This window comes from Monodelphis domestica, chromosome 5 (genome assembly GCF_027887165.1).
Source record: "Monodelphis domestica isolate mMonDom1 chromosome 5, mMonDom1.pri, whole genome shotgun sequence".
In the NCBI taxonomy this organism is placed as follows: Eukaryota; Metazoa; Chordata; class Mammalia; order Didelphimorphia; family Didelphidae; genus Monodelphis; species Monodelphis domestica.
The window spans coordinates 121,344,445-121,479,500 of NC_077231.1; the positions used below are offsets into that span (position 1 = coordinate 121,344,445).

Below are 135,056 nucleotides of genomic sequence, written 5' to 3' on the forward strand. Positions count from 1 at the left end.
CTGTTGAAGGTCATATTTTCAAATGATTAAATCTTTGCTCCTTTGCTACAGCCCTTTCTAAATCCTGTTAACCTGAGTAGGGTAGAGATTGGAATAATTAAATTTTGATCTAGGCTGCAGCCCTTACTCAATCCTGTTAGGACTGAATAGGGTGGAGATTGATTCCAAGTATCTCCATTGTATCAATTCTAAAATCAATCATGACTCAAAGAAATTCCTGTTCTATGCTTAAGCATAGGTCAAAGTCCTTTCCATTGTTCAGCAAAAGGTTTCTGTCCTAAAGTAATCTTAAGAAGGTAGAAGGGGGAAACTCTCATGCCAATGGGATTCACATTCCAATAGCCAAGACCCACTATCAATAGGGAATTTTTCAAGTATGAAATTTCCCAATGGTGAAATTTCCAACATTTATAAGTCTAAGAAATTTTGAGGTTTACAACTAAGAATGAGATGGAAAACACCCTGTGGTAGAGTGGAAAGGGTGTGGACTCTCAAGTCAGATTCATATTTCATGCTCTGCCACTTTCTACCCATGTGGCCTCAGGAAAATCCCTTAATAAACTTCAGCCTCTTCACTTCCTAGCTGTGTGACCCTGGGCAAGTCACTTGACCCCCATTGCCTAGCCCTTACCACTCTTCTGCCTTGGAGCCAATACACAGTATTGACTCCAAGATGGAAGGTAAGGGTTTTAAAAAAATAAATAAATAAACTTCAGCCTCAGTTTCTTCATCTCTAAATTAGGAACAATGAAATCTGAAGTTCTTACCTCCTAGGTTTGTTAGGGTGTTCAAATGAGATATAACTCAGGAGGATTCATTTGTGCAAAATCCTTGGTAAACCATGAAGTACCATAGAAGTATTATTTCCGACTCTCTTCTTAGGTATTATCTCCTTTCTTTTTTATGATTCCACTTTAAAGCAAGCATTGTATATGTAGCCTCTTCCTCCCCAGCCAGTTCCTCAGTTTTTCTGAAGTTTCCTTTTGTCCTTGCATGAATTACTGTACTAGTCATTAGACTAGACAATTCTTGTAATGTTCTCCTTCATATCCTAATTATGTGCCCCAAGAAGGTGGAAGAGACCTCTCTGTATCTCATCAAAAAATGGCTGCTTCAGTATCCTTCAGTATTGCCTCCATCCACCCACTATTCCCTTCTTCCTCTGACCATTATTAGATTATCTTTGACCATTATATCCCCCCTCAGTGGCACCCAGGGTCTATATCATCATGTCATAAAAAGTAAGAAGCTTTTTCCCAAAATGGTCCATTGTTTCCCTCTATAGAAAGAACTTTATGCCCATCATCATGTTCCAGATTTTGGGTGGTTCTTCTATCCTTCCTTCTTGTCAAGTTCTCCCATCCTCCAATTTCCTAAGTGAGAATTTTTTTCTACCTCTTTCTGTTTCCTCAAAGTACATCCATTATTTCAAAGCAAGTACCTCTAGCCTAGACCAATGATGTCAGACTCAAATGGAGGCCATTAATCCATACACAAGGATCTCTGCTGGCCACATATTAACTTAGTTTTAAAATGTAGTCTACCAGCTATATAACCCTGGGCAAGTCACTTAAACCGCGTTTGCCTCTGTTTCCTCATCTATAAAATGAACTAGATATAGAGAATGAAATAGCAAATCACCCCAGTATCATTGACAAGAAAACCCCAAATAAGGTCAAAAAGACTTGGACACAATTAAGATGATAGAACCACAACAAAAAATGTAAACATGTCTATTTTTAAATTTTTATGTATTTTCCTAAATATTTTCCAATTACATTAAAAAAAAACAACAACAATCCTTAGTTGTGGCAAAATTGGGATACTAATGCATTGCTGGTTGAGTAGTGAATTGATCCAACCATTCTGGAAGGCAATTTGGAACTAAGCCCAAAGGGCTTTAAAAGAATGCCTACCCTTTGATCCAGCAATACTACTACTAAGTTTGTACCCCAAAGAGATAATAATAAAAAAAATGTATGTACAAAAATATTTATAGCCACACTCCTTGTGGTAGCAAAAAATTGGAAAATGACTGGGGAATGGCTGAATAAGTTGTGGTATCTGTTGGTGATGGAATACTATTGTGCTGAAAGAAATGAACTGGAGGAATTCCATGTGAACTGAAACAATCTCCAGGAACTGATGCAGAGTGAAAGGAGTAGAACCAAGAGAACAATGTACACAGAAAGTGAAACATTGTGGAACTCTCCAATGTAATGGACTTTGATAATATAAGACAATCCCAAGGGACTTAGGAGAAAGAATGCCTCCTACATCATGAGAAAGAACTGTCGGTGTAGAAACACAGAAGAAAAACTAATGACATCATTTGTTTATATGGATATATGATTGGGGATTTTGGTTTTAAAAGATTGCTCTATTGCAAAAGTGAATAATATGGAAATAGATATAAGTAATAACATTTGTATAACCCAGGGGAAGTACTTACTGGATCCAAGATAGAGGAGGGAAGACGGGAATGAAAGAAAATGAAATATGTAAACATGGAAAAATATTGTAAAAATGAAAAGTGGGAAAAAACCCAACCCTTACCTTTCTTCTTAGAATCAACACTATGTATTGGTTCCAAAGCAGAAGAATGGAAAGGGTTAGATAATGGAGGTTAAGTGACTTACCCAGGGCCTCCCATCTCCAAGCCTGGTTCATTTTATTTACCAAGACCCCTAGCTGCCCCCATCCCCAACAACATTTTAATCTAGTTAGGGTATCACTTGGGAGCATTTTAGGTGGTATGTGTGGGGGTTGGGGGGAGGGCAACACTATCCTAGACTTTTCATTTTGTTCTCTAGGACAAGATTTTGGCCTACATGGGGGTAATATGTGGAACGGGGATGGTACCACCAAAAATACATAGTACACTTTCCAGATCACAGCAAAAATCTCCCATTTTGGTTTGAAACAAGCTTTCCCAGCCAAATCCAACTGTATTTGAGTGAGGAGAATAAAATATTGCAAGAGGAGGATAGTGAAGTCCATCCAGCGGCCTCTCTGAGGATCCAAGGTCTCTCTGCCCAGATGTGATGATCTGGTCAGAATAAGGAGATGAGACACACTGTGCATTCAACCCACATATGCACACATCACACACAGTGCTCTGCCATAGTACCATGGTTTGTTTATTATACAGGTTTTTTGGTACATGCTTCTTTGACACACAATCAATCTTTTACATATGTGACATTCTACAACTTGATTGGATATTGTCAAAACACCTAAACAACACTCTTGTGATGTTATTACAACAAAGAATTCTGTGATCATTTACTAGGTTTCTACAACACTCTGTGATAGATATGAACAATGTGAATAAAGCCATTTGTAGGTTAGTTAGTACCCCTTACCCTGCTGAGAGGATCATTATGCTCTTGGTCAGCTTTCACTATCAATCACAATTTCTTGGGAGATGAATAACAAAACAGTACCTAAGTGTGAGGACTTAAAGCAGACCAGTTTGGGAGTTTTCCTCAATTTACAAGTTCTGTTTTTCTTGTGTTACTTTGAAGTGCCTAGCAATGCTGCCTGGTTTTTGTTCAACCACAAATTCATTGGAGTGTGATAACTGTAGGGAGATTGATTATGGTGCTCAAGCATTTAGCCAGTGTTTATTGTAAGGCCTTGAAGCGTGTCCTGTGATTGAAAAAGGAGGGGTTATATGCAATAATCTTTGGGCTTTGATTCTGTAATTGCAATCCTTTGGGGCTATTAATCTAGGGGGATTAAAGTGGAGTATATATTTATTGATCCTATAAGTATTTTCTCTCCTACTATTTCTCCTGTATTGGGGAGAGATTAGTAATCATAGCAAGTCCATTAGTGGGGGGAAGTTGGGGAGAGAAATCACAGAGGGAGATCAGTGGGGGCATCAATTTTCTGGGGGCTGCTTTGCAGACCCCATTTCTGTAGACTGTGACCTTGTCAACCAGTCAGGGTATGATGGCCTCCAGCAGGAGTTCTAAATGCGTTCTCCATAGGTTAGGCTCTTGGAAAAACATTACAGATGAAGAGTGATTCGGATCCAGAATGGAAGACAGTATTTGAGAAGTTTCCAGGCATTCGCCAATCCCTGCAACAAAGCCCCTTCCCTTCAACACCGTATTCTTTCAACGATTCTATGGTTGTGAAATGAGGACTATCACAGTCTTAAGAATCAAATTTGTGGATGGGCCAGAGGACAGCGGAAAGGTATATATTGGGCATGAATAGGCAATGGCATATTCCCAAGGATATTTTGTATGCAAGGAAGAGTGTAAAATATGTAAGCAGAATCGATCCGTGCAGTTTTCCAATTAACTTGATGGGCTTACTCAGCAGTCAGCCCATTGTTGCTTTAGAGTACAGATGTGCCTACTGGTACCTCATGAAGAGGACAAAAATAATTACCAAATTAGAATTGGAGACATATTGGCTAGTTTGGAGCTATCCTTTGGTGCCTTCTGTGGAATAGGTCTCAGTATCTTGAGCTAACCCTCACATGAGAATAGATTCATCAGTCATTTACACAACAAGCATTTATTAAGATCCTACTATATGCTAAATGGAAAGCTAGTTGGCATAGCAGATAGAGCCCTGGGCCTGGAATATGGAAGACCTGCGTTCAAATCTGGCCTCAGACACTTCCCAGCTGTATGACCCTGGGCAAGTCACTTGACCCCCATTGCCTAGCCCTTACCACTCTTCTGCCTTGGAACCAATACACAGTATTGATTCCAAAACGGAAAGTAAGAGTTAAAAAAAAAAGATCACACTTTTGTCTTCTCAGTCACCTCATCTTTTGCTCATTATACCTGTTTAAACTTTTCCTTGTTCAAATGACAGACCAGAGGACAGTAGTATGGACTTGTCCACTCTGAGGCATATTTTTTCCTCCCAGGCATTCAGGTTCTGGCTCACATGGATGCTTCAGATAGGCAAATTTTGTGGACAGGTTGTACCCATTTAGAAAGCATTCACTAGTAACTGATTGACAAAACCAATATGCCTCTGCCTCTCCCTCCCCAGATTCAAGAAGTTAGAGGAGGACTTTCTAACGCAAGAGGCTGCTTTTTTTTCCTTCATCCAACTTGGGGTCAGGGATGCTTTTTTTGTTTGTTTGGTTTGGTTTGTAGGCATGGCAGTGACAGATTGTCAAGAGTTCTGGCTGAAATATCTAGGTACAGTGTTACTCCTGAAACCCTCTCTCCCAGTAAGGGGAGGAAAATTTTCTGGGTTGTATGATCCCAGAATCTTTCTAGCAGTAAAGGGAGATTTTTAGAGGGAATTGTCTTAACAATAGCTCCAAGAGTGAGCGTTCAGAGACTTGATCTTTTGGAAAGAAGTTTCTGATCAGCATGTCTTTTGGAAAAGGAAAAAGGTTTACCCAAGTGCCACTTTCCACTGGGAATCAGTAAAAGACTAAAGCTATGAGATAAAGAAGCAGAAGACCTCCTCTTTATTTTCTATGATTAATGTGACTTATTTGGACGAGGTTCATTGGGAAAGAGTTTGTCTGAGGAGCAGTTCCAAAGTGTGTTTGCCTTCCAAGTACAGTCCTACATGGCACCACATGGGAGAAATTTATTTCACTAGAATATCAGAATGTAGCCTTCAACTGAGCTTAAGGATAAGTGGTGTGTGTGTTTTCTTATTTGTTTATAGGCTCTTCTGAGTCTCCTGTACCTTCTATATTTCCTTGTGAGATAAAATAAAGCCTGTCCTCTACCCTAATATATATTTATTACCTCAAGTGCTTTTTCCAGAGTTGGGAATCTCATTAATCACATTTGTAGACACACACACACACACACACACACACACACACACACACACACACACACTTTGGGGGATTTCTCAGAGCAGATTCTCAATAAGGGAATGTGAGCCAAAGAGATAATGACCTTTTGGACCCATCCCCAAGATCTGACCTAGTCTGGCTGAGTTTAGCCCTTGGGAGATCCTGATCCTGGGTAACATACTGAAATGTGTGAAAAAGGAGGTTATCTAATGACACAAGAAGAGCAAGGATAACCAATGGAGAGCCCAGTTAAATGCTGGTAGGATGTTAAAAGAGGAAGACTTCTACTGTGTCCGTTGGGTCCTCTTTGAAGGGCTTATGAGGGTATGTGGACAGAGTTGTAGAGGAAAAGTTGTAGATGGGTAATAAAATATCACATAGATAATATTTAAGCTTCATTAAAGAACTCCCCCCAAAACTATTCCCTATCCCCTGACTAGGAGACCCCTAGACCAGTCTCATTTTCTTCTACTTTCCATCTTCTCCAAAGTAGCAAAATGATTCTATTCTCGACCTCTCATTCTGTCACCTGTTCTAGCTCCAGACTTTGCCCAGCAGCCCCGGGTACCATTATTTCCCTCTTCGCTCCCTCTCCTTATAACTGCCCTCACGTAGGGGATTCTGAGTTGGACCAGGGGAAGTTACGCTTCTTTCCCTCATTCTGCCTTTTGCCTAAGACCAAATAAAGCCTGGGGGCTATCATTGCTAGTATCTGCACAGGCTTCTTCCTTTCCCCTTCTTGGACCTCTGGAAAGTTCCCAAGGTTCAGATCCTAGAGTTTGGGGTCTTCCATCTTGATGGAAAGAGAAGTCTAGGCTCTTCATGGGTCACCTTAAGCAGTGAATGAAAGGCAAGGATGGGGCCCCTTGCCCAAGAAGAATGAATGTGAGCCAGTTCACAAAGATTACCATCCAATGGGGCTGCTCTTTGTTGAATGTGAGCTTTATTAAATCGACCCTTTACTGAGTCTGAGCTAGAGAAGAAGGGCCACAAGGAAAAGAAACAGGGATTCAAGAGGGTCACTAAGCAGGGCACAGACATGGGGAAGAAGTTCTGGTTTACCCCAAACCTTCTAAGTCTGGTCTCCTAGGGTGCTTGTTGGAACTATTGGTGAAGAATCCAGGACTTTGGAAGTCCTTGCTTCCTTTCAGAGCTAACCATCTGGCTTTGGAGACTGCGAAGGGTATTTGGAGAAGAAGAGGAAGATGCTAAGTAGGGGTCAGAATGATCACCGATGAAGGTGGGAGGGAAAGCTACACATATGTGGGGGCTGATGGCAGCAGAGGGAAGGGGACCTTTATGGCCTTTCGGACCCAGGCTTTGCTACTTGCATGTTCTTTCTTTTCTACATTTCCTAAACCCCACCTGCCCTCTAAGGTGGAAGTCCTGAAGAAATGAAAGCAGGTGAGTTCAAATCTTCAAAATGATGTGGGCATCAGAAGTCCAAGTTGCCCCTCATCTCTCATCTTCTGCCACCCTTTTCAGTTCCAGATTTTGAGGAAGCTGTCCCAGGAGCCTGTGGCTACTGCCATCCCATCAGCTGTGATCCCCAGGCAACTGACCCTGTTGTCATGGCCTGAGAGGGTCCCTAAGGGAAAGAAAGATAAGTGACTAGACTTCTGGGTTTGAGCAGAGAAGAGTATTCTGATCAATGGCAGCCCTCACCTATGGGGTGAATTAACCCCCCAAAGAATGGGTTCTCTCTCACCCTCAGCAGCAGTGGATAGATAGAGTACCAGGTGTAGAGTTGGGAGGACCTGGGTTCAAATCTGATCTTAGCCCCTTCCCACAATTATCTAGCCTTATCCAACTTGTCTGTCTTAGAATCAATACTTAGCATCCATTCTAAGACAGAAGATAAAGGTTAAAAAAAAAAGTGGAATTTTCTGTGTGTCAAAGAGCTTATTAGACACGGCATTCCCTCTGGTAGAGGACAAAGGAAAACCAGGTCTTGTGGTTATAAAGAAGGAGGAGTAGGGAGTTCTCTCTGTTCTCTGGTGAAAGCTGGAGGAGGCAAGGACAAGAAGAAGCAAGGCTATTCTCCAAGGCCAGGCTGGTTCTAGCTTATCGATTTGGCATTTGGGTCAAGAACAGTTCAGGGAGTCCTTGGAGAAACTCCTCTGCATACCCTGATGTCTCTGGATCTCTCCCAGGTGACTTACAGATCCTGGGAGAAAGGATCAGTCCTAGGATACCCCGAGGGGCTCATTTCTGTTATGGTTGTTTCCTCCCAAGCCCAGGCCTGACCAGTCTGTGGTGGGTGCTATTCAAGGGCATTTTCATCTGTATCTTTTACCGTCCCTTGATGAGGGAAATGGGATGGGTCTTACATGGTTAGATAACTGGGGAGCGGGAGAACTGGGAATGGTGAAGATCAGAAACAGAAATGGAAGGAATCTTTGATCATCTAGTCCAATCTTCCTCCATTTAAAATGGAAAAAAACTGAGCTATTAAATGGCTTTGAACTCAAATCCTCTGACTCTAAATCTAGCATTCTGATTCTAAGGTCAACAGGAGATTGTGGGAATCCTCCTTCACTTCCTACCTTGACCTCTCATTGCTGAATACAACTACTGCAGAGAATCAGGGGCAGTACTTGTGGAGAGATGAGAATGAATAGGGTTCTGGAGCAGCCATGAAACCGTAGAAATAGAAGGGGAAGGGATAACTAGGTGACTCAGTGGATTGAGAGCCAGGCCTAGAGATGAGAAGTCCTAGGCTCCAATCTGACCTCAGATACTTACTTCCTAGCTGTGTGACCCTGGGCAAGTCACTTAACTCCCACTGCCCAGCCCTTACTGCTCTTCTGCCTTGGAACCAATATACCATATTGATTTTAAGATGGAAGGTAAGGGTTATTTAAGAAAGAGGGGGTGGCGAGGGAGGGAGGGAGGGAGGGAAGAAGGAAGGAAGGAAGGAAGGAAGGAAGGAAGGAAGGAAGGAAGGAAGGAAGGAAGGAAGGAAGGAAGGAAGGAAGGAAGGAAGGAAGGAAGGAAGGAAGGAAGGAAGGAAGGAAGGAAGGAAGGAAGGAAGAAAAAGAAAGGGACTTCAAAATGATACAGTTTATCTCCACACTACAAAGGGAAAAATTGAGGTACAAAACATGAAATGACCTATCTAAGACTCCAAAGCTGATTAACAGAAGAACTAGGAGTAGAACCCTGATGTTCTGGTTCAAAGCCGGTTGGCCCCTTGGTGGTTGGGATGATCTTGAAATGGAGAGACTGAAGTATTGGGGAAACAAGAGGGGCCTCCGGGGTTGGGGCAGGCAGGAAAGCGGCAGATCCTAAGGACAGGCACAAGGGTCCGGAGTGGGGAAAGAGGGGGTTTTGGAAGTCACCAGAGATATCTGAAGCCTGAAGAATGGCTCCATCTTACCAACACGTTCGCCCTTCATGGAATCCCAGATGTTACAGTTAAAGTCATCGTAGCCAGCCAGCAACAGGCGGCCACTTCGGGAGAAGCCAACCGACGTGATCCCACAGATGATGCTTTCATGGGAATAAGTAATCAGCTCCTGGTCAGCCCGGAGGTCAAAGAGCCGACAGGTAGCGTCATCTGAGCCCGTACAAATCGCTTCACCGTTGGGGAAGAACTAAGAAGAGGGGCAAGACGAGAATCATTCAGGGGACCCTTTGCAGGAACCCCACACCCCATTTTTACCTTCTTATCTCTCCATAGGCCATTTCCCCTCTACTTTGACACTGACCCTCTGTGATCCCACAGCTGGACCCTTCCCTGTTTTCTGCCTCCGGACACACCAAGCCTTCTTTGCCCCTTCCCTGCGTTGGCTTGGCCTCTGGTTCTTATGGATTTGGGAAATGTTGGAAGGTCTGGGCCAAGTCCAGGAGGCAGGATTAGAGAGGGAGAGGCCATACCCCTCTTCTGCCTTGAAATCAATACTTAGTATTGATTCTAAGATGGAAGGTCAGGGTTAAAAAATATTATGAGGGGAAGGGAAAGGGAATGAGCATTTTAAAAGTACCTCCTTGGGGGTAGCTGGGTTGCTCAGTGGATTGAGAGCCAGGCCTAGAGAGGGGAGGTCCGAGGTTCAAATCCGGCCTCAGACACTTCCCAGCCTGGGCAAGTCACTTGACCCCCATTGCCTAGCCCTTACCACTCTTCTACCTTGGAACCAATACACAGTATTGATTCCAAGAGGGAAGGGAAGGGTTAAAAAAAAAAAGATCTCTTAAAGGCATTGAATTCTGAGTCACAAAGGCCCAATAGAAAAAAAAATAATGAAACATAATAGAAATAAAATAATAATGAAAAGAATGAAATGTTCATCATAATAATGAAAATAATGTAAAAATAATGAAATGTTTTCTCAGAATGGCAAAGTGGAGAGCTAGTAGGACAGGAAATTTTTTACATTATCAGGCAGCCTTTTCTTAGGTGTTTTGTTTTGTTTTTTTTAAGCCCTCACCTTCCATCTTGGAATCACTGGGTATTGGTTCCCAGGCAGAAGAGCAGTAAGGGCTAGGGATGAAGTGACTTGCCCAGAGTCATGCAACTAGGAAGTATCTGAGTCTATATTTGAACCCAGGACCTCCCCTGTTTCTCCATCCACTGAGCTACTCGGCTGCCTCTTTAAGTATTTTTTATTTGTTCACAAGGGGAGGATTTGATCTTGATGGGATGGGGAAGAAATGACTGTGATATAAAGGCCAAAGTCCCCCATAAAATGTATTTTTTAAAACTCTTACCTTCTGTCTTAGTATCAGTTCTAAGGCAAGTCACAGTAAGGGTTAGGCAATCAGTGGTAAGTGACTTGCCCAGGGTCACACAGCTGGATAAAATTGATTTTTAAAAATTATGTCCAGGGAGTAGCTGGGTGGCTCAGTGGATTTAGAGCCAGGCTTAGAGATGAGAAGTCCTAGGCTCCAATCTGGCCTTAGATACTTCCCAGCTGTGTGACCCTGGGCAAGTCACTTAACCCCCATTGTCTAGCCCTTACCATTCTTCTGCCTTGGAACCAATGCAGTATTGATTCCAAGACAGAAGGTGAGGGTTATAAAATAAATAAAAATAAAATTTGTGTCCAGGATCCCTAGTGGCATAATGAAGCCTATAGAGAGAGTAAGGGGGTACCTACGCAGATAGCATTGATGTCAGACTCATGGCCCGTGAAAGTTTGGCGGCAAGTCCCCTCTCGCACGTCCCACAGCTTGGCACTGGCATCACAGGCCCCAGAAATAAAGAGTTTGAAGTCGGGAGAAACAGCCAGACTCATGCAATCTCCTGTGTGGCCCAAAAATACCATTTTCTGCTGACCGGTCTCAATGTCCCAGAGGGCGCTGCGGGCATGATGGGAGAAACGTGAGTAGGAGAAGAATAAAAAGGACAGCAGCTCCCCTCCCGCCCCCCCCCAAAGCACATCATGTTGCTCCCCAAGTTTCCCAACCCTCTCCCCAATATTAATTCCTACAGTCCCCTCTTTGTTACCAGGTGGTATCCCCAGAACTGGTCACAATGTTGTTGTCGTCTAAGAATCGACAGCAGGACAGGTAGCCTGAGGGGGACAGAAGGGCGGTCACAGGGGCAGCGGCGGAGCCCTCAGGGGAGGTGAGGGATGCGACTCGAGGCCAGAGTCCTGGCAGGAGATGTTCCCGCCTGTCAGGACCTCACCTGTGTGGGCGGAGAGCTCCCGGCTGACTTTGACGTTGCCCTCTCGAGATTTGAGGCTGTAGATGGAGCACATGTTGTCCAGACCTCCACAAGCCACAAAATTTCCCGATGGAGCATAGGCACAGGTCATGACCCAAGACGAACGGAGAGGAATGGCGTGGACCTGTTAGAGCACGGGGCAAGGCAGGAGGGTCAGGGAGAGGGAAAGGCCAGTCCGGGAGACGTGATGGGAGAGAAGGCGCTTGGCCGGGGGCATGGCATGGGCGGATGGGGACGGAGCACCTTGTTGGTGGTGTAGGTGTCCCACACGATCAGCTTCCCGTCCTGTGAAGCACTCACGAGCAGCCTAGGGCGAGAGAAGGGGATCCAGGTTACCCAGGGATCTCTCCTTTCCCCCACTCCTGCGCTAGGTCCCTCTTCAACTCACTTGGAGTCGGTCGACCAGTGCATAGCATAGATCTTGGCCAGGTGTCCTCGGAGAGTCCGCCGTGTCCGCATCTGAATCCTCCCAACAAGCTCGAGGCCAGAAGTCAGCTAGAACAGGGTTCATTAGCGTGTAAGGGGCCAGCTAGGCTCCCAGTCTGAGCCCATTCCATCCCTGCACTCGGAGCAGGAACGTCGGAATTTCTCCCATTTTTCCCGCTCTGTCCCCATGCCCATCTCCTCTGGTGGAAAGGCTCTTACCTCTGCCAGGGTGGTATCAGCACAGGCTTTCCGGGCGTCCTGCGGGGAGAACAATCATCAAGGGAAGGGAGGAGCGATAGGGAGCCTGAGAGTGAGATCTTGGAAGCTATGGGTCCTGGTCTGCGTTGGGAGAAGAGGGGATGCCCAAGTTTGGGGGATCCAGGGGAAGGGATACTTAGCTCTAAAGTTCACGGGCTTTCTTTCTAGCGCAGGAGATTACCGCGATGTGTTTCTTGAGCTGTTCAGCTTCCTGACGCAATTGCTCCATCTCCCCCATGGCTAAATAGATGAAACCGCTCCTGTTCCTGCCCTGGCAAAGGCATGTAGATAATTAGCAAGCTCAACTATTTCATTGTGCCCATTGTACCCTCACACACATCCCCCAACAACTCCCAGCCCTTCTGACCTCCCCAAGGCACTTCCACTGTATCCCTCCACATTCTATCTAGATAGCTCCGGAAGGGAGGAACATTTCTACTAATAGCTCGAAAGTGGAAGTCTCATAAAGCACTTTCCTCACAACTACCTTGAGAAGTAAGTGGCCCAAATGTCATTACCCCATTTTATAGATGACAGAAGAGGCTGAGAGGGTCAAATAGTCACCCCTACATGAAGTAGCTACGTTTTAGCACACTTTCCACTATAGTGTGTAAATAATTACACCCTTTGGCCTGGAAGAGTGGAATTCTTCCCTAAGAAAGCTCTACCTAGGGTGCCTTCAAACGGAAAAATGATAAGGTTGCCCCATTACCCCACAAACAGATCCCCATTTCCTCTCAGTTCAGTTCTGTTAGCGTTGCTCCCACCCTTAGTTCCCAGAGCAATGGCTACCGCCCTTCCCACCCCACTGTGGTAGCAGAACCAGTTCTTCTTACTTGGGAATGGATTTGAGCTCGTTCTGGATCTTGGTTCTTCTTCTCTTGGGTCACCTACCCAGCTCTACCTGGTCCTGGAGAGTTAGGGGCTGGATAAAATGGGGTGGGGGTAGGGAAAGGACTGGATAGGAAGGTTAAGGTCAAGACCGTTGGGAAGATGCCCAAGATCTAAGGGCAAAAGGCTGCAACCAGATGGAGGGCACTGTGGGTATCAGGCTGAGTCTTCGTGGAAGCTGCCAGAGGAGGACCAGCTTCCCTCACAGTGCTCCCCTGTATTCTTAGTTGGGGAGCATTAAGGAAAGATAGAGGTAGGGGAGGAGGAGCATGTGCTTACCAGGCCACCTCTCTGATGGCAAAGATAAGAGCATCAGACCACAGCTGGGATTAGACTAAAGCTGTTGAGGATTAGGGGGTCAGAGTGTTGCTGTTGTTATTGGGGGAGGGGTGAACAAAAGAATAAGTAGGGGGCAATCAGGGAGGCAAAAGAACAACTCCCAATTGAGATGATCGGAAGAGAGGGAAGAGCCAGTCCACATTCCAGAATGGGGTATAAAGTGAGGGTTAGAGATGATGGCAAACATCCTTCTCCACCAGCCCAGAGTAAGTGGCTCCCTAGGACTGATGGAATCACCAACAGTCAGTAGGGTTTATGAAGAGAAGAGGGGGAGTCACATAGAAAACAGAGATGAGATTAGAGGAGACTGATCTGGATAATCTCCCTTCCAAAGCCCCCTACCAGCTGTCCTCAGGTCTTACCTTTAAGCCAAGGGCTGAAAGGAGCAGAATGTGGCTAGAGGGGGGAGCCCATTTGGATCCAAGGCTCAGGAGCCAAGGTTGGGAACAGGCCACCTCAGTTATTCCTCTCCTCTGTGTCAATCATCCACATCCACTTCCCTATTCCCCAGAATCCTAGAAGATCCTGTCCTGGGAGAGCAGACTGGATGGTCAAAATGTCTTGAAACCCATTAAAGCTTTGGTAGAAGAGAGGGCTGCTGAGGATAGAGGCACAAAAGGAGGTATGGATTTTGGCTTGGACTATTTGCATGAGCAGAACAGGTGACAGAGATTTCATTAACAAATCTGGAGGTCTTTAGCTCAACTTCCCAGATGTCCCAAAGGTAGCTTTCAACACACAGAACAATTTTTATATTCGTTTTTATATTCACAAGTAGCACAAATTTTGGGATCTCAATGTCATTTATTTCTTTGTGCGACAGATTGTGAGAGGGGATGACCTCCCACTTTTCCTCCCTCCCCTTCCTGTCCCCCAAAACCTTCAAGTACTTTCTGCCTTCACTTAGAAGAGGGAGCGAACTCATTAGGATCTTCCTCTACCAGTGAAGTCACAGGTTGAATCTCTCTATCCCTTTTCCCATCACTTGGTAAAGGCAAAATGTTCCATCGTTCTTTCTGTCCTCCAGAAGGTCTTGGGATGGGGTTGGGAAAGCCAGCATCCTGGCAAGAAGCCACATTCTTCCAGGTTCCAAGACATTCTACTTATGATATTACCCTTCCTCCTTCCCTCTCTTCCTCCTTGCAATCCCACCTTCTTAACAGAAATTCCCCCCTTATCCCCTAGATGTGAAAGGGGAGCTTTTTCTGTTCTGTTGATTATGACCTTGAGGGCCCTTGATGTTGACTTGGGATGGAATGGATGCACCATCCCTGCCACCATTTCCTCCCCCCATTTGATTGGGATGTCTCTAATCTTTTCTCCTTCGCCCTCTCAAAGCTCTTCTCGGGCAGGACGTTGCCTTTCAACCTCCAATCGAGTTGGCTGTGGCCTCCTTCCCAGGGCACTGGGAGGCTCTGGGGAAGAGTCCCCACTGGGTATTTCCCCCTCCTCAGGTTCTTCCTGTTCCTGTAGCAGTATCTCAGCCTCTGCCCGGTCCTGATTGGGGGGAATATCGAGAAAAAGTCAATGAATCTTAGTTGGAAGAGGCCTCACAGCAGAAGTCCTATGATCCCTGCTACTGTCCATGCAGGCATCTTCTCTATAACATCCCTATTATATGGCCATCCACCCTCTGCTTAATTACACACTTCCAGGAAGGGGAAGCACATCTCATTGTTAGACAACTCCGATACCATTGGTCCATAGTTATTTTTTTTATATTAAAGAGAAATCTACTTCCCTGTAATGTTCACACGTTGATCCTGGTTCTACTCTCTAGAGCTATATAAAATAAATCTAATCCTTCTTCCAAGTGACAATCCTCTAAATATTTGAAGACAGTTCTCCTATCTTGAGACTCTTCCTCAGATTAAACTTCCCCAGTTCACTCAACCATCATCACCTCATACTTTCAAGACCTCTTGCTATTCTGGCTGTCCTCTTCTCTAGTTATTAATGTTCCTCTCAAAATGTGATACCCAGAATAGTTCAACATAAATACTTGAAATATAGGCTGACCAGGGTGGAATACAATAGAACAGAAACCTTGATCCCCTTGTCCCTAATTCTACATTTCTATTGATGTGATTTAAGATCAAGTCAGCTTGTTTGGCTACTATATCTCATTACTGATTCCTATTTAGCCAGTAATCAACTAAAATCATTGGCTTTTCACCTACCCTGCCCAACCAATTTTTTCCCATTCTATATTTATTAAAATAACTTAAAATGTTTCTCCATTTATGTTTCTGTAATATATTGTTTTCCTGCTTCTGCCTATTATTCTGTTGTTCAGTTGTTTCAGTTATATCTGATTCTCTGACTTTGTTTGGGGTTTTCTTGGCAAAGATAGTGGAGTGGTTTGATTTTTCCTTCTCTAGTTCATTTGAAGATGAGAAGACTGAGGCAAACAAGGTTAAGTGATTTGCCCAGGGTCACCCAGCTAGTAAGTGTCTAGGGCTGGATTTGAACTCAGATCTTCCTGACTCCAGACCTGGTGCATTATCCATTGCACCACTTAGCTGTCTCTTTTTCTGATGTGCATCAACTGAAAAAAATCTCTCTATGTTTTTCTGAATTCTTCATATTCATCATTTCATATTCATCACAGTTCATTTAGCCCCTTGCCAATTAATGAGCATCTATATTGTTGCCAGTTCTTTCTTATCATACCTGTTCAGCTACAAATATTTTGGCTTATGTAGCATCTTTCTTTCTGTCTTTGACCTCTCTGAGGTATATGCAGTAGTATCTCTGGGTGAAAGAATATGGGCGTTTTAATCGCTTTCTTAGCATGATCCCAAATGACATCGATGATTTTTTAGCCTAATCCTCCCACCAGGGCCGCTCTATTTCCAATCCCTTCCCATTCCCTTGTTCTCCTGTTTTCTCTCACCTGCTCCATGTGCTCTGGGGCCCGAGTGTGCCATAGGGCTAAGGTACATCGCCGTCCCTTTGTCACAGCCCATACTCCATGGGGATTCTCTCCCCCAGAGCTGAAGGCCACAAGGCGCCCACATTGAGGGCGTACTTGGGCCTGGGAGTCAAAAGGGGGATAGACAGGAGGGGAAATGAGTGACCATCCAACTTCCAGAAACCTGCCTTACCCCTACATCCCAGACGACCATGGCCTCCTCCCAGGATGGACCTATTATCAGTAAGTCTCTTCCTCCCACTCCTCTGTGCCATAGCCTAGGTTCCACACAAAAGTTCCCCTTCAGGTTGAGTTTGAGCAGGGAGCAGAGAAGTGGAATGAATCTTGAATCTTCTGGGATCTCCAGCTTCCTCTCACGCCCCCCCCACCCCCCCAAACACCCCCCCCCCCCCGCATCAACCACAGGAACTACAGAAGGTAGAGCAGAGATTAGTTATGAGACTCTCTTCAGAAGGCAGTGTGTGCGGAACAGTCACCTGCTCCCTCCCTGGTCACATCCCAGAGAACAATAGCTAAAATCAGGCTCCAATGTAGGGCACAGGAAAATACCAGCAAGTTTTGACCCTAGTCAGCCAGGACAGAGGGATCCTGAGCACCAGGACAGGGGGTCGGAAATATTGGGATCCGATGGGGCAGGGAGAGAAGGGAGCCCCACATTGTTCTGCTCCCATTCCTGAGGCTTTGTTCTGGGGAGTAGTTCTTCCTGTTTTATTCTTGGTACCCGTAACTTCTACATGGACCGGACTTAAAAAGAATGTGAAAGAATTTAGTAGGATAGAGCTGGGGAAAGAATCAGGCTAAAAAGGGGGGGGAGATCCCCCCCTACAAGGGAACAACTAGAGAATAAGTAGATAGACTTAACTAATCAGAGATGGGTCTATTCAGAAAGTGGCATGGGTGATAGCTAAAGAAAGGGGTAGAAAGTGGATAGATAGCTAAATAGCTGCCCCTCTTCTCTCAGTCCCAACTTTTGGTTTTCTTCCCAGGAATTCAATCTTATCTTAGAACTTAGAATCTTTTGGGGGGAGGCAGAAATGGTATTCCTTTGAGATCACTGGGTCGAAGGGATGGGTGGGTAGTAGCAGCTACAGCATTGACTGTAAAGTCCCTGAATGGAGCAGAAGATGGGATACTGGGTGGGCCACGCTGCCTGCCTCAGTGGGTATCCCTGTATAGCCCAGGAAGGGATTTATGGGTAAATCCTGATTTACTGGCTGAGAGCTAAGGAAAGAAGGAAGGAGGAGAGAGTGTAGTAGGGAAGGGGTTAAAGTAATCCCTGTCATTTCCCTGCATTTGCCTCTGAGCTTCTGATTTGAATCCTGACCTCCTCCTCCCAGCACGCACACCTGGGTTTCCCCATCCCTGGCTCACCGTCACTGTGAGGGCGTCTGGCTCAGTAAAGAACAGGTCCCCTCCCTGGAAGTCATCATTGAGATAGAGGAGCCCACTGGGGAGGGAAAAGGGGAGATAGTGAGACTCTCCTCTATGCCCAGAGCATGGAGTTCAGAGCTTGAAGAGACCATAGACACCATCTAGCCCAATTCCTGAATTTTACAGATGTTTAACTAGGGTGACACCCCTCATCCCTAAAGGCTTAGCCCCATGAATCCCTTGGAGAGGGCCTATAGACTAGCCCTCACCCCAACCCCATCCCCACCTGTAGTCTCGGTGAGTATATGCTGGAGGCTCCTTCCAGCACTCTCCACTATAAGGGTCCAGGAGACAGTTGTCTGCATGGACAGGGTGGCTCAGGTCCATTCGCTGCTCTTGCTCCCCTGAAAGGCAGAGCCATTGGGTAGGAATTTAGGATTAGGGTCGATTCTGGCCCTGAAGTTACCCCCTCCTCATGGGCCATGGTGGGTGGACACTCCCCAGGAAGAGCGGTCAGGGACCACAAGAGAAGGAAGAACACATTCAAGCAGGTGGAGGATCTTGAGGGGGTCAGACCCAGCAGAGGGGCCCTTGAGGGAAAGGGAGGCACTGGGTAGGAGCAGCCTCAGGAAATACCTTCGATGGCGCTTCGGCACACGAGGTGGGTGAAGGAGAGGTGCAGGGGCCCTTCGGGAGAGAAGTAAGCCTGGGTCAAGGTCCGTGCCCGCTCACTTGCCTCCAGCAACAGTTTGGCTCCCTCTCTGCCCACAGCTCCAGAACGGGCCAGCTAGGAAGAAGACAAGGATGGAGAGAGTGAAGAAATTAGCAGAGAGGGGGCAGCCTTAGCCTACTTCTCCTCGCAGTCCCTCTGGGTTAAGCAACTCCAAGGTTTCTTGCCAGCCTCCTTTTTGTTGTCCAGCTATTCAGTCGTGTCCGACTCTATGTGGGCTTCCACGGCAAAGATACCGGAGCAGTTTGCTATTTCCTTCTTCAGTGAATTCCCATTTTACAGAAACTGAGGGAAACAGGGGTTGAGTGACTTTCCCAGGAAGTGTCTGAGGCCAGATTCTAACTCAAATCTTCCTAACTCCAGCTCTGGTGCCCTATCCACTGCTCCATCTCCTCAATATCCCCAAATTCTGCATCTCCCTTCCCAACTCTGAATATAAGGCGTCTGAGTTAACAGCCCACAGAACGGTCCTTCCTCCAACTCGGAGCAAGTCTCCGCCACGTCCTCCCACCTAATTTTGGGGAAAGGTGCTAGGTCCGTGGGCCCCCTCTCACCTGTGCAGCCCTGAGCACCGTGAGCCCCTCAAAGTGCTCGTGAGGCGTGTGGGGAGAGCGTCGGCTCCGGTAGCCGTCTCCTGTCTTCGCTGCATCCTGAGCAGACAGAGAGGCCACAGGTGAGGGCTTGGCGGTGCCGTCTCCCCGCTGTTGCTGATTTCACTGCTACGGAAGCCCAGAGGCCGCTTTCGGTCTGGAGATCCCCCAGCTCCTGTCTACCCCGTCACCACGGCAGACTTTCTTTCCCCGCGCCTCCCTCACCTTAGCCAACTGCAGCAGGATTTCACACTCAGCGCGGCTGAGCAGCCCATCCAGCACGGCCCGCTCAGAACCGTTCAGCTGTCCCGCATCCTGGGTTAGGGTGACGCCCTCCAAAAAATGGACATCTGGATGGAGAGGGGGAATAGGAAGAACCCGCGAAGGTGAAGGGCCAGCTGAACGTTAGCGTCCTGGGTCTCCCTCCCTTTCAGACCTCCCAGGAACTCACCCCTCCATTTTGCCAGGGACTCTGGCTCCGGAGGTTTGGAGTCCCAGGGCCTCTTCTCCAGATCCTCTCTCCGGGACGGAACACATAGGCTCAGTTGGGGACCACTCGGAAAGCTCTAGCCCTCTCCCCCTCAGCCAGAAGCACAGACCTTCCTCTTAGCCTAACCCTAACCCCTGCCTCCCCAGCTCCCCTCTCCGGTCCACCTCCATCACGAAGCATCTCCTACCTAAGCTTCTTTCTCAGTCCTTCAGGGATGAGATCCTCCGGAGTCCAGGGATCCTAAAACAGTTAGGAACAAGTCCCTTATCTCTAATCCATCCCAGATAACCCTTCCTCCCTGTTTAAAAAAAAAAAAAACAATCCCTTTTCCCTCAGGTCAACTTTGCCCTATTCTTCCCACCCTCCGGATTTTTCCTAGAGTGATCATTCCTAGGGTGGGGAGGATGGTGGGTATCCTCCCAGGGCACATCTGGGGGGAAATCACTCACAGGATCTTTGAAACTGGTCCCCAGATGTTCCATGGCATAGTATAAGAGCTTCTTCTCCCCCACGGACTGAAGGACAAAATGTCGGATGTCCTAGGGATGTGAGGGACCAATGTATGGAAAAGAAACGTTAAAAACAGGGATGAGATGGGATCCTGTACTCCAGCTGAGCCCCCCAGAACAAGTTCTGAGCCACTTTTATGGAAGTTGGAAGTGGACTTTGTGGAACTCCTCTGTGAAAGGATTACCATGGAAACATGGGAAGATAATTTAGAGAAAATATAATCCCACTCCTGTCATTTTATAAAAGAAGAAATGGAGGCAGAGATGTAGCATGACTGGCCCAAGATCCCACAGGTAGTAAGAAGAAAAATCAGGATTTGAACCTATATTGTCTGACTCTACAACATTGCCTGTATATATGGAATATACAAAGTAATTGTGATATTGTAAATTTATAGCATGGTATTCTGGGAAAAGCTCAAGGGGCTTTGGATACCTTGAATCAGAAGCAAAGGGGGCTCAACGCCACAGTAAGAAGCAACCACCAAGTCATTAAAAATGGCCAGAAGTTTAAGGGGAGGAATCTTCAAAGGCTGGATAAGAAAATGCCTTCTTGTCTGGGAAGCCAGTTGAACATGTATAGTTCATGGTCAAAGAGAATACTCATACCCAGAGAGACGACCAGGAAACAGGTTCTGGAAGGGATTAAGAATATCCCTAAACTGGGGGACAGCTGGGTAGCTTAGTGGATGGAGAGCCAGATGGGAGGTCCTGGGTTCAAATTTAGCCTCATACACTTCCCAGTTGTGTGACCCTGGGGAAGTCACTTGAACCCCATTGCCTAGCTCTTACCACTCTTCTGCCTTGGAGCCAAAACACAGTATTGATTCCAAGATGGAAGGTAAGGATTTAAAAAAATATATACCCAAACTGATATAGACTCTAAACAATCACCCTAGTGTAACTATCAATAATATGGAAATAGGTCTTGATCAATGACACATGTAAAATCCAGAAGAATTGTGTGTCAGCTATGGGATGGAGGTGGGAGTAGGGGAGGGAAAGAACAAGAATCTTGTAACCATGGGAAAATATTCTAAATTAATTAATTAAATAAAATTTTTCTAAAACTTAAAAAAATAAAGTGATAAAATGGGAAAAAAAAGAATATCCCCAAACCTAGCTAGCTAGTGATAGGCTAATAATCTTTTTAATTTGTTCTAGTAACCAACCCAGAAAGAATGGAGATAAAGAATATGAATTGGTCTGGGGATCCCATGAACTGTACCAGCCAAGGCAATCTGTGGCTGGACCATGGCTAATTCAGGACACTACTGTCTCCTCTCAGAATTTGTGCATTCATCTTTTGCATTTTTTTTTTTGCTGTGGTTTTACTCCTCACCTTAATTTCTTAGTGTAATTCTTTGGAAAAATTCTAACCTTGTTTGTGCTGATCTAAAAAGAAAAGAGACTTATTCACACTTGGGCCAAGATAACTGGAGATTGTACCCAGAGACCTGGCCTGGTGATGGCAGGGTGGGCTTTGATTCCCTAGAAAGAATGGATGGAGGTAGGGCAGATAGAGAAGTCTCAACTGAGACCTAACTACTCACCATTAGCTTCTAAGATTTTGCCTTCCCGTGTACTTTTTTCCTCCACTCATTATTCCCCCCCAACACTCAAAAATACTTCTAATCCCAAGTGGGTCAGGGTCAATTCCCCTCTATTTGGAATGTAGAGAATGGAATCTGAAGTTGGAAGCAGAGTTGTTTTGTGTTGTTTTTTTAAACCCTTACCTTTCGTCCTAGAATCAATACTGTGTATTGGTTCCAAGGCAGAAGAGTGGGAAGGGCTAGGCAATGGGGGTCAAGTGACTTGCCCAGGGTCACACAGTTGGGAAATGTCTGAGGCCAAAATTGAACTCGGGGCCTCCTGACTCCATCCACTGTTCTTTCCCCTAGTAACCAGAGTTTTGAAGGTGGAAGTTAAGTGCTTAGTTTGGGAACTGAGATGTTGGGACCAAGTGTTACAAGTTACCTCTCTAGCACTAAGGTCAGGACTCTGTTCTCCCAGCAGCTTCTGGTGTTTGTCCAGGACTTCCTTCACAGCCTCATCCTCAGGATAGAAGAGTAGGATGCTCAAGGCATTTTCCATAGCCTGGGATAGATTCCCCACTGGAGATGGAGAGATGGGGGTGGGAGCAAAGAAATATACAGGGTGGTTTCAATGGCCAGGCAGATAAGGGAGGGAGGGAAATGCAAAGCTAGCCAGGCAAAGATGGACATACAGACAGAGAAGATTAGAGGAGAGAGATGGAGAGCATCCCATTTCTGCTGGAGAGTGTGGAGGACCTGTAACAGTTCTCCCTCCTCTTCCCTCACCTTCTGCTGACACTCTCAGTCCCACTTGGGGGAAGTTTGTCTGTGTCTAGCACTTTTAAAACCTGACTCACAACTTACCTAGAGCAGGGGAAAAAAAGAAGACAGGAGGAAAAAGGCAAGGTATAAGACTGAGGCTAGAAGGAGCTCTAGAGGACATTTGCTGGGCTTTTTTTCATCTGCTCCAAAGAAGACTGGAGGCAACCCTGAAGGAAATAAAAACAGAGACCCGGATATACAGCTGGAGAAATAGAAAGATGTATGATGGAAGACGCTCCATTTGGACAAGTTCTGCTCGTCCAATCCTTTGTCGAAAGCCAAGCAATGATCTCCTCATTTCCAACTCTACTCACCTTGGGCATGGGCTTCCTGTAGCCTCCAAAGCTGGCTGGGCAGAAAGTCAGGGACAGGGGAGTCCTGGCCAGGTCGGGTGGCTACAGCCCCAGGACAGCGTTGCCGGCACTGTAGAACTCTGATCCAATGTCCTGGGGAAGAAAGAATGGATGTAGGCTCACAGGGAGCCAGCCTCTCCCCACCCCAGGATCAGCAGCCCAGTCAGACCTTTGCCTTAATATATCTCCCCTTCTACACCTGACTCCAACCTGCAATGGCCTCATAGAGGCCGCTCTGGCTCTCCAGCTGAATCTCCTCTTCCTCCTCCTCCTCTGTGAGCTGCTCCTCTGGGCCCTCACACTCTGCCCGACAGTTCTCCATCTGGGCCAGGCTCTCCTTAAGAGCCTCTTCCAGGAGAGGCAGTGCCTCTGCCACTTCCTGCCTCTTTAGTAGCTCCAGCCCCTCATCATATGCCGCCTGTGTGTGGAAGAGAACAGGGATTTAGCTGTAGTCCTAAATAATATCTAGAAGCAGTTAGGTGGATAGAATGCTGGGCTTGGAGTCAGGAAGACCTGAGTTCAAATCTAGCTTCAAACACTTATGAACTGTGTGATCCTGAGCAAGTTCCTTAACTTCTGTTTGCCTCAGTTTCCTTAATTGTAAAATGGGAATAATAAGAGCATCCACTTCCCAGGGTTGTTGTGAATATCAGCTGAATTAATATTTATAAATCCCTTAGCATAGTGACTGGTGCAGAGAGACTGCTATTTAAATGTTAGCCATTATTACTATTACCAACAAAACCCATTTTTGTCTAGCTGTGTAACCATGGGGAAAGTGGTTAACTTTCCAGAGCCTTATTTTACTCATCTGCAAAATGGTGATAATGATACCAGCAGCAGCTATCTCACAAGTTTGCTAGAAGCTCTAAATTTTTTTTTTCTCCTTAAAACCCTTACCTTCTTCTGTGGAATCAATCCTATGTATTGGTTCCAAGATACAAGAGCAGTAAGGGTTAGGCAATGGAGTCAAGTGACTTGCTCAGAGTCACACTGATACAAAGTGCCTGAGGCTACATTTGAACCCAGGACTTCCCATCACTAAACTGGCTCTCAATCCACTGAGCCATCTTGGCTGCCCCTTTCTCCCCACCACTGTATAAGTATTAAGTTATTGTTCTTTATGTAGGTCCTGCCCAAATACATAGGATAGAAATGAATACAGGAGCTACAGTGGGAAGAGTATCTTAGCAGACTGAAAATGAGTTTAGTTGGGGGCATCGGGTCACTTCATAACTGATATGGGGAGCAGGGAAGGAGGTGGGAGATTGAGATAGGAGTCTTAGAGTCATAAAATGGTAGAATTCAAAGGGAGCTGCTCCAAACTCTTCAGAGCCCAGAAATGATTTATACAAGGTCACACAGCTAGTTAGTGGCAGAACTGAGGCTAGAAACCAGATCCACTGTCTCCCGGTCCACCCAAGTGGTCTTCCTCTGGCAACTCTGATCTATCCTGGATGTGAGGGCAGATGACAGAGGCTGAGAGTGAGCTTGGCTGGAGAAGGTAATTTACCCAGTGAGAGAGGTTCTCAAGGTCTCGGAAGCTCTGCCGTCGAACCCCAGACATTCGATGATATTTCACCATGTCCTCCCGGATTTGGATGTGCTTTGGGTTTGCCACGTAGAAGGTGTGGGCTGCTGCCACAGCTAGGTCCAATTTCTTCAGCTTTGAGTCAGTCATTGGGGGAATGAATGGAAGGAGGAACTGTGAGAAGGAACCCCAGGGACAGTTTCCTCCACATACCATACCTGCTCTCTCTAATCATACAGTCCACCCTGGAACAGTTCTGAGGTCCCTCCCCGATGCATATGGAGCCATAATCAAGTTGGGTTTTAGTTCGATATACCATGCCGCCAATGCCCCATGCCCCACACATCCCAACTCTGGAGCAGGCTGCCAAACCATTGGATGTTTATTCTCCTAGGACCTACTCAGAATCAAGGTGCAAAATCCTGTTCCTTTGCATCCAGCAATCTGTCTTTTTTCCTTGCTGAGGACCACTTCCCCGACATTTTGCATAAGTCTTTCTATGGAAAACACTGGCATTCCACAGCTTTAGAGAGAGTCTTGTGTAACTAGCTGTTGACCAGCTCTGGAACTGAAAGAGGCCTTAGATGTCATCCTTTTCTGGTCCAACTCCCTCATTTTAAGCCCTAGTCTTATAATCAGGAGAAACTTGGGTTCAGATTCCACCACCAACTCTCACTAGCTGGGATCATAGATTAAGTCATTTAAACCCAATGAGCCTCAGTTCACTCAACTATAAAATGAGGCTAAGAATATTTTTGGGACCTACTCCCACATGGTGATAGTAAGAGTCAAATTAGAATACATATATGTTATCACCTATTAAGGATGACAGCAGAGGGGACCAAAGGAGGAAAGTGACTTATCCAAGGTCACAAAAGCATAGCCTAGACTCAAGCCTAGGCTTCCTGACTCCCAAACCAGGTTTGGAGGCTCTGGGGTAAAGAAATCCTAGGGAATTAGAAGCACCTGGACCAGCTGAGGTTTTACAGGATTACCATTAGGTAGGTACCAATTTGAGTGGGATGGGGAAAATAGAAAGTGAGAAAACCCTATCACCGAGCTCCCTGGGTGAGTGAAAGGGGTAAACTAGGGAGGATTGGGAACACATCCTGGATGAACATGTAGGCTTTTAGGACCCCGGAGTGCATCTAAAGGAAAGCCCAATGGCCCTTGGCACCAGGCAGGCAAGGAGTCCCGGCCACATAAGCAGTAAAAGCAGGAAACTGTATATTCCATCAACACTCCACCCCTCCCCTTCTTCCCCAGTGTTTGTATCCGCAGGTACCATGGCCATGCAGCCCTCTTTTCCCCTTTTGCTTTGTCTAATGATATCCTAGCTCCCCCACCCCCACTCCTTGCCCCAGGCACCCCGCCCCCCTCCTCAGGAGCCTCTCTCGCCCCAAGCTCCTCATTACCCTCCTCTATTGCCTAAAAACCCTCTGCCCATTACACATTCGCCCTACTCCTGGGGCCAGTTTTACAAAGGATGCCTGTATCATTCCTGCATTGGTTTTAACGTGGTGCAGTGATAGAGGCGCTCAGATTCTCAGGGCCTGTGTTCGCAGTCCATTTCTGCCCTGCGCTACTGGTGGGGCGTTGAGAACGTTACCTAATCTCGCTGGGCCTCCTATCCCTCTTCTGTAAATTAACGGGGAGGGGGAAACGGATTAGAGAATCCTCCAACAGCTCTCACCTCCCGCTACGTAGTCACTCTAACATAACGCCCTCTGGCTTTTGTTTTCAAAGGATCGTACGATTTCGTGCAGGAAGAAACCTTAAAATCTAACCCAAACGCTCATTTTATGACGGGGAAACTGAGGCCCAAGAGAGATGCAGTGATTTGCCTCAGATCACACAGGTAAGGCAGGAAGAGAAGGAGCAGGGTCGGTATACGAACCTCCAACCCGGTTAGCTCCAGGAGAATTTGCACTCCTAAGAAAGTGAGCCGCTCCCCACCGCAGCCCCCGCCCGCACCTGGTAGTAGGCTCTCTGCAAGTAATTGTAGGGCTCCCGGCGGCGGAAGGCATCCCGGAGGGCACGCACCACTCGGTGCCCCGCGGCGCCCCTCGACCCCAGCCTCCGGACCGCACACTGGCTCACGCATTCGGCACGGCGCAGCGCAGCGCGTAGCAGCAGCCTTTCCCAGGTCCCTGGGCTGAAGTCGGATCCAGGGTCACTCGAGGGCACTGGGGGCAGCTCGTTCCCCGGTTCCGCTGCGCACCAAGCTCCGCAGTCCCGTCTCGCGCGGCCCACTTCGGCCCTGCTTCTCAGAGCCTCCCGCAGGAGTGCCACGGCCCGCTCCCAGGCCCCTGCGGCATAGGCTCGCAGCCCGTCCGCATACAACAGGTCCGGGGACTGGAGAGGCGCTAGCCTGGGCAGTTGGGCCAGGCCTGGGGGTTCGGCGCAGTCCTGGGGCGGCAGGAGCAGGAGGAGAAGGAGGAGCGAGAGCATGATGTGGAAGTCCAGCAGGAGAGGGAGACAGAGGAAAGAGAGGAATGTAAGAGGGGGGGGAGAGGAAGGAGAGAGAGCTAGAGAGGAAGCGAGGGGGATGGGGAAGGAGAAAGCAAGACGATGGAGAAAGGGAAGGAGAGGTAGAATGGAACCAAACACCTCTTCCCTTTGAGGTGTTCAACAGAGAATGAAGAGAGAACCAAAGGAATACAGAACAGAGAGAGCGAAAGAGAGACAGACAGACAGACAGAGACAGAGACAGACAGACAGACAGAGAGAAAAGAGAAGAGAACTGGATAGAGGCAAAGGATAGGTTATGAGAAATCTGTGAGAGAGAAAAAAATAGAGAACTTGGATCCGAGGAAAGGGTGAGGGAGATTCATCCTTTCAGAGAGACTGGAATGGAGAAGAAGGAGTAACCACCGGGTCCTGGGGGTTCTGCTTAAGAGAGAATGGGAGTTAGCCACTGAGGCTCATGGAGATCTCCCCATCCTTCTCAGTGGGAAGTTCTGGAGGTGACCATTTGGTTCTAGGACATCTGGAATGGAACCCTTTAGGACAAGAAATAGAGTCCTCGACAGGCCTGGATCAGAAAGGACATCTAGGGGTGCCTAGCATTTCACTAAGCTCAGGCAAAACCATCTATACTTTATCCCTGAGCTGTCTCTTATCTGAACACTGGATCCTGTCTCTCTCCGGGTACTGAGTTTTCTTCACAGGGACATACCCTTGAGACCTTCTGGTTAAGGAGAAAGGCAACCCTGCTAGGTTTATACATCATCAAGCCTCGCTAACAAATAACATCAAGATAAGAGGTTTTATTTCTCATTTTATACTGGCAATGACCAGTATAGTAGTAATCAATGAAATGGGGCAGAGCCTGTGGAATCAAATAAGAGGGCTTTTTACTAGAGAAGCAATTCTCAGAAAGCAGAAAAGTCTTCTCCTTTTTCTTTTTCCTATACACACACACATGAGTTCCCCATACCACTTTAACAAACCAGCCTACATCCATGAATTGCTCTCATTCATGGCCCTGACTCATCTGGGGACTTGGAGTCAGAAGCCTTGAATTTAAATGCCAGCATCTACTTAATGGCTGTATAACCTTGAACTAGACATTTATCCTTTCTGAGGCCTCGGGTTCCTCATCTATAAAACATGGATAATACTTTTACGACCAACTTCCCAGAGTTGTTATGAGCAAAGAATTCTGTGAACTGAAAGCATCTCAATACAGTTGAGTATGTATGAGACTGCAAGTGGGACTGTGTGTGTCTCTCTGTCCCTCAATCCGGATCTTTCTTTTGCTTTGGTGGATCTGTCTCTCCATAGTCCTTTCTTCCTACCCCAGGGAGTTGTGAGGGAAGTTTAAAAAAAAAACCCTTAGAACAGTATATCAGTGAAGCTATTCCTTTGACCATTACAACCATCACCCCCTCACACACACACACACACACACACACACACACACACACACACACTCCAGCCCATACCCCCACCAGAACTCAGTGGCTACATCAATTTCCACAGTAACACTTCAGATTTTTAATACATTAGGCTAGGGATGATGGAAAGTAAGGAGCAAGATACAGTCTCCTAGACATAGCAGTCAGAGCTATGATGCCCCAAATCCAATTCCCCCATTCCCGTCTAAGTCTGCTGCTGACAGCTGCCCTGGGTTTGAGTCAATGGCCAGTTCCCTTGTAGATAGGATTAGGTTAAAGGAGATATCTATCCCAAGTTCCCCTCCTTTTAAGTCTGTTGGGTTCATCAGGGGCTCACAGGCTGAATGGGGGAAATATAGGTGTGTTTGGGCCCCAAGTTCCTCCCCAAGCCTGTGGGTCCCCCTCAACTCCATTGAGGGAGCACCGCCTCCCTGTATATAGCCCCGAAGACACTCCGGTGGCCCCAGTGTCAGGGGACCCTAGGGAAAGACGACGGGGTAAAGGACCTGGGGCCCGGGGTCGACGGGGAGAGGGACCTGGGGAAGCTGCAGGAGAAGGCAAGGGTGTTTCATCAATGAAGGTAGTGATTTCATCCCGGAAGAAGCCAGGGCCCCTTGGAGGTCCTCCACAACCTCCTAGCATTCTGCTTTCCAGGAACTGATGCAGATTGGCTAATGCCCCAGATTCTTCTTCATCATCTTCCATGCCCCGGAGTGCTCCCAATTCCCTGCTTGAGGATGGGATTATCCGGATGTCATCGGAAGAGGACCACTTGTGCAGGAAGGAGCCAGTTGAACGAGGGGTAGAGAAGATGTTGGTCTCATCATGGGATAGTCGTCTGGACAATGGGACCTAGGATGGGAAGCAGGTGAGATCTTGAAGTTTCACTGAGCAATAAATAGGACAACTGGAATGGGGAGGGATCTATCCTGAAGGTGGTGAGGGCTTTTGGTGGGGGAGAATTCTCCACCTCCAAGCTTCTTTCTTTGATTGTATTTCTTCTGGTAGGATTTATTCAAAAGCTAGTTTCAATAGGTTTATTCTCTAGTTCTCCTTTATATCACACTCACATATTAAGGTAAAATTGGACCTTCTTTCTTTCCATACCTGTTATGTTTTCTTCATTTATTTTCTTAGGTTTCATTAAGAGAATTTAAGAGACCTTAGAAAACATCTAGGCCAACCCTTTCTTTTTGCAAATGAGGAAGCTGATACCCCCAAATGAAGCGACTTTCCCAAGGTAGAACCCACACAAAAACAAGCACCCCAAGCCCCTCCAATCTTTTCTTATACCTTCTGAGCTCTCTGCAGGAGTAGGACTGCTAAGAGCACCTCATCTCCTATACCTGACCTGGGAATAGAGGAAGCTATTGGATCATTGTGAGAGAAGGGACTTGGCAAATGGAGACGGACAGTTATATATAAGCATCTCTCACTTCCCAGTTATTGGTCTTCCTTATCCCTCGTGTTAGGCTATGATGATAAGTGAACAGGGAAAGGTCTATCTTTTCAGCCAGAGGGAGATATTTGGGGATTAGGCTCTTGGAACCAAGCCTGAAAAGAACTTTCAGGAAATTAGGACACCTCATCCTTTCTCAACTCCATACCTGCAAATAGTGGACTCTTTCATGAGGAGGAAATAGCATGTGTCTCCCAGTCAGCATCTTCACCTGGGTAGGGTCTTGGCTCCCTGGCCCAGCAGCCCCATTAGCATCAAAACGAATTTTGCAGACCCTGCCATCAGTATAGTCATTGCAGGCTCCATCTTGGAAAGAAAAAAGGCATAAGGTAGGCAGTTCCATCATAAGACTCACCTCAGCCACCCAATGCATACAACTGTCATTGTACCCAAGATGCCCATCACCCTGCTTCCCCCAGACTTCTTATGATTTGACCCTGTATTCTCTCTCTCTCTCTCTCTCTCTCTCTCTCTCTCTCTCTCTCTCTCTCTCTCTCTCTCTCTCTCTCTCTCTCTCTCTCTCTCTCTCTCTCTCTTTTTCTCTCTCTCTCATCTCTCCCTCCCCCTTTTTTTTCTCTCTCTGTAATTTCTTTATTTTCCATCTTAGAATCAATGCTTGATTCTAAGATCAATACTAGAATCAGTATTGGTTCCAAGGCAGAAGAGTGGTAAGGGCTAGGCAATAGGGGTTAAGTGACTTGCCCAGGGTCACCCAGCCAGGAAGTCTCTGAGGCCAGGACCACCCATCTGTAGGCTTGGCTCTCTATCCACTGAACTACCTAGCTGCCCCTACCTTCTCTCTTGATCCCAACCCTTTAGTTGAAATAGGAGTGGTGAGTGTGTAGCTGTGTTTGTGCGTACATGAGTGAGTGTGTATGGAACTTCTACAAAGAAGGTAGGCTGTGAATAGATCACAGAGGAGAGAAGAGCTTTAAGTCGTCTGCTTGAGGCAGAGTAGGGAGGATATAAGGGGAGGAGCAATAGAGGGGGAAAAGAAATCAAGACTAAGGGGGAGCAGGGTTGCCCAGAGTGGGAGTGGGAGCAGAGAAGGTTGAAGGGACCATAGGCACAGCGATGGAGATGTGACCAACAGGGGGAGCTACAGTACAGTGTATGGACCCTAACCTTGTGCCCAAGGAGAGTCAGGGCTGCAAAAAGGGGCCAACCCTCATTTTATAGATGAGAAAGCAGGACCAGAGGGGGAAACTAAGGCAGGGGGTGGGGCTGGGGAGGGGGCATGGCGGTGCCCTTTACGGACACCGGAAGCCAAGGAGCTGTGGAGGTGTGAGATTAGAGGTTCTCTGTGCAGGGAGGGGACGGAATGCACGGTGGAGAGGGGAGACATCCTCTGACCATCCTCGCCATCTTCCTCGGACATGATAGCCACACACTGCTCCCACACGGTGCGCACATCGGCTCGGTAACGCTCACAGGACCAGATGAAGGAGGGCAGGAGCAGAGTCTGTACCATGGAGCACCATAGCACAGCCAGCACCATCCATGGGGGCGCAGAGTCCGACTTCAGTGAGAAGAAGCTCACTGCCTGGGGAAGGAGGGCAGGAGGGCTCATCACCATGGCTGCCAAGGGGCAGAGCCGTGCTCTCTCCAGCCCAGGGTCCAAAGGACAGCTAGAGGACGGGCTTCTATCTGGGAGAAAGGAAGCTGGGCGCCAGGAGGGAAGTCGAGACGCCTGGGATGGAGAGATGAGGCTCTAGGAGGGAAGCAGAGCCATAGTAAGGAGGCTCCATGGAGGCTGGGGGCAGAAGGGACCTGGGTGTGAGAGGTGGGATGGTGTGGAAGGTGTCTCTATGGAGGGGGATCTGAGAATGGAGCGGGGGAGGAGAAGGATCTATTCTAGATGGAGGGAACTGGAGCCTAGACCAGGAAGTTGGAGGAGGAGGGCAGGGAGTGTGGAATCCGGATCTCACCAGGATAGGCACCCCAGTGAGTGAGTCGTAGAGAAAGACGATGGCGCTGACCAAGTTGGTGACCTGCAGGGACGTCTTGGCCGATTCAGAGCCATCCAGGGAAGAGCGGCGCTTCCCCCGGGCATCCTCCACGACAATGGCTGGAACTTCGAATGCTGGCCGGGTCCCCAGGCCCCCAGAACCTCCCCCTCTGGACCCTTCTCTGCCCCCGCATCTCCGGGCCCGTCTTGCCCGACGGGGTCGGGCCCACAGTGTCTGGTAGAAGGTGATGGCCACACACACCAGCCCCATGACGATGCCACCGAGCAGCAAGAGGCTAAAGCAGACGCCAAAACCCAGCCCGATCTTGGAGACGATGAACTGGCAGCCCCGGGCGTAGTATCGCTCGCCGTTGTTGTGCCAGCCGATGGAAGGCAGTGTGGACAGGATGAAGCTGACCATCCAGATGCCCATGACAGCGTGCAGGGCCTGCTTCTTGGCGTTGCTGAGCCGGTAGTTGACAGGCCAGCGGACCATCCACATCCGGTGGTAGGAGAGCGAGGCCACGGTGAAGCAGGTGGCTAGGGCCAACGTGTAGTAAGTGGACACAAAAACTTTGCAAATGCTCTCATTCCAGTCATAGTCAGAAGAGGCCTGGCGCCGCAGCTGCACCACAGCAAAAGTGGTGAGGGGCACCGCTGCCATGAGGATGTGAGTGCCCGCCAGGAAGCAGAGCAGGAGCTCCAGGGGTTTGTGTTTCTGCTGCTTGGCTGAGATGCTGAGGATGATCCATGCATTGGCCAGGAGGGCCAGCATTCCACAGGCCAGCCATGACAGGGCATTGGAGCGAAGGGAAGCCTCCTCCACCCCTGTCCCACCCCGAGCCATACTCCTCCTCTTCCTCTGCCCCCCACCCCCCCTGAAGTTCTGGGGGGTGGGGGGAATGGATTCACCCAGGAGCCCCACTCAGATTGCCCCCCATGACCCTGAGGATTCCCGTTTCCCAATTCCCCTCCCTCCCCCTGCAATGAGGCAAAAAAAGTCCCTGTGGCCTACCCCACGGCCTCGTCCTTCATGGCTCCCCTAAACTGTCTTTTGCGCCCGTAAAAAGGAGAAAGAGGAATCCAAGGCTAAAGGTCAAAAGAGACAGCCTTTTGCCTTTATATATCTTGTCTTTTTCTGTCCCTTGAGTGGAGAAAAAGCACCCTTGCTAGGACACTGGGTGAGATCTTCTGATTTCCATCCCCACCTGGCTTCCTATTGTCTCATCTTCCAACAGACTCAGTGGGCTGGTGCTCCTTTGGGTCTCTCCATGCTTGTGGGGGTCTTCAGCAGACAGAACCTGCTACGGTAAAGAGAACTGCTGATAGATAGGCTTGCTTGCTTTCAGTTGGTTTCCTGAGCCTCCTTCCTTTCCTTCATTTGAAATCTCTAAAGACTGCAAGCTGCAGATGTCATTGGGTCAATCTCCCTGGCTCTACAATGAAACCCTGGGGTCCGGGCGCTCCTATAAGCTGCTAGGGATGATGGTATTTCAGTCTTCCTCCATCATTTTCCATTTCCCTCTCTCCTTTTAACTTTAACTGTGTCCTCCTCCCGAGAACTCCAGCTCACCCAGTTTTCCTATTCTTGTTCCCTTTGAAGCAGTCTACTTGTACAATCCCACCCCAACCCTACCTATCTCCATTGATTTTCCCCAGATTTACTGAGAGGGGCACAATAACTAGCTCAGCTCTACAGGAGGTCCATAGTGGGGGACCAGGAGAAAGGGTATGTACCCTCCATCCCTTTCCAAACCCTCCATTCTCCTAAGGTTAGTGACTTGTCAAAACTGAACTTTTCCCCTTCTCTGACCCAGAGGAGTACCAGAAAGAGGAAGATGGCACTGAAGGCAGAGGGTAAGAGGACCCAAAGGAGGGGGAACTGTTTGACCTCAGAACAGAACCATCCAGAAAGGGAGAGAAGAGAGAATGGAGGAGGGAGGGAGAAGAAGAAAAAGAGAGAATTTAGAGAAAGGGAGAAAGAAAAGGGGGAAAAGTATATGGGGGATCTAGAGATTGAGAGGAGCTAGGGGGTCCTCTAGCTAAGAGAAGAGAGTGATGACAAGGAACTGAAAGGATAAAATCTGGGGCTCCACTGGGTGACCTTGTCTCTCTCTCCTCCTTCTTCTTGGGGTGGGGGGGTGGGGGTGGGCTGCAAAAGCCATGAGGCTATTGATGCTATAAGCCCTAGGGAGTCAGCTGAAGCAAATCAGGGAAGCACACTAGAAGGAAGGGAGAAGGTCTAAGGCAGGTCCCAAAAGGGGCATCCAGAGGGTGGGAAAACTGGAAGGGGAGGGTAGGAAAACAGGAAAATCAAGAGTAGAGGTCACTCCTTATGAAGAAACCCTCAGCCCACTTTCTGTACCCTTCCATGAGGTCACATCACCCCCTCCTTTTTGTTTTCCATATGGAGCCCAGTAATCCAAGTTGCTATGGTGATGGCTAGCCAGAGCGGGTGTGGGGCAAGTTGGGCAGGAGTACCCCCTCCATTGCCTTTTCCCCCACTTTATACCTTCCCTGATTCCCCCTCCCTTGGCTCCACTGGGGAGGATGGAGCAACCTTGGAAAAAGAAAAGCTGGAAGGAAGGAAGAGAAAGAGGATGAAGGACAGAGGAGAAGGTGAAGGACAGAATGGGGAGGGGGGAAAGGGATGGTAGGTCAGGGTAGGGATGGGTAGGGTAGGGAGTCTCCCATGTTCTTATGTTCTTTAGAGAGGTCAGGAACCCCCCCCCCCCATTTCCCCAGTGCCAGGAACAGCAGGTGGCCAGGGAGGAGGGGAACTCAGGGACAGGAAAAGGAGAAAGGAAGCCGTATGGGGAGAAAGCAATGGGAGTGGGGAGCCCAGGGAAGAGGGGTTGGCTTCTTACCTCTGCCTGCTCCAAGCACTGCCATGGAGACTAGAGCATCTCTCCGGTTTGCAGCTCCTTCTCCTGCCCGCCTATTCTCTCTCTCTCTCTCTCTCTCTCTCTCTCTCTCTCTCTCTCTCTCTCTCTCTCTCTCTAGCTCACTCTCGGTTTCTCCCTCCCTCCCTCCTCTCCGTTCTCTCTCCCCACATCTATTTCCTTCTCTTTCTTTCCTGTCTCTCTGGGTCCCCCTCCCTTACTTTGGCTGTTGCCTGTCAGTCTCAGTAAGGGTGACTGAGGGAATTTTTAATTTGGGGGGAGGAGGGGAAGGAAGGGAGGGCTCTTGAAGGGAAGGAGAGGGTGGGAGACTTGAAGGTACTGACTTAGAGAGGGGAAGGCAAAGGGAGAAGCCAGAGAGGAGGGAAGGGGAGGGCGCCGCTGAGTTGGGGGAAGGGGGTCAGTTTCATTGATGATGTGATGTGTATGTGTCCCCCCCCCACTCCCACTCCCTCCGGACATGCATGCTGAGGCAGCGTGCAGCTGGTGTTTTTGTGGGGGCTGAAGGGCTGTATCCAAGAAGTGGGGGGGATGTGTATCTCTGGTGCCACTGTGTATGCATGTGTTTCTGGGCATGGCTTCTGGGTGGGTATGTGTCACGATGTGTGCACTGCGGGTTGTGCTAGCAAGTGTGGAACATCCATATTGGTTCTGTGGTTGCTTGTGCGATGTGCATGAGGGCTCATGTGTGTGGGGAGAGAGGATATGGGCTCACACATACATTAGCGACAACACAGAGACCCACCAAATAACACAAACACTTTGCTTCCCAGAGAGCCGCTCGCTCTCCCTCCCCAGCCCCAGTCTTCTCACCCAGACCCTTAGCTCACATTAGGGAAACAAGCGGCACTCCAACCCCCTCACCCTGTGGCAAGGGCTAAAGGGGGAGATCAGACAGGATGAAAAGATTCAGGCACATGAGTTACTGATTACATCAGGGCTAGGGCTAGAAAGCCACAGAACTTCATCCCACCTTTCCTTTGCCAGTCTGAACACTTGAACAAGAAGAAAGGCAATGGTGCTCAGTGGTAAGAGCTCCGGATCTGGGATGAGTAAAGTTATAGAGCTAAAAAGGATCTTAGAAGATCAGCCAATCTAATTTCATTTTTCAGATGAGGACACTGTGACCCAAGTACATTAAGCAATTTGTCTAGGGTCAGAAGTCCTGAGCCTGATTGTGTGACCTTGAGTCAGTCATTTCCCATCATTCACTTTTCCTCACTGGAAAAATGGATATGATCATACTTATTGTACCTACTTCCCAGGGCTATTTTAGAGCAACATGATGTAATGATAAGGGCACAGATCTTGGAGTCAGGAGTACTCATATCTGTAAAATAAGGTCCCTTCCAGCTCTCCATTCTCTGATACTGTATTTAAAGTGGTTTAATAGATTTTATAATGTAAATCATTATTATTATTCATTATTCCTCAGGACATTGGGCAGTTTGGTCCCAAACTGAGCAGCTAGGTGAACTGAATGCTGAACCTGAAGTTAGGAAGACCTGGGTTCAAATGCAGTCTCAGACCCTATCTATGGGACCCTGGGCAAGTCATTTAACTCTGTCTCTGTTTCCTCATGTGTAAGATGAGCTAGAGAAGGAAATGCCAACCCATTCCAGGATCTTTGCCAAGAAAACCCCAAATGGGATCAGAAAGAAATGACTGAACAACAATAATCTCATACCATTTCCTGATGCAAAACCTTGCTTTTGTTTTTAAATATTTGGTGTCATTTTGTTTGTGTATTTCATTGTTTATTGATATATTTGTTTTTTTCATCCAAAAGACAGTTCCAAATGAACCCCCTTACAAAGAACATTCCAACTATTTCTTATTGTTAACAGAATAATCCTTTAATTTTGACAATGAGGAAATAATCTGAACTATTTTATTTGACCAGAGCTTGTACTTCCCCATTTTCCTATTCCTGTACCCAAACTCTTTGAAACAATCTGCTTATTCACTGTTCTCCCCCACCAAAAACCTTCCTCCATTAATATTTTTTAAACACTTACCTTCTGTCTTAGAATGGGTCCTAAGTACTGGCTACAATGCAGAAGTGCTAGGTAATTAGAGTTAAATGACTTGCCCAAGGTCACACAGCTAAGAAGTATATGAGGCCAGATTTGAACCTGGAATCTCCCATCTCTAGGTCTGGCTCTTTATGCACTGAGCCACCTACTTATCCCTCCTTCTCCATTAATTTCCCTCCAGATTCACAGGGAGGGTTTTTTTTTTTTATACATAGTATGTGCATTGTTTTTTTAGTTTCATCTTCACATCATGCAAGTCTTCCCAGATTATTTTAAATTTCTCATATTCTTCATTCCTGGCATGATAGTTTTTCATTGCATTTGTATACCAGTCTCTTCAGTTTTTCCCCAGTTATTGTGCCTAGTTCTTTGTCATCCCAAATAATGCTGCCATGAGCCTTTTTGTTTGCAGTACCCAAATGGATTGGGAGTTTATCCCCACAGTGCAGATTAAAACCCATCCAGGTCTGCCCATGGGTTTTTGTTCATGTTCTCCCTTAAGTTCACCACAAGTGGTCCACTCGACATACTGAAGGCGTGCTTTGATTTCTCTTGACATTTCTAGGGTACCAGTGGAACACTGGCTGTCCACCTATCATCTGTCACCCTTGCCATGTGACTAGTTCATCTCTCCCTATCATACAATTTCATGATGACATCTTTTAGTCCCATTGTTCTTCAGAGTTCTTCCCCCATGCCCAGAAAGCATCATCACAAAAATTTTAAGGCTCTGAAAATGGCCAAATTCTATCCCAGAATTCGCCAGTTTGGTGATAACTTAGTATCGAGATTTCTGGGAAAGAGAAGCTAGAAGAGATTCCTGGTGGGTAAAGGACATGTACATTTCTGGATGCATTTCTCTCTCCATATTCCCTTCTGGACTTCTTGAAGGGGCTGTGGCAGGATGGTAGCAATTGAAACTGATGGGATGTGGACAGATTGAGAAAAGATGGCTGGCACCTTGGTGAGGTTTGAACTGCTGGGATCACCTCAGCATTGCTTTTTTATTGATGCCTACGAAAGGGCGAAGCCACATCTAATTCCTAAAAGAACCAGGGGATTCTTGTTAGTGACTCTGTCTTCTTTCCTGCTCATTTTGGAGAGGAAGAGACAGAGGGAGAGAGTGGGATCTCTTCTGTCCCTCTCCGCTGCTAGCCCAGTGGCCACTGCTTATGCTGTTTACTTCCTCGAGACACCCCTTTTTACTTGTGTTCATGTATTTGATAAAGGCAAAAATCTGGCAGCCACCAACACTTGTGTTTGTGCAATTAATGCTACAGAGAGAGTAATTTGGGAAGAAGTCTCTGATCCTTTAAATGAGATAAGAGACAGATGGGTGATCACAGGGACCCTTGTTTGGGTTTCCCATCAGTAAGAGAGATGTACCATAATCATATTGCTTTGGCTATTAACAAGCTAATTCTGATAGGTTACAGAACCAGAGCAACTGAAGACTCAGAAAATTCTTGCCACCATGTCCTCCAAGTCCTTGGCACTATCAAATAATTCAGCATCAGAAACTGATATTTTATCATGGATATGACATTAAAGATGTTGCATAACTGTCTGCTCTGCTGCTTTACCCTAAGAACCATGGGACTTTTCCATCTGACTTACAGCTAAGACCTTCCCATATGTGTTGTCTCATCTACTAGAGTGAGTTCCTTGAGAACAGGGGCTCTTGATTTTCTATTTGTATCCCATGGTGCTTCATATATAAGTGCTTAACAAATGCCTTATTCATTCATCCATTTATTCTACACACAAATTGGAAAGCACATCAATATAAATCATAATTTGTACCTTTATATCTAACATAGATTGGCCCTAAGGCTAAGGGGAAGCTTGAAAGGGTAAATCTTATATAAGAAAAAAAATGGGGTATTTGAGGGGCATCAGCTTAGGTGGGAACTCACACACTTACTTTGATGACCAAACCCCCTATGAAAATAGTCCTTCCCTGTTAGATTATTACATTTCAGCCCACCCCAGCAGTTCAAACCTCACCAAGGTGCTGGTCAACTTTTCTTAATCTTTTCATATCCCATCAATTTCCAATGCTACCATCCATCCATGGTTTGATCTTTGGATGAAAATCTCATATTTAGAGTGCTGACAGTTCATTTAAAGTGCCTTTCCATTGCCATCAGTATGATATTCTTGAGATTATTTCATTTCAGATTTCATTGATATACAGCAACATTAGTAGAATGTTGTTATTAGAAATATGAGCCTTTGCTTTTATTAGAAGCTTGGGGTCCTTACCAGGGCTTTGCAGTTTCCCAAAAGCAATCCAGCTAATTGTCCCTTTTTTATCCAATTCTATATCAAGAATATTATTCAGCAGGAATGTCTGACTCAAACATACATACTGTTGTATAGGCATAATATGTTGTCCATTCAAATTCATGTTGTAATCTGGGCAATATATTTTATATGCTTGATCTTCCCTGGGTGGATGGTCAGGCCAAACTCTGGAGTGGTTATTCATTTCTTCCAGATGGTTCTTTTTTGTGACATCATTTGGTGTCCAATTCCTTTCTCAATGAAAATATTTATGTATTTGGCATCAGACTATATTAGAACCTCCACATCTTTGGGTCCTCCCATTCTTTCTTCCTTTCTCATATATTCTTTCCATCCCCACTTTTCCCCATCTTTGAAGATACCAAATATAAGACTATGTTGATATAATCTAGAGGGTCTTATTGAAATTCTTTACCTTTTAAATCAATGTTGGCACTACATACACAAACAAATTATTTTCTTGTAACTATTTTAACATGTGTACTGCAATGTGTGATGACCAACTAGCCCATGAAATAACGTTTCTTGTTGTCTTTGAATATGCTATAATACCCATTCCTTTCTTCGACTCTTCAGGGAATACCTAGGAACCATAAATATTCCATTTAACTACAATTTCTTTTCTTCTATTGGTTCTATTAGTAAGAATGTCAAGATTTATATGACTAATTTCCTCAGCCAATATGTCCATTTGTTGATCTTTGGATGAGAATCTCATATTTAGAGTGATGACAGTACTTTTAAAGTTTATAGATGTTCTAGAAACTGTGTTCTTCTTAGGACCTTATGGCCCTTTCTTCAACATTCTTCCACTACCACTAAGAAGGGGGAAAAGCCTGCAAAAGAGTGAGGGCCATATTTAAATTTTTTCTTTGTTTCATGGGTTGTCATGATGAAAAAACTAATTACCAAGTAACACGCAGCTGGTGATATGCATCTCCATACTTAGCTGGGTTGGTCCAAAACAGACCATTGTCAGGAACATTCTTAAAGACTTTCCAATATGGTGGTGATTGTTCTGTCACTTTAATTATGTCTGACTCTTCATGACCCCATTTGGATTTTCTTGGCCAAGATATCAGAATAGTTATTTTGCCATTTCTTTCTCCAGTTCATTTTACAGATAAGTAATTAAGACAAACCGGGTTAAGTGACTTGCCCAGGGACATCCAGCTAGTAAATATCTGAGGCCAGATTTGAACTCAGGAAGATGAGTCTTCCTGACTTCAGCCTAGGCACTGTTTTCACTGTACCATCTACCTGCCTTCCAACATGGTAGAATCTGCTAGAGTTTCTGATCCCCTGCCATTAGCCTTAAAGAACCAAGAGTTATCTCCATATCTTTAAAAGGCATCAAAATGGTGCTTTGTGTCATGGGATGACCTATATATTTTTCAATTCTGCAATATAATTCTGTGTGGCTCAAATCATGTAATTCCATTATCTCTAAAATTTTAAGTAGCCCAAGGTCAATGATGGGCATAAGCAGGCTGCAGACTATAACCAACAAAGATTTGCTTTGCCAGAAGTTCCATGGAAGATATCATTCAGAAAATAGATAATAATAAAAAGAAACAAAGTCAATATTGAGAGTGAAGGATGATATGGAAAACCTGGATGTTGCATCGGTACTCTCAGAATAGTAAAAGACCTAAAGGAAGACCAGTAGGGCTTTAGGTAGACCTTTTTTTTTTGAGGACTTCTAGAAGAACATGAATAAGAATCACCCAAAATAAAAAGGCATGAATGAGCTTTGGTCTATAGTATATGAAGGGCATGGTCCCACTGATGAGACCAAATCCATTGAATTATAGAAGTACTCCCATGACTAATAAGATCAGAAATAAGGTACAAGGCAATAGGAGGGTTCTTCTCCCAAGGAAGCTGAACCAGTCTTATATGAACTGTGGAGTCCCTGGGGATCTTCCCCTCAGTACCTCCAAACCCTAGCCAATCTAAGCCCCTTTTCCTGCTCCAGGACCCAGACACTTCTCCTGGCTCTTGAGAGACTATTAACCTCTTCTGTTTATTTTCTAACCCTGAGCCCAGAAGAAATCTGACCCTCAGAGAAAGGTCCTCCTATATTCTGCCTAAGCCTCTAGCCATGGGAAGTGGTCAGTGAGGATCCAGCTGTAAACATAATGAGAACATTGTTCTTATTGTTTATTAATTTTTTTTATCCTGAGCAAGTCACTTTGAGGAGCCACAAAAAGTAGAATGGAAAGAAAAAAAAAGGACTATAGAGAAAGGAAGAGGGATAGAGACAAAGGCTAGGGGCAAGGGGAAAAAACTGACCCAGGAAGAGAAGATTGATTTTCAGCCTCCAAATTCTAGAGTCCTGATGGGGGTTTGGAAGGGGTTGAAGGAGAGAAGGGACTGGGTGAAATACGGAGAACTGTGGTCCAGGAACAAGTACAGCCAAGAACCTAGGAATATCAGTCCGCAACCCAGACCTCTTCAGAAGTTTACAAACCTAATTCTAGCCTCTCTCTGGGCCCCACAGGCATCCATAGCCCAGCATATCAGAGGGAGGAAAAGAGATATCAGTCAATAAAAGCTTGATGAAGGATCTGAAGTCATGAAGGAGGAGAGAAGACAGTTCATTAAATCAATCAAAACCCTTTATTAAATGCCTATTATGTGCCAGGCACAGTGTTAAGTGCTGGGGCTACAGAAAAGCAAAAGGTAGTCCCTGCCCACAAGGAGATAACCAGGAGGATGAAGATTTCCTAGGTTTGGGGTAGGGCGAAATGGAAGTAGGGACACCCTGACTGTATAGCCATAAGTCTGTTTGGCTACTAAGTAGAGCTGGGCATAGTGGCAGGAGGGATTAAGTGTGCACGCTGAACATTTCTGACTAAGGGCTATAAGAAGCTGGAAAACACATACCAGAGACAACCTGGCCTCAGCCTCTGAATGGAGTGAAGCACCATCTTGCCCCCCTGCCCAAAGGCAAATGAGATGCAATGACCTCCAGAGACCTCTAGGGGCTGGTAGAGGAAGGAAGGAGTAAATAATAGTGATTGGGTTGTGGATGCATCACAGGACAGTAGAATAAGGTAATGGGATCCCACTAACAGGGTCCAGGATTATAACAAGGGTGGAAGGTAGGAAGGACAAGAGAGCCTAAATGTCTCAATCCTCCTACTTTCGCCTTCCCTGCTCCCTTCAGTGGGCTAGAAACTGAAGAGGTAGAGGTGGAGGTTTTTCACCACTAAGGCAAGCCTTCTTTCATATTTAACTCTTCAGGGTACAGTTTTTCTAAAATCGGCTAGGGAAAAAAGAAATAAAGGGAAGTTTAAGGGCAATTCAAAAAGTTCTGTCCTTTCTTCCCTCTCTCCAATGCATACCCCATCTACTTTCAGGTCCTCCCAGTATACCTGAACCTCTTCATATCCCTTCTTGACCCTTAGTCCCCTCTTCCCAAAGACCTTCTCTTTCATTCACATTAGAAATCTGAGCTTGAAAAATCCTCCAGTCCCTGCTCCATCTCCACCCTTACTCCAGAATCTTCCCTTTTAGAACTTACTGGGGACACTGGCAGGTCTTTTTCTCACTTAGGAGCCTCCTGATCTGAGACATCCTCTCTGCTCGGCGCTGTCCAAGGAAAAGAAAGGAATGGTGAGGGATGGAGAAAGAGGCATGAAGGACTGGGTTCCATAAACCCAAGATCCACTCAGAATAGAAAGAAGGCATATAGGGGGAGGTTTCAGGCAAGAGGAATTACTATTGCCAAGGCAATCTGTCCTAGAATAAACTTGATGTTACTTCTTCCCTGTCTAGTCCGGATCTAGGACATTGGGATGTGGGGGAAGAAGGAGGTAGGAGGCAGGAGTAATGAACATAAAAGCAATGATGAGTTTTTCAGGATAAAAGTCTTCATTCCCAAGCCTCCAGTGCAAAGGACACAAGGCCCTTTATCTCTCAGTGGAGCCTCCTATTCCTCATCCTTTTAAATGAAGGGGTTGTGCTAGCAGATTTAGAATGGGAAGTGACCTCTTGAGGCCAGTTAGTCCAACCTGACCTCATTTTGTAGGTGGGAAAATTGAGGCCCAAAGACGTTAAAGCATTTGCTCCAGATGAGCTGGTAGGTTCATTTCTACTTGAATATTCTCTGGTTCTATGATTCTGTGGGCTCACTAGCTTGACCTCGGTGGGTAAGAACAACAGGGTGGGTGGATGTCATTGGGGTTGGTGGAATGTCTGGAGTAATGTAGGGAGGAGAGGTTTACTCACCAGCCTGTGCCTCCGTCTGGCATAACAGAACATAATGAACCCAAAGAGAAGCAACAGGCTTGCTCCTGTACCCAGACCGATGGCCAAATATTGAGGTTGGTACCACTCCGACCTTGCTGCTGGAGGAGAGATACATAGAGAGGCCCTGTCACCTTCCAAGTCATAGTCTTTAACTTTAAGAGGGAATCCAGAAAGGGAGGGAGGGATTGAACACAGAGAACTGGGCTGGGAAATGAGACCCTTGGGTCCCAGCAGGAGGGTTGGCTGAGACCCCCAGAGAGGTTATGATTGTCTAAGTGGTAGGATGGAGAGAGGTTAGCGTGGCTGAGTGGGATGAGGATTGTTCCCTGTCTCTTATGAGGACTAAGCCAGCCTCGGAGAGGGCAGGGGGAAGCTGGTCTCTTACCCAGCTGGAAGGAGTTCGATTTCAGTAGTTTCTGATCCTTGAGTAGCAATTGGCATTCCCACATCCCAGCCTTTGGCTGCTTCAACTCCAGCTTCCTTTGCTTCTCAGAGACCTCCAGTGTTTCTTTTGTCTGGTTTTCTAACTGCCATCTCAGTGTCAGCCCAGGGATTATGGGGCCCGACAGTTCACAGTATAATTGCTGATCATGGGACATAGCTGAGGAGAGCAAGAGGTAGAAGCTGGGGACCAGGACTGGGTTACTATTCCCTCTCCATTCTGGGGCATGAGACGGAGATATGATAATAGAGAAAACAGCAGTGCCTACATTAGTGGAGCGCTGTATAATTTTCAAGGCTTTTCCACTTGCCTTGGTCCATTTGATCCTCAAAACCAAGTGGCCTCGGGAGATATATTGTCATCCCCATTTAACAGAGAAAGAAACTGAGGCAGAGGCAAATAGAGACAGACAGGCAGACCTAGTGAGTATGAGAGGCAAAGAGAGACTGAAAGACTTGTCCAAAATCACACAACAAGAAAGAGAATTGGAATGAAAACCAGAACTAAAAGATTCTGACTCGACTCCGTGCTTTTTGGAGATTACTAGGGAGGCCAAGCACAAGCAAGCTGAGGTTGAGGAATTAGAGGACACCTTAGTTCCTGGAGACTAGTGAGTATGAAAGAACTTGATCAAGCTGGGTTAGGCAATTAGGTCCTCCCTGTCCCTCTTTCCCTTCCACTCAGACATGCCACAGGGCATAATCATGTGATCTTTAAGGAGAGGGTGTCTGCCCAGCCCTCCCCTGCTCACCTCTCATTACTACAAGATCAACCTTCTGTTTCACAGTCCCTGAAGGAAGCATTAGTGAGAAGACTCCTGAGCCAGCATGGTGGAGCAGGACTGGGGAGAGACTCAAAGTGATTGGTCTGCCTTTGGACAGCTTAAACTTAAACTTGTCTTCGAGAGTCAAGGAGTCATCCTTCCATGAAAACTTGGCCAACCTTTGAGAGGCAGCCCCTTCCCCGTGCCAAGTCAGTTCTCCATTTGGCACCATCCGGTTCAGATCCTGTTCGCCTAAATTTAGAGGGAAGTTGAATTCGGCATCTTTGCCTGCTATCTTATAGTAGCGCTGGTAGGGGTGTCTGAAACCTGTAGGTGTGATGGAGACAAGAAGTGGAAGATCAGAGGGATGGACTGAAAGGAAAGAAATGGGAGAGAAGGGAAATAAGTTCAAACTCAGCTTAATATTCAAAGCCTCCTGAAATCTGCCCATGTAACTTTATAAAACTGATTATATTTATACCTAACTTTGCACTGCTCTCCTACATGAACCCTTCCACTCTAGCCAAAGTGACTTAGTCATCATTCTCCCAAAATGCCATGCACATTTCTGCTGTCTTGGCTGGCTTACTTCAGTCCCCTTGCCCAGAATGCCTGCATATTCCTCCAAGCTTGCCCAGTCCTTCCTCCAGCTCATCTTACCTCTTCTAAGGAATCTTCCCCTCTCTCAAAGAGGTCATTCATTTCTCTGAATCCCTGTAGATTTCCTCTTTAGCATTCACTGTAAGCATAGCACCACTTCCTTAGGGTTTGCTCTTTTATTTGTCTTTCTATCCCCATCATCTAATCTCTCCTATAGGTTCTAAATTCCCTGAGGGCAGGAACCTGGTCTTCAACCTCTTTGAATATACTCCAGAGCCATGTTGGCAAAGATGTTGCATTGTTTGGGGAGGGGGGATTAGGGGGTGTCTGCTCTGTTCCCCCTCTCCACTGCCCTTGAGGACAATTTTCATATCCCCCTGCCCCTCTATCCAGCTGCCCAACAAACACTTCCTCCCTCCACTGTATAGGGTAATGTGGGAGGCTCACAAGCAACTTGAAGGTGTGGTTTGGGCACACAATCTCTAAAAGGTTCGCCAACACTGCTCTAGAGCTAGCACCTAACTCTTGACTCAATCAATAGCCAATAGTAGGTATTCAATAGATTTTCTATGTTAATGAAGTTAAGTCTAGCTTCCTACATATATTAGATGTTTATGACCCTGTGCAAGTCACCTAACCTCTTAGCATACTGGGCAACTGCCTAACACTTCAAGTTGTCATTTTGCATCGGTAGATGGAATTTTTCCCCTTTGCATTCAGTATGCCCATAAAACAGTTATTAAACAATTATTAAATAAAATTATTCAACAATGATTAGATCATTAAATTGTTAAACAAAACAATTTTTAAAAAATAGAATAAGTGAAATGCAGGAGATAGGGAGAGTGTCAAAGAAGAGATAGAAATGGATTCCTTCTTCTTCCCCTGTGCTGAGTTCTAGACAATGAGGAAGCTATTTGTGCTCTCTTTTCCACACATCGACCTTGAGAAGAGACTAAAATGGCCCACAATATCCCAGAGGGCCATCTCCTTGTCTCTCATGTATCAGAGTGTGGAGAGGTAGCAGAGTCAAGATCCTTCTTGAAATCTCAAAACTGTGCCCTAGGGACACAGGTTCAGGGTAGGTGTGAAGAAAGGAACCCTGAAAGTCTATGGAGTAGAGTCACTGGAAGCTGGTGTTAGAAAGTGAGAGCAGAGGAAAAGTGTTGTTTCTCTTACCATGTACTGTGACTCTTTTGCTCAGTTTAAGGCTTTTGCCATTTATGGAGACAGTGCAGCTCCATTCTCCCTCCTCCTCAGAATCCACTTGGAGCAAGTTCAAGGTTTTCTTGTTTGAACTCAGGATCCTTTTACTTGTATTTCCTGGACCATGCCATTCTATTTTGAGTTCAGGAAGGTTGGGAGGGCTGTGCAAAGTTAAAGTCACGTTGTTCCCAGAGAGCACAGACTCACTTGGATTGGCTGTCACTGTGGAGGGAGAAGGCAGCCTTGACTTACATGCACCTATGCACATCCAAAAAGCAAACAGATACAGAAGTTTTGTTTCTCCCAGGACACCTACCCCTTCCCTCCCACCCATCATGCCACCTTTCCTAGGTCCCCAAGATCTGCCTTCTCTTGTGTCCTTTTCTCCTCTATCTTCTTTCCTCTATTTCTCCTTTTCTTCATCCTTTCTTTGTCCCTTCTATTCTCCTTTCCTTCTCTCTCTCATTCTAGTTTCTCTATCCCTTTTATCCCAGGTGACCAGGTGGGGCTATTGATGGGATGCTAGAATTCTAACTCCAGGGCAGAAAGACCTGAGTTCAAATCCTACCTCAGACACTCACTAGCCTATTTGACTCTGAGTAAGTCACTTACCTCTTATTGACAGCTTCTGTTTTCTCAACTGTCAAGTGACGATAAACAGTAACACACCTCATATTGTTGTCAGGATCAAATACAAGTCTTTGTAACATATAAACAAATGTAACGTATATAAAATGCTTTGCAAATCTTTAGTGTTGGATAAATGGTCCTATTATTATGAGAATTTCTGAAAGGGCTCATTTGGCACCAAGGTATCTTCTATTAGTAAGAGGTGAGAGATGGGAAGAATCTAGAGAGGAAGAAAGATGATTTGCTACTTCCTTTCCTTCACTTACCCTTGAACACCAGGAGTTGTACCTGCTGCTTCTTGTCTTCCACCTCACAGAAGTACATCCCCGAGTCTGACGTCTCCAGGTACTGGATGGTCAGAGGAAAACTGCCCATATCCCATTGGTTCGAGGAGGAATCTGCTCGATTTCTCAAAATGTTTGACGTTCCTGGGAATAAAAAGGTTTTTTCCCCCCCTGAGTAATACCCATTGCTATTACAATGTTAAACATTCATGACTTTTCTAGTTTGAGGCACTTGAAGATTACTGTCATCAGAGTAAGAGTGAATTTCAAGTCAAAAGATCTGTGTTCAAATCCCTGCTCTGTTCCGTGCTTCCTACTGGTGTGAACATGGCTAAATCACTTTCCTTCTGTGGGCTTTAGAGTCTTCATCTATAAAAAGAGGGGGTTGGCAAAGGGCTATAAAATAGTGCATATACCCTTTGATCTAGTAATACCACTACTAGGTCTAAAAAGAGTTTTTTTTCTATAAAACTTAACTTTTAATAAAAATGAAATAATTACAAATAGGAAAACAAAATTATCTCCTGAGATTTCAAAGGAAAACATACATGTTTTGTGCTATTATGGCTTTGCTGGCTTCTTCAGAGAAAGGTTGGAAATGATGCTGAACTGAAAGAAAAATCATCTCCTGAGTTCAAGTTCTGGCTCTGTCACTATGTTTGTGACATTTCAAAAGTCATTTACACTCTCTTCATTCCTGTTCATCAGGAAAGAATTTAACAAGCTGGTTTCTAAGGCCCTGTTTAGTTCCAAATCCATGACTACATCTCCTATATTAAAATAATAAAGGGGGACCTCTTACAAAATGAGACACTTAGAAATGGAAACAGAATGTTACTTAGTAGTATATGACCAGATGAACTAGTGTCCTGCTCTCAAAAAGAGATTTTTTTTTAAAAGTGAGAAGACCTGACATGGACAAAAATATTTACAATTGCTTTTTTGGAATTAGAATTGGAAATTGAGGGGATGTCCATCAATTAGGGAATGGCTGAACAAATTGTGGTATATAATGGTGATGGAATACTACTGTGCTGTAAGGAATGATGAATAGGATGATTTCAGAAAGACCTCCTTGAACTGATACAAAATGAAATAAGCAGAACCAGAACATTATACACAGCAACAGAAACACTGTGGAATGATCAGCTGTGACAGATTTAGCTTAGCTATTATCAGCATTAGGATGACCCAGAACAATTCTGAGGGACTTATGACAAAGATGCTATCCTACTCCAGAGAGAACTGTTGGAGTCAAAATACAGGTGACAGCTATGATTTTTCACTTTAGTTTATTGGGGTTTTTCTTTTAGGGTTTTGGTTTATATGATGATTCTCAAACAAAAATGAACAATATGGAAATATGGCTTGCATAAGGCATGTATGACCCAGATGAGATTGTCTACCATCTCCAGGAAGAGGGAGAGAAGAGAGGGAAGGAGACAATTTGGATCATATAACTTCAGAAAAGTTAGTATTATAGAATAATTGTTATTATATGTAATTGATCAAATAAAACACCTTTACCAAAAAAGGGGGGCAAGAATTGGGTTAGTCTTCCCTACTGTTCCTTCCAGATTGAAGCCCTTTTATTTCATTCTGCCCAGAATAGAAGCCCCATTTCTGTCTAGTTCTGATATTCTTTTTTTAAGGTATAAATTGTTATTAAATTAAGTATAGGAGCTCCTCCTGATGAATTGAAGCTTCAAGAAATCCTTTGATTTTGCCTCAGAAATATAGAGTAGAATTAGCACCCCAGAACCTTTGGGCTCCTAAGTTCTGCTATTTGCAGAAAAGCACCCATTTGTGGCTCTCTTGAGGGACAAAAGAGGTCTAGGGAGAATCAATGTGTACTGCAGATTTTCAAAAGATATAAATTCAGTATAATGAGGTGAGACCTAGGTGCCCAGCATTTACGTAGTCAGAGAAGGCTACCTGAGTATGAACCTTTGAGGCACAGAGTATTATGAAGCAAGGATGGTATTTAGAAGTTGTTGTAATAAAAAGTGCCTTAAATTTCGAGATAGAAGATCTAGGTTCAGATCCAAGCTCTGTAGCCTACTACCTGTGGAATTTGGGGTAAGTCTTTTTCTGTTCCTGGGTCTCAGTTTTCTGGTCTATAAAAAGAAAGTTGGAATCAATGTTTTCTAATATGTTAATAAATAATAGAGTTGCCCAGTCCCTACTAGGCAATAACCTAAAATTCTAGTCATATGTTGAAATAAAAGTAAATTTGAAAAATAAATCCTAGAAAAAGCATACTCTACTTAGTTCATTTCCCCCAACCCTCTTGAGGGGTGTTAGCTATAGGGAAGCTAGTTAGTACCCTGGATAGAGTACTGAGCTTGGAATCAGGAAGACTCATCTTCCTGAGTTCAAATCTGGCCTCAGGTGCTTACTAGTTGTTTGACTCTTGTTAAGTCGCTTAACTCTTTTTACTTCCATTGCTTATCTGTAAAATGAGCTGGAGAAGGAAATGGCAAGCCATTCCAGTATCTTTGCCAAGAAAATTCCAAATGGGCTCATAAAGAACTGGACACAACTGAAACAACTGAACAACAATATCCACAACTCCTTCCCCAGTGGATGTCCTTGTCTCCTTTGTCATGAGAAAATTAAGGCCACCCATTCATTCATCTTTCTTATTCCACAAGTCAAAATTCCCATACACCTTCACCTTTACCTCCCTCTTCCTTTACTCTGAGGAATAGGGAGTGTGTTCCTTTCCTTGCATCCTTTGGGAGCTTGCCACACTAATCATCCCCAATCCTGACTCATCTTCAATCTTTCCCTATCTACTGGTTCTTTTTCCAATGTCTATAAATATATTCAACTTTACTCTATCATTTAAAAAAATCTTTATTTGGTCCTGCTGTTCCATTGTTACCTTCATCTTGCTTTCCTTTCACAAACAATTTAAAAATATTGTGTATTGACATATTTTAGTTTTATATTTCCTTTGTTTATATCAAATATATCAAAAGAAAGAGAGAACAGAAGGAAGGAAGAAAAGAAGAAAGAAGAAAAATGAGAGGAAGGAAGGGAGAGAGAGGAAGTGAGGGAGGAAGGAAGGAAAAGAGAAGGGAAGGGAAGGCAAGGCAAGGCAAGGCAAGGCAAGGCAAGGCAAGGCAAGGCAAGGCAAGGCAAGGCAAGGCAAGGCAAGGGAAGGCAAGGGAAACTTTTTTATTTTTTAAACCCTTTTCTCCCATCATCGAATCAATACTGTGTTACAAGGCAGAAAAGCAGTAAAAGCTAGGCATTGGGAGTTAAATGACTTGTCTAAGGTCACAGCAAGAAAGTATCTGAGGCTGCATGTGAACCCAGGACCTCTATGCCTGGCTCTCTATCCATTGAGCCAACTAAATGCCCCTCACCAGTAAATTTTTTTTAATAATCGTCTATATTTAGCTACTCATCAGGCATTCATTTTTTCAAAATCCTATTCAATGTGATTTCTAACTCCACCCCTCTACTTATTGTCTGTCCTATAGATCCAGTATTTAACTGTTAAGTCACTAGTTCTTTTCTTGGATCTTATTCTCTTTGATCTGTCTACAGCTTTAGACAGTGTTGACCAGGGTTTCCTCCTAGTCTTCTCTCTTCTCTTGGCTTCATTGACATCTCTGTCTCCCAGCTCTCCTTCTACCTGCTAAATGTCTGACTTCATTTTTTGGGTGTCTTTTGCTGAATTCATCTCCTATCCTCTTAATGTATACATCCCCCAGGACACTCTCCTTCTTTCTTTCCAATCTCTTCCTTTATTATTTCATCTCCTTCCAAGAGATTATCTCTAAGTATAGGCAATATTTCAAAAAAGACCTAGAGTCTGTGCGGCTCTCTGACACTGATAATGCTCATTTTTCTGCTTTAGACTTTGGACACAAACTCTTTACTTTCCTTTTCCCTGGAAACTTCCATACTCTTATCACATTTATCAGGGCCTTGTATAACAACAATTTTTATCTTCTCCCAGTCTATAAAACCAGCCAATCTCATTAGAATAAAAACCATTCCCTTCCCCATAAAGGGCAGCTAGGTATCACAGTGGATAGAGCAATGGGTTGGGAAGACTTATCTTTCTGGGTTCAAATCTGACACTTCCTAACTGTGTGACCCTGGGCAAGTCACTTAACCCTGTTTGACTCAGTTTCTTCATCCATCAAACAACCTGGAGAAGGAAAATGGCAAACCACTCCAGTATCTTGACTAAGAAAACCCCAAATGGAGTCATGAAGAATAGGAAATGACTGAATAACAAAAAGAATCCCTATAAAACCTATGACCTTTTAGGTCTCCAGGATTTGCCCTTTGGTGGAAGTGATTTTAATTTCATCAATTTCAAGATGTAATAGATTTTGGAGATCTATTGGCAATTGAGTCAAAAAGCTGCCTCACCAGAAGTCCATCAGTGACTTCCTTTGCCCCTATCCTCCTCCTCTTCCTCTTCCTCCTCCTCCTCCTCCTCCTCCTCCTCCCTCCCTCCCTCTCTCTCTCTCTCTCTCTCTCTCTCTCTCTCTCTCTCTCTCTCTCTCTCTCTCTCACACACACACACACACACACAAACCTTCTATCCTAGAATCAATATTAAGAATCAGTTCCAAGGCAAAAGAGCAATAAGGGCTAGGCATTGAGGGTGAAGGGACCTGTCCAGGGTCACCCAGCTAGGAAGCATACCACCTAGTTGCCCCTATCCTTCTCTTCAAGGGGTAGCTCAGGGGCTCCCTTAATGTCCCAGTGGATAATGTTCTTTCCCTCCTCAATTTATCCTACCTTTTACGTATTTATTTGTATGCCTACATTCCAGTCAGCTAGTACTTAATCCTTTCCCACTATGTTTTCTGTGTGTGTATACACACTACAAACACACCTATCAACAAAATCTCTATATGCATCCATACAGAATTCATTCAGCCTAACCCATGGGACCTGAAAAGGTTACTGAGAGAATGAGGATAGAGGAAAAAGAGAGAGGGATCGAGGACAGAACCTGGGTAAATACCCACAATTAGGTGACGTGACATGGAAGATGAGTCAACAGAGGAGACGGAGAAGGAATGATAGCCCCAGGAAGACGAGAATGGGGAAAGAGTACCCAGGGAGGGAAATGTCAGTTGGATTTTTGTTGACTTTTTTATTTATTTGATTTTCTTTTATTCTTTCAAACACCTTCTATGTTTGGTTTGAAACAGAAGAGCGACAAGGGCTAGGCAATTGGGATTAGGTGACTTACTCAGGGTCACACATCGAGGAACTATCTGAGGCCAGATTTTAACCCAGGTCTGGCGCTCCCTCTACTGTACCACCTAGCTGCCCCTTATTAAGACTTTTAGCACTAGGCACTGGGGGAGGGACTCAAAAGGACAATACTTGAGCCTTCCCAAGTCCCCAGAGAACTCTGTTGAATAGGGGATATGGACAAGCACCCCAGGTGACTTGTTGGGGACTGAAACTATTGAATTGAGCTGAAATTCTAGCAGAGGCAGCCCACAGCATCGCTCACAGAGTTGGTCCCTTGCTAAAGGATGTACATGACACAGCAGCTCCTAATTGGTCAGCCCCTGGGTCTGAGACACAGTGTTTGCATTGAAGATGATTAGTGACTGAGCCAGGCAGAACCTCCCTCTGAACAGAGAGAAAATCTCCACTCCTCTTTAGAGCAGGTCACTTTGGGATTCCGCCAGCTCTCCCTTGGACTAGCAGCAACAGAAGGGGATTTTTCTCCCTCCCCCACTCCCTGGCAGCCATGGCAGCCTGCAGTTTGAGCATATGGCGGTGGGAGCATGTGCTTGCCTAGCTGAGCCTGAAACGGCACCTCGAGCCCCTGGATGCCTCCTCTGTGTTGTGTTTCCTTCCTGGGTCCAGGAATCCCAAGCTCCCCAAGAATGGATATTTCCAGCCTCATGAGTCTGAGAGTCCTTGGGCTCCTACCACTTCCCAGAGGAGGAGAAGCTGGCAAGATCATCTTGAACTTGAGCAGACTGAAGCAGGAATGTGCTGGAGCCAGCTTCCCAGCCAATTGTTAAATTTCCAGTGGGAGCGAGTACATCTCAGAAACCAGCAGATGCTACAAGCAGGGCTTACTTTATTGCTTTGTGGATGGTCCAGCCCTAAGAAGAGGATGGAGAAGTTGCTAAAGATGAAGATCGGACTTCAAACTGCGTGCATCCCCGTCCATTTAGCCATGCTTGTTAAACATGTATCAGTGCACGCCTGAGCTTGACTGCTCAGAAAAGCTGGGCCTTCTCAGACTTTGCACATCGGAAGTGAAAGTGGGATGCCTGTTTATTAGCCCCACAAAATGCCTTTTCTCACAAAATTCACTTAGCACAATGCCTGGCACACTGTAAAAGCTCAAAAAATGTTTCTTGGTTTGACCTTTAGGGAGAATACACTATATGGGCATGGGTTATTGTTGTATGTTTTTATATTTGCTGATGGCTTTTAAATCCTTATTTAAACAATACTGTGGGGAGTAGCTGAGTGACAGGGTGGATTGAGAGTCAGGCCCAGAGAGGGGAGATCCTGGGTTCAAATCTGGCCTCAAACACTTCCTAGCTATGTGACCCTGGACAAGTCACTTAACCCCCATTGCCTAAACCTTACCTCTCTTCTGCCTTAGAACCAATATACTGTATTGATTCTAAGACAGAAGGTAAGGGTTTAAAAACAAATAAACAAAAATAAATAAATAATACTGTGTATTGATTCTAGGGCTGAAAAGTAGTAAACCTCGGCAATGGGGGTTAAGTGACTTGGCCAGGAGATGTCTGAACCCAGGATCTCCCTTCTCTAGGTCTGGCTTTCAATCCATTGAATCACCTACCTGTTTCTATGTTTGTTAATGAATACCTGGGACTTTTCTTTGTTTTGAACATTTCTTGTCTTTTTCTTTTAAACGTTTATCTTCCATCTTAGAATCAATACTAAGTATTGGTTCCAAGGCAGAAGAGGGTAAGGGGTAGGATATTGGGATTAAGTGACTTGCTCAGGATCACACAGCTAGGAAGCATCTGTGGCTAGATTTGAACCCAGGACCTCCCCTCTCTCTCCCTGGCTCTCTATTCACTGAGCCACTTAGCTGCTCTGTTGACTATTTCTTTAACAGAAGAGAAAATAGTTATCCTACATATGAAACCCATTTTGTACCTAATAATTAAAAACCCTGCTGGACTCAAGAGACTGGAGCACTTCCCCTTCTTCCTCTCCATTAAAGGGGCCTTGTACTGGACCTATACTTGCAATCTGGATTGGAGTCAGTCCAAGGAAAACCTAATCACTTGAAAAAATGCTGGGCTTGGAGTCAGAAGACCTGGGGACACTTAATAGCCATGTGACCCTGGGCAAGCAATTTAACCTCCGTCTGCCTCATTTTACTTATCTATAACAGCACCTATCTCCTAAGGATCGAATGAGTTACTATGTGTAAAATGCTTAGCACAGAGCCTGGTACATAGTAAGTGCTCAATAAATGTCTACTTGCTTCTCTCCTCTTCTTAAAGGAAGGGTCAGGTTCTTCTTGCACCCCTTGGCTATTATCCCCCAACCCTGGCACTCTTGGAGAAGATTCCCTTAAATCCTGGGTTTGACTCATTTCTAGAATCTTCCCAAAGGGATAGTAGAAAGGTACGAATTAAACAATGTAAATTGGGCATGGGAGAGATTTTTAAGCCCCCCACACAGAAGAAATGGGAAACACTTTTGGATCTCACAAGCATGAATTGACAGAAACTTAAATAAATCTCAAGTAATAACTATTTGAGTCTTAAACTTCAAAACACAAAGTCGTGTTCAGGATGACTGAATTAGAATCATCCTGTGGCAGCTTAGCTCTTCACCATCTGAACAACCGTCCCCAGGTTCATGACTTCTAGAAAGCCAGGGCAGGTTGGAGACCCCCCTCCCCATTTCTGTTGTGAATGTCTTCTCCAATGCAGAGCCTCAGCTTGAGAGACAGGGAAGTACTCCCACTGTGCCCAAGGATCCAGGATCTCTGGATCTCTCTGATTCCAAGGGTGGCTTCAAAGCCTGGAAATGTTTACGCCAGGATGGCTGCTACTTGGGTCATCTACCAGATGATGAAAGAAACCCAAAGCAGAAAAGACAGTCAGGACCCAGGATCCAGCTCAGCTGAGCTGGAGCTTAAGCTACTGCTGGAAGAAGTCACTATGCTTCTGGGGCAGAGAAAAGTCACCTCTCCCAACTCTCCCCTCACCTCCACAGCAAATCCCAGAGTTGCACAAGGCCATCTAGAGGATCAAAGGAAGAAAATGACAGGAATGGATTCATACCCCCTTAAAAAAACCCAACAACCTCATACTTTCCATCTTAATATTAACACTATGTATTAGTTCCAAGGCAGAAAAGTGGTAAGGGGTAGGCAATGGAGGTTAAGTGACTTGGCTGGGAAGGACACAGCTGGAAGTATCTGAGGTCACATTTGAACTCAGGACCCCCCCCTCCATGTCTAGATATGGATCTCAATCCACCGAGCTGCCCCTATCACTCCCTTTTTATAGGTTCACCAAGAAAATAGCTTTTCCTGCTCAGTGACCATCAACCAAGTGTCTGAATCCTTTAGCCATGAGTCACTCAATTATGGCCAACAGAAAGCATCTTGGTTTGTAGTCTTCATCTTGACCCTGCTACCTCCCTCCATAGTCATGTAACCCAGGGTGTCCAGTTGGCTTTTGATCTTTCTGAATTGTTTTTTCCCTGGGCCCAAAGAAAAGATTTAGGGAGAGAAGGATCTGAAGAGCAGTGCTTTCTGACGTTCCTGGATCAGAGGATGTTCACCTTTACCCTCTCCATCATTTCACACCACCCTCAAGTCATCCAACAGGACAAGAGGATGCTCCTTGGATGCTGAAGCACCTTCTTTTCACTTTTATCTTTTTCCTTCCTCTAACCTTGCAATTCACACTTCTGGGAGAGGCCCAAGAGGGGAGCAGCTGGTGTGACTGTGAACAACACAAACAGAAAAGGACTACCCCAAGAACAATGCCAGATTGAAACCTCAGCAAAGATCAAGGCAGCATCTCAAAGAGATTCCTTTCTCCTGGTAGAGCTGATGACCAAGACCAGTGAGGAGTAAAGAGCCAGGCTGAATCCACCAGCTGTCATGGTGGGCTCTAGGTGCACGATGAAGCATCTATATGGTCAGACATGGGCAGTAGGTAGATTTGTTTTGCTTGGCTGTGCTTTGGTTGCTAGGGAGGGTTCTATTTCAGGGGGTAAAGGGAGTAGGGAAGAAACAATGGAAAGTGACAGCAATGTAAAAAAAGAACAATCAAACATTCATTTAAATTTTAAAAAAGAAACCTGGGAAGATACTAAAAGGAAGTGGAGTAATTGTAATCACCAGTCTTGGGCCTGCATGATGAAACATACCTCCCACATCTTGTTAGGGGGTTGGAGGACTATGGATGTGGAATGCTTCCTATGCGGCCAGACTCCATCATTGTGTTGGGTGATTAAGGTTTAATGACTTCTCTATATGGAAGGGTCATTAGGGGTGGGACTAGAGTGGTATAATTTATAGAGATGATAGTGAAATGAAGAAAGAAAAAGCATCACTAAAGTATGTGCATGTATAATATGTATTCATATATTAATATATAGAAATTATATATATTTATAGAGAAGGAGAGAGAGAAAAAAGAGAGAGATGGAGGGAAGGAGAGAAAGACACACAGACAGAGAAAGAGAGAGAGAATCTTCATTCTCTTTGGCCTCTCTGTGGCTTTTGAAACTTCTGACAACCCCCTTTTCCTAGGTATGTTGCTTGGGAATCAGGTCCATCCTTAATAGCAGCTCTCAATGATTTCTCTTCCCACTAAGGACAGTTCAGCATTCCATTAGCTCAAAGCCTGGAAAAATGAGTATTGACATAACAAAGAGGACAGACAGGCAGCTTTTGTTGCTGTTGCTGCTCAGTTGTTTCTGACTCTTCCTGGTGCCATTTTGGGTTTCCTTGGCAAGATACTGGTGTTTTGCCACTTCTTCCTCCAGTTCACTTTATAGATGAAGGAACTGAGACAAAAAGTAACTGGCCCTGGGTCACACAGCTAGTAAGTGTCTAAGGTCAGATCTGAACTCAGAAAAGTGAGTCTTCCTGACTGGAGGCCCAATGCTCTAGCCACTGTGCCACCTAACTGCCCAGGAAAGGAGCCACTGTCAGAACCCCTAAGAGTACACCAGCTTCTTTAGGGTCACCCATAGTCCTCTCACAGAACAAAGACTTTCACTGCTTGAGTTGAGGGACCTTCAGCTGGCCTCCATGGCTGTGTCATCAGACAGAGAGCAAATATGAGGGAGAGAAGGAATGAAGCATCTTTGGTGCAATAGTCATGGTGGTCTGAGTTTGTAGGTACCTTCCTCTTTGGGTGTATTTGTGTTCTACTGGACTGTTTCACCCATGGGCAGGGCAACCCGAACATGGGCCATCAGTTCAGTATGCCTGTGCCTGAGCCACTATTTAGAGAATATTTCTCTTGCTAATAGGATATCCCTTTTGGAGAAATCAGGGGGTTTCTTAAAAAGTATTCTGTGCCCACTCATGGACAATAAGGAGAAATCAGTTGACAAAGGAAGTGAGAGGAATCTTGGGAGGGAATGTCACCTTAGAGTTCAAAAGAGAAAAAAATAGAACTTGAGACTTTAACGAGGAGACTTTAAATGTGTACTTGAGACTTTAAAAGAATAGATTTCAAGGAGATTTTCCAAGAGAAAAATTAGGATTCCAAGGCCTGAGATTCTGAAAGGAAAAACAGTTCAACAGTGAGGGGAGACACTAAAGAATGTAATTTTGATGATATAGTCCCCAATTGTTCAGATGAGGGTGTAAAAGAGGTCTAAACAGACTGTTTAGTAGCAATTTTTGTTGTCACAAAGAACTGGAAACAAAAGGTGTTTCTCAATTGAGGAAGGGCTGAAAAAATTATGAATATTAACAACAGAATATTGCTGCACCTTAAGAAATGGTGGAAAGGTGCTTAGTGGTTAAAAGAGTTTTATTTTTCTTGTTTTTCAATAAAATGTTTGAGGGAGGGAGGGGGTAAGAACTAGGTAATAGTGTTGCTTAAAAAAAAGAAAGGAAGGATAGACATTGAAACTTTTTTTAAAGCACAGAAGAGAATAGAAAGAGTTCAGTGGATGTGGAAAGCAAGACAGCTTTGAAAGTAAAATGCCAATAAGAGATATTGGTTCTTTTCTTTGTATAGATGGGATGATGATAATATATAAAATAGGGAGGACAGAATTCCTATTTTCTTTCTGCTTTATTTAGCAAGAATAGTCTTCAGAGAAGGTAGGATAAAGTAAAAATGGTTGGCAGAGGAACTGTAAACTAAAATAATTTAGGCAAAGGTAAGGAATACCTATCTCCAGTAAGTAAATTCAAGTCACCCACTCTGGATCAATTACATCCTACGATACTGAAAAAACCTGAGATGTAGTTATTGAATATCTGTTGGTGGTCTACGGGGAATCATGGAGCAGTACAAAGAAAAGATGGGAGAGTTGTCACAGGACTAAAGTTGTCTGGACTTCCAAAAAGTGAAAGAAGGTCGTTATCCAAACTTTAGGTCAATGAACTTGATGGAGATTCCTGGAAAAATGAAAGGATCTATTTTTAAGCACTTAGAAAATATGGTCAGGGGGCAACTGGGTAGCTCAGTGGATTGAGAGTCAGGCCTGAGATGGGAAGTCCTGGGTTCAAATCTGGTTTCAGACACTTCCTAGCTGTGTGACTCTAGGCAAGTCACTTAATCCTCATTGCCTAGGCCTTACCACTCTTCTGCATTGGAACCAATACACAATATTGATCCCAAGATGGAAGGTAAGGGTTTTTATTAAAAATAAGAATAATAAAAATAATTTCAAAAAAAGAAAGTGTGGTCAATAGAAGCCAGCATGGTTTAATTAAGAACAAGTCTAGGTATGGTAGCACTTTTTTTGTATGAGGAAAAAATGAAGCAAAATGGATGCTCATTGAAAATGACTGAAAATCTTGGGATATGAATGCAATGGAATATAGTTGGGTTTTAAGAAATGACAAATATGTAGAATTCAGAGAACCATAAGAAGACTTGTGTGAATTGATAAGGTGAAGAAAGAAGAATCAGGAAAATAATATCTAAAATAACTATAATAATGATACCTAAAACAACTAAATAAAAATAAATAATATGGAAATATTCTATAAAATAGATAATAAAAATTTTAAATAATATCCACAATAACTATAATAACTAAATATAAACAAATAATATATATTTATATAAATAATATAATTACAATAAATAAAATGCTAGCCACAATCATTATAATAGTGATAACTAAAATAACTAAATACAAACAAATAATATATGTATATATATAAACGTAATGTGTGTTCTATAGCCGTATATATTTCTATATAATAATATAATAAATAAATAAAATCATATCCACAATAACTATAATAATGTGCTAGGTAGCTCAGTGGATTAAAAACCAGGCCTGGAGGCAGGAAATCATGGTTTAAATCTGGCCTCAGATACTTCATCTCTTTGTGACCCTGGGTAAATTACTTAATCCTACTGGCCTCAGTTTCCTCATCTGTAAAGTGATCTGGAGAGGAAAATGGCCAGTTTCTTTGCCAAGAAAACCCCAAATGGGGTCATGAAGAGTTGGATAGGGCTGAATAACAACAACACAGCTCACAAGATGCCACCAATGGGCTTCCTGTGAACTGTCAATCCAGCGGATTCAATGAGCTCTTATCAAGGCTCCTTCCTCAAATGAAGCCCCTAGAACGGCGGGTCATAAAACATTCCCGCCATAAATGGGCGGGGGGGGGGGGGGGGAGGAGGGAGGGGAAGGCGATCTTCCACAAATACAAACAGTGTACAGAGGGAGACTTCCTGCCCTTTGAAGCGGCTTCCTTTCTCAGGTATCCAAGTCTGCCTGGGCAGCCGTCTCTCCTCTCCGCGAGCCTTCTACGAATCTGCCAGTTCTGAGGACACTCTTCTCCCCAGACCTCCTGCTCTTCTAGGCTCCGAGCCGCGGGGATCTCCTGTGCGCCGGCCCCCCAGCTCCGGAACTCCGACCCCTCCTTCGGGACTCAGGCAGGTGGAACCCCCGGAGGCACGACCAACCTGCTGGCTTGGCCAAACAAAGCGTTCCTTTCCGAACCCAGTCAAGGATGCATTCAAGCCTCCTAAAGAGGCTGAGGCGTCAATTCTTGTTTACCCTGAAACCTCGCGGAGACTCCTTCAGCTGAGGTGGGGGAGGGAACCACATCCTCTTCTTTAATAAATGAAAACCGGAGGACGCTCTATTGTCATTTAGATGAAGTGAAACGTACACTATTTCTTCCAAAGGACAGATATCGAGGCGGGCTTTTGGTTTTTGCTTGGGAGGGAGGCGGTAAACGGCCAGGGCAGAACAGTGCCTTTACCGTGGGACAAAGTTGCTGTGCTCAGTTCATTTTGCTTCGCTGTTTTCCTTTGTTATGAAGAAAGGTTCTATGGTGGTAGTGGGAGGCACAGGGAGAAAAGTGGTATATTTAAAAAAACACTGACACACACACAAAAACACAGAGCAAACCCTTACCTTCTGTCGTGAAATCAATATGAGAGAATAGCGGGAAGGGCTAGGTAATGGGGGGGGAGGGGGGAGGCAAATGACTTGCCCAGGATCACACAACTGGGAAGTGTTTGAGGTCAAATTTAACCCAGGACCTCCCTAAGCCAGGCTTGACTCTCAATCCACTGAGCCACCCAGCTGCCCCCAATAATAACACATTTTTTAAAGAAAATAAATTTCTACTCTAATGTTTAAAAAAAAAAGGCATATGAGAATAACCTCATTTGTTTTATTCTAACTTACAAGACTAATTTATTTATTGGGTCTGTTGACCATTGAAATGCTGTAACCATAGTCTATCTTTATCTCTGAGAGCTAATTCTTGTAGGGGAGATTCAGAGATAGGGACAGCTAAATAGTGTTTTGGGAACTGTTTGAATTGAATTGAATTGCTTTGAGGGCCCAAATCCAGAGTATTGACATTTGTCAATTATAACTTGGATGAAAGTGTCTCATGAAGTTCTGTAAGTCTCTTTGTTGGCCTTATTCCATTCAATAGTTTTTATCAGCCTGTATGAAAATACTCATGGCATGACAATAAAGTTTGTGAATGTCATAAAGCTGAGAGAAATAGCTAAGACATTGGATAACTTTCCAAGGACCCAAAAGTAGAGACAAAAGGGCAGGTTGGTAGCACAGAAGACAGAGAACCAGACCTGGAGACGGGAAGTCCTATATTCAAATCTAGCCTCAGACACTTCCTAGCTGTGTGACCCCGGGTAAGTCACTTAACTCTAATTGCCTAGTTCTTACCAATTTTCTGCCTTGGAACTGATACTTAGTATTGATTCTAAGACAGAAGATAATGGGTTCAGGGGGGCAAAGGAGAGATAAATGTAAACTCCTAGACTTGGGTTCAAAAAATTAACTGTCCTAGTACAAAATGGAGAAAGAAGTTTGTGTGAAAAATAACATGGGGCCCAGAGTGAATTAATGATGTGGCATTGTTAATGAGTTTACTGATGTAGCCACATTCATTTTAATTTAGTCTGCACCAATAAAGGCATAATATTCCAAATAAGAGAAGCGATGGTCCATTCCAAAGTACTCTGCCATAGGCAGATGACATCCAGAGAATGTTATTACTTCTGGGTATCTTGTTTTAGGAAAGACATTAGCAAGTTGTTATAGGAAAAAAAAAAAGGAAGAAAGCACCTAGTATTGTAAGGAGGATTCAAATCCAAGGTAAAGGATTCAACTGATATAAGGATCAATATTTTTAAACCCTTACCATCTGGCATAGTAGCAATTCTAAGACAGAAGAGTGGTAAGGGCTAGACCACTAGGGCTAATCGACTTGCCCAGGGCCACACAACTAGGAAGTGTCTGAGGCAGAATTTGAACCCAGGTCCTCCTGCCTCCACACATGGCACTCTATCTATTGGGCTACCTCGATGTCTCTACAAAGATCTATTTAAGGGACTAAGAATGTTTAGCCTGGATAAGAAGAGACTTGAGAGTGGAGGTGGCAGAGAAGCATAATAGCTGTCTTTTAAGTATCTGGAGAGTTGTTTTATGGATGAGGGATTATTTATTAGACATATTAAATTTTGGCCCCCGTGGACTAATGGGCAAAAACTACATGACCGTGGACAAGCCATTTAACTTCTCCGAACTTGCATGTTCCTCATCTCTAAATGGACATAATAATGGAATCTGCCTCTCAAATATTAAAGACCCATAATGGTGATGGTAGTGACCAGGTGACTTTGGGCAAGTCACTAAATCTTTGCCTCCTCATTTTCCTCCTCAGTAGCTGATCTTTAATTTATTTATCTTCCAATCTCATCATTCTATGATTTCCATTCAATTGAACTCAATTAAACACTCAAATTCAATTCAATATTTACACATAGGAAAGGAAAAATGCATTTATTAAGTGCCTGCTCTGTACCAGGCACTGTGCACATATTAGTTTATTTGATACTCAACAATCACGTTGGGAGGTAGGTGTTATTATGATCTCCATTTTAAAATGGAGGAAACTGATGCAGACAGAGGTTAAGTGACTTGCCTAGGGTCACGTAGCCTAGTGAGAGTCTGGATTTGAACTCAGCTATTTATGATTCCAAACTCAGCTCTCTATCCCTTGTAGCAGCACCTGGATGACTAAAGAGAAGAGAATTATGCAACGCTCTGGAGGAGACAAGATTCAATGATACATAGTTCCATCTCCTGGAACTTAGAGTTTGGTGGAAGATACACACAGAAAAGGATATGATACAAAATGTTAGTATAACAGCAACAAGCCCATAGGGCTTACATCCTGGCTCCAGGGGCATAGACACAAGTTCTGGCCTCTTGCTAAAGGGCACCTACAACCCTAGTGCAAATATCAATAATATGAAAAAGGGTCTTGATCAATGACACATGTAAAACCCAGTGGAATTGCTCATCAGTTTAGGGAGGGGGGAGGGAAAGAAAATGAATCATATAACCATAGAAAAATATGTTAAATTAATTAATTAAATAAATTTTCCAATTAAAAAAATAAAGGGCACCTACAATCCAAGACTCACTGTTGGCTCCTTGTTTCCTGTGATAAAGGGGTGGTAGTGATGGAGTGAGCCACGCACTGGGACCCCTTCTAGTGACACGTGTGTTCTGGCATCTCACTACAGGGCACGTGTAACCCAAGGTTCCTGGTTTGGCTTCATGATCCCTAATACCAGGGGCTATGAAAAAAACCCCCAACAAGATTTCCATCTGGGTAAGAGTTGCTGCCTACAGTAGACTTGGAGGAAGAAACTACTTCCACTGAAGTTGTCTCTCTTCCTCTCTGTGGAGGATGTCACTTAGAGCTTAGTCAGCATTTCCCTCAAACTTGCAGTGAAAAGGTTAGGAGATCTCTTTCCCCTCCTCCCCTCCCCTCCAAACGATGGTGACTGCAAGGTGATGGGGCAGGGAGAACAAGCACATGCCTACACAAGGCTAAGATTGGCTCCCAAGTGCCCATCTGCCTCTCTGGCTTTGTACTTCTTTCCCCCATCAAAGAGCAATCCTGAGCCTGCTGTGTCTGGTCTTGGAAACAACTTCATGAATTCAAGAGATTGAGTCCTCCTGGGTCTGGGCACTGGTTGGCCAGTAGGAAGGGATCTCCTGGCAAGCCTGTAAATATTCCATGGAAAATACACGCTGTTGAGCCTATGACCTGGTTCTAATACAGTAGATGGCTGATGGAGGTGGGCAAGTATCCGATTATCTTTGTCACCTTAGGATCACAACAGCAAAACTAGAAGGGATCTGAGAAACCATCTAGTCCAATGACCCTTTTAAGTGCTTTTCTAGCTGTGAAAGGTTTTTTAAAAAGTTGAATTTACAACTTCCTCCATTTAGGGAGGGGGTTCCCAGCAAGGAACTACTCTTCAGATGATATTTAGACATCTATGTAGCACCCTGAGACATTAAAGTGACTGGACAAGGAACGATCAGCTCCGACCTGAAATTTCTATGAAATTCCATCACAATAAAGAAAAGATCTCTCTAATGAAACTTGTAAACTTTCACTCAACACTCCTACATTTCAAGCAAGATTCAGCTTGATTCCATTCTAGTATAACGAATTAAGTAGGAGAATTCCTTGAAGTTGTTGTCATGGGAAGCTATAGAAATATATACGAGGTGACTCAGAGTAATGATGCAATGTGAACCAGGCTAAGTTAGTCAGAGAGGTTTTTGGTTTGTGTTGTTACCAGTTATTTCAAGGAATAGAATGATATGAACAGGAATATAACTCCACAAGACTCTCTTAAGTTCCCACTCTCCTTTTTTCTAAATGTCTCTCCACAGTGCCTAGTAAAGACTTTACTTTATATTATATCTTCTACCCAAAATTTACATATGTTAACAGTTTGATCACAAGAAAAATTGCCTTTAATTTATTATTTTATAATTTTTGAATATGTTAAATGAGAGTCAGGGTCGTATAGTGGGTAGAGAACAGGCCTCCAAGTGAGGAAGAACTGAGTTTAATTATTGCCTCTGATACATACTGGCTATGTGACTTAGACAAGTCACTAAACACCTTAACATCCCAGGTAACTCCCCAAAACTAGATGTTACAGAGCAGACATCCACCTCCACTGTCGAGAAAGTTCTTCACTAGGAACTCAAAATGGTAATGCAATCATAGGTCCTGTCAGAAATATCTATACAAGGGACCAAAGGGGTAGCTCAGTGGATTGAGAGCCAGGCCTAGAGATGGGAGGTCCTAGGTTCAAATCTGGCCTCAGACACTTCCCAGCTGTGTGACCCTGGGCAAGTCATTTATCCTCCATTGCCTAGCCCTTACCACTCTTCTGCCTTGGAACTAATACACAGTGTGGATTCTAAGATGGAAAGTAAGGGTTTAAAAATATATATACATATACAAGGGGCAGGTAGGTGGCTCAGTGCATAGAGAGCTAGGACTGGAGATGGGAGGATTTGGGTTCAAATGTGACCTCAGACACTTCCTAGATGCCTCACCCTGGGCAAGTCCCTTAACCCCAGTTGCCTAACCTTTATCACTCTTCTGCCTTGGAACCAATGCTTCATATTGATTCTAAGACAGAAGGTAAAGGTTTCAAAGACATATATACATATATATTTGTATATGAGAATATAAACTATGATTAACCAGAATCCAACTAATGTGAATTTTCTGGATGGTTTTTAATGATAAAAAGGCAAACGCAAAAAAAAAAAAGGCAAAGGAACTATCTGGGGTCAGTAAAAAAAAAAGTCTTTCTAGGCTTCTATACATATATTTAAAACAAGAAAGATTAATGCTCAAAATGATCAAACTGTGTCTTTCCTCAATTACCAATTAATAAAGAGATCAGTTCTGTTCACTGACTTCTACTTACTAAGTCAGTCAATTGACCAACCAATAAATATTTATTAAGCACCTACTTTATGTCAGGCACTGACCTAGGCATTGATATACAAAACCAAAAATGAAACAGTCCCTGATCTCAAGGAGCTTACATTGTGGTGTGGAGGGAGATGGCAGGTAAATAAACAAAAGGTTGATCAATACAAGATCATTAGGGAGGGAGACCACAAGCACTAACCTCTGGGCAGATCAGAAAAGGCATCCTAAAGAAGGCAGTGCTGGAGTTGTGTCTTAAAGGAAGTTAGGGATTCTGGAAGACATTCTGGGTGGCTTCCTGATCTGGGGCCCAGTTAGTACAAAGATTCGGAGATGGGAGAATAGAGTGCCATGTGTGAGAAACAGAGAAGAGTCTAGTTTGGTTGGACAATAGCATGGAGGAAGAGAAGTAATGTCTAGTAAGACTGGAAAGATAAGTTGGAACCAACTTGTGAAGGGCCTTGAAAGACAAAGGAGTTTCTATTTTATCCTAGGAGCATGAGGGAGTTCATCAAGCAGGGAAGTACCATAGATTGAAGGGACTTATGGAAGTCTTAGGGAAGCTTGCTTGGGCAGCTATGTGCAAGATAAATGGGTTCTAGGGAGACCTGAGACCCAGAGACAGACTAGAATGCTGCTTCCTTGTTGTTCAGTCATTGTCCAGCTCTTCTTCATGGCAGAAATATTGGAGTGCTTTGCCATTTTCTTCTCCAGTTTATCTTACAGATGAGGAAACTGAGGCAAACAGAGTGAAGTGACTTGCCAAGGGTCACCCCACTAGGAAGTGCCTGAGACCAGTCAGATTTGAACTCAGAAAGATGAGTCTTCCTGACTCCCAGCCCAACACTCCATCCATTGTACCACCTAGTACCCTGGAAAGCTCTTACCATCTAGGTAAGGGAGAATGAGAACCTGAACTAAATAGGAGCTGTGTGAGTGAAGAGAAAGGCTCATCGGAATCATGCCATGAAGAGGAAGAAATGGCAAGCTTTGGCAGCCTTTGGCTATTTAGGATAAGGAGAAAGAGGAGTTGAAAGAAGTGCTGCAATTACAAACTTGGAGGGTTAGAAAAATGGTGGTCTTCTCAATAGAAAGAGGAAGTTCAAAATAAGGAATGGTTTGGGGGAAGATAAGGAGTTGTGTTTTGGGACATTTGGTTATAAAGATATTTTATTTTACCAATTACATGGAATAACATAAGTTTTATGAAGTTATATGATCCAAATTGTGTCCTACCCTCCCTCCCTCCTCTTCTCCCTCTCAGAGCTGGCAAGCCTACAATCTGGGTTTGTTTGGGACATTTGGGGTTAAAAGTCTCTAGGAAGAGGGCAGCTGGGTGGCTCAGTGGACTGAGAGTCAGGCCTAGAGATGGGAGGTCCTGGTTTCAAATCTGGCCTCAGACACTTCCCAGCTGCATGACCCTGGGCAAGTCACTTGACCTCCATTGCCTAGCCCTCACTCTTCTGCCTTGGAGCCAATACACAGTACTGATTCTAAGAGGGAAGGGAAGGGCTTAAAAAAAAAGTCACTAGGATAAGTCACTAGGATGTTGGTGGTACAGGGCTTGAGCTCCATAGACAAACTGTCATTATATATGAAGACTGATAAGTCAGCAATATAGGGAAGATAATTAAACCCTCTCAGAGCTGATGAAATCACTGTGAGTGTGTATGAAAAGACATAATAAAAGTGCTGAGTAGAAAATCTTGGGGGTTGTAATTAGGGCAGCTAGATGGCACATTGGCTAGAGCACCAGACTTGGAGTCAGGAAGACTCTTCATGAGTTCAAATCTGACCTCAGACACTAACTGTGTGACCTTAGGCAAGTCACTTGTTGGCCATCGTTTCTTCATCTGTATACATGAGCCAGAGAAAGTGGCAAAATCTTTGCCAAGAAAACTCCCAAATGTGGTTACAAAAAGTCCATAGTTAGAGCCTGATGTGATATCAATCATGTCCCCAAGCAATGGAGACTGAGGAATAGTCAGATAGATAGGAGGAGAACCAAGGAAAACACTATCCTGAAAACTCAGAGAGCAGTCTGGGTCTGACTCTCTGTCCACTGTGCCAACGGGCTGCCCCACGATATGCACGTATTGCACTGAGCTCGCTGCCCACAATTAGAGAAACCTGTTCATTAATTATATTTGTAGATTTTCCTAGAGAAACTTGAAGTTGGGATCATGAGCTAAAAGAGGAAGTCGCCTTTTGGTGGTTAGATTTCTGCAGAAGGTCAAAGTTTGGGGGGACCCAAGGCCACGGGCTACACTTACCCCACATCATTCTTGATAAACCTTTCTGGAAGCTCTTGAGAATCAAATCTTGGTTCTGTTGTTTCCAGGCAAAGTCCATTCTTTCTTTCCTTGAAGCTTTACAAGGCAATTCAACAGTACCCCCAACCTGGCCCAGGACTGACTCCTTTCCTCTAGTCATAGCAGGCAACAAAACTGGATCCCAGAGACAGAGAAGAGTAGGTAAGGGCCTGAATTTTGTTTCCTCCCCCGACCCATCATAAGACCCAGCTCCTCTGCCACCCTGGCCCCCACACTCAAGAATGGTCACTCACCCAACTGCAGGGCCAGGAGCAACATTGCCAGAGCAGCTCCCCTAGACATCCTGGCCTTGTCAAGGACCCGAAGAGCCTCAGGCTCCGCTGGGAGGTGCCAGAGTGGGAAGAAAGTCTAGGACAAGCCCGACAGAAAGCTGGAGGAAGGAGGGCTCTTCTTTGGGATGCTGTAGATTCAAGAGAAGTCAGTCAGTCCACGACTGTTCCGTGGCACGCCCACTATGGGGAGGCCATTGAGTCATTGAATCAGGATACCAAAAAAGTGCCAAGTTTTACTTCAGGAGCTTAGGAGGAGGCAGCTTTTACTCCTCCATTGTTTCTCAGGCACAGAACCATAGATTAAATATTTGTACTTTCCAAAAAATGGGATTAAGTCAAAAAGGTCTGCCCATGATGGAAAACAAGATCTATAGCTAACTACATGGGATCTCCTTCATTTGAACAGGATCTCCTGGAGGTCAGAGACCATTTGGATTTGTTTCTCCAGGGCTTAGCACAGTGCCCAGCATGTTGTCATTCAGGTGTGTCCACCTCGTCCTGAGCCAATGGAGCATCCTGTCCAGGGGGTTTTCTTGGCAAAGATACTGGAAGGGTTTGCCATTTCCTTCTCTGCTGGATTAAGGCACACACAACTAATAAGAATCTAATATCAGATTTGAACTCGGGTCTTCTTGACTCTAGTCCCAGTGTTCTACCAACTGAGCCATCTAGCTGCCTCGCCAAGCACATAAGCATCACTTAGTAAATGCTTATTGACTAACTAAATGATTTTTTTTTGACCAGGCCAGGGTACAAAGTGCCTATCACCTTCCTCTTTCCAGACCCTATGTTTCTTTCATTCCTTTTTTTTAACCCTTACTTTCTGATTTGGGAATCAATACTAGGTATCAATTCCAAGCAGAAGAGCAGTAAGGTCTAGGCAATTAAAGTTAAGTGACTTGCCCAGGGTCATACATCTAGAACGTGTCTGAGGCCAGATTTGAACCCAGGGCCTTCTATCTCTAAAACTAGCACTACTCTATCCACAAAGCTCTAGCTATTCCTTTATGTGTGTTGTTGTTGTTTTTAATATAGCCTAAGTTTGCTACCCTCCAAAACCTCAATTTTTTTTTTCATCTAAAATTGTTGTCTAGCCAAGTCTCTCTATCCTAAGTTTGGTGAATGGTTTTCTTGTTAAACTCTTACCTTCTATCTTAGAAGCAATAGTAGGTATTGGTTCCAAGGCAGAAGAGTGACAAATACTGGGCAACTGGGATTAAGTAACTTGTCCAGGATCACATAGCTAAGAACTGTCTGAGGTCAAATTTGAACCCAAGGCCTTGGCTCTCTATCCCCTGAGCCACCTGGCTGCCCTCCAAGTGTCTTTTTGTTTTGTTTTGTTTTGTTTTGTTTTTACACCTTTTGCCTTTGGTAAGGATTGGGCCATGGGGGTGAAGTGACTTGCCTAGGGTCACCCATTAGGAAGAATCTGAGGGCAGATTTGAACCAAGGACCTCTCGTCTCTAGGCCTGGCTCTCCATCCACTGAGCTACCCAACGGCCATCCAAGTGATTTTTTAAAAACTCATCTTTAAATTTCTCTTTATTAATAAAATTCTATCTTATAAATCTGGCCTGTCTCCCTTCCCTATGGAAATCTTTTGAGGTACTCTGTTGTTCAGTTCCAGCTTCATACCATATGCAATAAATGATCATGAGTAATGCAAAGGCATTAAGATAAAATGGAAGTTCAAAGGAGAAAGAGATGACCAAGGGCTGAAGAGAACAGGGCAGGCCTACCAGAGAAAATGGAATTTTAATTTTATGGCTAGGAGGCAGAAGACATTCCAGGTGGCAGCACCAGCAGTAACAAAGCCAGGGGCAGCTGGGTGGCAAGTACCAGGAGCTTAGAGAACCTGGGTTCAAATCTGGCCTCAGACACTTCCCAGCTGTGTGACCCTGGGCAAGTCACTTGACCCCCATTGCCTAGCCCTTACCACTCTTCTGCCTTGGAGCCAATACACAGTACTGATTCTAAGAGGGAAGGTGAGGGCTTAAATCTTGTTTTGATGCTAAGACAGGAGGTAAATACAAGCCATGTGACAAAGGAGAGAGAACTGGCCTCATAGTCAGAAAGACATAGCTGGGTCATCCTGCATCCATCCTTTAACCTCCCAGAACAAAGAGGAACTGGTGGAAGGATTTTCCTCCCCTGGAAGTCCCCGGTGCCAAAGAAATCACAGCCCCAGCCTCACCTCTCCCTTAAAAGATTTACAAAGTGTTTTACACGGGCATGTACAAAGAGGCAGAGAGTGAATACAAATGTAATATTTGTACGAACAATGAAGATGTAAGTCTGGCTGGAGAGAGGCTGAAACAAGAAATAAGACTGGAGAGGGAGATTTCAGTCATATTATGGTGGGCATTGAACGACACACTAAGGATTCGGTTTTTATCCTATAATAAACAAACATTCCCAGTAGGGAGCCATTGAAGGTATTGGAGTAAGTAAGAAAAAAACAAAACTGTTCTTTAGGAAGATTAATTGTTCTTAAAGGATACAAATGTATAAAAAACATTTATAGTAGTTCTAGTTGTGGTTACAAAGAATTAGAAACTGAAGGGAAATTCCCCATTGGGAAATGTTTGGGGAAATATAGATGAATGTAATGAAATGCCAGAAGAAATGAAAAAAGGAATGGCTTTGGATAAATTTTGGAATGCTGTACTTGTATACACTGTGAAAGGCAGTTGGGTGGCACAGTGGATAGAGCCCTGGACCCAAACACTTCACTTCGTCATTAGCTAGGTGATCCTGGGCACTCACGTAACCTCTGCCTGTCTCCGTTATTGTAGCTCTAAACTGGAGATCATGATAGCACCCCCTCCCAGTTCTGTTGTGAGGATAAAAATGAAATAATATTGGTAAACCTGAAAGTGCTATATAAATGCTGGCTAGTATAATTATTTACTGAAGGCTGAACAAGAACAATTTCTAGAAAAATATTATAAAGAAAAACAGATGTAAGGAATCTATCCAATGCGAGGACCAATGGTGATTCCCAAGGACAAAGCCTACTACCCACCCTCTGTCAGCAATGTAGACCGACACATACATTTTTAGACCTGGCCAATGAGGAAATGTGTTTTGTTTAACAGTACATGTTTGTGCTACAGGTTCTGATTTTGGTTTTTGTCTTTTGGGGGAAGGGGTTAGGAGGCTGAAAAAATAAATGCTCATAATTTAAAAGAAATGTTTAAAGATGAGCTTTTCTTCTTTATAAAAATAGTTTTTATCCAAAAGCAGAGGACAAACTGAGGGAATAGAAACACCGAGGAAAAGCAACTGCCTGACTACAATGGCTGAGGGGACATGACAGAGGAAAGACTCGGAGCGAACACTCTGATGCAAATACTAACAACATGGCAATGGGTTCAAGTCAAGAACACATATGATACCAGTGGAATCACGCGTCGGCCACGGGGGGTGGGGGGGAGGAAAAGAAAATGATCTTTGTCTTTAATGAAAAATGCATGGAAATGAACAAATAAAATACTATAAAATTTAAAAAAAAAGAAAAAAAATAGTTTTATTCTTATTTGCTTTGTCGTAGCAGATACATCCCAATGAACAAACACGCAAAGTCTACCCCTGCCAAAGAGTTAAACAAGACTAGCTAAAAGACAGATTTGGGTATCAAGGGATTACATTTGTACAACCCAGCAGAATTGCTTGTCAGCTCTGGGAGGGGGGTGGGAAGAGGGAAGAGAAAGAAAATGAATCATGGAGACATGGAAAAATATTTTTAAATAAATAAAAATAAAAGACAGGTTTTGATTGATAGTGAATGGCATTTTAAGCAGATAAATTCAGCAGCCGATAAACTGAAGTGGACAAACACACCCAGAGCCAGATCTGTATCCTAAGAGAAAGGATCCCTGCCATCTGACCCCATTTTCCACTCCCTCAGTGTCTTCTACATCCTCCCACCACCCCTCCCCCCAAACCCCCTGCATTTCACCTCCCCCAACTTCCTCAGTTCTAGGAAAGAAGTAGTATGAACCCTGGGGGGGGGGGGAGACAAGGAAATAGAAAGAAGAGGGGGAATTAGTGGTTTCCTGTTTCCAAACTTTAGAATAGGAGAAATGGGTTTCTGATTGTTCTGTAGATCTTGGTGCCTCAAGAATGCTCTTGTAAAGGGTAAAAAGTTGGTTTGACAAAATGTTTATGAGTTAAAAAAGATTGTGGTCGCCAATTATAAAATATTAGCCCTTAATTCAAAATGACTGTTAGCAGCTTTTATTTACAACAAGGTAGAGATATTAAAATGGTTTACTAAGTGTTAAGTAGGGGTACTTTTAGTTCTTGATTGATTAACTCAAAACAGACAAAAGGAATAAAGAATTCCCTTTCACACTGGACTTTCATCATGATTTATGAACAAACACTGAGCACATGGAGGGCCAGTGTGTGTGTGTGTGTGATAGAAGAAGAACTAGATTTGTTCATACAGGATATGGGTTCAAATCCTAGCTTGCTACTATTTTACCTGTGTGACTTTGGCCAAGTTACTGAATTTTTTGAACTTCAAATCCTTATCTGTGAAAATGAAGATTAGAGCAGATGATATAGAAAATCATTTTAAGCTCTAAATTATATAATTTTATGTAAACCATTTCCTTCACACTTCTCTGAGAAGGTGCTAAGGGATGGAGACAGCCAGCTGGGTTGAAGAGGAAACTGAAAAAATGAACTGATCATATCATGAAACTTTGGCATATATGTAGCCAGAATGGTGTAGCGGTTACTGAGAATTCCCCAAGTTTGTGGTGGTCGACTTTTGACCTTGAGGGGATTTCCTTCCACAGAAAAGTCGTGAAGGGAGTCAAAGAAGGAGGAAGTATGGGTCATGATTTTCTGTGCCAAGCCCAAAGGAATCAGGACAGATGCATTGGCCCTCATGCCACCCAAAACAGAGGGCTACAGAAGTGAAACTGATCTCCCAGAGAACCCCAGCTGCTGTGCTCTGTAAAAAAAAAAAAGATACCTAACCCACTTGTCATTTCTCCGGCTTTCCTGTTTCCCCCTCCCCACCAACTAGAGGATAGAGAAGGATAATGGACCTGAATCACCCCTCTTCTCCTTGCCTCAAGTTCTGCTGTGCCCTGCTTTCCCTTAGTTTGATTCTAGGTGATCTTGATTTAAAGTGCGTGGCCATTGACCGACTCTGACCTGCTAGACTACATATGAACCTAGAGAAAAACTTAGCAAGAGAACACTCTGCCCTATAACCTACAAGCAGGGCAAAGTGGGAGTGGACAAAGGTGACTTAGGCATCTGACACTGCTGGCATTAAAGGACTCAAGCACCATGCATCTTCTCATCCATCCTCTCCACCCCCCTTACTGGAAACAAAGTAGATGGACAGTAACAGAGGCAAGGTTGAACAAGTGATTATTTTCTCTTTTTAAACCCTTACCTTCTGTCTTAGAATAGATGCTAAATGTCATTCCAAGGCAGAAGAGTGGTGAGGGCCAGGCAGTTGAGGTTAGGTGACTTGTCGTCATACAGCTAGGAGATATCCGAAATGAGATTTGAGCCTAGAACCTAGTTGGGTGGACCTGGGTTCAAATATGGCCTCAGATACTTCCAAGCTGTGTGACCCTGGTCCAGTCACTTGATCCATTTGCTAGCCTTTGCCTTTCCATCTTTTTTTCCCTTTTTTTTTCTTTAAACCCTTACCTTCCGTCTTGGAGTCAATACTGTGTATTGGCTTCAAGGCAGAAGAGTGGTAAGGGCTAGGCAATGGGGGTCAAGTGACTTGCCCAGGGTCACACAGCTGGGAAGTGTCTGAGGCTAGATTTGAACCTAGGACCTCCCATCTCTAGGCCTGGCTCTCCATCCACTGAGCCACCCAGCTGCCCCCTGCCTTTCTTAGAGGAGAAAAAAGAAAGAAAAGGAAGATTAAGCATTTCCCATAATAGGACTATTTGATGCATTTGAATGTGAAATGTAGAAATTTAAAATTGGCTCTCTATTCACTGAGCCACTAAGCTGCCCCTTGTTTAAACAAACTGAGGTACTGAATATAATGGGGCATTATTACATGGTAAGAAAGTGAAGAATACAGAGAAGTATGGAAAGCCAGTGAACTGATGCAAACAAAGCAAGCACAATGGAGAAAGCAAAGACCAATGACTACAACAATGTAAATGGAAAGAACCCCCCCCCCCCAAAAAGAAACGAAACTTATTGCTGTGCAATTATCTGGATAAAGCTCAGCCTCAAAGAAAAGATAGGCCGGATAGCTCCCTGCCCTCTTTGCCCAGGGAGGACTCCTGTACGTAGTGCTGATGAACTAACTGGCCACTTTTCCTAAACGGCTTTATTTCCTTTCCTTTTTGTTTGTTTACTTTAAGTTGGGGTGGGGGAGAGACGCTGGGAAAGGGGGGTGATCTAAAAACAAAAGCTATCAATCCTCACGTAAAGAAAGAAAGAAGCAGCCCAGCGCTTCCGTGCCCGGGAGGTCGAGCGTGTAAGCACCCAAAGGCTTGCACATTGTAGACACCAAATGAGCATTGGCAAGCGAAGAGCTGGAAGTAGGTCATTTGTAAAATTGGTCTAGGCTGAGAGTGAGGCCTGGGGCGGGATGGACGGAGAAGGCTGGCTGGTAGCTGCTAGACAGCTTGTGGGGGAGGGAGGAAGCCTTTCTGGCTTTCCACCCCAATCCTCCCGCCTTCTCAGGTGGGATGGGGGGGGGGGGGGTTGCAGCTCTCCCAGCACAGGCCCCTTCCTGCTTGGATCTGCGTGGAGGCTCTTCTGCTCGCGGCCACCTCTGGGCCCAGGGCTCACCAGGGCTGAGGATCTCCAGCTGCTTGTTTGCCTCTGCGGAGGGCCCGCAGCTCACATTTCCGCTGAGCCTGGGAGGCCCCAGAGAGAGGCCTTTGATTCTCGCCGTCTCCAGCCACCATGGAGACAAACGCCACATCCTGTGCCCCAGCGCTCCTCAGCCCTGCGGAGAGGTGCTCACGGGAGCCTGGGCGGACCTAGCCAGGGTCTCCACCTCTCCGCCCGGCCCTGAGGGGGTCTGCCCAGAGCTGGCCTTCCGGAGGCTGATCCAGAGGCTCGGCGGCCCCGTTTCGGTCTCCAGCTTCCACAGGCTGCTCCTCCCAGCCTAGCTCTAAGCCCCAGCACCCCCATCTCCTGCTGTCACTCGCTCTCTGTTCTTCCCTTCTCTTGTCTGTAAACACCATCCTGCTCCCTAGCCGGGACCGAGCCTTCGATAAGCTTTGATGTGAAACAGGTCTTCGAGCTGCAAAAAACCAACCGGAGCCAGCGAGCCACAACACTGCAGGACTCAGAGAGGGGCCTAAGGGGTAGAGGCCAGGGGCCGCCACAGAGGGAGGGGCACGCTGGAACAAAGGGGGAAAGACAGATGGAGAGAGGAAGCACGGAAGTCTGGGGAGAGAGAGAGAGAGTCCCAGAGCAGCTCATTAGAACAAGAGATGTACATAGATCACACAATGCATAGACACGAGCCCCACCACTCACACAGGCCAAGAACAATGGAGATTAAGAGAAAGAACGGGAGGGGGAGAGAGACAGAGGAAGAGGGAGACAGAGACAGAGAGGGGAAGAGGGAGAGAGCCAGAGAGAAACAGAGAGAGATGGAGGGAGAGAGGGAGGAAAGGAGGGAGAGGGAGACAGACAGAAAGAGAGACAGGGAGAGGAAGAGAGAAGGGGAAGACAGACAGAGAGAGGACAAAGAGACAAAGATAGAGGCAGAGACAGGGAGGGAGGAGACAGAGAGAGGAAAGAAGGGAGGGAGAGAGAAGAGAAAAAGGAAGGGAAGAAGAAAGAGAGGAAGGGAGAGAGAAAGGGAGGGATGGAGGGGAGAGGGAGACAGAGAGACAGAGAGAGGAAGGAAGAGAAGGAGAGAGAGAGGAGGGAGAAGGAGACAGAAGCAGAGAGAGAGAGAAAGAAGGAAGAGATGAGGAAGAGAGAGCGCAAGGGAAGGGGAGACTAGAGACAGAGGCAGAGAGAGACAGAAGGGGAAGAGAGGCATAGATCAGAGAGAGACAGAGAAAGGAAGGAAGGGAAGGAAGAGAGACAGAGACAGAGAGGGACAGACCGAGAGAGACAGACAGAAAGAGCATGCAATATAGAGGCAAAAACCAAAGAGGGAATGGGAACTAAAATGGAAAGTGGCAGAGGGAGCACAAAGCAATAGAAGAAATAATGTTTATAGAGGCACACATTTGCACCCACAGAGCGCTGGAGCTGTCTGACACTCTGTCCCCAGCCCCCAGGGCTGGGAGGGGGGCTCAGGGTTTAGGGGAGAGGAAGAGGGCACAGCTTCACCACAGTATCCGTATATGGTCTCAGAGGTCCTTTCATCTCTCACCATGACCCCTACCCTGGGATGTGCCCTAGGCTCCCCCTTACTGGTTTGAGTCAGGTGAACTTCCTAGAGACCACGACCCTCTGAAGGGATCTTTGTGGTCTGGTTGCTGCAACCTCTGCCATCCTCTCCTTTGCCTCTGACACCCACCTCCATCCCCTCCCTAGACCCCAGAGGAGCAGAGCAGAGAGCAGCTTCTTCCTCCTCCCACCCTAACCTGCCCATGGCCTCTCTGAAGTCTGCCAAACCATTCCATCTGGGTTTCACTCAGCCACGAGGCCCACAGAACCCTGTCAGAGGGGCCTCTTTCCCAAGGAGTCTCTGTTTGAAGCCAGAGGTATTTTGTGCTTAAGATAATCCCCAAATTGACCTCCTCCACTCAAGAAAGCCATCCCTCCCGCTCCCCGATCTCCGCTCCCCACCCCCTCTCCATCTGTTCTTTGTGTGGTTTTTCTAGAGGGAGGGAGGGAGGGAGAATTCTAGAATGTTTCTGACCCTGGCAGGTAGGACCGAGAGCAGCCATGTTGTGTCTGGTGAGCAAAAATCTGGTGTTTCATAGGAAATTGAGCCCAAGATGAAGTGCTTCCTTCTAACTCCTGCCTCCTCTGCTCTGGACCTCCCACCCCCAATTTTGCTTCATCTCAGGTCAGGCCCAAGCCCTAGGCTATTAAATCCTAGTCCTGGCCTCGTTTTAAAAGGGAAGAGCTGATTAAACTGAGTGAGAGAGAACCCTGCCAGAGGGAACATGGATTCTCCTTAGATTCCCTCTCAGAATTAACCCTTTAAAGACAGGCAGGCCTGATGATAAAGCTGGGTGTCTTCAGGCTAACAGAGAAGTGGGGGACTGCAGGGAAAGCTGGAGACATATCTCCAGAAATGTCCGAAGCCTGGCTTTCTTTTGTTTGCTTATCTGTTAGAAGGGAAGGTATTATTTATTTCTTTTTAATGAGGAAAGGGTTAGAAGGAAAGAGGAGCCCTGGAGATCTGATGCAAAGAAAAGGAAAGGAAAGAGAAGAGAAGAGAAGAGAAGAGAAGAGAAGAGAAGAGAAGAGAAGAGAAGAGAAGAGAAGAGAAGAGAAGAGAAGAGAAGAGAAGAGAAGAGAAGAGAAGAGAGAGAAAAGGAAAAGTTATTCTAACATGTTTTCAATCGTAGAAGAGAACAGAATGAGGTTCTGAAGGAGAAACAGACAAGCATGACAGCTTTGAAACTAATGTGTTGAATTTGTTATATTCTTCTAAAAATGTAAACTATAATGGATAGAGTCACAGTTTCATGTAAAATCCTCTTTTTCTGTTTGGTATCTATGAAAATATTCCTACTTAATGATTTTTCAACTTGAAAGGAACAAAAAAATTAAAGTTAATTTGTTAAAGGGAGGCAAGAGGGGAACTGGGGAGCAGCAGGACCTCAGAGACTAAATTAGCATTAACCTTAAGGAAAGAATTAGGAAACATAAGTGGGAAGCTGTTACTTGGTAGGAAAAAGCTGGAGAAGAAGCCTAAAACTCACAGAATTTAAAGCTAAAGGGGCCTTAACCCTCTTGTCCAAAAAGAGAAAGGTTTGGCATCTAAGGAACTCAGGACCATGACGTGGCCCTGCTCCCAACAACCTGTTAGAATGTAGTCAAAAGTCACTTTTTTACAGGGATAGCTGGATTGTAGGTTAGGCTGGGAGTCAGGAGGACCTGGGTTCAAAAAGGATCTCGGTCAGATACTTCTCAGCTACATGCCCCTGGGCAAGTCACTTCACTTTGAATGCTTAGCCCTTGCCACTCTTCTGTTTTAGAGTTTTGTTTTGAAAATTGTATTTAATTAGTCAATTTAGAATATTTTTCCCTGGTTATAAGGATTATGTTCTTTCCCCCACTTCCCCCTACCCCCTCCCATAGCTAGTGCGCAATTCCACTGGGTTTTACATGTGTCCTTGATCATGTTTCAGATTTTTTACTAAGATAGAGATACAGGTCATTTTTTTAAAGGTCTTTTACAATGCTCCCTCTTTAATTTTCTTGTCTGTAAAATGAGAGTATTACGTTAGAAAGCCTTTAAGATCCCTTTGAGTTCTATACCTATAATCCTACACACTCCTTCATTTTTAGGAAAGGAAGCTGAAGATCTAGAAAGGTAAAGTGTTTTGTTCAATATTATGAAACAGGCAGGGCTAGGATGTGGACCTGAGTCCTTTGACTTCAATCCATCAGTCTTCAACACATTGAGGCATATTAACTCTACATCTCCAAAATTCAGAAAGAATGGCTACAGAAGCAGGTGCCTCTCCTCTCTTCTCCTCTCTGCTTTTGATATCTTCAATTCGTGCACACCTTCTCCTTCCCGTACCATATCTAAATCTTTTTTTCTCTGTCACTTTCCTCCTCAGTCTTAATTCCTTCCGTCTTTTCCCAAGAACTGGAACTCCAAACGTAGTTTCCAGTTCTTCCCTATTTTCCTATAGCTCTATTCCTTTCTTTACCTTTCCTGACCTGGAAAGTCCTCAAGTCTCCAGGAATTCCCATTCCTCACCCTCCCTCTCCATCCCAGGGTCCCCACCATTTCTCAGTTTCCTCATCTATACAAGATGGGGGAGAGAGGTTGAACTTCATCGCTTTTAAGGGTTTTTCTAATTCTAGATCTATACCATGATGATACCTTCTTATTTCTCTCACTTCCTTAGATCCCTTAATCTGGAGGACTCCTCTCTGTCTTACCTCCAGATGTCTTTTTGGTTTTTCTTCCCTCTTCAGCAATATCTGGTCCACTGGTTGATGCAGGTGTGTCCTCTGGAGAACTTCTTACGCAGAAACACAATAGGGAGAGAGTTTTGCCATCTGCCAAGGCTGTAATGGAGTGACAAAAGACAGGAAACTCTTCAGTGAAGCAAACTCCAAACTGCTGGGCCTAGCTTAGCCCTCCACGTCACCCTCTCTCGTTTGGGTCCCCACCCCTCTCCATCTCACATACTCAGGACTCAGGGTAAAATGTCAAAATGAAATCGTTTGAGTCAAGGGAAAAGTTGACCAGATGGGTAATGGAAAGCTGAAGTTAACATTTCTAGTAAAGAGCAAAACACAATATCATCAATTATGGCCATTCGGACTGGGCTTCCAGGAAAACGAGAATTTAAAAAGAAAAGAACATATGTAAGAGCAAGAAAAAAGGCTAAGTGGCATCTCAAAGACTATTCCAAGATGAATAATGGGTCATTTGCCTATGGACTTGTCAGCATTTTTTATACTTTATCTGAAGGTTGTCAGCAAAGCTGGCCACCCCCAAGAAGTTGCTTCATGACCAATATTCTGAGAATTTACATTACCTAGAGGCTCTTCCACTAAGGATCCTGTGGGACTTTCTGGACTTCTGATACTTCACCTCTTTCATCAGAAGTTGTCCAAGCAGACCAAAGAACACATTTGTTGCTATTTTTTTCTGGAAGGTGAGGGGAAAGGAGAATATTTTCTTCTGGATATTTTCTGCCAGGAGGTCTTTTGATGATGGGTTGTTGCCTTTGATTACTAGACATTTTTTTAAACCCTTCCAACTTAGAATCAGTACTGCATATTGGTTCCAAGGAAGAAGAAGGGGAAGGGGTATGCAAAGGGGATTATATGACTTGCCCAGGGTCACACAGCTAGGAAGTGTCTGTCACATTGGAACCTAGGACCTCCTATCTCTGTCTGACTCTCAATCCACTGAGCCACCCAGTCGTCCCCTAATTACTGTACATTTTGAAAATTCATGGCATTCCAAGATAGAGGGGAATGGGAAGAGACAATGGGGTTTGGAAACCAATGTGGGAAAAGTCACAGAGTAAACTACTAGATCCTCAGGTTTTCATTGGGTCTCTGGTACAGTTAACTGAAAGAATTTTCAAGCTCACAATTTAGGCTGTTAGAGAGGAGACAAGAACCTGTGTAAAAGCCTCCAGGTGCAGTGTTTCATGGTTAACTCTTTACCAAGCAGCAGCTTTTCCTGCCCACCCCCCAAAGGCTAGAGTGGGAGAGGGTAGCAAGGACAGGGGTAGATGGTGCTCCATTAGCATCACCTGGAGGATCTGACTCTTTTCCCCCAACACAAACATACAAGTCTCACCTAGTTCAGTTGGATCCTTTCCTGGACTCAGTCCTTCCCTGTTCTTGGGGCCTCTCCAACCCTCTCCCCATTAGATCAGAAGAGGCAAATGTGAAGACCTTGGGATGACTGAGGCAGCCAGCACCTGCAGCTGTGGCAGAAACTGTCAGTCACAGCATGGAGTGCAACAAAGAGAGCCTACTTCTTGATCACTCCAAAAGTTTCACCCCATACCTCTGATGCTCCTCCTCCTCCTCTGGGAAGGAAAAGGAAGCAGGGCCTGTGTGAGGGAACCCAGTTATTTAAAAAAATTTTTTTACTTAATTAATTTAGAATATTTTTCCATGGTTACATGATCCATGTTCTTTCCCTCCCCCTCCCAGAGCCGATGAGCAATTCCACTGGAACCCAGTATTTTAAAAGAGAATTTTCTGGAAGTTCAATGGGTATGGCACTAAATAGATAAATAAGTTTGGGAAGGATGGTCATTTTTACTATATTGGCTCATCCTACCCATGAGCAGTTAATGTTTTTCCCATTGCTCAAGTCTAGTTTTAGTTGTGTGGAGAGTGTTTTGTAGTTGTGTTCATATAGTTCCTGTGTTTGTCTCGGGGAGGTAGATTCCTAGGTATTTTATTTTGTCTAAGGTGATTTTGAATGGGATTTCTCTTTCTACTTCTTGCTGCTGAGCTGTGTTGAAAATAAATAGAAATGCTGATGACTTATGCGGGTTTATTTTATATCCTGCAACTTTGCTAAAGTTGTTGATTATTTCGACTAGCTTTTTGGTTGATTCTCTAGGATTCCTTAAGTAAACCATCATGTCATCTGCAAAGAGTGACAACTTGGTCTCCTCATTGCCAATTTTAATGCCTTCAATTTCTTTTTCTTCTCTAATTGCTACTGCTAGTGTTTCTAGTACAATGTTCAATAATAGAGGTGATAATGGGCATCCTTATTTTACTCCTGATCTTATTGGGAATGCGTCTAGTTTATCCCCATTGCAGATGATGTTTGCTGATGGTTTTAGATATATACTGTTTATTATTTTTAGGAATGACCCTTCTATTCCTATGCTTTCTAGTGTTTTTAATAGGAATGAGTGTTGTATTTTATCAAAGACTTTTTCTGCGTCTATTGAAATAATCATGTGATTTTTGTTGGTTTGCTTGTTGATGTGGTCAATTATGTGGATGGTTTTCCTAATATTGAACCAACCCTGGGGTGTATGGGGTGCTCAGGGAGGAGTAATATCTCTGGTATGGAGGGCTTGTCGTGCCCTCCTAGGGCAGCTCTCCAGCCTCTGACCCTCACCTGACACCCAGCTCTCACTTGTGGCTCCCAGTAGCTGCTAGCATGCGGCAGCGGCCACACCCCAGGCAACGGCTTCGACAGACTGGCTAAACCTTGTGAGGGTAGCCATCGGGTCGTCGTCGACCCCTGGTGAACCAGGGCTTTGCTCACCCAGCATGTGAAGACTGCTTCGGCCAAACAGACGGAAGAAACCAACAAATGACAAGCTGATACTACTGGGAGACTTCAACGCCCGCGTTGGCCAGGACCATGAAAGATGGAAAGGAGTGCTCGGCAAACACAGCGTGGGCAAAATGAACAACAACGGCCTACTGCTACTCAGCAAATGCTCAGAGTTCGAACTCACCATCACGAACACTGTGTTCAGAATGGCAAACAAATATAAAACAACATGGATGCACCCACGATCAAAACAGTGGCATCTCATTGACTACATCATTGTACGCCGGCGAGACATCCAGGATGTACAGATCACCAGAGCCATGAGAGGAGCTGAATGCTGGACAGACCACCGATTGGTTAGAGCAACTCTTCAAATGTGCATTGCGCCTCGCCATCCAAAACGCGCCCAGACAGTTCCTGCATTCTACAACATGAGTCCTCTTAGAGATCCATCTTATTTGCAAACCAACCCTGCATTCCTGAAGAAAAGCAACTGCTTGACTACAGGGGTGGAGGGGACATGAATGAGGAGAGACTCTAAATGAACACCCTAAGGCAAATACCAACAACATGGAAATGGGTTCGAATCAAGGACACAGGTGACACCTAGTGGAATAGCACATTGGCTATGGGAGAGGTGGTGGGAGGGAGGGAGGGAAAGAAAATGACCAAATAAAATAATGTATAAAATTTTTTTAAAAGATACCCATATTTTTTGACCCAGCCATAGCACTGCTGGGTCTGTACCCCAAAGAGATAATGGACACAAAGACTTGTACAAAAATATTCATAGCTGCGCTCTTTGTGGTGGCCCAAAACTGGAAAACGAGGGGATGCCCTTCAATTGGGGAATGGCTGAACAAACTGTGGTATATGTTGGTGATGGAGTACTATTGTGCTAAAAGGAATAATAAAGTGGAGAAGTTCCATGGAGACTGGAACAACCTCCAGGAAGTGATGCAGAGCGAGAGGAGCAGAACCAGGAGAACATTGTACACAGAGACAAACACACTGTGGTATCATCGAACGTAATGGACTTCTCCATTAGTGGCGGTGTAATGTCCCTGAACAACTTGCAGGGATCCAGGAGAAAAAAACACCATTCATAAGCAAAGGATAAACTATGGGAGTGGAAACACTGAGGAAAAGCAACTGCCTGAATACAGAGGTTGAGGGGACATGACAGAGGACAGACTCTAAATGAACACCCTAGTGCAAATACTATCAACAAAGCAATGGGTTCAAATCAAGAAAACATCTAATGCCCAGTGGACTTACGCGTCAGCTATGGGGGGTGGGGGGGAGGAAAAGAAAATGATCTTTAACGAATAATGCTTGGAAATGATCAAATAAAATATATTTTTTAAAAAAAAAGATACCCATATTCTGTGCTTTATTTATTTTATTTACCTTCTGTCTTAGAATCAATGCAAATATTGGTTCCAAGACAGAAGTACGGTAAGCCCAGGGTCAGTCACACTGCTAGGAAGTATCTGAGGTCACATTTGAACCCACATCCTCCTGACTCCAGGCCTGACTCTCTATCCATTGTGCCACCTAGCTGCCCTTCTTTATTTTAAAAATACATTTCCACTGGGGAAGAGGAAGCAGCAGTAGTCTAACCTTAAATTCATGCTTTTGGATACTCAGTGATGTCTTGAGATACCCAGTTCCAATCTTCCCCTGGCAAGTCTTTTGGCCTTCAGATCCAAACATGGAAGGGTCAGAGGATGGACAGAGCTCTGAGGACACTGAGGTGTCCAACTCAGGAGATAAATAAGTGAATCAATTTGGTGCCAGTGTCTTACTAAGTAAGGATGCTCACTCTGCGTCCTGCCTGCCTGATGCAGGCTGATTAGACTCCTCCACCAAGCGATGTGGAAAGTCAGAAACAGCTAGAAAGACTGTTGAATTCATAGGCACATCCCCTGGTCCGTTTGGAACTGCGGTGCTTGAAAGGGCATGGGACCTGCTTATCTAAGCCTGGGGAGTTGTCTAAGCAACTTGAGTTCATGGGAAATTAGTCCTTTGATTATATCTTCCAGTGGAGAGCATGGGCATGCTCATTGGCACCTCAAGGAAGCTGGGTCTTAATGACTGGGAAAGAATTGATTGGCTGAGACTGTCATGGAAGAAACTACCCTCTTTGGGCTGGGCTAATAAAAAAAAGAGTGGACAACTTCCTGTTTTTTTCCATTTCCTGTGGTCACAGACCACAGATATCTCTTCCTATACCTTTCCATAAAAGGCAACTCCAGAGACAACTAGGTGGCACCATAAATGGAGTGCTCAAGTTCTGGAATCAGAAAAACTTGAATTAAAATCCAGTCTCAGATACTTACTGTGTGAACCTGGGTAAGTCACTTAACCTCAGTCTGCCTTAATTTCTTCAACTGTAAAATGGGAATGGTGATAATAGCTACCACCCTAGGAGGATCAGATAAGATATTTGTAAAGCACTGAGCACAGTGGTACATGGTAGGCACTTAATAAAGGTTTGTTTCCTGCCTGCCTACCTTCAATCTGAGGAAGGCTTGACATCTTTCCCTAAATCTGAAGAGAACACCAAAATTCCAATTTCCTTTCATTTGGACTTAGACCCAAATCCTCCCCCATGTTGGCCATCATCTGGCTTCAAACTATTCACCTGCAGCTGACAGATAGGTCCATTCTGTGCAGAGTCAGCTGTAATTCAATACTGTTTTCTGATTACTTGTATTCCTGTTCTCCTGTTAATAGAAAATCCAACTAATTCTACCATTCAACCATGGCTTGTGATGCGTCGTCATTTCTGGGCCCTGATCCTCTCTGGAGAGATTTTGTTCCTTTTCCTAACCTTTCCACCAGGTGGCATGGGAAGTCTCCCGCTAGCCCACCATCTTTTTTTTTTTCAGGGACACTATAATCTCATAACAAGATTCTATATGTTGGCTGGAATTCCTGGCATCAAATGAGGATATAGTCAATAGACCTCCCTTAACTGATGTCTGCAAGCCATGTGCCAGTTGTGAATCACCACCTTTCTCATTCTTGGAGACTTCAAAGAATAAGACGATAGCCATCTGGGGTTCTTTCTAATTATCCAAATGCCTGCAGCTTCCTTCTTGGTGGCATTTGAGGCATGCACTGAAAAGGATACATGCTGACTCCAACATCCCTTCTGTTCAGCCTCAATGTCCCCAGAATGTTCCGTAGGGTGCAATCAAAATACTCTAGCATTAGGTCTTTTGGGGGATCGATTTCTGCCCTGTAAAGCATTTCCTTGAGAAGCTTGGTCTCAAAAAACTCATCCATAATAAAAATTAATTCTGAGAGGAGCCGTTAGGTGGTTTCGTGGATTAAGAGTGGTTTTAAGATGTAAGTTAAGGGTTTAAAAAAAATCCTGCCAGGGAAGCATATGCTTCTGTCATAATACCTCAGTGCTAGGGAAGTCTACTTGTACCTAGTTGGGTAGGGCGATTTGTACTAAGGGAAAAGGTCCCACTCTTTATAATGTTGCTCACATTGCTTTGATCTCATTCCAGAAAAAGACATGTAGGCATGCCGGCTCCGATGGCAGAGTGCTGTTACGTGTGACACCTTGTGTATCCCCGAATGGCATTTGATTCACTGCAATAGTATCACTCTGTAGTATAAGTAGCACAGATAAAATAGGCTGCCTTCCTTTAGTCTACAGGATGACCGTAAGAATTATCCAGACACTTACTAGGTATGTGACTCTAGACAAGTCACTTCACCCTGCTTGCCTCTGTTTCCTCATCTGTCATCTGGAGAATGGAAGGGCAAACCGCTCCAGGATCTTTGCCAAGAAAACCCCAAACAGGGAAGAGCTGGACATGAATGAAACATGACTGAACTGACTGAACAACAATATCCGAGTTGCCCACCAGTTGGTGCTCTTTTTGAGAAATGCTTCTCATTGGATAACTTTCCTAAAAGCTACAATATTTCCACTAGCCACCAGAGGATGCTTAACCTAAAAAATGCCTACCCTGCTTTCCTAACTCCAAGTACCCCACATGGGCCAAGGCAGAGTTATCTAAGGGATTAAAAAAAATTTTTTTTTAAATAAAAAAAAAGAAAATCTATAATTCAAGAGCCCCTAATCTGTATTGAGGTTTTTTTTTCTTCCTGACATGACTCCTCACATTAGTGAGACTTAGACAATGAAAATAATGTCATTACATCACTTATTAAACAGAGGGGGGGAAATTAAAAGTATTTCTTCCTGGAGCCAGCCACCTCCAACAACAAGCTCTGAAATGCTTTCTTCTGCTTTCCCTACCAGATCTTTGAGAGCAGTAGGAGGACATTCCTAAACCACCAACACATACAGCTAATAGAAAACAATAGAAAAGGAGAGGGAGGTGTGTGTGTGTGTGTGTGTGTGTGTGTGTGTGTGTGTGTGTGTGTGTGTGTAGAGACAGGTCTTGGGTTCAAATCTGGCCTCAGACACTTCCTAGGTATGTGACACTTGACACCCATTGCCTAGCCCTTGCCATCCTTCTATCTTAGAATCAATACTTAGTATTGATTCTAAGACAGAAGGTAAGGATTATTTTTTTAAAGAAGAGGAATAGAGATGGGATTGGAATCCTGGCCAATGGAATTCTCAATAGCAGCACGTTTGAGACTTGGAATCATTCCCCCCCCCCATATTTCAGTGCCCATCTTTTCTCTTATAAGAAGGTTCAACAGCTGAGAGGGCGATGCAGCGAAGCACTGTGGAGTGCTTAGGGCGTGTTGGAGCACAAAGGACAACACGGCCCTCCAATGCAGCTGAGGAAGTCTCCAGACGTAACAATTTTTTGTGCCACTGGACCCAGGCTTCCAACGCCGAGAGAGTGGGACTGTCTCTGTGCATCGGCTTTTCCACTTAAATCTCTTTCACACACAAGTGTCTTTGTGCACACTCATCTATCCTAACCCCGTCCACCCTCTTCAAGACCTGCGGCGATGGGGGAGTGGTGACGCAACAGGTGGAGGTGACCACTGGCAGTTGTAGTCACGATCCTGCACGTAGGCAGCTCCGGACCAGTGGTCGCTCGGCCCTGTAGAGCAGCAGGGACGTTCGGCAGCATCCTGGGCGACTGAGCAGCCCTCTCTAGGACAGCACTGCTCACCCTAATCAAGGGAGGGGACTAGAAAAGGTGTCCCAAATATTGCCTGCCCTACAAACACCCCGTCAGCACACCGCGGCTGGCGGGTCATCCCTTTAAGCGGTCGAAACCAAAAGAAACAAAACACAAAGAAACTCCTATGATAGAGAGAATACCCCAAGACCTGAGAGAAGAACAGCTCTAATCGGTAAAGAACTGGCGCGATATAGCATCGACATTGTAGCATTAAGCGAAACACGCTTATCAGAAGAGGGATCACTCAGCGAACCCACCACTGGATACACCTTCTTCTGGAAAGGTCGAGCCTCAAATGAAGACAGAATCCACGGTGTTGGCCTGGCCATCAAGACCAGTTTGCTCAAACAGCTGCCAGACTTGCCGTGGGCATCAGCGAGAGGCTCAGGAAGATCCATTTGCCTCTCAGCAAAGACCGGTATGCCACAATCATCAGCACATATGCCCCAACACTGACCAGCACAGAGGAGACCATCGAGCAGTTCTACTCTGACCTGAGTGCCGTCCTGCACTCAGTGCCCACCAATGACAAGCTGATACTACTGGGAGACTTCAACGCCCGCGTTGGCCAGGACCATGAAAGATGGAAAGGAGTGCTCGGCAAACACAGCGTGGGCAAAATGAACAACAACGGCCTACTGCTACTCAGCAAATGCTCAGAGTTCGAACTCACCATCACGAACACTTTGTTCAGAATGGTGAACAAATATAAAAGAACGTGGATGCACCCAAGATCAAAACAGTGGCATCTCATTGACTACATCATTGTAAGCCGGCAAGACATCCAGGATGTACAGATCACCAGAGCCATGAGAGGAGCTGAATGCTGGACAGACCACCGATTGGTTAGAGGGACTCTTCAAATGTGCATTGCGCCTCGCCATCCAAAACGCGTCCAGACAGTTCGCGCATTTTACAACATGAGTCGTCTTAGAGATCCATCTTATTTGCAAACATTCCAGTCCTGCCTGGACAACAAGCTGTCTGCCAAGGGACCACTCACTGGAAGCTCAACCGAGAAATGGAACCAGTTCAGAGACACAGTGAAGGAAACATCAAAGGCAGTCCTAGGCCCAAAACAACGCAACCACAAGGACTGGTTCAATGAGAACAACACTGCTATTGAAGACCTATTGAGCAAGAAGAACAAAGCCTTTATGGAGTGGCAAAATAACCCAAACTCTGCTCCTAAAAAGGACAGATTCAAGTCTCTCCAAGCCACGGCGCAGCGTGAGATCAGGAAGATGCAAGACTGATGGTGGGAAAAAAAGGCAGAAGAAATCCAGCGGTTTGCTGATACGAAAAACTACAAACAGTTTTTCAGTGCCCACAAGACTGTCTATGGGCCATCAAAACCCACCACCACTCCCTTGCTATCCTCTGACAGTGACACTCTCATAAAAGATAAAAAAGGCATCAGCAACAGGTGAAAAGAACACTTCAGTCAGCTTCTCAACCGACCCTCTTCAGTCGACCAAAGTGCCCTTGACCAGATCCCCCAAAACTGCTTCATTGAACAACTTGATGTCCCTCCTTCAATAGAGGAAGTCCAAAAAGCCATCAAACAAATGAGTGCAGGCAAGGCACCTAGTAAAGACGGGATCCCAACTGAGCTGTACAAGGCCTTAAATGGAAAGGCGCTCCAGGCATTCCACATAGTGCTGACCAGCATATGGGAAGAGGAAGACATGCCCCCAGAACTCAGAGATGCCTCCATCATAGCCCTATACAAGAACAAAGGCTCACAAGCAGCCTGTGACAACTACAGAGGCATCTCATTACTCTCCACTGCAGGAAAGATCCTCGCCCGTGTTATACTCAACAGACTCCTATCATCTGTTTCAGAGCAGAACCTGCCTGAATCACAATGTGGCTTCCAACCAGATCACAGCACCATCGACATGGTCTTCACGGTGAGGCAAATGCAGGAAAAATGCCTTGAGCAGAACCTGAGTCTCTACATTGTCTTCATAGACCTGACAAAGGCATTCGACACAGTGAACAGGGACACATTGTGGGTGATCCTCAGCAAGCTCGGTTGCCCAGCAAAATTTGTCAAACTGATCCAGCTCTTTCATGTCAACATGACAGGGGAAGTCCTATCTGGTGGAGAGACTTCCAGTCACTTCATCATCTCCAATGGCATGAAACAAGGCTGTGTCCTCGCTCCGGTACTATTCAACCTATTTTTCACCCAAGTATTACGACATGCTGTGATGGATCTAGACCTGGGCATCTACATCAAATACCGACTGGATGGCTCACTATTTGACCTTCGCCACCTGACTGCAAAAACAAAGACAACAGAGAGACTCATCCTGGAAGCTCTCTTTGCAGATGACTGTGCTCTCATGGCCCACCAAGAAAATCATCTCCAAACCATTGTGGACAGGTTCTCCACCGCAACAAAACTCTTGGGCCTGACTATCAGCCTCAGCAAAACAGAGGTGCTGTTCCAACCTGCACCAGGGAGGCCAACGAACCAGCCGTGCATTACAATTGATGGCACGCAGCTTTCTAACGTCAACACTTTTGAGTATCTGGGCAGCACCATCGCCAACGATGGGTCCCTAGATCACGAGATTAATGCCAGGATCCAAAAGGCCAGCCAGGCACTTGGGTGGCTGCGCTGCAAAGTCCTCCAACACAGAGGTGTAAGCACTGCGACAAAGCTCAAAGTGTACAATGCAGTGGTCCTCAGCTCGCTCCTGTATGGTTGTGAGACATGGACACTGTACCGGAAGCACATGAAGCAGCTGGAGCAATTCCACCAACGCTCCCTCCGGTCAATTGTGAGGATCCGATGGCAGGACCGAATCACCAATCAGGAAGTCCTCGACAGAGCCAACTCCACCAGCATCGAAGTCCTGGTCCTCAAAACCCAGCTACGATGGTCTGGACACGTCATCCGCATGGACCCACAGTGAATACCAAGACAGTATTCTATGGTGAACTGTCAGCTGGACTCAGGAAACAAGGCCAACCAAAGAAAAGATTCAAGGATCAGCTAAAGTCCAACTTGAAGTGGGCTGGCATGACACCAAAGCAATGAGAACTCGCTGCCTCTGACAGAAGCAGCTGGCAAACCCACATTCACCATGCCGCCACCACCTTTGAAGATGAGCGACGTCGATGTCTTGCCGCTGCACGTGAACGCCGACACCAGGCCACAACCGCACCTCCCGTAACAACTGGCGTCCCATGCCCCATGTGCCACAAACTCTGCGCCTCAGCCTTTGGACTCCAAAGCCACATGAGGGTACACCGTAGATGAAACTGCACAAAGACAATAGTCATTCTCGATCACCGAGAGACTACTATATATATATATCTTTTCTCTAGGGTCTGGGTCTCCTTGACATCACAGGTCCCAGGTAGACCTCAGCAGTAGCAGTCCCAGTCTAGAAAGTCTCAATCACAAAGTCAATCTTCACGTGCCTGGCAATGGAGAAATCTGAATCTGAATGACAGAGAAAAGATGGGGAGAAGCCAAACCTGTCCTCCAGCAAACTCCTAACGCCCTCTTCTCTTTTGAGGTTTCCTGCCCCTTCCTTCTGGCTTCTGTTCTGCAGCTCTTCAGGACTATCCATCGGTACCTCAGCTCCAATCTGCTAGGATATAATGGTGAAAAACTGTCAACCAAAGATCTGGAAAGGAATTCACACAACCCAGGAAGACTGAGTCCAGGCAAGGATGAAGTAATTTCAACCTTCTTGTCTATACAGAGATCATAGATCTCCCACCAAAGACAATCTAAATGGGGTTAGCCATTCCCAAGATTCTGTTTTAGCATGCAAATGAATTTACCCCATAATAAAAGACAAGTTCATTGTTCTCCACCCACCTTGACAGTATTTCCTGCCTTTATTACGTACATCTATTAGCAAAAAAAAAAAGTCTCCATTACTTTGATGCTGTATTTTGGCCATTAATAAACTTTCCGCTGTCTCATGATATTCTTCTCTCAGTAAAGAACTTGAGAACCCAATAAATTCCTTGGGGGTACATATGAATATCTATAAACATATGTCATAAATAAACTAAATAGACATAGTCTCCAAATACCCAAGACATGGCATTCATGCTAGAATTGTGTGCAATTAGCATTAATGCATGCAACAAATACAACCGAGAATAGAATAAATATAACCAGTCTTTATGTACAGCACCACCAATCAGAGGAAAGAACTGTAGTGCCAAAGAGATCTTCCAGGTTGAAAAGAGCATGTGGGAAAATCTAGAGTCCAGAGCACGACCAGGAAAGGAGTGAGGAGATATATTATACATAACTTTGTATCCTAGCATTTATTTATTTTTTTAATTCCAGCATTTATAGCAATGCTGTTTGATGCAGCATAAAAAGCACAGCACCCAATAAACACAGAATTCAGATGCAACATAAACTAGTATCTATTATGATTTTGCATAAAACATCCATTCCTGGTCCCACAACAGTTGGTAGGTATTGTTTGGTCATATGGAACTACTTCTCCTAAATCTTATATATAAACTTGGTCACTGGCCTAAAAGATTTGGCACTTCTACTGAGTCCTCTTGAACACATGGATTTCTATTATCATCTCTAAGTTTTATAGGTACCTTCAGATCACATTTCCTAGGTGTCTCTTTAACTGGAGAATTAAGAAAGAGGAGAAAGAAAAAGAAAGAAAGAAAGAAAGAAAGAAAGAAAGAAAGAAAGAAAGAAAGAAAGAAAGAAAGAAAGAAAGAAAGAAAGAAAGAAAGAAAGAAAGAAAGAAAGAAAGAAAGAAAGAAAGAAAGAAAGAAAGAAAGAAAGAAAGAAAGAAAGAAAGGAAGGAAGGAAGGAAGGAGGAAGGAAGGAAGAAGGAAGGAAGGAAGGAAGGAAGGATGGAAGGAAGGAAGAAAAGAAAGAAGGAAGGAAGGAAGGAAAGAAAGAAAGAAAGAGAGAGAGAGAGAGAGAGAAAGAAAGAAAGAAAGAAAGAAAGAAAGAAAGAAAGAAAGAAAGAAAGAAAGAAAGAAAGAAAGAAAGAAAGAAAGAAAGAAAGAAAGAAAGAAAGAAAGAAAGAAAGAAAGAAAGAAAGAAAGAAAGAAAGAAAGAAAGAAAGAAAGAAAGAAAGAAAGAAAGAGAGGGAGGGAGGGAGGGAGGGAGGGAGGGAGGGAGGAAGGAAAGAAAGAAAGAAAGAAAGAAAGAAAGAAAGAAAGAAAGAAAGAAAGAAAGAAAGAAAGAAAGAAAGAAAGAAAGAAAGAAAGAAAGAAAGAAAGAAAGAAAGAAAGAAAGAAAGAAAGAAAGAAAGAAAGAAAGAAAGAAAGAAAGAAAGGAAGGAAGGAAGGAAGGAAGGAAGGAAGGAAGGAAGGAAGGAAGGAAGGAAGGAAGGAAGGAAGGAAGGAAGGAAGGAAGGAAGGAAGGAAAGTAGGAAGGAAGGAAGGAAGGAAGAAAGAAAGAGCTATAGCATCCTGTAAAAAAAAAATAAAGAAGAAAACCACTTCTGCTCTAGACTACCTGTCCACATCCTGAGATCTCCTGGCCTGCAGTCTTCACCCTGAGTTTCTGACAAGTTCAGGCTAACTAACTGTCTCTGTTATCACCCTTAATGCCTTATATATCTCAGCAGCTTGAGTCTTATACTAGGAAAGTAGTCTTTGGGTTCTCTCCTTGCCCACTCTCCAAAGAGAGGTTCCTCTTGAGTAGACTCCTCAATTTCCTTAACCCTCTGACAAATACAAATAACCACTTTCTTTTTATCTTACTTTTCTTCTTTTTATAAATTTTTTTACATAATATATATATATTTTTTTTACTTCAAGATTTTAAAAAGTTCTTTATTGCAAGTTTTTAAACTTTTTTCAATTACATGTAGGAACAATTGTTTTCTTTTTCAGTTACTTGTAGAAACAACTTTTGATAATTTTTTTTGACATTTTAGAATTTGTTTTCTCCCTCCCTATCCTCCCCACACCCCCAAGGTGATGAATAGTCTGATATAGGTTATATCTATACTTTCGTGTGATATATATTTCTGATTTGCTCTTGTCATGACCTTGGAAGAACCCTGGGATTTTTAAAAATGTGCCTAACTAAGTAATTTTCTGTGTGGGCTTTAACAATGAAAATTTGATTGCCCATTGTGTAAGAAAAAATTGATTTCCTATTCAACTGATTCTGTTCTCCAGTTAGCGTAGTCATTTTGAACTTAAAATCAGATAAACCTAGTGCTTTTGGCTAAACAGTGCTGAATGCTACTTTTCTGCAGAAGAGAACTAGATGATTACATGATTTCAACCTTTTAGGGTGGTAAATACATGTATAATTGTTTACATACTTAAAAGGAAAAAAAGTTGAGTAAATTTCATGTTGTATAGTGGCTCTACTTTATGTAGCCTGTATTAATGTGAAATATTTACCTGAATATTCAATAAAAAGATGAACAGTAAAAAAATTAATTAAATTAAATTAAAATTTTAAAAAATGCATTTTCATCACGAGTCTCTTGTGGTTATCTTGGAGGCTTGCTTTGCTGATGATAGTTTAGTCCTTCACAGTTGATCATTGTATGATATTTCTGTTACTGAACTCACTGTTCTCCTGGTTCTACTTAATTCATTCTGCCTAAGTTTATATAAGTCATCCCAGGATTTTTGGAACTCATCCCATTCGTCATTCCTAATGGTGCTCCTAATGGTGCTCCTAATGGCGCTCCTAATGGTACTCCATTACAACCATATACCACAACTTGTTCATCCATACTTTTCTTCTAAGTCCTCTTCAACTAGTAAGAAGCCTCTTTTCAGAATTCCCTTCATTGAGTCTCCCTCACTCCTTTCATCTACTAATGAGGGAATTCATCTAACTCGCCCAAAAGTCAATGGAAAATTGTGATATATTCTTTTTTCCAGTGATCTGATCATTCTCCATAGTTATCTTGTATACTGGAAAGTTGCCCAGTCTTTCAAATATTTCGAAAAAGGATGCCCCTCCATTGGCATTGGTATACTATATTTGTGTGTTCTCTGAACTCTAAAATTTCCTAATAGAATTTTATCACCTGGCTGAGGATCTTCCCAACAAATTTGAATATCATACTTTCCCTTATTTCTATCGGATTTTTTCTTCTGAATCGAGGTCCTATTTGGTCTTTCAGTCAAAAGCTATACTGGTTATTAGTATCTACATATTCTCCATTTTATGAAACTCCAAAGCACAAGTCAAAGGGTAAAATGGCAGCAAGTATAATGTATAGCCTGCGGCATCATTTTTGGCACAGTAATACCATATCCATGCACTAGAAATTGCATTTGCTGACCCTTCTGAATCTTCTTTAAGATCCCTCACATGTTCAGTGGTGTACGATTGAAACCCTCACATTGAAAGATGGATGGTAAAGTACAGTTCTATGTAGCTTTGTTCTTTTTTCTTTGTTCTTTGTTCTTCCTTAAACTATTTGCTTTTAAAACCTCAATCTTGATCAGAGTGGATCCTTGCAGGAAAGTCATAAAAAGGTCAGGAAATGAGAGAAGACCACCAGTTTTTCTAGAGAAGGATGAAGAAGCTCAGGCCAGAAATGGAAACGGTCAAAGCTCCTGCATTTATCAATGGTAGGATCCTACCTATAAGAAGCCCCTGCACTTCCAGCCTAGGCCAAATGGGGAGAATCAGTTGTTTTTAAAAAGAAAGGGAAAAAACCCTCAACTACTGTGGAAAATAGGTGAAACTGTAGTTACTTGCATCAGGTATGTTATATTTATATTTCTGTCACAGCCAAATGACTATGATCTATGTTCCAAATATGGGCTAATCAAAGAATGTCTCTTTTCCCTCCAGGGTGTTAGGGAGAAGAAAGGATTCCTAAAGGAAACAGAATTGAGCCTTCAATTGGGGAAGGAAAGGATCTGAGGTGTAGAAAGGGAGATGACCCTTGTCAGGATGATGGAGAATAGAAGAGTGCTTTGAAGAGGAGGGCAAAAGAGAAGGAAAAGAACAGCTGTAAAATTAGAACTTGGAAAAAAAATTGAGGCTCTTTCTGAAGAAGATAGAGCTAGATGCTCTGAAGAGGACCAAGCTGCCTCCCAAGAATGATAGAGTGGAGTCACAGAAGCTGCAGCAGGAGAAATCCCCCAGTAAGGGGCAGAGGAAGAAGAGAAGAGTATGAGTAGTTGGCAACGCTCCAGCTTGGGAGAGTGAAGTAGCTTTTCGTTGACTTGATACCAATACGAGAGAAGTCTGTTGTCTTCCTCTAGCCTGTATCCAAACAAAAAATGGCTCACCTTTAAGGGCACAGGTAACACTTCCAAGGGGAACCTAAAAAGTGTTGCCAATGAAGAAAATTTGGGCAAGAAACTGAAGGCCAGAGGGGCACAGGTGGTAGTTTCTTCCCTGTTGCCTGCCAAAGGCAAGGGCTGTGAAAAACCAAGATTAATTTTTTTTTTACTTTCTAAACATTATTTTATTTGGTTATTTACAAACATTATTCATTGGAAACAATGATCATTATCTTTTCCTCCCCCCGCCCCCCTCCCACCACTTCTCCCATAGCCGGCGCACAATTCCACTGGGTTTCACATGTGTTCTTAAACCAAGATTAATTTGGGAAGTCAACAGCTGGCTAAAGAAGGTAGTATCTGAGAAAGGCATTTGGATTTCTGGATCATAGCTTAGGAGGATCACTTCCACTATCCCTGGCTTCCCATTCTCCCTCACCCTACCTATCTAATCAGGTGCTAAGTCTTGCCATGCCTACCTTCCCAACTTCTTCATCTGATTGCTTCTCTCTGCATGCACTCAACTACCACTTTTGTACAAGCCTCCATTACCTCTTGCCTAGATTGCTAGATTATTGCAACATCTCCCTCATTGCCTCGGAGTCTCCTCACTCCCATCCAGCCTATATGCAGCTGCCAAAGTCATTTCCTTTTATTGCAGATCTGACTGTGTGATGCCCTTGCCCAATCAACTCCAGTGGCTTCCTGTTGCCTCTAGGATAGGCTATAAGCTCTATTTAGCCTTTAAAGCACTTCACAACTTGCTCCCAAATCATATTCCCAAATCATTTCCCAGCCTCATTGGATATAGTCCTATCCCTATCCCAAAATCTACCATCTAGCTAAACAGGTTTTCTTGCTGTTCCTCACACATGACACCATGCTATTTCCTGTCTCCAAGCTTGTACACTAGTCATTTGCCATGTGTGGAATGCACTCACTCCTTTTCTCCAACTCGCAATCAACTCTGTAAAAACTTTCCTGATCCCCTCAATGGTTAGTGCCTTCCTTCCCTCCCAAATTATTCTATATTTAACTACTTTGGATTTATTTGCTTTGTGTTGTCTATACTTATGTACGTAAATGTTATCTTCTCCTTTAGAATGTTAACTTCCTTGTAATTGGGATATTTTCAGCCTTTAGACCTCTATCTCCTGACAATACTTACTAGCTATGTCATTCTGGGCTAGTCACTTACCCTCTGTTTATCTAAGTTTCCTCAACGGTAAAATGAAGATAATAATAGCACACACTTCCCAGGGTTTTTGTGAGGACCCGTTGAGATAATATTTTTAAGACATAGCTCAGAGCCTGGCAAAGATTGGGTGATTAATAGATATTTGCTTGTTTACCTGCTTCCTTCCATCTAACTCTGTGCCCGGCAAATAGAAGGCACTTAATAAATGTTGGTTGATTGAACATAAGGATGATAGATTCCTGGCTTGGAAATGGAAAACACACACACACACACACACACACACACACACACACACACACACACACACACACACACACACTAGCTGTTAAGTAGCATTTGCCACAAGTCTTGAAAATCTAACAAAGAGGACATTAAACATTTTTTTAAAGGGGGACGAGGGGGTGGCAGGAGAAAAAGATCATCTCTGTATATCACCAAAGTTTAATACAATAAAGAATAGCTGCAGAGAAGAAAGCATAGCTAGCTGCATCAGCCAGAAATCCACAGGACACAAAATCCAAGAAAGGAGTCAATAGGAAGATTCATAGCCTCAAGTATCTATGCGCAAATGCCCCGAGTTTAAGCAACAAAAAGGAGCTAGAATTCTACTGAACAGGATCTCTCTCTCCTTATAGTTATGATAACTGCTGGGAAGAACCCATAACTGGACGATGGCTCTTGGTGAATTTATTTTCTTCAAAAGAAACAGCTCATTCCAAAGCCTAGAACTTTGGGTTATGTATGGGATAATTAATCTCACACTGTCAATGGGTCTGCTACTTGCTAATGCAATAGGTTTCTGGTGACCATTACTCTAAGAATACAGGACCATTCTCAAGCCACCCAGCCTAGTAACCGTATGCATAATTAAGCATTTGCTCAGGTCTGCATAAGCCAACACTGATGCATTTGTGAGTCAGGTGACCCTTAAAAAAAAACAAACTTATCTTCCATCTTAGTAGCAATACTGTGTATTGGTTCCAAGACAGAAGAGAGGTAAGGGCTAGGCCATGGGGGTTAAGTGACTTGTCCAGGGTCACACAGCTAGGGAGTTTTTGAGGTCATATTTGAACCCAGGACTTCTCATCTCCAAGTCTGGTTCTCAATCCACCGAGTCACCTAGCTGCCCCCTAGTTGACCATTTCTTTTATTATTATCATTATTTCAAATGTTTACAAATCAAATATTTGCAAAACAAATATTTCCATATATAAAGAAAAAGAAGAGATTACACAAATGAAATCACAGATCTCCTATAGGTCTAACTTACTTTTCTTCATATCTACATAAAAGATTCCATCCACTAATGTCCCAATCTCCTTCTATCTTCCTGCATCACATAGGAGGCCAACGTGTTCACTTTCTGGAGGTAACATTCTCGGTTTATTCTTCTAGTGTTAGTTCTGTGGCTGTGGATCATTTCTTGAAGAGCTTATTTATACTTCTCATCCACATACTATTTAAGGGGCCAGGTTAGTTGATCTTTCTTGCCTGTCTCCTTGGGATTCTTTCTAAACACATATCCAACAGTAAAGTCACTAGCCATGATAGACACTTCTTCAAAATTTGTTCTTTAAAAATACATTCAATGTTCTTTTATTTTCGGTTTCATATTCTCTCCTCCCTTTCCCTTCCCCTCACTTATTGAGAAAGCAAAAAAAAAAAACACAAAACACTACAAATGTGTATATTTAGGAAAAACAAATTTCCACATTAGATAATAAAAAAAAATTAAAAGAAGAAAATGTTTTGATCTGCATTCTGAGTCTAGCAGGTCTCTCCCTGGAAGTAGATAACATTTTTCATTATGAGGCCTTCAAAATTGTTGTTCAGTGTGTTCATCAGAGTTACTAAGTCTTTCTTTTTTTAATTGATTAATATTTTATCTTTAACTCAACCACATGAAAAAATAATTTAAACCTTCATTTTCTTTAAGTTTAAATGAAATTTCCCCCCTATTTCCCTTCCTTCCCCCTCTCCTTGAAACAGCAAGCAATCTTTTATAGATTTTACATGTGTAATAGTGTAAAACATCTTTCTGTCTTGGTCCTTTTGTGAAAGAGAACTCAAACAAATGAAAGAAAAGTGAAGAAGTATAATATGTTTTAGTCTGCATTTAGACACCATCATTTTTTTCTCTGGAGACAGATTGGCATCTTCATTAGTCTTGGATCCGTGTATTGCTATGTATAGCTAAGTCACTTATAAACATCCTGTTTATAAGTGACTGTTACAATGTTACAGTGAATGATGTTCTCCTGGTTCTGCTTACTTCACTTTGCATCAATCATGAAGGTCTTTCCAGGTCTTTCTTAAATCATCTTGTACATTATTTCTTATAGCACAGTAGTATTCCATTACAATCATATGCCACAACTTGTTCAACCATTCTCCAGTGTTGGATGTCCCCTCAGTTTCAAATTCTTTGCCACCATGAAGAGCTGCTATAAATATTTTCCACAAACAGGTCCTTCCCCCGCCCCCCTTTTTAATCTCTTTGGAAATATTCCTAGTAGTGGTATTGCTAGGTCAAATGGTATACACAGTTTCAAAGCTCTTAGGGCATAGTTACAAATTGCTTTCCAGAATGGTTGGACCAGTTCACAACTCCACCAGCAATGCATGAGTATCCTAATTTTGTCACGTTCCCCCTAACATTTTTAATTTTCCTTTTCTTTCATATTAATCAATCTGATACATGAGGTGATACCTCAGACTTATTTTCATTTGCATTTCTCTAATCAAGAACAATTTAGGGCTTTTTTATGTAATTATATTTAGCCTTGATTTCTTTTTATTTTTTTTAATACATATAAACCCTTTCCTTCCGTCTTAGAGTCAGTACTGTGTATTGGCTCCAAGGCAGAAGAGTGAGTGGTAAGGGCTAGGCAAAGGAAGTCAAGTGACTAGCCCAGAGTCACACAACTGGGAAATGTGTGAGGCCAGATTTGAACCTAGGACCTCCCGTCTCTGGGACTGGCTCTCAATCCACTGAGCTACTCAGATGCCCCTAGCCTTGATTTCTTCATCTGAAAACTGTCTATTCCTATCCTTTGACCATTTATCAATTGGGAGTGACTTATATTCTTACCTATTTGACTCATTTCTATATATGTTTGATAAATAAGGCCTTTATTGGGGATACTTGGTATAAAAATTTTCCCCCAGTTTTATCCTTTTCTTCAAAACTTGGTTGCATTGGCTTTGTTTGTGCAAAACATTTTTAGTTTAATATAATCAAAGTTATCATTTTATATCCTCTAATGTTTTCTATCTCTTGTTAAGTCATAAATTCTTTCCTTTAATGAACTGGAGGAATTTCATGTGAACTGGAACAACCTCCAGGAATTGATACAGAGTGAGAGGAGCAGAACCAGGAGAACATTATACACAGAGACTGATACACTGTGGTACAATCGAATGTGATGGACTTATCTACTAGCAGCAACTAGAATCCAGAACAATTCTGAGGGACTTATGAGAAAGATGCTGTTCATATCCAGAGAAAGAACTGTGGGAGTAGAAACACAGAAGAAAAGTATATGATTGACCACATGGTTTGATGGGGATATTATTGGGGATGCAGACTCTAAACGATCACTCCAGTACAAATACTAATAATATGGAAATAGGTCTTGGTCAATGGCACATGTAAAACCCAGTGGAATTGCTCGTTGGCTATGGGAGGGGGATGGAAGGAGGGAAGGAAAAGAACATGATTCATATAACCATGGGAAAATATTCTAAATTAATTAATTTAATTAATTAATTCTTCAAAATAACTAACTAAATAAATTCTTTCCTTATCCATAGGTTTGACAGGTAGACTATGCTATGCTCCTCTGATCTGCTGATAGTAGTACCCTTTATGCCTAAATCACAAGCCCATTTTGACCTTATCTTGATAAAGGGGGTGAGATGTTGTTCTATACTCAGTCTCTGCCAAACCTTTTTCCAGTTTTCCCAGAAGTTTTTGTCAAATAGTGATTTCTTGTCCAAGAGCTTGGATCTTTGGGTTTATCAAACACTAAATAACTATGGTCATTTACTACTATGTGTTACGTAGCTACTCTACTCCACTGATCTTCTGCTCTATTTCTTAGCCAGTATTAGATTGTTATGATGATTACCACTTTGTAATACAATTTGAAATCTAGTACTCCTAGGCCACCTTCTTCTGCACTTTTTTTTTCATTTATTTCCTTGATATTCTTGGTCTTTTGTTCTTCCACATAAATTTTTAAATTATTTTTTCTAGTTCTATAAAATAATTTTTGGATGATTCAATTGCCATGGCACTGCCTTTTTTCTCTCCAAAAAAAAAAAACACAAACCCTTATCTTCTGTCTTAGCATCTATACTAAAGTATTAACTCCAAGGCAGAAGAACTTAAAGTCACCTGAGGTTAAGTGATTTTCTCAGAGTCACATTGCTAGGAAGTGTCTGAGGCCAGATTCGAATCCAGGCCCTTCTGATTCAAGGCCTAGCACTTATCCACTGAGCCACTTTGTCCCTTTATTAAGCCTGTCAAAATTTATTATCTTTACAGTATTACTGATACTGTATAGATTATTCCCCTGGTTATGCTCATTTTTTCAATTCTCATCAGTTAATAAAAGTTTCTCAGGTTTTGCTGAAACCATCCCCTTCATCATTTCTTATAGCACAATAATATTCCATCACATTCATATACCATAACTTATTCAGCCATTCTCCAGTTGGTGGGTATTCCCTTGGTTTCTTGTTCTTTGCCACCCCAAAAAGAGCCACTATAAATATTTTTGTCCATGTGGGTCCTTTTCTTTTTTCTTTGTTCTCTTTTGAGTATAGCTCTAGTAGTAATATTAGCATTGGGTCAAAAGGTGTGCACAAAGTAATAGCTTTGGGGGCATAGTTCCAAATTACTTTTAAAAGCCAGAATGGTTTAACTAGTTCACAGTTCCACCAACAGTATCTATTTTCCACATCCCCTCTAGCATGTCATTTTCCTTTTCTGGCTTCTTAGTCAGTCTGTTGGGTGTGAGAAAGTCCTCAGAGTTGTTTTAATTTGTATTCCTCTAATTATTGGTGATCTAGAGCATTTTTCATTTGAAGATTGAGAGTTTAATTTCTTTCTCTGCAAATTGCCTGTTCATATCTCTTGACCATTTATCAAATGGAGAATGACCTATAAATTTGGTTCAGATCCCATTTTTTTAAATGAGCCCTTTATCAGAGAAACTTGTGGCAAAGATTTTTTCCAGTTTCCTGCTTTTATGCTAATTTTAGCTACATTCTTTTTGTTTGTGCAAAAACCTTTAAATGTTATATAATTTAAATTGTCCATTTTATTTCCTATAAACCTCCCTGTCTTTTGTTTGGTCAGAAACTCTTTACCCATCCACAGATCTGCCAAGTAATTTCTTTGATGCTCTACTAATTTGTTTTTTATATCACTCTTTTTGACTAAAGCATGTCCCTATTTTGAGCTTATTTTAGTATACAGTGTGAGGTATTGGTCTATGCCTAGTATGAGATTTAAATTAATATCAATAATTCCAAGTATTATATTTTATAAGATTTATTAGTAATCACTTGAAGTAGAAGAAATTAAAAAATAGAAGTACAAAGCTTAAATATGACCACGTAAGTAAACTTTCCTGCCAAGCTCTCCCCATAGTCTCCTTCTGGGAAGAAGAGAGAGAGGCAGGGTTATATCCAAATATATCTTCCCTACCTACGTACCCACTCAGTGTGAGCATGCAAACAGGACACTGGATAAGAGAGTCCTGGGGAGCAGATTCTATCCACACACTAGTTTCTGCCATATTCCAATTTTTCCAAGTTTTTCATCAAATAGTGGGTTCTTGCCCCAGTAACTGAGATCTTTGGGTTTACCAAAAACTAAGCTACTATGCTCATTTGTTTCTATATATTGTGTCAATAATCTGTTCCACTGATCAAGTGTTCTATTTAATCCAGTATGAAATTATTTTGACAGTTACAGTTTTATAGTAGAAGCCCTTCCTTTACATTTTTCCATCGACTTCCTTGATACTCTTCACCTTTTGTCTTTATTTTTTCTAGCTCTATAAAGTGATCCTTTGTTGGGTCGTTTGACTGGCATGGCACTGAATAAGTAGATTAATTTAGGTAGTATTGTCATTTTTATTACCAAGTGAGATAATATTTATAAAAGCACTTAGTTCCACTGGCCGTTGCAGAGAGAAAATCCCACATGGCATAATTATTAATGGCTCTATAAATGCCATACAAAGAATCCCAAACCATTCAGTCGGCATAACCCTCAATCACAAAATTAATAGCCTTTTGGGATGGCCCAGGCCTACGAGGTAAGGTGGGCCTGGAGATTATTATTGCCTCCAAATACAAAGCTATGCAAATGCGACAAATGACATTTTCAAACATCTATCATCTATCCTGGATTATCACCCACCTAGTACTTCTCAGGGCACTCACTGACCCAGACACCTTTCTTTTTTCTTTTTTAAACCCTCACCTTCTGTCTTGGAGTCAATGCTGAACTGTGTATTGGTTCCCAGGCAGAGTGGTAAGGGCTAGGCAATGGGGGTTAAGTGACTTGCCCAGGGTCACACAGTTGGGAAGTATCTGAGGCCACATTTGAACCCAGGACCTCCCATTTCTAGGCCAGGCTCTCCATCCACTGAGCCACCCAGCTGTCCCCCCAGACACCTTTCAAAAAACAAAATGACTTCAAGACCCTGAGCACATTCCCTTCTGTCTCTGATTTGCCAAGGCACTTTGCTTTCATTTTCTCTATGCTGGCAATCCAATTTTTCTAGCCCTCGTCAGTAACTTTCCTCTTCCTGCCAAACTTTTCAGACACCCAGCGGGCTAATCTCATCAGGTCAGTGGACACACCACTCTTTCCTATCAAAAGGATCAAGGTCCGATGGCAGAAGCACAAGCAGAAGTGTGAGAGCCATCATGTGTGCCACATCTAACATTCAGCCCCTGACCCCCCCCCACTCCCTGCCTCCCCCATCGCCCTCCCCAAATCCTCTGCACAAACATCAGCCCTGAAGTTATTCCAAGAGAATCCGGACGGCTCCACCAAATGTTCTGGGACAGCCAGGATGCTTGTGGGTGATCTAGCTGGAGGATGTGTGTATTGCTCTTGGAGGTTCTGTGTTTTTCACTTAAATCCAAGTTTTGTTCACAGGAAATCATGAATAATTATTTCTGGAATCTCTACCACCTCTCTCCAAGGGACACTCTGATTCCTTCACCGATGAGAGAGCAGGGGATGGTAGCAACAAGATTGGCCTGCTCTGCTCAGCTCAGAGAGGTCATACCAGACCACAGCTGTATCTATCTGTCCCCTCTAAACACTGGCCTGGAGATGGGCAGCTGGGTGGCACAGTGGGCTCAGAGCCAGCCCTGGAGTAGAGAGGTCCTAGGTTCAAACCTGGCCTCAGATACTTCCTAGATCTGTGACCCTGGGCAAGTCGCTTAAACCTGACTGCCTAGCCCTTGCTGCTCTTCTGCCTTAGAATTGATTCTAAGACAGAAGTTAAGGGTTTAAAAAAAATAGTAACCTGGGGAAATTATTTTTAGATCCACTCCCTCTCTGTCTGTCTTTCTGACTCTGTCTCTTTCTCTCTCTCCCCCTCTCTGTCTCTGTCTCAATCTCCTGGTCATTATCTCTCTCTCTTTTTTTAATCCTTAACTCCTGTCTTAGAATCAATGCTGTATATTGGTTCCAAGGCAGAAGAGTTCATTCTGTTTGTCTGTATCTCTCTCTCTTTCTGTGTGTGTATGTGCCACTCTCTCTCTCTCTCTCTCTCTCTCTCTCTCTCTCTCTCTCTCTCTCTCTCTCTCTCTCTCTCTCTCTCTCTCTCTCTCTCTCTCTCTCTCCCTCTCTCTCTCTCTCTTTCACTCTGTCTCTCTCCCACCCTCTCTCTCTCTCTCTGTCTCTCTCCCTCTCTCTGTCTCTGTCTCTCTCTCTTTTTCACTGTCTCTCTCTCACCCTCTCTCTGTCTCTCTCTCCCTCTCTCTGTCTCTGTCTCTCTGTCTCTGTCTCTCTGTCTCTGTCTCTCTCTCTTTCTCTCTCTCTCTCCCTCCCTCTCTCTCTGTCTCTGTCTCTTTCTGTCTTTGTCTCTCCCCCCCTATTTCTCTCTCTCTCTCCCTCTCTCTCTCCCTCTTTCTCTCTCTCTCTTTCACTCTGTCTCCCACCCCCTCTCTCTCTCTCTCTCTCTCTCCCTCTCTCTGTCTCTGTCTCTCTCTCTTTTTCACTCCCTCTCTCTCTCTGTCTCTCTCTGTCTCTGTCTCTCTCTGTCTCTGTCTCTGTCTCTGTCTCTGTCTCTCTCTCTCTCTCTCTCTCTCTCTCTCTCTCTCTCTCTCTCTCTCTCTCCCCTGGTCATTATCTCTTTTTTTCTTTTAAACCCTCCCCTTCTATCTTAGAATCAATACTGTGTGCTCTGCTCCAAGGCAGAAGAGCGGTAAGGGTTGGGAGGCTAAATGATTTGCTGAGGATCATACAGCTAGGAAGCGTCAGAGGACAGATTTGAACCCAAGCCCTCCCATCTCTAGGCCTAGCTCTCCATCCACTGAGCCACCTAACTGGCCCCTGTTCACTACCCTTAATGAAGAAGGACTACTCCCAGCTATATCCAAAAGATTGATTCCCTTTGCATCAAATGCTGGTCCCACGAAGATGATCACAATAATGAATAGTGAATAAATCCATTTATTCAAGCCAATGGCCAACAGAAATCAGAGATGTGAGATAATGCGTGGAGTGAATGAGTTCTTCCATCAAGAGTGAGCTAACTCAAGGGTTGAGAGAAACAGCCTTCAATTCCCCAGAAGCCTCTGCTTGGGCAAGCTGGGAATCGGAGCCCTGCTGAAGGAGCTGGCGCGTCTCCACGCTGGCTTCCTCCCAAAGTCTTCCTGTCCCTCCAGGAGGCTCTCCCTGACGAGAGCCAGGGACCACCTGGGTCCTCTCTAGACTCCCTAAAACAAAAGAAAAGCATGTCTTCTCTCCCAAGTCTGGCCCTCGTTCAGGCACTGAGTCATCATCCTCTGCACCAATGGGGACAGTCTTCTGAGAAGGAGCAGGCCCAAACTCTGGATGACATCATCTTTTACAAAGGAAGCTTGCTTAACAAAAGCTTCAGCCACCACTAGAGACCCAGCCTTGGGTCGGCTGGAAGAGCTTCTCTGGTCCCCACGTGGACAACCACCCTGTCAGTCAACTGGCAATGAGGCATCTATCAAAACCAAGGAGGGCTTTGGAAGCAGTGCCCCAGCCTTGGTCTCCTGAGCCAATTAAGTCTACAGGACTGTTTCACTGACTTTTTTTTTTTTAAACCTTTTCCTTCCAACTTAGAATCCATACTTTGTATTGGTTTCAAGGCAGAAGAGTGGTCAGGGCTGGGCCATGGGGGTAAGTGACTTGCCCAGGGTCACACAGCTAGGAAGTGTCTGAGGTCAGATTTGAATCCAGGACCTCCCATCTCTGGGCCTGGCTCTCCATCCACTGAGCCACTCAGTTGCCCCCTGTTTCACTGACTTTTCAAGGAAAACACTCATTTGGTAGACATTTTCTGCTCTTAGTAGATGTTGCTCCTACAAAAGTAATTCTTACACTGCCCCTAGATTCCTCACTCCTACAACAGCTGCAGAGGGAGATTTTGAAAATGTGTCTCATAGAACAACTAGAAATCAATTGTCAGAGGCAGCTGGGTGGCTCAGTGGATTGAGAGCCAGGCCCAGAGATGGGAGGTCCTAGATTCAAATCTGGCCTCAGACATTTCTCAGCTGTGTGGCCCTGGGCAAGTCACTTAACCCCCATTGCCTAGCCCTTACCACTCTTCTGCCTTGGAATCAATTCACAGTATTGATTCTAAATTGGAAGGTAAGGGTTTAAAAAAAAAAAAGAAACCAATTGTCATTGATGATTTACCATCCAACACAATTAGACAGTCTACAGAAATAGTTCTCAAAGGCTCTCCTGGGCTACCAGTTGAGCTGGGAATACTATAGAATTTTGGATGTTTTATGAATTGTAGATAAAAGAAAGTATATAATAATTTTGTTTAACCATCATATGTTTCCTAGTATGCATACTATTTGCAAAATAAATAAAATTTTTCTATTATATGCATTAAGAGAAGAAGCTAGGTAGCACAGTAGATAGAGCTCCAGGCGTGGAGTCAGGAAAACTCATCTTTCTGGTTCAAATCTGTGACCCTGGGCAAGTCATGTAACCCTGTGTGCCTCTGTTTCCTCATCTGTAAAATGAACTAGAAAAGTAGCAAACCACTCCAGTATCTCTGCCAAGAACATCTCCAAAACAGGGTCATGAAGAGTCAGACATAATGGAAGAAAAATGACGCAGGAACAACAAAATTACATGCATTCGCTACCCTCAAAATATATCAGACTTTGGGGCAGACAAGGGGCTCAGTGGGTAGAGAGCCAGGTCTAAAGAGGGAGGTCCTGGGTTCAAATTTGCCTTCCCTTAGACACTTCTTAGCTGTGTGAAAGCTATCCTCCCCCATTGCTTAGCCCTTGCCTCTCTTCTACCTTAGAACACAGAATTTATTCTAAGACAGAAAGTAAAGGGTTTTTTTAAAAAAGTACTGGAGCAGCGTCACAAAAAATCTGGACCAGAGAGAGAAAATATCCAGGATGGAATGGCCAACTGTGTCAAATATTACAAAAAGTTCAAGAAGAATCAGGATCGAGAGAAAGTCTCCAGAACTAGCAGTTATGAGATCACAGGATATATATATATATATATATATATATTTTTTTTTTTCTTTTAAACCTTCACCTTCTGTCTTAGAATCAATACTGTATATTGGTTCTAAGGCAGAAGAGTGTTAAGGGCTAGGCACTGGGGGTCAAGTGACTTGCCCAGGGTCACACAGCTGGGAAGTGTCTGAGGCCAGATTTGAACCTAGGACCTCCCATCTCTAGGACTGGCTCTCAATCCACTAAGCTGCCCAGTTGCCACTGAGTTAAATTTTTTTTTTAAACCTTACCTTCTGTCTTAGAATCAATACTGTATATTGGTTCTAAGGCAGAAGAGTGGTAAGGGCTAGGCACTGGGGGTCAAGTGACTTGCTCAGGGTCACACAGCTGGGAAGTATCTGAGGCCACATTTGAACCCAGGACCTCCCATCTCTAGGCCTGGCTCTCAATCCACTGAGCCACCCAGCTGCCCCCAGATCACAGGATATTTTGAAGAGAACAATTACAAACTGGGAAGTTTGTAATTGATAGGAAGTCAAGAAAAAGAACGTTAATAAACCCAGAAGAACGGTATGGGTTTGGGAGAAATACAATGAAACTATCACTCGGCCATGGCTGTTCATACTCTGCTACTTATTCTTTTCCACTAAAAAAAAAAGAAAAAAGAAAAGAATGAAGTGCGTTAGGGTTCTGGAGAGGAGGGGGAGGAGAAGTATTTTTTGTCATCATTCAATGCCTCTGGTGCAGTGCTCCAGGGTTCAAGGTGTGGGGACCCTGCCCATGGAAGGGATAGGGGAGTAGGTGCCTTCCTGCCTTGAGGAGCCCACTCCAGGTGCAACCCCGGAAGGCTAGCTGTAGGAAGGGGCTCCATGGAGGAGTATGTTGAAGGGGATAATAATCTGCCTATTGTGGGAAGGGTAGAAGTCCATCCAAATCCCACCCTTTGGTTGGCCGGTCACCCAGCCCTTGGATCAAGGGTGAGCCACGCTGCAGTGGCTTCATAGCCCATTGGGCACAGCTCCAAATCGCCCTCCTGGATGGTTGGAGCAATTGACAACACCACGAGGTTTCACTGAGCTGATCCCTTTCCGCTCTGCCTCTACAACGCTGAACAAAGTGTGACGCACGTTGCTGATGGAATGCTATTGGAGGATTCCAGAGGGAGCTGGAATTGACGCAGATTGAAATGCGCAACCCTGGGAGGACCTGTCCACAGTGACAGCGATATGATGTGGCGATTCTCCGTGAAAAGGTGGCTCCTCAGCAACGCAATGATCCGGGACAGTCCTGGAAGTCATGACGGGAAAAAGAGCCGTCGGGGTCCTCTTTCACTGAGCTGCATTTTGTGTTGGGGTTGGGGTTCTATGTGACTTTGCTCTTACAACAGTGACCAATACGGACATGCGTTTTGTATGACAATAAAAAAAAAGACAGTCGGAGGCTAAACCAGACTCCAGATATAGCCCTCGTTGCACAATAGCGCTTCACTCCCGGAGGCCATTAAAAATGGTCTTCTTCATTTCATAGGTTACTATGACCAAAGAATGGATCACGTAGTGGCGGTCTATGCGACAAACCTTGTACTTAGATTGGCTTTCAGATATTACGCATTTTCTGTTTTTCACTTACATCAGAAAGAAACGGTGACAGCTAACCGTCCAGAGCTCTTCGGGAAACCTCTGCTCTACCAAGACGTGGCTCACTCACTAATGTCCTTGTAAAGGGAATCGAGGCAAAAGGTTTGGGCCAACAACTAAGTGTTGTTACGCTGCTTATCAGGACTCGGATTTTAGTCATCAGGGCCCCAAACCCAGAACCCTTGAGTCTAAAACCCAAGCTCAGAACCTAGAACCCCAATTCTAAATCCTGTGCTCATAACTCAGAACCTTAAGTTTCAAACCTAGTGTTCAGAACACATAGACTATAATCCCATATGTGGAAACTAGAAGTCAGAACCAAGAGTTTAAAACGCCACTCTCAGAACCTAAGCCCTGAGAGTTAGAATTTAGAATTCAAAGCGTGGAACTCAAGAGTCCAGAAATAGCAGCAGCTAAGTGGCTCAGGGAGGGTAGAGAGCCAGATGAGGGGTCCTGGGTTCAAATCTGACCTTGGATACTTCCTAGCTGTGTGACCCTGGGCAAGTCACTTGAACCCCCTTTGCATAGCCCTCACCACTCTTCTGCCTTGGAACAGATAGTATAGATTCTAAGATGAGAGGTAAGAGTTTTGTTTTAAGTCAGAAGATGCTCATCACTGCTTGTTGCTTACCCAAGAAAGCAAAATGATACTCCAAGAGGACAGGGAACAAATTATAGGATGGTATGATAATCGATCATAGACTTACAGATTCAAAGCTGAGAGTTTCTTTAGAGATTATCTGGTCCAGCTCTCTTGTTTTACATATAAGAAAATGGAGAACTGAAGAGCAGAAGTGACTTTACCCAAGGTCACACAGGTAGAAAATAACAGAAATACAATTTGAACCCTAGTCCCCTAGCTCCAAAGCGAGTGCTCTCTCTAGTCTATAATGCTTTTTATTATTTTATTGGATTTTATTTCATTTGTAGCACAGTATACTGCATGGATTGCATGTATACATTAGGTGACACTAGGACCACTGCAAGCAGGCTCAACAACAGCCCCTGGCTCATGTGCTGCCTTCCTTAATCACTCAGAAAAGCAGTGGGGGGGGGGGGGGCAGCTGGGTGGCAGCTGGGTGGCTCAGTGGATGGAGAGCCAGGCCTAGAGATGGGAGGGCTTGGGTTCAAATCTGTACTCTGACGCTTCCTAGCTGTATGATCCTCAGCAAATCATTTAGCCTCCCAACCCTTACCACTCTTCTGCCTTGGAGCAGAGCACACAGTATTGACTCCAAGATGGAAGGTAAGGGAGAGAGAGAGAGAGAGAGAGAGAGAGAGAGGAGAGAGAGAGAGAGAGAGAGAGAGAGAGGAGAGAGAGAGAGAGAGAGAGAGAGAGAGAGAGAGAGAGAGAGAGAGAGAGAGAGAGAAAGGCAGTAGTCATTAGATTCATTATCCAGGGAAGGAATGTAATATTCCATTTGATCACCAAGTGGCACTCTATTCTAGCCACTAGCCCATTGGTCTCAATCCAAATCTACTTGGGGGCATGCATCATGGAGCCTCCCATACCAGCATGAAGTTTAACTCTCAGTGCTAGCTCTGAAGAGTTTAACCCACTCTAGCTAGGTTTTGAATTGTTTTTAGGGAATCATAAAATATGATTGAGAAATATTTTTAAAGGAAGAGATCTGTGACTCTGCCTTTAGCCTACATTTGCAATTTCCTCTCTCATATCACAGAATCATGGCATCTGGCAGCTGGAAAGAACCATCAAATCCAGACAAAACACAATATATTCAAAATCCTGTTAGTCTTCCTTCATTTTTTAAGAGGACCAATGGCATCACTGAGTGACATTTTTTTTAAACCCTTACCTTCCGTCTTGGAGTCAATACTGTTTATTGGTTCCAAGGCAGAGGAGTGGTAAGGGCTAGGCACTGGGGGTCAAGTGACTTGCCCAGGGTCACACAGCTGGGAAGTGTCTGAGGCCAGATTTGAACCCAGGACCTCCCCTCTCTGGGCCTGGCTCTCCATCCCCTGAGCTACTCAGTTGCCCCCAGTTTGGAGATATTCTTGATCCCTTCCAGAACCTGTTTTCTAGTCCTGGCTCTCTATCATATCTGCCAATTCTTTCCAGATGCAAGAATGCACATAGTTCATCTGGGTCAGGTCATTTGAATTCCTTGAGGGCAGTGAGGTGCTCTCTTCTTATCTCCCCACTTTCCTTAAGTTTCAGCTTCCTATTATTTATTTGTGTTCTATAGTACAAAAGTCATTCTCCTTGACAGAAAGACAGAAGAAAAAGAAGTGTTGAGCTGCTATTTGCCTTCTCTCTCTCTCTGATGCCAGTCATCATCATCCCATCCACCCCACAGAAAAATCTGCTGCCTTCTTTTATCTTCCTTTTGCTCCTAATGTATCAAACACACACTTTTTTGTTGTTCTTAACTTTCCTTGCCAGACTGAGCTCTTTTTGAGATTTATCACTTCTCACACCATTGTTATATGACTGTACCACAGGGTTATGTTCATCCTGTTACATGGTTCGACATCCAAATTTTACATTTTTTTTAAACCCGTACCTACCATCTTAAAATAGGCAGGATCGCATAGCCAGGAAGTATCTGGGATCAGGTTTGAACCCAGGACCTCTTGTCTCTGGGCCTGTCTTTCAAGCCACTGAGCCTCCTAAACTCCCTTCTGCATGCGTGTTTTTCAAAATCTAAATTGGCTGATGAGTTGCCTATCCATCCACATCATTATCTTCAGACAACTCCCATTTTCCCATTTTCATTCCACACTGAAACTGTTTCCCTTTCTGCCATCAAGAATTCCATTCTTGTCTTTCTCTCATCCCTCAAGAGATAACTTCCCCTATAGCAATAGAATTAATTCATGGGATCCTACCTATCTTTCCCCTGAATCCTTGGAAATCTGCTTTCCCAAAATCTGAGGTGCCCACCTTAGATTTCATCAAAATAGGCATCTAACTATGCCCAGATTTCTTCCCCTCTATCAAAAAGTATTAGAAGGGAAGGGCCATTGACCTCAGGGTTCCCAACCCTTTCCCTTCATCAACTCAGTTGGTTGTTGATTTTTCCATATTTTTCAGGGTGGAATTATCCCTGAGGCAAGTAAGGAAGTTGTTAGCTGTTCTGCTGTTAGAGAAAACTCCAGGAAATATAATGATAATTGAAATCTCCTCTCCTTTCTATATTCTGCCACCATGTCAGGTTTGTGGTCTGCTTGCTTCCCAAACTCCTCATTTCTTCTTCTGTCCTGGTGGCCTATAGTATATATACTCCAGTGACAAAATCATTTTGTCTCTTTCTCCATCCATTGACCTCCACTCAAATGCTATTTATTCATCGTGCATCTCCCTTCTGGTTCTTTTATTTCCTCATGTGAATATATGCTCATATATATATAATGCTGCCCCACCTACCAACACTTCCTTTCCCTTCTCCTGCTTCTTTTGAATAAGATATACTCATCCATGGTCCTGTTGTGGGTTTCATCTCACCAAGTCTCAGTGATATCTTTGAGGTCAAATTTGCTTTCTTGAATCAAGAACTTTAGTTCTTCCTATTTGTTGACTATTCTTTGGCATTTGTTATACCTATTTTTGTTACCATTTATTTTTATTTTATGTATATAACACAATACAATATGTAACATGGCAATAATATAATATATTATAAATAATAATAAATCTGTTTATCCAAGAAAAACAAATTCTCACATTAACTGTCCAAAATTCCTCTGTTTCCTTCCCAAGAAGGCAGGTTGTACATATAATTCATGTTGTGAAACAATAGGCATAAAACTTACATCAGAGAAAAATTCATGGAGGAAATAAAGTGAAGAATGGTATGGTTCCATCTGCATTCGGACTCCAACTATTCCTTTTATGGCAGTGGATATCCTTTTTTGGTGACGAGTTTCTTGGAGTTGTTCTGGATCCTTGCCTTGTGAGAATAGTTAAATCATTCACAGTTGATCATTATACATTATTATTGTTACTGTGTACAATATTCTCCTGGTTCTGCTCACTTCACTTTGCATCACTTTATATGGGTTTTTTTTTTTGTGATGATCTCATTTGTCATTTTTTATGGCACATTACAATGATATACCACAACTCATTCAGTCATTTCCTAATTGATGGACATCTATCCCTTCAGTTTCCAGTCCTTGGCCACCACAAAAGAGCTGCTGTAAATATTTTAGAACATATATCATGTAGAGATATTTGAGGTCATAACTTTACTGCTAGCTTCTTTCTTATATTTGGTTTCCCAGGAACTCCTGGGTTTATTACCCACTATTCTTTCTACTTTGTAGAGACTTTCTATGGTAACTAACTCAGGACACACACACACACACACACACACACACACACACACACACACACTCATGCACACACAAAATATTCTTGCTCTAAGTATTTTTAAATAGATAGGTAAGACAACCAGCAAATACATGCTTAGTAGCTTTTATTTATTCCACCTTCGGCAAGTAATTTTTCATGTCTCAATTTTAAGCTATGATCCAGAAGTCCAAACCCAGTCCCAGATATTATCTTCTTGGCCAGCTGTTCACTTTCCAAATTAACCTTCCTCTTCTTCATCCTTTGACTTCAATGGACAGCAGTAAGGAAAATTCAACCTGTGCCTCATTTAGGTTTCAGTTTCTTACCCAATTCTTCATAATCATTAACAATACTTTCTAAATTCCTTCTAAAAGTATTATTTATGACCATGTGAATTACCAGAAGTGGTTAATTGTAAGTCATTTTGATAAATTTTAGAAAGCATGCTATAAAGTGTTGGCAACAGGCACCAAGTGGACAAGAGACTTCTCTGTTACTGTTTTGGGGTCAAGAAAAAGCTTCATCAGTATCCCTAATCACCATCTCACCAATTACTCTACCTCTTTTCTCCTCCTCCTTTTTCTCCTTTTTTCTCTTCCTCCTTCTTATTCTTCACCATTCTTTCCTTACCTTTCTCCCCTTCATAGCCATCTTCCATCCTCTATCATCTTGATAGGGGCCATTGTCTCTCCTATACTTTTGATTCCTATTTTTCTCCCACTGAACTCTCAATTACTATAGGAATCTTTCCTTCTCTTGAACAATCGAGTGAGAAGAGCTTCAAGTCTCTATCTTTTCTTCTAAGAGAGAAGCCTGCCTACACAGGGAACATAGATCACAATCACGTATCCATAGCAGAAATTCAAATATCATTAACTTAATTCAAGTAACAGCAAATTTCTACCCTCTCCATATTGGTTGACATTACTTTGCCTTTTTTTGCTGAAGTATTTGTGGGTTTTTACATCTCAACCCTAATTCACAAGATCAAAACAGGCAAATTTTTGTTTTTTATAGGCAATTATTGCTTCTTAATAACTCAATTCAATTACTTTTCCTTAATTTCCAAAACTCCACAGTTTCATCTTCAACCCCTTCAGCTTTACACCAACTTCTTATATGTTTTGCCAATTTACTACACCCACCAATTCAATCAATTTGATTAAGCCTCTTTTTTGTATGTAAAATATGTTTTATTGTTCTCTACAAGAATTCAAAGTTTGCTTGGAATCAGGCTACACACCTCTCAATTAGTCCAACATCTCTTTACCATGTCAACCTGGCTTTGACTAGCAATGCTTCATTTAATTCGGAAGAAAAAATTTTTAACTGAGAGAAGGAAATATACTTTAATCTGTGTAGGGCAACACATATACTACCTCAAAGAAGAAAATCTATATTAGTGATCTATATTGACCTGATGTGTCTTTTGTAACATTTTGTGCCTTTTCTAATTTTTTTGTATTTTCTTGAATGTGCTTTATCTACCTCATTTGCACTCACATTGTTTTATCTATCTCATTTTCACTCACATGGTAAGTCAAAGATGAAATTAATCTTACTTTTTTTTTAAACTAGCCTCTATATTTTACCTCTGTAATTGTGAAATATATACAATTTTAATATTTTGTTTTCTTCCTACATGTACCATAAAGTATTTGATTTTTTTCTCTTCTCTCTCATTTTTTGCCTTTGCTTCAAAGGCAAAAAATGAAAAGTTTTTTTTTAACTGTTTTGATTTTTGCAATAGCATAACCTAAGATGTCCATTTACCTAGCATATAAGAGCATACCCAAAGAGGCTTTGGACTATGGCAACCTGACACTAGTTATTTAAATATTATGAGACTTTTGCTCAATGACTATGTCTAATCCAAGGAAAAATGGACCACAAAGGAGCACAGAACTCGACCTGCAAGTGCCAACGAGCACAAAAGGTAAAAGAAACCAAGCCAATCCTATGGGGATTGATGACATTATGCACAAAAAAAGTACAATGACTTGATCATGTGTGAGGCTCGAGGTTACTGCTGTTTAACATGTTTTAAATGCAGGACTTCCTTGTACCACACTCTATATCAAGTACATAACATTAATTATTCTACTACATTATCCCAAAAAAGCAAAGAAAAGGGTTGAAATGGGGAATGCTATTTCCCATTTGTCTTGAGAACTAATCTCTTTTTCTATTTTCTTTCATGATGTGACAACCTACTGTAGTCTAGTCTGCTGAATTGAGTTAGTGAGTGATTGTTGTTGCATGTTTATGGGACATGAATCTCTACAAGAACCTGTTGTGAGTTGTGAAATTTTTTTCCTTCTTCCCAAAATTTTTTCAAGTTTTCTTTTTATATTCTATATTTCACTGAGAGGTTTTTTAAAAAATATCTTTGGATTTTTTGATGTTTTTGATAAGTGATCCATAATGACTCGACCATGTATCCCTGGGTAATTCTTATGTGTATCCCTGTATCCTCCTCAGGGGGGAATGTATCATTATTTTCCTCAGAGGGGACTATGTTATTGTTGTGAACTTTGACTTGAATTTGAGCCTAATTTAGAACAAGAGACTACTTCCCAGAAGGGGAATTTTTTGGAGAAGGTGCTGTGAAGATGCCTGCAGAGACCACACTCTACACCATAAGATCCAGAGTGAACTTTGAGATATGGTGAATTTGAACTTTGGGGAGGTTGAAATGCTTTTGTTTTGAGTGTACACTCTTATGCTAAAGGGGACTGACCCCTAATTGGTTTTTGTCAATGCACCTATTTTTGGTTTTGTTCCTTTTCTTTTTTATTTTCCTCTCATCCCCAAATTATTATAATTTCCCTTAAAAAAACTGTAATATTTGTATATACCTCTAGTTCAGGTTATAAGTTAGTTATGTTTTCTTGATCCATTGGGAAGACTGGTCTCCCAAAGGATCACAGGGACAATGTATTAATTAGAATTTTGAACCCTAGAGACTACATTTCCCACAATCCGCCTTTCCCTTTCATGTATGTGCATCATTACGTTGATTTTGTATTTAGTTTCGGTTCTGCACAAGCACAGGCTCTCAGTTTTTTGTTTTTCCATGTGGGGAGCTAGGGCAGTTTGCTTGAGCCCTTGTACTTTTTCCCTTTTACTTCAAATTAAGTGTTTAATAAATATTATTAAATATAATACTTGGAGTATTGGATATTAATTTTAATCTTTACATGAATCTATGAGGCCTCTGTCTGGAGGTGGACAGCAAGTTTTATCATGAGTCCTTTAAAATTGTGGTTGGTCTTTGTACTGATCAAAGCTGTTCTTTCAAAATTGATTATCTTTACAATATTGCTAATATAATAAAAATTATATTTCTGATTGATTTGCTCACTTCACTTTTTCATAAGTTCATGCAAGTCTTCTCAGGTTTTGCTAAGAAGTTAACTTTTATAATTTCTTATAACACAATAGTATTACAATACATTCATATACCTTGATGTGCTCAGCAATTTCCCAATTGGTTGGACAACCCCTAAGTTTCCATGTCTTTGCCACCACAAAAAGAGTTGCTATAAATATTTTTGTACAAATGGGTCCTTTTCCACTTTCTTTGATTTCCTTAGGGTACAGACCTAGTAGTGATATTAATCAGTCAAAAAAAAGATATATACAGTTGTTTTTTTTAGGAGTCACATGAGTCACAAAATTTAATTTTAAAGCAAATAATCAGCAAATACAATAAGCATGGCAGGGTATAGGCATTGAATCCAAGAGTCCGTTTCTCCACTTCTAATAAAGACTTGTTCACTATTCATAGGAGAACAAAACTGAAAGAGTTAACAATCAATAAAGCAATGGGGTCTGAAAAGGCTTAAAATTCACTACCAGACTCTTTAAGGTTCCTTCTCCCCAGGATATGTACAGTTTTTTAACCCTCTTGGGCATAGTTCCAAATGCACCCCCCCCCCCCCCCCGTTAGACCAATTCACAGCTCAACCAACAGTGTATTCATATTCCTACTTTTTTTACATCTTTTACATCTCTTCCAGAATTTGTCATTTTCCTTATTTATCATGTTAACCAATCTGATGAGTAGTAGATGATACCTCACAGTTGTTTTGTATTTCTCTAATTATTTATTTCAAGTCATATAACTTTTCATGACTTTGATTTATTATCCTGAAAACTATCTATTATTATTCTTTTTGCCATTTTTCAGTTGGGAAATGACTCTTATTTTTATAAAATTTGCTCAGTTCCCTATATATTTTTTAAACGAGACCTTTATAAGAGAAACTCGCTGAACAAGTTTTCCCTAGTTTCCTGCTTTCTTTCTCATTTTAATTGTATTACTTCTGTTTGTGCAAAACCTTTAAAACTTTATTTTACTTTTACTTTATTTTAAAACTCTATTTTACATCCTATGAACCCCTTTATCTCTTGATTACTCATAATCTGTTTCCCTATTCATAGGTCTGACAGCTAATTTCTTCCATGTTCCACTAATTTGCTTATGATGTCACTCTTTATGTCTAAATTAAATATTCATTTGGGACTTTTCTTGGTAAATGCCATACCATTCAAGCACAAATCAGTGCTATGAATTGTTGGTCTATGCCTAGTTTCTGCCCAATTCCTTTCCAGTTTTCCCAACAGCTTTTGTCTATTATTTGTCAGAAGTCTGAGTTCTTGCCCCAATAGCTGGAATCTTTGGATTTATCAAATACTTGGTTACTATGATCATTTTGCTTCTGAATATTCTGTCTAATCTCTTCTACTTGCTTTTTGTTTCTTACTCTGTCCTAAATTGTTTTGATAATTATAACTTTATAATATCATTTGAGATCTGGTGCTGCTAAATCCTTTTCCTTCCTATTTTTTCCATTGATTCTCTTGATATTCTTGACATTTTTGTTCTTCCAGATGAATTTTGTTATTATTTTTTCCTGACTCTACAAAGTAATTCTTTAGGAGTGTGATTGGTATGGAACTGAATAACTTGATTAATGTCGGTAGAAGTGTCACTTTAATTATATTGGCTTAGATTATGCATGATCAATTAAAATTTCTCCAATCATTTTGTGTGTGAAGAATGTTTTATAATTATGTTCATATGGTTCCTGTGTGTGTGTGTGTCTAGGCAGGCAGGATCCTAAGAACTTTACACTATCTATAATTATTTTAAATGGAATTTCTCTTTTGATCTCTTTTTGTTATATTTTTGATAATATGCAGAAATGCAGATAATATAAAATATAATTTATTTTATATCCTCCAACATTATTGAAGGTGATAATTGTTTCAATTATGGTTTTCTAAGTAAACCAACTGATAATCTCTAAGGAGTGATAGTTTTCTTTCCTCTTTGACCAGGCTTATTCCTTCAATTTCTTTTTCTAGTCATGCTATAGTTAGCATTTCTAGTATAATATTGACTAGGGTAAACAGCCTTAATTTATTTACCCCAATCTTATTGAAAAGACTTCTAGCTTATACCTATTATAGATAGTGCTTGCTCTTGGTTTTAGCTAGGTTTTACCTATCATTTTAAGGAAAACTATTTCATTCCTGTGCTTTCTAGTGTTTTTTAATAGGAATGGGTGTTGTATTTTACCAAAAGCCTCTTTTGTATGTACTGAAATAATTATGATTTTTATTGTTTTTGTTATTCATCTGGTCAATTATGTTTATAGTTTTGCTAATATTAAATTCTCTACATTCCTGGTATAAATTCAGACTGGTCATACAATGAGATTTTTTGGTGATATGTTATGGTAGCCCCCTTGTTGTTATTTTATTTAAAATGTTTGCATCAATATTAAGAAAATTAGTCTGTAGCTTTTTTTTCTGTTTTGACTCTTCCCTAGTTTAGGTATCAAGACTCTATTTGTATCATAGTAGGAAGTTAGTAGGATTCCTTCTTATCTAGTTTTTCTAACAGTACACGTAGTATCAGAATAAATTGTTCTTTAAATGTCTAGTAGAATTCATTTGTAAATCTATCTGATTCTCCGTGGTTGTTTTCTCCTTTAGGGTGTGCATTTATGATGTATTCAGTTTCTTTTTCTAAGATAAAGTTATTTACATAATCTATATCCTGTACATAAACTATTTGGGGCAATTTATATTTTTATTATATCATATATTATTGGCATATAGTCGAGTGAAATAGCACCTAAGAATTGCTTTTTCTTCTTCATTGGTTGTTAATTCACTTTTTTCATTTTTCATGTTTAACAACTTGGCTTTCTTCTTATAAATCAAATTAACTTTTTTATTAGACTTATCTATTTTATTGGTTTGTTCAAAAAGCCAGCCCCTATTTTTATTTGTTCAATGGTTTTTTTTTTTTACTTTCAATTTTGTTAACCTCTCCTTTGATTTTTAGGAATTCTCTTTTGGTGTTTAGTCAGACACTTTTATTGGTTTTGCTTATTTTTTCCAGCCTATTACTTGACTTTGGGCTTTATATTAATGTTGGACTTTGTATATTTCCAGGAGGGGAATGTGGCATGAGCTTCTATCCTTTACATTCTTCTACTGATTTCATAACTCAGGCTGAGGGCCTATAAATTTCCCAGTGTGGCATGACCCAGGGTGAGGTCTATCCACTGCCCCTCTAATCTGAGCTCTGCAAATTCTTGACCTAAATTTAGGTCAGTTGCCTAGTGTGCTGTCTTTCATTAGATTATGCTAAACTCAGTCACTGTTAGCCTACTGGGAGGTTCAGCAGGGTCAGGGCACCCAAACTACTGTCTTCGCTTTGGTCTGGGATACCTCTGCCTAGTTTTTCCATTGCAACAGCAAATGTGCTGGACCGAAGACTAGACCTGAGCCTCCCCTCTCCTCTTGAGTTCAGAATCACACAGATAAGTTTCTGAGATTTGTTTTGTGTTCAGTACTTAGGGCATAGAGTTTGGTTTTGGCCACTCCTCTCCAACCAGGATCTATGATCTGAAACTGAGTTATGGGCAATAAAACTGCCAAATGACTCTCAATTCTGTACCTAGTTCAGTACCTCCTTGGATCTCTTTCTACCCTGTGCTTTGTGACCTGGTATTCTGTCTCAGCACTCTTTCCATTCCTGGGTGTTGAAATGCTCCCTGCCAAGGATGCCTCCATGGACAACCCTAGCAATCCTCTACTCCTATGTCCACATAACTCTTTCTCTTTCAGCTACCCTGGGATAGAAAAAAAGTGACTCATTTTGACTTTTTCTTGGCTTCCTCAGTCAGAATTTGCTCTGACACATCATCTAGATTTTTCTGGAAAGAGTATGTTGGTTGAACTCAGCCAAAATGCTTCCCTTCACTAGCTTTCTTGACTCTGCTTCTTCTTCTTGAGATTCTAATCTTTTTTTTATTCTTCTTAATCCTTCTTCATCCTTTTATATCCTCCTTAATTGCCCTCCACCTTGCTCTTCTTTCAACCCAGAAGTATAATTTGAAACTGCATCTGGGCCAAGAAATTAATCTCTTTCAATTTTCCTCAATTTTCCCCAAATTTCATCCCCAAATTCAACTGCTTCTTTACTACGTTTTCTACTACCATTCCATGTCACCTACGATATTTCCTGTCTTTAGCCCAAGTTTTGGTTTTTCCTACTCTTCCCCCACAACTTTCTCCCACAGAAGATGAATTGGATCCATCAATACCTCTACCTTAAAAAGATACAGGTATTCAGCATCGTGTGGACACATAATTTTTAAAAATATAGCAAAAATGAAAAGCATAAAGTATCTCAACATGTAGTCCCTCTGTACAACCATCTCACCAAACTCCCTCTGATTACCTTCTCCATTTCATGGATTTTGTTCAGTCATTTTAGTAGTGTCCAACTCTTTGGAACCCTATTCAGGGTTTTCCTGGCAGTGATCCTGGAGAGATTTGCTACTGATCTTATTCCCTAACTTTTTGTGTGGTTTTGTTGTTTTTGTAAAAAAAAAAATCCTTATTTCTGACTTAGAATAAAAACTGTGCATTAGTTCCAAGGCAGAAGAGCAGTACGGGCTAGGCAATGTGGAGTAAGTGACTTGCCCGGGGTCACCCAGCTAGGAAATCTCTGAGGCCATATTTGAACCCCAAACCTCTAATCTAGTTCTCAATCCACTGAATCATCTACCTGTCCACCTAAATATTTTTTTTTTAGATTGCAATTGTATTTTTTAAGGTGTTTCTTTTTCCTCTCAGAAACTATATATTGTGTTTATTGTGTGCTAAATGAGACCAGCCAGGCACAGGTCTGATGGAAGAAGTACAATGATGCCACCAGAGGACATTATAGTTCTGCAATTTCAGAGACCCAATGGGTTTGCCTTCCATCCTTGGGCCCTATTTCCTAGGTGTATACCCCAGCCACACATATCCTCTCCAGGTGCCCATTCTGCCCATCCTTACTGTATTTGTGGGAGAGTGTGCTTCCTGCTTACAAGGGTAATGTTTTATTGCTCCTTTTTTCACTAGGCTACTTCATGAAAGGGAATCCTACTACCTGTGTGCTCAAGCTTACAGATCTTACCACCTGCACAACTTTTTTCAGAGGGAACCTTACATAGCTCAGGATTCAAACTCAGCAAACATCTTCATGTCTCCACATACCTCCTGGACCATTCTGTCCCCTCAAGGGTGGACCAGACCTTCCCAGATTTAGCTCCAGGGACTTGTTTATGGCTCTCATATCCTGGCACCACTCTGCACTCAGGTCCATCCAAGAAGACTTTGGAAAAAAATACACGTATCTGTATAAGGTGATGTAATTGAGAGATTTCGAAATTCAAAGCCAAGAAAGAGACTTAGAATCTCTACTCTGACACTAAGTGTGTGATTAGAGTAAATCCTTTACCCCCCCATCCACAGTAAATTCCTCTGTAATTAGGGATTTCATATTTATTCTTCCTACCTCACTTCAGAAACCTTCCAAAGCACTAGGTAAATAGGAGCGATTAAGGATTAATTAACATTTAACATTTGCCCAGCGCTTGCCCCCTCTTCCGTCTTAGACCCTGCACTAAGGCAGAAGGTAGGGGCTTAAAAAATAAATATTTTACTGGTGCCTTTTTTTTAAACGATGATGACCTCCTTTGATTAAGCCATATGCAGCCCATGTGACTTTGTGTGTTTAAAGCGGCCTTGAACTTCTTTCTCCTGCAAAGGGTCAAAGTTCCCTGGCAGAGGTTGGCTTCTGTCCGGTAGCAAAGTCCAGGGCTCTGCATACAGCACCAATACTGGATACTGAAGAGGACACGGACAAACAGATACCGAATAAGGGGAGGCAGGGGGGCGGGGAGGGAGGGTCTCCAGGTTGGGTCGTGACCACACAGGGGCGGGTTGGAGCAATTTCTTGGCCCTGGGGATGACGCTGTTTGTGGGCACGATATCGAGTATCTTCCATGATGGCTTCCCGCGATAGCTAGAGCGGGATCAGAAATCCACAAGCACACTCTTGGGCTAAACCGTCTACTGGAGGGGGAGGGGGGGTCGTCCGTATTGTGTAAACATTCCTGACAGCCTCTAGCCTCTCCGAGGGCAGGGCTGTCTCTCGGTGTATTCATTGCCCTATCGCCATCCCCGGGCACCGAGCACGAATCCAGCGTCCTGGAGGATGCCCACGAACCTGGGAGCAACACTGCACGCCCAGCCCCGCTACTAACGTGCTGGAGGTCTCCCCGGGGCGCGCACACGCAAGTGCGCGGACTAGCTTTCATTGTGTATTGCCCGGGGCTGGGTCTAGTCAGTTGGGTGGCGGGCGGTTGCGCTTCGGCCTTTTTTTTCGTTTCTGTTTCGGAAATTGGCCTCCGGGCGGCGGTAGGTTCTCGTGCCTAGGACAATGGTTGGGGGCGGGAGGGGGTGCCTTCCTCTCCAGCCACTGGACCGAGCCTAGTGCGAGGCTGGAGTTGGCATCCCTCCCGAGGCTAAGTCCCTCCCTCTCCCTGGAGGGGAATGTGGCTTGTGTGTCCGGGAGGAGGGGAGAGCCTGGGGCGATGCTGCAGGGGGAGGGGGGCACGGTGGACCGACCGGACTAGAGTAAGAAATAGAAGGAAAATACAGAAAGGCGGGATGGCGAAACAGGAAGAGGACTGGAGACCAATGAGGAGATCCATTTCTTTTCCCTCTGTAGCGAGGTAGTGGGCCACAGGTGGGAAATGTTAGATGCAGTCAGTAGGTTTTCTTTGTTATAAGGGAGGGTCTGGGTAGAGGGAGATAGGATTATGGTGCTAAATAAAAAGAAATCAGAAAAAAATTCTGAGTTATATATATTTTCTGATATATATATATGTATACATGTACATATACATATATATTAAGCCCTTACCTTCTGTCTTAGTACCAATTCAAAGACAGAAGAGCGGTAAGGCAGTTGGGGTGAAGTGACTTACCCAAGGTCACCTAGCTAGGAAGCATTTGATTTGAACCCAGGTCCTTTAGACTAGGCCTAGAGTTCCACCCATTGTGTTAGGTAGCTACCCAGTATTATTATTATTTTTTTAAGTAAAGAATACTTGATGTTGAAGCAGAAGAGAACTAATCTCTCTCAGACATGGGCATGTCACAACCTCTCAGCCTGTTTATCTACAAAAAAAGTAAAAAAGACAGGGGAGGGGGAGCAGGCAGTAATACCTGTAGTAGTTACCTCAGGGTTATTGGAAGGAGCAAATGAAAATGTATCCCAGCATTTTGTAAATTCTATAGACCTATGACAGAATGTATAGAGATATATAGTCAGTTATTTAAACATTTTTTAAAAGGGAGAAAAGAGCATCAATGAAATAAAAAATACTTAAAAGAAATCAGAAAGGCTTAGAATGTTAAACGAACAAGCAGGGGAAGTGTTGTTACCAGGATAGTAAATTTATATTATACTTTTAAAAATCATCCATTATAGAGATATATAATTTTATATACAACTTTCTTCTTTCCATTCTATATACAAAGGCATGTTTATTTTTTTATGCTTGCCAAGTTCATAATAATAAAAAAGGAAATATAGGTTCAAAAGTGTTTTTAAAACTAAGGAGGCATGGGTTTAGGTCTTAAGCTAGGGAATTGTTTGGAGCCTCAGAAAAAATGGCCAAAACAAGATTTGAGATGGTGATGGATAAACAAAAGGGGACAGGACCAGAAACAGAAAAATGGGTCAATCATTTAATTTTTCTGCATCTTTTCTGTAAAATAGAGACCATATAATATTTGCACAGCTCACCTCCCAGAACTGTGAGGAAAAGTGCTTTGTAAAACTTCACAAGTATTACAGACATGCAATTAAGCTGATGAGGAGCAAAGAAGGCCCAGGGAAGGTGGGTAGTGGAGGTCTTCTAGGAAAGCAAAAAGATAGAGGCATAGACTATGGAGGAACCACAAGCCACTCTGCTGAGGAAGAGTTTATTTGCTGTGGCAGGCAAGACTCTGAAGAATGAGCTGCTTCTTGGAGGACTGCTCCATCTTTATGTCAGAACCATTCCTGCCAATGTTCCAGGCTCTAAGTCTGGCAGTAGCTCTCTGACTCCATTTGCTCTGCTATGTTTTGTCTCTGGAACTTTTGAACTGCATCTTCCAGGGCAGAGAATCTCCTAGGCAGCTTGTAGGGGAAAAAGGAGAGATATTGACTTCAATTTCCTTGTCTGACAGAATTAATCCCTCCCCATCCTTGTTATCCCTCCCCAGCTCTTTCCCTCTAAATTACCCCAGAAGCAGATTTCTCAATGCACTCCTTCCCCAGGGTCTGGGGCAAGGTTTGCAGTCTATGTGATGTTTGACAGAATAGTGAACAATCTAGACTAGTATAAGGGGGGAGGGAAAGGCTCTAGAGAGGATCTCTGTGAAGAGAGTTCTCTTGGGAAGGAGATGGACCTGTGGATCTACTTTCCTGGAGGAAAGAGAGTATACTCCAGAATATACCTTCCTTTGTCGTAGAAGAAACACAGCTCCTGCCCCAAAGAGGAGAAGCAGTAAAATGCCAAGGCTGAGAAGTAGAGAAAGCTGTTTCCCTCCCTTCACAGCTTTTGGGGTCCTCTCAGAGAGCTGGGCACCTGTAACACAAGACACAGAGTGAGAAGGGAAAGGGAGAGAGGGAGAGGTTATAGGAGGGGGAGGAGGGTCAGACCAGGTAAGGCAGAGAGAGAAATAGAATTTGGGGAAGGAGCAGGGCAGAAATGAGAATTCAGGGTAGGGAAAGTAGAAAGGGGGAAATCTAGGGATTTGGGGTCTCAGACCTGTTTCCTGAAGCCCCAAGTTGTAAACTACAGCTCCACATTGTTGTGCCCCTTGATACACTTGGCACTGCCACTGGTTGACGTGTTGCTCCTCGTCTCCTATCTCTAACCAGGGCCCTGGTGGGTTTTCCAGAGTCTGATTATCCAAGGTGGTCCACAGAAAATGCTCCTGCTTGAACATTGGAGTCACCTCACAAAGCAGGCCCTTTTGGGAACTTGAGGATCCAAAGGATTTAGCAGTCACTGTGGAAATTAGGAGAAGGCTCATTTGGGGTTCCTGATCTCATTTTATTCTCACCCCCACCATGTTCCCTCAGTCTCACCACTCTCTATCTTATATTCTCCAAGGTTCAGGTGAAGGTTGGCAAGAGGAAGGTTTGAACCTAGATGAGACTACAGAAATAGGGAAGTCCAGGTGGCAGACTGGTTTGGGGGAAAAGATGAGTCCATTTTTAGGCATACTGAGTTTGAGGTTAATAATAGAATATCTAGGATATGTCTAATGGACAGTCAGTGATTCCAGATTGAAGATCAGAAGAGACATCATGGCCAGAGAGAAAAATATGGAACTCGTCATGCCTCATAGTGTTAGTTTTCAATCAACAAAATACATTTATGCTCAAGTCCTACTCCTCATCACGTGACGAAGGTAACCTTGAGTTCTTGAAGGCTATAAAAGCAAAGTCATAGAGTATGGCTTGGGACAGATTATCTATTGTTCAAGGACCAGCCTAACAACATTTGGAGATGCTCATCATCCATCAATCATCCTCCTAGACCATCTACTAGGATATGCAAGCTCTCTTAAGTGACAGGAGCACACCCATCAATAAATTATCTAAGTATTGAAGTATTTTGGGATTATGCATAGCATCTCCTCAAATTGAATTCAGCCTCTTAAAGAGCAGGGACTGTCTAATACTTTTTGGTGTCCCCCATGGCCCAGCATCTCAACCCATAAATGTTTATTCTTTGTCAGAATTTGACTGGAAACACTATAACTACTACTTTGGTAGACATTAGATGACACTTATAAGGCAGAACATCCTTACATAATTTTTGCTGCTCCTGCCAACAAATTAATGAATGAACAAACACATGAATGATGGAATGAAATTCCTGCCAATGGGGAAGAGGGCAATTGTCAGTGATTCTTCCCTGGAAAAGTGTAGAGTGGAGCCAAGTCCTCTTGAAGCAACTTGGGAGAAAGGAGGAGTCTGAGCAACTCTCCAGACCAAAAATGGAGCCCAGTCTCTTGGGGAAACCTAATTGGAATTTCAGAATCAATAGATTGAAAGCAGGAATTTTAGGACCTGCCAATTGTCACTGGTCAGATAACTTTTTAGTACCTTGGTTGTCTTAACACTCTTCTCCCTAAAAGCCTGCTCTTTTTCTACTCTTCTGTAAATAGACACCTCAAGGTGACTACTATACTGAGGCAGCTGGGTGGTGTAGTAGTTAGAACCCTGAACCTGAAGGCAATAAGAACTGAGATGTGTGATCCTGGTCCTAATTAGTGTGACCTCAGTTTCCTTAGTAAAAGAGAGGATGCTTTCCAGGATGGTTGTGAAATCAGATGAGATGATATTTATAGAGCACTTAGTGGCAACAATACCTGGTAAATAGTAGGTGCTTAATAAATGCCTGTTCTAAGTGGACAGAGAGCCAGGCCAGAAGAGAGGAGTTCATGAGTTCAAATCTGGCCTCAGATACTTTCTAGCTGGGTCACCCTGGGCAAGTGACTTAACCCCAACTCTAATCCTTCCCACTCTTCTGCCTTGGAATGGCTATTTAGTATTGATTCTAAGAACAAATAAATGCTCCTTTCTTCCTTCCCTCTGTCTTCTTTCCTCAAACCTTAACAGAGGCTCCAGCTAGGCCTAAATGGTCTGATGACCAAATATGCAGAATGAGCAAAGAATGGTTAAGAATGGCAAGTGGGGGAGAGCCAAAAGTACGGAAGGTGTACAAGCTGCTAAGGGCTGGTCAGATCCAGGAATATTTAACAAAGGAAAAATTTAAGCACTCCTAGTGTTTTTCCCCTTTTTATTAATTAATATTCCCCCAAAGCTAGCCCATAAATACTTGTTGGAATGGAGTCCTATGATCTTTGATCACTGGATCGATATAGAAAGTTATTCTTTCACAGATAGTCCATCCTGGCAGAAGTCCTCATAAAGAGGGGGTTTGCAAAATTTATTCCAGTAAATCAGTCTACCACCACTTCCTCCGATTCCCTCCTTGCAGCCTTCTTGCTTCACTTCTAGAAGTTGGTAAAACCCACTCCTTTTCCCCAGCCAAGGACTCAGAGAATCCCCTGGCAGGTAATATAGCCTTTTCCCCAGGAGTCTCTTTTTGTCCTTTATAAGGGGTGGGGATGTAAGCAGAAGGGGCCCGAGCCCCTGCCCAGCAGCCTGGCATTTCATGAGGATTTATTATAAAATGTATGTGTGATTAACCATCCTATCTATGGCCCTGCCTTCGCTAAGTCCCAGAACCATCCCCAGCCTGCGCCTCTTCCCTGGTCTCTAACCTGTAATGACAGCTAACGTGATCACGGCACTGAGCTGATGCCCTTGAAAACTGACGTCGCAGCGATAGAGGCCTGCCTGGGCTCTGCTCACATGGTCCAGCTTCAGGGCAAAGCTGTTTCTGTCATCCCCGGACACAAGGCTGCTGCCTCTGCCCCGAGGTAAGGTCCACTGAGCCACGAGCCCTGGCAGAGTTCCTGGGCCAGGGCTGAGATGGCAGGGAAGCTCCACCTTTGATCCTTCTCCCACATACACCGTCTTGTGCTCGAGGGGCTCCAGACCTAGTCAGAGGGCAGAATCCAGCTCCAAGGTCAACAGTAGGGGTGAGGAGAGGCGGCACAAAGCCCCTGGGGAGGATGCCATGCAGGAAGGTATCTGAAGGCTGGCCTTGCAGAAGAGACAGGGAGGGGTGAGAGAAAAGGCCTTCCTAACCCCAGTCAGAAGTCATGGAGGAGAAGGCCTTCCAGCCTCCATCGAGAGGAGGCAGGATGGAAGAAGCGGAGGGATGCCAGTACCAAGAAGTTTGGCAGCTGGGCTGGTAATAAAAAGGAGGGAGAAAGATGGAACAGGAAGTAGGAGGAGCTGAAGGCTCCAAGGAGAAGCTTCTGGGAAGTCTCAACCAGTTCTAGGTTCTTATTGGGTGAAGAAAAGGATGGAAAACATTTGTCTAAGGAGCAGGGCCCAGGGGATCCTAATTACAAAGGAGAAGGCTCATGGAGGCAGAGCCTGGAAGGAGTTTGCTAGGGCCAGGAAAGGATGATGCAAAGGAGGGATGAGCAGAGGGAGTGGGAGCAGCTAGCTATGTCTCCAAAAGGCATAAAAGAGGAGGTAGAGAGTAGGAGAAGGAGGGGAAAGGAGGCTGTAAATTACCCAGGACATTGAGCTGATGGGTAACGGAGATGTTGAATCCGTCCGGGTAGATGATGCAGCAATCCCAGGGCCCCGAATCTGAGACGGTGATGTTGGACAAGAAGAGGAGACCCTCAAATGGGAAATGCCGGGAAGATGGGATTAGGGGTATCCCGCCCCGGGACCAGAGCACGTCTCCTGGGAGGTCGGAACGGTTGAAAGAGCACTTCAGAAGGACCATGCTCGAGGTCACGAGGGGCCCCGGAGGGCTGGCAGTCACTTGGGGGAGAAAAAACACCATCACTCCCAGTCTATTCCCACAATTAGACTGCAAATTCCTTGGTGGCAAGGCCTTCGTTTCAGACTCTGAATCACTGTGTTCTTGCATGTAGCAGGTGTTTAATTAGGTTTTGGAGAATGGATTAAATCATATGGCTTCCCCACCCCACTCTCCAAGCCCACCCCTAGGATCCTCCTGGCTTCTGCTGCAAGGTATGAATGAATCACCTTCTGGTCCCTCATTCTGGATGAAGAGTTTCTAGTCCCTCCTGTTCACCATGAGTGGGAAAAGGATAATGACACAATGTCTCCACCGCTCCACTCTTCATTTAGCTCACCCCAACCCCGCCCTCTTCTTCCTCTCCCCCAGAATTTGTTTTGGGGCTATGATGTGGTTCAGGGACTGGTGCCTCATCAGCTGCAAAGTTGGTGAGACGGGTGTGGGGGGAGGCCATGCCGACAAAAAGACTCCTCACGGGCTCTATCGAATTGAGTGTTTAATGGGCCTTGGGGTATCATCTGGTCCCATTTGAAGGTAAGGACCTAGGGTTCAGCCATCCCACGGGTCTCCAAACTCAACGCTCTTTCCCCAGTCCCGGTGCCTGCCTCTCCTGCCCCCTTACCCATCTCAATATGGCTCTGTATTCTAGGATAATCATGAGTCACATCCCAGCCAGGCCCGGCATGTCCTGTGAATACTTCCAGTTTTCTTTATTACCCACAATCGTATTATCTACACACCTTCAGCACATTGCTTCTCTAGTCCTCCCTTTCCCATTCTGTAAAATGAGGAGCCTTATAGGTCACCCCTAAAGACCCCAGTAGCATGACAGTTGTGCTTTTTCTTGCCCTCTAACCTCAAGTTCCTCGAGACCACCTGTGAGGAGGTTCCTCCTTACCTGGCCCCAGCTCCCCCAGCTCCTTCCCTCCCCCTTACCTACCCGAGGCCCGGCCAACGCGGAGGAGGAGGTGACATCTCAATTCACCAGTCTCGTAGTGGACCTGAGCTCTGTACTCCCCAGCATCAGTGAGGCTGGCTGGGCGGAGCCACAGCGAGAAATCTCCCCTGTGGAGGCTGAACTCCCCCAGTTGCACCCTGGGATGGAAGGGAGGACTAACGCTCCGCAAACCGGCTGGCCCCACACTGAACACTCTGTACCAGCTGGCTTGGGGGGTCCTGTGGAGATGGGGAAGAAGAGAGGAGCATGGAAGAAACAGAAAAATTGTCTGGGCTCAGAGGAGAGGGATGACCCCTAAATTCTAGGAACAAAGATGAGGCTTGGAGCTGATGGGACAGAAAAGGAGGGGAGAGAAAGAAGAAAGCACAGAAGCTTAAAGCTTCAAAATAATCTAATCCATTCCCCTCATTTTACAGAGGAGAAAACCTAAGATGCGAGAGGGAAATATTGCAACCGCCATGTAGATTCCCAGTGTCTTTCCATTACTATATTAGCTGGGGGAGGGGGAGAGTTCAAGGGGACAAGGAGTGACCAGATGGCCCTCGGGGACCTGAGAGCATCCCAGAGGATGCTCGAATATGGGGGGGGGCATTTCTTAAGGGGAGAGAGTTCAAATGATGGAATCCAGGCTGGGCAAGCTAGAAAATTTCCGGGTGGAAAGTGAGATGGGATGGATACAAAGAAGCAAGGCCAAGTTGAAGAGCTCAGAGGAAGAAGATGAAGGGGATTCTAGAGGATGGAAAAGTTCGGGAGGGGGGCAGAACAAAGTGCCTAGAAGCAGTAACAAACTGGTGAACAGGCACGAGAGGTATGATTCGAGGGGAAAGTTTGAATTGAGTTGGGATTTCAACATTTGGGTTTCTGCTTTGGGGGTCCATACCTGTTTTGGTGCCGGTGCCACCAGGTGACAGTCACCTTCTGAAGAAAGCTATACCCCGCCGAGAAGTTGTTCGAGAGGGTGCAGGGGAGCTGAACGGGGACCCCCTCTTTGGCCCATACGATTTGAACTTCTTTCCTGGGTATGTGAGTCCCTGCTGTAGAAAGAGAGGCTGGGGGAAATGAGGTCAAAATTGGGGAGCTGGTTGAGAATTTCAGCTCCAGGTGAATCCACCTAAGGAAAACTCTAAGACAACCCACTCAGAAGTCAGGGCATTCTCATTGAGGATGCCATCCACGCAATCCCAGGTAGACGGGAACCTGCCCCTCTCCATGGCTTACCTCTGGTGACCAGCAGCAGATGCAGCAGGACTAGGGCTCTCACATCCCACAGCATCCCTCCTCCCAGGAGGCCTGAAGAGAGCCCTCCAGGGAAGAACAGGGTAGAGATGATGGGAGGAAGAGGAAGCAAGAGGCAGAGGCCAGGAGGCAGGATGTAGGAGTAGAGAGCAGGAAATAAGAGGACCAGAAGAATGGGAAGAGAAATACAGTGAGCAAAATTCCAAGGGAGGCGAGGGAATAAAGAACAAAAGGGAGAGGCCGGGGCTGGGGTGGAGGCTTCTCTGATGTCCTGTCCTCCCAGTAGCAACGCTAGCTCCTCTGGGCACCCTGCCCCCTCACCTCCTCCTCTTCCCCCCACCCCACCACGCTCCCCACTTCCCCTTTCTATTGCCCCCCTCCTACCACCTCTGGGGCTTACTGTTTCGATTCACAACGGAAAGTATGAGGGGGCTGATTCCCAGCAGCACCAATCCCCGCCCCTACTGTTATTCTCTCCTTGTTTACTCCTTTCTGTCCAGGCTTCTCCTCCCTCCCTGACCCCAAGGTTTCTCTCTGCCCTTCACTCCCTCACCCAAAGGCATTCCAGACCTGCTGAGCATCTCCACTTTTCCCTATTAGAATGGAATCTCCTTTAGAAAAGGGATTGTTCCAGCCTTGTACCTCCAGTGCCCAGCCTAGTGCCGAACACTTAGTAGGTACTTAATTAATACCTGCTGATGGACTGAATAATTGATTCCTCCCCATGTAAGGCTCCTCCTTGGTTACCACTTCTTTTCTTCACATCTTTGGCCTATTCATCTATTTCTGTTACCCCCCAGTCTCTTGTCTCTTTCTAGGATTTCTCTGAGACCATTTTCTAGCCTGTAAGTAAATGTCACTTTTCCCCATGTTCCCAGGGAACAGGGCAACCTGGGAAGCAGCATTGCACCCCAGAGGTCTGCTACTAAGATCATAGTATTTAAGATTTTTTTAAACCCTTAATCTCTATCTTAAAATCCCAGGACTTCCTGTCTCAAGGTCCGGCTCTCTATCCACTAAGCCACTGCCCCCAGAACTGGTAAGGATCTTAAGAAATTGCCTAGTCTAACCTTCTTATTTTGTAGATGAGGAAGCTGAAGCCTAGAAAATGTAAGTGCTTTGCCCATGGTAAGTAGTAGCAAGGAGCAGTTGGAATTTGAATCCATATCCTCTGACTCCAAATCTGGTGCCCTGGTTAATGTACCATCCTGCAGTATATCTAGCATGTTAGGAGAGGCCAGTGAGGTAAGGAAAGACCTCAAATGGAAAGATGGAGCCTGATGAGTCAAAAATGCCTCTTAACCCACCTCAGGTTTCAGCCCAGCCTGCTCCTAAACCAAAAGGAAGAGAAAGACTTAGCATGAGACAGAAAGATGGAAAGAAAGATGCAGAGGGGAAAAAAAAAACTAAGAGAAAGAGATAAAGATGAGTAAACATAGATTTCAGAGAAAGGAGAAAGAAAGGGGCACTTAAGGAGCAGGGAAGAAATCGGTCCAATTTCTCCAATTCTCCTCCCTCAATCCAAAAGACACAAAAGTATGTCTGTCTCTCTCTTCTCTTTCCCTCCCTATCTCTCTCTCTCCCAGTCTCACGCTCTTCTCCGTCTCCCACTTCCCTTCTCTCTCCCCTCTCCTCTTTCCCTGCTTCCCTCTGTCTCTTTTGTATGTCTTCCTCCTTCCTCTCCCTTCTCGTCTCCCTCTCGTCTCCCTCTCTCCTCTCTCTCTCTCCTCTCTCTCCTCTCTCTTTCCTCTTTCTCTCTCTCTCTCTCTCTCTCACACACACACACACACACACACACACACACACACACACACACACACACACCACCCAGTCCAGAGGGCTTGAACCCAGGCTCCCCTTTTCAGATAAAGTGATATTAATACTAATTTTAGAAGTCATTCACATATAGAGGTTTGTGCTTTAGATGCCAGTATCCCCACCCTCCGTTCACCCATAAGCAAAGTGCCTGGAAGCCGCATCTCCAAAGTGAGTAGAGGGATCTTGCTCTCACATCCCAGCATCTAGGAAGATGGAGGAGCTCCGGAGGACAACACTGGAACTAGGCAGTGGGGGTTCGGTCCCTAAAGGTTAGGAATCCCAGTGTGAAGCTATCATCCTGGCCCCATAGCTCTTTTCCCTGTGGCAAAAAGCCCGATACACTCTTCTCCCCTTAGAGCTTCCTGTCTTGAGCCTTTCTGTATTTGCCTGGATCAGCAAAATTGCCCGTCTGTTTTTATGCTCCATTCAGCATTCTGTCCTTGTGAATGTGTGTGCCAATGTATGTGCAGGTATGTGAGGGAAGCGGTTAAGTGGAGGTAGAGACAGCAGGAGGGGGAGGGCACAGGGCATCCCCAAGAAATCTTCAGATATGCTTCCTCTCAGAGGGGAAGAGGCCCCAAGTGTGACAGCCCCTATGTTGGCCCGGGCTTCCTCCTTTGATCAAGAGATGCAGGAAGAAAGGATGGGAAACTTGGCAAACTAAGTACGATTTCCTATGAATTTGCCTCCTCCCTTTCTGCTGTGAATCCCCAGCTCCTTGGTTTGGGGGCCCTGTACTCCCTGGGTATAGGGAGATGGAGGAGGATCATTATCTCATTGTCCCCGAGGAAGGAAGAGCTCCAAAAGCCTGAAATTGGGCCCTAGCTCTACCCCCACACACAAACACACACCCCCTCTGGTCAGCCGGGGAAGCAGGAGGCAGGTTAAAAACAGAAGCGCGACCATTTCTTTATTAAATTATACAAAAAGGATAAAGGGGAGAGGGGGCAGCTGTGGGGCTCAGCCCCAACCCCAGCCTGGTGCTGTGAGGGGGTGGGGAATCTGAGGGAGATCCAGGGATCAGGCAGGGAGAGTGGGGCAAAAGGCAGAAGGGGAAAATCTAGGAATGTGGAAAGGGGGCAGAATCAGATTTTGAGGAATCAACTGGGGGATGGGAGGAGATATGAGGATATGGAAAAGAAGAATAGTCTGGGGATCAGCTGGGGAGCTCGGGGCTAGGGAGAGTTCAGGAGGTGAAGGATCGGAGAGGTAAAAATTAGGGTATCTGGAGAGGGGACAGTAAGAAGGCTGGGGAGAACAGGAGGGGGACAGCTCTGGAGAGGAATCCAGAGCAGGGAGCCAGCACTTATCCCTCCCCATCTCACTTCCAGGCCCCATGGGGTCCTCCCCACCCTCAGCCCAGATGGCTGAGGCTCACACCGATGCCCCATTTTCTGTCTTCTGCCTTTTGGGATCGGCTTCATCCTGCAGAGTGAAAGAGGATCCACATGAATGCAAAACAGAAGCAGGATGGCCTTCTAGTCCCAGCTCTGCCCCATACTCCAGAGAATCTTGGCTCAGACTCCGAAGGGGCCCCAGGATCTGTCGTTCCCCTGACATCCCCTCCGCTCCCTGACCCAGCCCCAACCTCATCCTCAGCAGCTCTCTTCAGTGCGGGCCCTTCGTCATCATCTTCCTCCTCTTCCTCATCTGTGAAGCCAGAAATTGGTCACTGTGGAGGGGCAAAGGTCATCTCCAGAGAAGACTGGAAGTAGCCCCTGACTCGCTCTCATCGCTTCACTTCTGACTCGGCCCTACTTCCCCCTCATCCCCGACACTCTTTGATCTCACCTTCCTCCTCACCCTCATCATCATCTTCTCCATCCTCTGCGGTCTCCTCCTCCTCCTCCTCCGCTCCGTTCTCCTCCTCCTGTGAGCACCAGAGAACAAGATCCTGTTGGTCCGGCACGCACCGGTGGCTTGCTCCCAAGGGGGTGGGGAAGGGGCCTCCAGAGGGGTCAGGGTCAGGGCGCTCTGCCCCTCCGTACCTCTACCACGTCTTTCTTCCTCTCTTTCCGG

The 135,056-nt window shown here is 44.0% G+C and overlaps 6 protein-coding genes and 1 long non-coding RNA gene across 14 annotated transcripts in view; 1 reads left to right on the plus strand and 6 right to left on the minus strand.

Annotated features, from left to right (window-relative positions):
• Positions 1 to 6,720: 6,720 nt before the first annotated feature.
• Positions 6,721 to 13,968, minus strand: GNB3 (G protein subunit beta 3). Its single transcript, XM_001365250.3, has 10 exons — positions 12,986 to 13,968; positions 12,331 to 12,420; positions 12,111 to 12,149; positions 11,854 to 11,960; positions 11,709 to 11,772; positions 11,427 to 11,589; positions 11,244 to 11,310; positions 10,894 to 11,095; positions 9,174 to 9,390; positions 6,721 to 7,382 (listed from the first exon to the last, which is right to left on the minus strand). The coding sequence occupies exons 2-10, from the start codon at positions 12,385 to 12,387 to the stop codon at positions 7,276 to 7,278; spliced, it is 1,023 nt and encodes a 340-aa protein (XP_001365287.1). The 5' UTR covers positions 12,388 to 12,420; positions 12,986 to 13,968; the 3' UTR covers positions 6,721 to 7,275.
• Positions 13,969 to 14,123: 155 nt separating this feature from the next.
• On the minus strand, positions 14,124 to 26,847 carry P3H3 (prolyl 3-hydroxylase 3). 2 transcript variants are annotated; one of them, XM_001370011.4, is made up of 15 exons: positions 26,220 to 26,847; positions 24,228 to 24,380; positions 22,925 to 23,132; positions 22,676 to 22,807; positions 21,982 to 22,118; positions 19,945 to 20,034; positions 19,683 to 19,735; positions 19,457 to 19,524; positions 19,231 to 19,355; positions 18,970 to 19,065; positions 18,322 to 18,472; positions 17,972 to 18,089; positions 17,686 to 17,761; positions 16,276 to 16,416; positions 14,124 to 14,876 (listed from the first exon to the last, which is right to left on the minus strand). In XM_001370011.4, the coding sequence occupies exons 1-15, from the start codon at positions 26,694 to 26,696 to the stop codon at positions 14,712 to 14,714; spliced, it is 2,190 nt and encodes a 729-aa protein (XP_001370048.2). In that variant the 5' UTR covers positions 26,697 to 26,847; the 3' UTR covers positions 14,124 to 14,711. The 2 variants fall into 2 exon arrangements, with proteins under 2 accessions (XP_001370048.2, XP_007503732.2); XM_007503670.3 differs by having other exon boundaries at positions 26,143 to 26,492.
• LOC103102890 (uncharacterized) lies at positions 25,421 to 65,540 on the plus strand. 2 transcript variants are annotated; one of them, XR_472667.3, is made up of 4 exons: positions 25,421 to 25,526; positions 25,992 to 26,103; positions 28,799 to 29,012; positions 59,908 to 65,540. It is a non-coding gene; the product is annotated as an uncharacterized LOC103102890 (long non-coding RNA). The 2 variants fall into 2 exon arrangements; XR_008912183.1 differs by lacking the exons at positions 25,421 to 25,526; positions 59,908 to 65,540 and adding an exon at positions 31,601 to 32,726 and having other exon boundaries at positions 25,682 to 26,103.
• On the minus strand, positions 28,221 to 34,806 carry GPR162 (G protein-coupled receptor 162). Its single transcript, XM_007503671.2, has 5 exons — positions 34,419 to 34,806; positions 31,532 to 32,855; positions 30,957 to 31,146; positions 29,752 to 29,909; positions 28,221 to 28,996 (listed from the first exon to the last, which is right to left on the minus strand). Exons 2-5 carry the CDS (start codon positions 32,396 to 32,398, stop codon positions 28,478 to 28,480), a joined length of 1,734 nt encoding a protein of 577 aa, XP_007503733.1. The 5' UTR covers positions 32,399 to 32,855; positions 34,419 to 34,806; the 3' UTR covers positions 28,221 to 28,477.
• Positions 41,398 to 79,296, minus strand: CD4 (CD4 molecule). Of its 3 annotated transcripts, none has more exons than XM_007503496.3 (10): positions 79,106 to 79,296; positions 68,021 to 68,187; positions 67,728 to 67,901; positions 46,959 to 47,120; positions 46,036 to 46,284; positions 44,245 to 44,583; positions 43,437 to 43,652; positions 43,031 to 43,146; positions 42,324 to 42,391; positions 41,398 to 42,065 (listed from the first exon to the last, which is right to left on the minus strand). In XM_007503496.3, exons 2-10 carry the CDS (start codon positions 68,067 to 68,069, stop codon positions 42,056 to 42,058), a joined length of 1,383 nt encoding a protein of 460 aa, XP_007503558.1. In that variant the 5' UTR covers positions 68,070 to 68,187; positions 79,106 to 79,296; the 3' UTR covers positions 41,398 to 42,055. The 3 variants fall into 3 exon arrangements, with proteins under 3 accessions (XP_007503558.1, NP_001092760.1, XP_007503559.1); NM_001099290.1 differs by having other exon boundaries at positions 43,031 to 43,149; positions 79,106 to 79,246; XM_007503497.3 differs by lacking the exons at positions 67,728 to 67,901; positions 68,021 to 68,187; positions 79,106 to 79,296 and adding an exon at positions 59,859 to 59,981 and having other exon boundaries at positions 43,031 to 43,149.
• Positions 79,297 to 124,519: 45,223 nt separating this feature from the next.
• LAG3 (lymphocyte activating 3) lies at positions 124,520 to 131,330 on the minus strand. Of its 2 annotated transcripts, none has more exons than XM_007503667.3 (8): positions 131,202 to 131,330; positions 130,864 to 131,017; positions 129,966 to 130,201; positions 128,767 to 129,024; positions 127,899 to 128,177; positions 125,366 to 125,608; positions 125,052 to 125,182; positions 124,520 to 124,731 (listed from the first exon to the last, which is right to left on the minus strand). In XM_007503667.3, the coding sequence occupies exons 1-8, from the start codon at positions 131,254 to 131,256 to the stop codon at positions 124,633 to 124,635; spliced, it is 1,455 nt and encodes a 484-aa protein (XP_007503729.2). In that variant the 5' UTR covers positions 131,257 to 131,330; the 3' UTR covers positions 124,520 to 124,632. The 2 variants fall into 2 exon arrangements, with proteins under 2 accessions (XP_007503729.2, XP_056655183.1); XM_056799205.1 differs by having other exon boundaries at positions 130,864 to 131,032; positions 131,202 to 131,327.
• Positions 131,331 to 133,921: 2,591 nt separating this feature from the next.
• PTMS (parathymosin) overlaps positions 133,922 to 135,056 on the minus strand; it is a 4,844-nt gene continuing 3,709 nt past the window's right edge. Inside the window, exons 2-5 of one of the 3 annotated variants that reach the window (XM_056799207.1) lie at positions 135,026 to 135,056; positions 134,829 to 134,907; positions 134,626 to 134,687; positions 133,922 to 134,462 (exon numbers count right to left, since the gene is read on the minus strand). The exon at positions 135,026 to 135,056 is cut by the window's right edge and continues 41 nt beyond it. In XM_056799207.1, the coding sequence (XP_056655185.1) occupies positions 134,412 to 134,462; positions 134,626 to 134,687; positions 134,829 to 134,907; positions 135,026 to 135,056 (223 nt within the window). In that variant the 3' untranslated portion in view covers positions 133,922 to 134,411. Of the gene's footprint in view, positions 134,688 to 134,828; positions 134,908 to 135,025 lie in introns of all 3 variants that reach the window. The other 2 variants (XM_056799208.1, XM_056799206.1) reach the window with 2 other exon arrangements.

Coding starts and splice junctions, on each gene's coding strand:
- GNB3 (XM_001365250.3), bottom strand. CDS start 12,387: ATGGGGGAGATGGAGCAATTGCGTCAGGAAGCTGAACAGCTCAAGAAA. Junction 11,961..12,110: donor CTGATACCACCCTGGCAGAG/GTAAGAGCCTTT, acceptor ACCCTGTTCTAG/CTGACTTCTGGCCTCGAGCT. Junction 9,391..10,893: donor CTGACATCAATGCTATCTGC/GTAGGTACCCCC, acceptor CCCTCTTCTTAG/TTCTTCCCCAACGGTGAAGC.
- P3H3 (XM_001370011.4), bottom strand. CDS start 26,696: ATGCTCTCGCTCCTCCTTCTCCTCCTGCTCCTGCCGCCCCAGGACTGC. Junction 20,035..21,981: donor CTGACCTTAGTGCTAGAGAG/GTAACTTGTAAC, acceptor TCACATCCCTAG/GACATCCGACATTTTGTCCT. Junction 19,356..19,456: donor GTCCCTGGCAAAATGGAGGG/GTGAGTTCCTGG, acceptor CTCTCCATCCAG/ATGTCCATTTTTTGGAGGGC.
- CD4 (NM_001099290.1), bottom strand. CDS start 68,069: ATGTCTAGGGGAGCTGCTCTGGCAATGTTGCTCCTGGCCCTGCAGTTG. Junction 47,121..67,727: donor TTTATCAAGAATGATGTGGG/GTAAGTGTAGCC, acceptor TTTTATTCCCAG/GAACGTCAAACATTTTGAGA. Junction 43,150..43,436: donor ATCGAACTCCTTCCAGCTGG/GTAAGAGACCAG, acceptor TCTCTCCTCCAG/CAGCAAGGTCGGAGTGGTAC.
- LAG3 (XM_056799205.1), bottom strand. CDS start 131,256: ATGCTGTGGGATGTGAGAGCCCTAGTCCTGCTGCATCTGCTGCTGGTC. Junction 130,202..130,863: donor TGGCACCGGCACCAAAACAG/GTATGGACCCCC, acceptor CCATCTCCACAG/GACCCCCCAAGCCAGCTGGT. Junction 128,178..128,766: donor CCATCAGCTCAATGTCCTGG/GTAATTTACAGC, acceptor CCCTCTGACTAG/GTCTGGAGCCCCTCGAGCAC.
- GPR162 (XM_007503671.2), bottom strand. CDS start 32,398: ATGGCTCGGGGTGGGACAGGGGTGGAGGAGGCTTCCCTTCGCTCCAAT. Junction 29,910..30,956: donor CGAGGAAGATGGCGAGGATG/GTCAGAGGATGT, acceptor TTTCTTTCCAAG/ATGGAGCCTGCAATGACTAT. Junction 28,997..29,751: donor AAAGAGTCCACTATTTGCAG/GTATGGAGTTGA, acceptor TTCCCATCCTAG/GTCCCATTGTCCAGACGACT.